General features: G+C 38.5%; 1 protein-coding gene and 1 pseudogene across 2 annotated transcripts; one reads left to right on the top strand and one right to left on the bottom strand.

The window, feature by feature from the left end:
• The first annotated feature begins 33,615 nt into the window (after positions 1-33,615).
• ITGAV (integrin subunit alpha V) lies at positions 33,616-135,456 on the top strand. Of its 2 annotated transcripts, none has more exons than XM_006067879.4 (30): positions 33,616-34,074; positions 47,320-47,447; positions 82,958-83,049; positions 85,976-86,090; positions 90,835-90,896; positions 92,808-92,853; positions 95,613-95,738; positions 96,619-96,663; positions 97,398-97,441; positions 97,530-97,586; positions 100,372-100,424; positions 100,831-101,033; positions 104,527-104,718; positions 107,297-107,342; positions 108,724-108,831; positions 110,451-110,509; positions 112,018-112,172; positions 115,309-115,446; positions 119,487-119,554; positions 120,164-120,311; positions 120,840-120,932; positions 125,403-125,482; positions 125,861-125,941; positions 126,746-126,851; positions 127,425-127,583; positions 128,408-128,521; positions 133,476-133,589; positions 133,691-133,798; positions 134,362-134,484; positions 134,740-135,456. In XM_006067879.4, exons 1-30 carry the CDS (start codon positions 33,890-33,892, stop codon positions 134,833-134,835), a joined length of 3,144 nt encoding a protein of 1,047 aa, XP_006067941.3. In that variant the 5' UTR covers positions 33,616-33,889; the 3' UTR covers positions 134,836-135,456. The 2 variants fall into 2 exon arrangements, with proteins under 2 accessions (XP_006067941.3, XP_006067942.3); XM_006067880.4 differs by having other exon boundaries at positions 47,317-47,447.
• On the bottom strand, positions 53,038-53,241 carry LOC112581453 (annotated as a pseudogene).
• Positions 135,457-144,179: the final 8,723 nt, after the last annotated feature.

The following is a 144,179-nucleotide window of genomic DNA, read 5'->3' as shown; positions in this document are numbered from 1 at the left end:
CCCTTTTTATATTGCTGTACTGCCTAAACTTCCCCAACTCACACTTTACTTTCCTAGCCCTAGCAATGTCAATAACTCAGTTTCTCTCTGTCATAATTAGATTATCATTGGTTTGGTGGTCTGCAAGTGAAGAGTATGTGTTATTGTGTGATCAAACCATTGCATCAATAAAGAAACCCCAGATTGCTTTCCCAGAATCTAGATGTCTTTCTGCAGGGAACAAAGGGCATCCTCCAGTTGTTCCACCTTTTTCTGACCTGGTTTTTCATCATAAAATGTAGATAAACTCTCTTGTCAGGAGATACCTCTTCTTCTCCCTCACTCCCATTCCTCAACACATTCATGTATTGGATTTTTAGAAGTACAGTTTACAACTCAGATACTTTGCTTAGCTAAGAAAATATGAGAGACTGTGTGGCATGAGGGCATTAGCCTGGGAATGAAAAATTCCTTGCTGATTAGCTGCAGACCTGACAGACTAGACTGGCTCTTGGGACATGCTGAGTTAGCACTACTCAAGATCAATGTGCTACGGAAAGAAGTTGGTACACACAGCACGCAGTTACTGAGGACGAGTGCCTCCTATGATGCTACCAGTATGAAACGCCAGGAAGACACTGACACACAAGTCTAACACCGTTTAACAAACTCTGCCTGGCCTTACTGCAAGCAGGGAAGTGATTGCCTCCACTTGAAAGTCCCAGAATACCCTGGGGTGCCTGGGAAGAATGGGGTGGGGAGGCGAAGCAGGATAAGGTGGAGAGAACAACACACCTGACTGATTTTTATAGTGCCAAAGTCATTCCATTGCCTTTTTTTTTTTTTTTAATTTCAGGAATATACTTTTATTATATTAGCACTTTATTTGTTTATATTTATTTTTAAATGATAGTATACTCTAAGCCCATAAAATAGAGAATATCCCTGTCTGCTGTATTGAATTTGACAATTCTATACAAATAAACTGGGAAGTATTTTAATACTACTTAATTTACATTCACCATTTTGAATTGTCAAGGAAAACTTCTCTCTGCTTCAAGTCAGCCAAAAATTTAATCAATCCAGTAATTAGACTTCTTGTTTTGTTCCATCACTCGGTCATGTCCAGCTCTTTGTGATCCCATGGACTGCAGCATGTCAGGCTTCCCTGTCCTTCTCCATCTCCAGGGGTTTGCTCAAACTTATGTCCATTGAGTAGGTGATGCCATCCAGCCATCTCGTCCCCTTCTCCTTCTACCTTCGATCTTTCTCAGCATCAGGATCTTTTCCAATGAGTTGGTTTTTTGCATCAGGTGGCCAAAGTTCTGGAGAACTTTGCGACACCAGTCCTTCCAATGAATATCCAGGATTAATTTCCTTTAGGATTGACTGGTTTGATCTCCTTGCTGTCCAGGGGACTTTCAAAAGTCATCTCTAACACCACAGTTTGAAAGCATCAATTCTCCAGGACTCAGTCTTTTTTATGGTTCAGCTCTCACATCCATACATGAATGTCTTTGGGTTTCCAGGGGTGGTTCTGCTCCACGTATTCTTCATTCTCCTCTTGGAGCCAATAGCTAGTCCGAGTATATTCTTCTCATGGTGATAGCAAAGAGGTAGAGAGACAGCTTGGAATTTAAGTCATTTTGGTTTCCCATCACTGTGAAACTTCACCTTTCAGTCTGAGAAACTCGTCTCCGAAAAGGTGTCACCCGTCCGTGGTGCAGGTCTCACAAAAAGATGACAGTCCATTTCATTGCATTTTGATGGCCGCTTTAATGAAAAGCAAGGTTTAAGTTACCTTTGTAATGTGGACACAAACTGGGTAGAAACTGATATGCCCTAACATCCTTAAACTTTGTGTGTGTGTTCATGCTCAGTCATGTCTGACTCTTTGTGACCCCGTGGACTATAGCCCATCAAGCTCCTCTGTGCATGGAATTCTCCAGGCAAGAATACTGTAATGAGTTGTCATTTTCTCCTCCAGGGAATCTTCCCAACTCAGGGATCAAACCCATGTCTCTTGCATTGGCAGGTGGATTCTTTACCACTGTGCCACCTAGGAAGCCAACATCTTTCAACAGCCCATCCTAAACCATAGTCAAGGCCTTGGACACCCTTTAGGTTAGGAAGAGTCACAGTTTCACTTAACTACTCAGGGAATGTGTCTGTGTTTGCCTCCGACCCTCCACACTTTGTACCACTGGCTTTGTTTTGGTCAATACGGTGTCATTAGTATTCACAATATTTATTGAGCAAAGAAGGCCTCTCCGTAAAATAACACAGTGCTTAACTTCATGAATTCAGCAGCTTAGTCTACAGTAGAGGAGAATGCACATTCCTGTACTTCATAGTCAGGGCTGTACTGGTGTTTATTATTATTTCCTATTGTTCTTGCCTAGTCAGAGAATTCAGCTCTGCTTGTTCCTCTTAGATTCATATCTTGTTTGAACTATGACTTTGCTTCCTATCACTTACTTATAGCACCCTGAACTCCAGTGTCTCACCATCTCTATCTCTCTGTCTCTCAAATACATACACACACACACACACCTCCTTGAGGATCAGAGCTCAGGTTCAGTGCCTCAGATTTAAATGGATACTTCTCAGCCTTTAGATTGATGAAATTATGCCTTAGTTCCAACTGAAAGGGAAAAAAATTTTCTGTCCTGCCCTGGAAAAATTGTCTGTGCTCAAAAGGATAATAGCATGGGGCTATCTGCTAAAAGGGCCTCCCTCGTAGCTCAGCTGGTAAAGAATCCATCCACAATGCAGGGGACCAGGGTTCAATTACTGGGTCAAGAATATCCCCTGGAGACAGGATAGGCTACCCACTCCAGTATTCTTGCCTAGAATCCCCAGAGACAGAGGAGCCTGGTGAGCTACAGTCCATGGGGTCACAAAGAGTCAGACACGACTGAGCAACTAAGCATAGCACACAGCATCTGCTAAAAACATATTGGTAAATGATTAAGACTAATTACTTGAAATTTTATTTCTGTGTAAAATGTGAGTGGTGAATGAGCAATTGTTCTGGGGAGGGACTGTATACATCTTTCCAGTCAGCAGGATGTTGTTCAAATGTGTTTCTAAAGAACACGAGTTACAATGATTTCACACTTTCCAAAAGGGATTATAATTCCTGTTTTGAAGTCGGTGGAAGCTCAAATGCTTCTGACTGTGTCAGATCTGACTGGAAACAGTGCCCTTAAGTGAATGAATCAGTGAATAAGTCATTTATTGATACTGACATGATGAGGGGCACCCAGCTAGACCCCGCCTTCTAGCAGCTTGCTGAGTAACAGGGAAACAAACTCATTGATGATGAACAACATCATTGCCACTAAAAAACAGTCTGAATTATATCCAGTGTGTAGGATCACCCAGTACTGCTAAGATTTTCTAAACTGGAGTGTGGAATAATTACTGGTGCTCTTTAACCTCCAAGGGAGTTTCATATCTAATACCAAAGCAAGGGTATGTTTCTCAGCGTTCCCACTGTGTATAATACAGTAGCATTTCAACAGTGCCTACAACACCTGGCAAGATAAAATAATGGGTAGTGTAGTAACCATTTTTATCCTGGCTATCCACATCTATTTACCCTACTTCTGGTTGCTGCTGCTGCTGCTAAGTTGCTTCAGTCGTGTCCGACTCTGTGTGACCCCATAGACACCAGGCTCCTCTGTCCCTGGGATTCTCCAGGCAAGAATACTGGAGTGGGTTGCCATTTCCTTCTCCAATGCATGAAAGTGAAAAGTGAAAGTGAAGTCGCTCAGTCGTGTCCAACTCTTAGCGACCCTATGGACTGGAGCCTACCAGGCTCTTCCGTCCATGGGATTTTCCGGGCAAGAGTACTGGAGTGGGGTGCCATTGCCTTCTCCGACTTCTGGTTAACAGCCCACAATTTATGTTAGGGGATTAATCACTCCTCCCCTCTTAGTCCATGTGGCTCCTCTGGAGCTCATTCCACTTTTAACTCTGGAGGGTGTTACATGACCCAGACTTGGCCTGAGCCAAATTACTAATCCACAAGCAGTTTGGTCATGCTAATGAGCCTCTGGGACTTTTGTTGAAGCCACATCTAGGTGGTAGACTTCTTTCCTGCTGGACTCTAACTAGTCATGTTGTGAGACTGGGGCTGCTGCTGCTCTCTTGTCACCAAGAGGAGACTTAAACTGTAGCATGAGCATGTCGCACATGAATCTTCATATGGAGACTAAAAAGACAAGAGCCAAGAACTTCCTACCTCCAAGGTTCTCAGTTATGCAAGCCAGTAAATTCCTTTCTTAGTTAGTCTTTGAGAGTTTTGTGTGTTTTGGTTTTACCTAATGCAACTGGCAAGCGTGGTTTATTTTATCTTAGGCAAACAGCGGCTGATTCAGGAGCTAGTCCTTAAGGAAACTCCCTTTGTCTCACATCCATTGACTCAGTGCTGTTTCTTATCCAGAACACATGACTCACATAGCTGCAGCCAAGGTTGTTGCACCCCATGAGAGGAAATTTTCAAGTCAGATTTTCTTTACCAGTCACTTGACCTTGGAAGTTCCCCACAAGCAAGTATGGGTGGGATTCTATCACCTTCTCCCACCACTCCTCCTCATGGTACTGCCCCTCACTGGCTGTGCAACCTTGGAAAACCCTCTCCTTGCTTCCTCCCACCTCTCTTCTCTCACTGTTACATCTGCTAGGGTCTCTAGTGCACCCATCGTTGAGAAAGGGTCTTGCCTCCCCACGAAAAGTGTGAGCATCATATTCTAACATGCCGTTCTGTGGACAAGCAGTAATTGTTAACATATGTTGAATGCATATCAGAAGACATTACTGATAAAAGTTTTACTTAGATTATCTCACATAATCATTTCAACAACCCTGACCTGTCAGTTTATTATTTCCACTTTACTGGTTGGGGAATGGAGGCATAGATCAGTTAAATAAATTTCCCAAGGTCACACAGCCAGTAAGTATAAAATGGGAAGGAATATTACATTCTCTTGTGATTCTTGGCAATGCCTTTCTGGCCTCCATTCAGATATTGATAATTTATGTATGTCACAGGACTGGAAGGAAATGTGGAAGGAGGAGCTCAGGGTAAGGCAGAGACAAGATGATTCAGTTAAGTAAAGATAAAGTAAAAGAATATGTGTAAAAATCTATCTTGGTGGAAAAGGACAGAATAGTAATGTATAGTTACAAGGAAACTGATGTCTTCCAATTTGTAATTGTTCATAGACTATTCTGGAAAGACATGATGCCTCACAAATTCATGCATCTTTTATCTTTGAAAGATACCTTTCCAGGACCCTTATCTTGTTCTGCACTCGATCAGCTTTATTTACCTATCACCATGACCTTACATGGGATAAGGCAATGGCACCCCACTCCAGTACTGTTGCCCGGAAAATCCCATGGATGAAGGAGCCTGGTAGGCTGCAGTCCATGGGGTCGCACAGAGTCGGACACGACTGAAGCGACTTAGCAGCAGCAGCAGCAGCAGCAGCATGACCTTACATATTTATTTCAGCTTGGCAAATGTTTATTGATTGTTTATTGTGCACCACGCTGGGCATGGGGATACAAAGCCTGCCAAAAAAAGAGTTAGTGTGCCTGCCTTAATGGAGCTACAGTATCAATCTATGTACTGCACACATCGGTGTTAGCTTACAACTGAGGTAAGGGCTTCAAAAGAGAAAGACGGCCACATCTATGAGAGCCGAGGATGGGAGAAGTGGTCAGTGAAGGAGGCCAAGCAAAGGAGAAAGAAAAAAGATACATGTTCGGAGGACATTTGTTCAGGCCCTTAGTCCTTACATTGTTTCAGTTGAGACACTCCCCGCCATGATTTTCTTTCTTATTCTTAACTTCTCAACGCTTTTCTGACCTTTGCACTGAATATCCACACTCTCCCCAAAGCACACACATAGTGCCTGCTTTTCCATACTCTTTCCCAAGCTTTGAGTCTCCTACCTTGGTCCCAATCAAAATGCATTCCTTGATGTCTTTGTCTCATTCCCCAAGGCTTGTTCTATTGTAAAGTCATACGGTTATGTTTTAAAATCACTGTAGAGATGTGGTAAAGGCTCTCAACTGCCTAGCCAATGTCTGCCAGTCTCTTCTTCTTTAGTACTAGAATTTTTACTTATTTGATTTATTAATGTGCCTACTTGAAAATACTGTATTTTTTAACCTCCCTTGAAGCTAGATATGGCCATATGACTAAGTTCCAGCAAATGAGATATAAGCAGAAACGTTACAAGAAAGCATCCAGAAAACTTCCTGAAACGGCAGCTAATGTTGGGGGACTTCCTTGGCGGTCCAGTAGTTAAGACTCTGCACTTCCTCCGCAGGGGGCACAGGTTGGATCCCTGATCCAGGGACAAAAATACCGAATGATTCCTGCGCCTGGCCAAAAAAATTTTTTAAAAGGAAAGGCCGCAAGTGTGGGCTGTTTGCCTCTCTTTCATATCCCTTTCTCTCTTCACCAGATTATTGATACATTAAGCAACATTTTTGAAAAAAACACACTGCCTCTTCTCAATACTCTACTTAGAACACTTACCGCTTGTAACACCAGATGTGTGGGGTTTTCACATGCTGAACAGTTCCGTGATACTGTAATAGAGTACGGCCATGTGCAGCCCTTAGCACACTGCCTTTGCGGTGCACCGTCACCCGCCACCCTGTTACTAGGCAACTGTTACCACGGGACCATTAGTGGTCCTGCTCAGCCATTGGTCAGCACTGCAGTGGGCTCCTCCCCCAAGCAAGCAACTCTCAATGAGCTGCTCCTGCTCAACCATTGGTTGGCGCCATAGTGGGCCCCTTCCCCAAATGAGCAACTGTCAAGGAGACACCGTTTGTGACTCATTCAGCCAACTCTCAGAGGAGTGGTAGTTGCCAGGCAGAGAATGAGGTAAGAGGGAGATCCTGGCCTTCTCCACAGGACCCTCCCCCTCACCCAGCCTCGGGCGAGGGATCCCAGGGAACAGACTGGGGTCTGTGTCCTGCAGGGCTCCACCGCCCTCACCAAGGCCACCTACTGGACGGGCCCAGGCCTTGAGGCAGAGGTGAACCTCTCCCCCATCCCTGTCTCTGCGACTTCATGACAGCAGCAGTCCACCTGGGCCGCAGTCTGTGGAACCTGCCCCCAGTGTTTGGGCGGCCTGAGGAGCCTGCGGGCCAGTTGGGTCCTGGGCACCCGGCTCCTTCAGTGATGATGGCTGGGCAGAGTCTGGGGAACTTGCCCTTTCTTATCGAACAAAATAACATCTATTTGGTTGAGATTCACAGGAACAGCATTACCTGACTATGACCTGACCTCAAGAACAAAGGATCTGACACTTTGAAGCTTACAACAACTAACCATGCTCCTCGCTCACATTTCCTAGGAAAGGGCTTTGCTGAGAGCTCTCCAGAAGTTTGGGGGTTTTAAGGGAGGAGCCACCCATCTCCTTGTAAACCTTTCTTTGTAAAGGTTGCTGCTACTGCTACTGCGAAGTCACTTCAGTCGTGTCCGACTCTGTGCGACCCCAGAGACGGCAGCCTACCAGGCACTGCCGTAACTGGGATTCTCCAGGCAAGAACACTGGAGTGGGTTGCCATTTCCTTCTCCAATGCATGAAGTGAAAAGTGAAAGTGAAGTCGCTCAGTCATGTCCGACCCTTTGCGACCCCATGGACTACAGCCTCCCAGGCTCCTCCGTCCATGGGATTTTCCAGGAAAGAGTACTGGAGTGGGTTGCTATTGCCTTGCTGCTGCTAAGTCACATCAGTTGTGTCCAACTCTGTGCGACCCCATAGACGGCAGCCCACCAGGCTCCCCCCGTCCCTGGGATTCTCCAGGCAAGAACGCTGGAGTGGGTTGCCATTTCCTTCTCCATTGCGTGAAAGTGAAAAGTGAAAGTGAAGTCGCTCAGTCGCCTCCGACTAGTAGCGATCCCATGGACTGCAGCCTACCAGGCTCCTCCATCCATGGGATTTTCCAGGCAAGAGCCTTGGCCCTCAGTAAACCCTTCTCTGTTCTAAACTCCGATGTTTTGATATCGCTGGCCTCACTGTGCCATGCACACGTGGACTTACATTTCAGTAACAATTACCAGCTGCGTGTCCTAAATGTAACTCAATTCTGACACTGTCTACCTGGAGATAGTGTCACATCCCACAAGTTAAAGGTTCAGTCCCACCAAACTGCTCACCCACTCCCCGCCCCTCCACCGCCCCTGCTGCCAGTCAGAAGCCCATTTTGTCACCATCTGTGCTCTGACAGAGGCTATAAATGACATGTTCCCACAGCTCAGTGATTCACAGAAGTCAAACAGTGTACTACTGGATTACCAGTTTATTATAAAAGGAAACATCTCAGGAACAACCAGATGGAAGAGATACACAGAGCAGATATATAGGAAGAGGGACAGAGCTTCCAAGCCTTCTCTAGAAAACACCTCTGTCCCAGCACCTAGGCAGCGTTGGTTACCCTGGCAACCAGCCTGCATCTTTAGGAGCTTTCTGAAGTCACCTTGTTAACAGAAACAGATGTGGTTGAAAGGTGTTTGCTATGAATAACAAAAGATACTTTTATCTCTCTGGTCACTTAGGAAATTCCAAAGGTTTAGGGGCTCTGTGCCAGAAACCAGGATGAAGACCAAATATATATATTTCTTATTATGAATCACAGAACCACGTGGTGGTGTAAGCTGGAGCAGCTATTTTGACCCTTGAGATGATCTTGGAAGAGATAGTCAACAAGAAAAAAGGAGACTGAATTTTTGAGGCTGCTTTGGAGCAGCATTGCCATCACGAACTTAGGTTGTGAAGCTCCCTAAGAAAGAACACTTTGCTCTTGTTTAAGTCACTGTTGTTTTACACATCCATTAAACTTCTAGCAACACCCCGTCAAAAGAGGACATGTCATTAGCATGCACCTTTCTGCTGTTCTTTACATTTGCTTCCTGCCTGGGATGTGGACGCTAGAGCCAAAGCATTGGCAACTGTTTTAGCCAACTTTGAAGACGATAAATATAAAGAGATGGGGGTGCCTGAAATGACTGGATCTGCCTTCCCAGCTCTGGACTTATTTTCTATGAGAAAAATGCAAACTTCTCTCTTGCTGGAACACTAGCATTTCAGTTCTTTGGTACTAGCAGATGAATCCAATTTATAACTGGTAAAATCTGTAATTCTGTAAAGAATCTCCTGTATCCACTTAAAACAGCAAAAGCTTTTTTTTTTTTTTTTTTGGCAGTTTTATAACTTTATTTTATAGTTGGCTGTTAGTCTTCATCCACACTGGCTGTAGATTTTGACCATGGTGATGGGGACTTAGGTAACCAACATATACAGCTTGCTTGTTTGGCAAATCTTCATCCTCATTATGCTTCCTGGACAACCACACATGGAAATGGTATGGGACATTCCTATTCCTTTGGCTCAGACAGCTTTGTTGAGCCTGGTATGAAAATGCACATCTAGAGTTCCCATCTCCTTCGTGGCAGATTTCCAGATTTCTTTGAGTTCGTGAGGGCCAGGCTGCTTATTCCACTTCATGTATGTGCTGCTGTGTGTTCGTGGTGTATTCTTTGGTCTCTACCTCCTTGATGGCAGAACCACCCTTCTGGCCACGCTTCCTTGCCTGAGCCTTCTCCAGGCCCAGGATGGGAAGGAACAGTGAGGTATTGTGGGAGAGGGAAAGCAAGATGTTCCAAAGCATTTTTAAGTTACTGAAAACTCATTGTGGTTATCGTTGTTCGTGCCAGAATTGTATGTCATCACACACGTGCAGCGTGGTTTAAACATACAGGGCCCCATTTTCAGGTATTCACAACTTTTTTTTCATTTACTTACTTTTCTAATCCGTACTTAGAATATTTTTTCTATTATTCAACTATGATTGAAACTCAAAGTTTTCATGTTTTCAGCTGTGTCATACCAGGCTACTTCATGAAGAAATTTAGATTGGGTCTGAATAAATTCAGGGCACTGACAGGTACCCCTCCACACACTGGGGAACGAGAGCGTGGGTAACCTATTAAAGGCAACACCATGCTCCTCCAAGAGCTGCTCAGCTCGTCCTTCCGTGATCTGCCACCTGTGTGCATTTCAAGGCTTCTGCTCTGGCATTCCCGATACCAGACTTTTTTTTTTTTTAATATAAATTTATTTATTTTAATTGGAGGCTAATTACTTTACAATGTTGTAGTGGTTTTGCCATACATTGACATGAATCCTCCATGGGTGTACATGTGTTTCCCATCCCGGATTTTCATTTTCCTTTAGATGCTGTGTCTTTGCTGCATTTCCTATAGCCGGGGTGCCAGTCCCAGCCTACTCCTGTGTCCAACATGGGCCTTTCAGGTATAACATGAGGTAATCTCCCTGAGAACTCTTGTAGTATGTTTTACTTACTTGGATGAATTTTGCTTGAGTGTCTCAGGTACTTGAATTTTCCAGACTCTCAGGCCTTTAACTCCAGGCATGATGCCTCTTTTGGGGAGTGTGTCAGCGGTTTCCTATTGGCTGGGGAGATCCATATTCTATTTGTTCTGGTTGCTCGAAGCTGCTTTCCTCTTTTCACACTCTGCTTTGCCTTGTTTTACAGATGAAATTTCTAGGATATTTGGACTCTGTATCCTATCTGACCATCGTTTATGCTCTGTACTTTGAACGCTTCATTCCCTCAAATATGACTTTAACTTGGACTTTCTGTAACTGGTTTTCCCCAGACTAAGTTTGCAATATCCGGATTTAGCACCTGATAGTTGACCCTTGACCCTAGAGACTGAGGGCCTGTCCTAGTTTGCCACCAAATCTTGCTAGCTTCTTACTAATTCTCCTCCTTCCCTTAGGGTTCGCTTTCCTTACTCTGAGTTTGCCACCTTTAGGGAGAGAGATACTGGTGGATCCTAACCCCTAGGTCTCTTCAGTTTGCTAGGGACCAAGCCTGACAGCCAGAGCAGCCATTGCGTCTGGTGGGGGAACACTCGCCAAGGTAGCGTGCTGAGCTGCGGTACCTCTGTCAAATGGTTGTCCTCATGAAGTGTCAACAGGCTGGACAGCAATCCCTGACAGCAGCCAGTCCGCAGATGCTTACAATATTCAGGTTCTGCTGTCGTTGGCTCTCTTCTTCTCCCTAACTATTCCAGCAATCCTGACAAAACAGGTGGTTTATAGGGGACTACCACAAACTAAACAATGGTGGCAACTGAGAGTTTGCTCAGGTTTACTGTTCCGGGGGACTGTCAATAAGCAGAATACAGAAACACTGTTACTCTGTGCCACATCCAGGTCATGGAGCTAGATATTTCCATATCAAGCTTTTCTTAGGAGGTTTGTTGGATTGGACATTTAACAAATACTTCATTGTTTTCCAGTAATACAGTTTCCAGTACAAGGGCCTATAAAGGTTATTGTTAATGACAAATTCATCATTTTGCCCTTCACGTAGATTAGCATTACTTTGCAGGTATTTATCTCTGCATTCCCAGGATCTCAATGCAGCTATACTCATATTGTTTTTTCCCCACTTTTCGTTATGTCTCATGAAAGTCATTTCATGCATAACGTGCTTAAAATGTTAGTGAACACAAAGAAGGACAGACTAAGAATTACATGGTTGGTGCCAGGTGGTAAATTGTAATGAAATGAACATGCTATATCTGTCCTTCTAACTAATCCTGATTACAGGGCAGATTGTCTCTCCTCTCCTACAAATATGCCAGATCCTTTGAAAAGATGTTTATAAAATATGAATTATGCAACTGGGGATTTAAGTGATCTTACACAGCTCACAAGGACTGATCTTGTGTTTTCTGCTTTTTGTGTTTTCAGTGTGTGATTTGATTTTAGTTTTTGTCAGACAACCAGAACCTGCAAGGTTTAAGGGCACTGACTTAAGCTGGGCTGTCTATTTACTGCAGGACACACTCAGTAACAGCACTAAGCTGATCACACAGATAAGCAGTTCTGGAAGAGTTTCTGCAGTTAGTCAGCCAACAAGAGAATGCAGTTTGGTCATCCTTTCAGGCCATAATTACATTCTATTCCAGTGACCAGTGGTAATTAATTGCACTTTGTGCCCAGTGTAAAAATAAACACGTACAAGGAAAAGCACAGTGTCTGGTAAATGGCCTGGGCATTCTTGGAACTCAGGCTAGTTTCTTTGAATGGTGTAAAGGAAGTGGAAGTCTCACTTTCCTCCCAGAATAATATCGAGTTGTAACAGGCAGCCGACCTGTAATAGCTCCCTCCCCCAACCCCAAAATAGCCTTCAATTTCTGTAACCTTTGATAACAAAAACAGAAGCTTTACAAGGTAAAGCGTTAACATGGCTTATATTCTCTCAAAAAAGCATGTGAGTTGTACAGGCCTGCACAAAGCTTCCCAGAGATGAGCCTTTTGGAAGAAAGGTAAATAAATGTGCAGACCATTTCAGATACATTGTAGAAAGTTAGACTAAAAGAGCTAGAAGAAACAGTTTAATTTGATAATTTTATTTCTTAATAGAGAAACTGACTTCAGGGACCTACATAAGGTTAGTGGCAGAGCTTGGACACAAACCACAGCTTCTGAAAGTTAATCAAGAGCTCTTCATACAGTGGAAAACAACCTCATAGCAGGGAATGAGGAATAATTAAGTTTTCTACAGTCTAGAACGCTAGAATCTGAATCCCAGGGAAATTCAAAAGCAGTTTTCAGTTTTCTTTAGAGCTAGACTTTTCATTTCTTCCTTAATTCAGACATTTTCATGCAGCTAATAGAAATAAGACTGCAGAGTCTTTTGGTTTTTTTTTCTTGTTGCCTCATTTAAAGAATTCTACACTTTGGCCTTCATGGTACATCAAGGCAGCCCAAGGCCTGCCCTTCTTTGTTAAAAAGAAAAATGAATACAAATTAGCACCAATCTAAAACTTTACCTTTGTTATAATCAGAAAGACTGAAAGAAACTAGAGGGGGGTAAATTTTTTACTGTGATTCACTTAGATAACACTTCAAATAACCTCTTTAACCATTGGCTCAGTTGGGAGAAAACTACTACAATGAATGCATTTACTTACTACCATTAATACTTAAAATTAAGAGTCATTTAGTTGTTCAGTCACCAAGTCATGTCCGATTCTTTGTGATCCCATGGACTGCAGCACTCCAGGCTTGCCAGTTCTTTACTGTGTACCGAAGTTTGCTCAAATTCATGTCCATTGAGTCAGTGACACTGTTTAACCATCTCATCCTCTGCTGCCCTCTTCTCCTTTTGTCTTCTATAATTCCCAGCATCAGTTGTTCACTCGCTCAGTTATGTCTGACTCTTTGCAACCCCCATGGACTGCAGCACGCCAGGTTTCCCTGTCCTTCACTATCTCCTGGAGCTCGCTCAAACTCATGTCCATCGAGTCAGTGATGCCATCCAACCATCTCATCCTCTGTTGCCTCCTTCTCCTCCGGCCCTCAATCTTTCTCAGCATCAGGGTCTTTTCCAGTGAGTCAGATCTTCGCAACAGGTGGCCAAAGTATTGGAGCTTCATCTTTAGCATCAATCCTTCCAATGAATATTCAGGATTGATTTCTTTTAAGATTGACTGGCTTGATGTCCTTGCAGTCCAAGGGACTCTCAAATGTCTTCTCCAGCATCACAATTCCAAAGCATCAATTCTTTGGTGCTCAGCCTTCTTTATGGTCCAACTCTCACATCCATACATAAGTACTGGAAAAACCATAGCTTTGACTAGATGGACATTTGTCAGCAAAGTGATGCTTTTGCTTTTTAATATGCTATCTAGGTTTGTCATAGCTTTCCTCCAAGGACCAAGTGTCTTTTAATTTCATGGTTGCAGTCACCATCCACAGTGATTTTGAGTCCAAGAAAATAAAATTTGCCACTATGTCCTTTTTTCCCCATCTATTTGACATGAAGTGATGGGACCAGATGCCGTGATCCTTGTTTATTGAATGTTGAGTTTTAAGCTAGCTTTTTCACTTTCCTCTTTCACCCTCATCAAGAGGCTCTTTAGTTCCTCTTCACTTTCTGTCGAGTGGTATCATCTGTGGATCTGAGGCTGCTGATATTTCTCCCAGCAGTCTTGACTCCAGCTTGTGATTCATCCAGCATTTCACATGATGTACTCTGCATAGAAGTTAAACAGGGTGACAATATACAGCCTTGTTGTACTCCTTTCCCAATCTGGAACCAGTCCATTGTTCCATGTCCAGTTCTAACTGTTGCTTCTTGTTCTGCATACAGGATTCTCAGGAGGCAGGTAAGGTGATCTGGTATTCCCATCTCTGTAAGAATTTTCCAAGCTTGTTGTGATCCACACATTGAAAGGCTTTAGTGTAGTCAATGAAATAAGCAAATAAATAAATAAAAGGTCCTTTAGGATCCTGTTATTCCCTGCAGGAACTTTCAGAAGCAATATCATATGGTGGATGCCCCAGATATGTTCCGATGCATGGTAGCTAAGGTACATGCAGGGTTATGCCTTTAACTTGTTTCATTTGGATTTATATCCTGGCTTTACTAACCAATTATCTGTATGACGATGGCCAGGTCATTGTTCTTGAAGCTGTAGCTTCCTCATCTTTAAAATTGGAGTAATGATAGTGCTCGTTGGATGGTTACAAAGATTTAAGGATCTAATGCACATAAATATATATAGTGAGTGCTTAATAAATATTAGCCTAGTTATTAATTTATCATATTGTACACTACCCTGATAAACTGTGGGCTCTGTAAGAAAATGTGTATAAACTTTTCATGGCAGGTAGAGTAAATAAACTGCCATAGTTTAGAACAAAAACATTTTTAGGTAGCGACTTTTTTTGCAGGCCAGATCAGGTTAATTTCCTCCTCTCATGGGAGACATCTGCTGCCTAAGAGTCACTTTCTACTTTTCTCTCCCCTAGGCGGAAGTTCCCCGAAAGGGCACACGGAGAACCCACAGTTAAATGTTTGCATAGCAATTTGCCACCCACCCCTAATGGCTTTGTTTTACCTCTTCTGAGCCAACATTTCATCTTGGCAGCCTTTCAACCTGCTAATGGGCCCACCCAGGAACAGGGGCATGTGTGTGATTCCTAACGTTGTTTCCCAGGGCATGGTGACGACTGCTGGCATTGATGAGGGATGCAGATCAAGTAAAGGTTTGGTCACAGATTCTAGAATGCTCAAGGTAAATAACTGAGCAGAGCAGTGATGGAGGGTGTAGACTAAGCATGAACAAGAGAAAATAATGCATGATGAATCAAGTGGACCAAAAAAAAAAAAAAAAAAAAAAAAAAACCCCACTATCCCAAAAGAAAACAAAACAAACAAACAAGCAAACAAACAAAACAACAAGATAAAATTTTAAAAGGGGAAAGAAATCTGTGGGTAAACTTCAGTGTAAGGTACAAGAAACCCAAAAAGCATTCTTCCAGCTAAACAATACTGCAGAAAAGATCGTGATTTAAGAAAGGTGGCATAAAAATTGCTGACACTAAAGTGTGACACAATTAGAAGAAAAAAGAGGAAGGTGTTTGGTTAAAAAGCAAGTTAACTTTATGCCAGCACATGTCTGTTTTGTGTAAACATGTGTTATATATTAATTCATGCAATATTCTTTTTTTTTAATTGGTGGTTCCTGACTGATTCATATGAATGTATGGCAAAAACCACTACAATACTGTAAAGTAATTAGCCTCCAATTAAATAAATAAAACATAAAAAAAATAACAATTTTTAAAAAGCAATAGTCTTATCAATAACTTTGAAGGCATGCTTTTATTTTTGTTGACATGTCTTTGTGTGAAAAACAACAAGAACTTAAGTTTTGATTTTCTTCCTTAAGTCACATTCCTTGACTCTAGCCAAGCCTCACAAAGAGTAACAGACTATAAATTCCAGTCTTTTCCAAGCCAGACCGACTCTGAGGTGGTGGCTGTTTGGTTTCCATTAGAAACATTAAGAGAAATAAATTATTTTGGACCCATGGAAAAAATGTGTGTTACAGATATAAAGTTTCCAAATTTGGAAAATATTTAGTGATCTACCAGTTAAAATAATAAGTCTATTGCTTTCCTCAATTGCTTAGAAAATGTGATTGAAAGTAGACACATTGAAAAGACCGAGGTGATTGAAAAGATCATGGTGATAATCCTTCATACATCAGTCTCTCAGGATTACAATTAATGTGTAATAAAGCACCATGTCAATTTCTTTTTTAAAAAGCTTTGCCCCCCAGGAGCGTGCGTGTGTGTGTGCGCGTGTGTGCTCAGTCGTGTCCAACTCTTTATGACCTGGTGGAATGTAGTCCTAGCTGGAATGTAGATAAGGATAAACCTTATCCAGCATCAAAGTGAACTCATCAAAGACAGCAGTTCTCAACACTGGCTGTACACTGGAAGCAACTGAGGAGCTTTAAAAAATACTGAATCCTGTCTCCCACCTCCCTGCAATTCACATCTAATTTGAATAGGACACAGTTTGGGCATCAAGCATTTTTAAAACTCCTTGGGTGATTCTAACGTGCAGCAAAGTCTGAGAAACACTGAAAACGTCGTCACTGAAAAATGTGGTCCCGGGGCCAACAGCGCTGCTGCCATCTGGGAGCTTGTTAGAAATGCAGACTGTCAGGCCCACCTCAGGTTAGAGGCAGAATCTGAATCTTTCCAAGATCCCCACATGGCCTATATGTACATTAAAGTCTGAGGATTACTGCTCAAAGGAATTCTTGTATTTGATAATTTTTTTCTTTCTATGATGTTAGGTAGTAATTACATGATTAATAAAAGATGAAAGAAAAATAGCTTGACTTTTCTTCTCAAAAACTCAAGAAACAGGCTTTCATCTCTCTGACATTCTGCAGATGATATGAAGTGAGATCCATGTTTGTAGGTTTGCCAGATAAAATATACGATGCCTAGTTAATGTGAATTTCAGATAAGCAATGTATTTTTTTTTTAAGTGAAAGTAGGTTATGAATATTTCATGGAGCATACATATACCAAAAAAAGTATTCATTGTTTATCTTGAAATCTAAATTTAACTGAGCATCCTGTATTCTTATTTGCTAAATCTGGTAACCCTATGCATATTCCCAGGAGTGTCTCTTTGCTCTCTAGGTTCTCAGTAGTAAAGGGGAAATGATACCATAAATGGCCAAGTGACTGTCTAGACTGATTGACTGTAATGTTATTTCTCATCCTGCCCAGACAGCCAGGACTGTGACTTCCCTAAGCCGGGCTGATGACTCACCCAACTGGAAGAGTAATGGGAAATTTACTTGCTGATTCAGGGAGACACAAACCTTGGCAAACTTTTCCTCCAGTCTAAACCAGAAGAAAAAAATTTCCAAAGCAAATGTTAAATATGGCACAATATATAGAACACTTTGCAGCCAACACATTCAAGGGTTTGTAATAGTATGTTTTCCATTATTTGATTAAAAGACATTTTCGTGGTTTGTTCTGCCATGACACTAATAGGTTGGTATTTTTTCTTAAGAATTACTGCTACTTAAGCCCCCTCAGAGAACACTTTCCAAGAATACATTTTAGATCTGTTTTCTCAATACTGCCTGTAGTTTGCAAATAAAGTAGCACATTTTTGAACAGAGATGTGGGTGTGGATTGGATGGCTACATTGCCTCTGTCACTGACTCACAACAGGCTTTCAACTGTAGGCAAAGCTGACAACTCGGTCCTTCCTCCCAGAACGGTCCTTTAATCTTACAGCCCATACCTAATTTCTCAGGTTGTCGTCAATCCTTCTGTGTTCTGTTTTATAATTTTGTCATTTTTAATTAAGTCTACTTGTTACCAAAATCACTGAAGATTAGCTTTGGTAGAAGAGTAAACTAAACTTACATTACCCAATTCTGACCTTCTTGTTTTTAATTTGGAAAATAATTGATCAGAAAAGTCTGGATAAAATAGCTGTCAAATATGCAATCTTGTTGTATTAATTATTTTTAAAAAATAATTCCATAGTTGATTTTGAGTAGATTGAAAATGTGAGTGTAGATACAACTTTTTTTGACAATCTTAGTTTCAGGACCTGAAAGAAAACCAGCTTTTTTGTAGCAAATGAAGGCAGAAACTTCCATTTAAAAGGAAAGCCTACTGGGGCTTCTCTGGTGGCCCAGTGATAAAGATTCTGCCTGCCAATGCAGAAGACACGGGTTTGATCCAACATGGGTTTGGTCCATGATCTGGGAAGATCTTGGGGCAACTAATCCCCTGTAGCGTAACCACTGAGTCTCTGCGTTAGAGCCCAGGAACCACAACTACTGAGCCTACGTGTTGCAACGACCAAAGCCCATGCAGCCTAGAGCATGTGCTCTGCAACGAGAAGCCACCAGAATGAGAAGCTCATGCATCACAACTACAGAGTAGCACCTGCTTGCTGCAACTAGAGAAAAGCCTGCAGAGCCATGAAGACCCAGCACAGCTAAAAATAAACAAACTTTACAAGAAACTCACAAATACTGTATTTCAGAAGTTTCCATTTCCACATACAGGATGATGAAGGCTGAAAGTATTATACATTATAGTATGTTGGGAAATATAGCTGTAAATGCTTTGTATCTCTTTCAGTCAAGAAAAGGAATCAGTTTCCCATACTTTGAACCTGGTCTGACCTTGTAACTTGTTTGACTAATAGAATATGGCAGAAATGACATGTCAATAAAGTCTAGGGCTCCTGAGAGCTTTCGGTTTCCACCTTTGCCCTCTTGGAACATTGCCTTGAGAATGCCACTTGTAAGGAAGCCACCTCTGGTATCAGGAGGCAAGTGAAGGATGAGAAACCACAAAAAAGAGAACTGAGGCACCCCACTGACAGCCAACACCAACTGACAAATATGTGAGTGAGGCCATTTTGGACCTTCCAGTCTAGAAAGATGTTACAAGAGTGAGCCCAGGAGAAACTGCCAGTCAACCCACCTAGAATCATGTGAAGTAATAAATCATTGCTGGGATTTCCCTGGCAGTCCAGTGGTTAAGACTCCTTGCTTCCACTGCAGGATGCACAGGTTAGATCCCTAATTGGGGAACTAAGATCCCCATGCTGCTTGGTGTGGCCAAAAAAGAAAAAAAAAATCACTGCTTTAAGCCACTATGTTTGGGGGTGAGGGGAGGATTGTTATTTATTAACAGGTAACTAAAACTCCCAAAGGAAATTGTTAACAAGGCACATGCAAAGTTCCCTCTCCAGAAATTCTGATTTAGTGCCTGGCTTGGGATTCTGATCACACTTTTCACATGAAGACCCCAGATGAAGGTGAACTTCAGACTGTCCTTTGGGAGAATATCCTAGTGAGATTTCCCTCAGCACATAGCAGGCCTGAGGCAGGTGGCCACATAACTGTGCATCACCCCTGCAAAGGGTGCTCCTGCATCTGTGCAAAGTACATTTGCATTGCCACATGCAATGGCCAGGTACAGACAGAAGCTTTTCTTAATATTTGCATAAAAAGACCAAATATATATATAGAGAGAACATAAAATAGAAACCAAAAAGTTTATTTTTATGCTTCCCCATTTGCCTGATAAAATTGATATGGGCTAAAGTCTTGAAATAAGAGGATAGGTATTCTTTTAAAGGCTGCACAACTGAGGCAGAAAGAGAAAAAGAGTATGCAAGTTTCTTTGAGCACTGTGAAAAGAGGAGGCAGGAAAATAGGAAAGGCAGATGCTCAGGAAGGTTATTTGAATGAAGAACAAGACCAACTGCAGATGAATATCCTGAAGTTCTAGAAAGATGAAATGTGAATCTACTAGAGAGAAATAGCTGAGTTTTCTACTTATGTGTACAACCCTTGATAGGAGTGTCATGAACTTTAACAGGTGTATCTTTAAAGCCAGAGCTTTATTATGTTGTGCTGGATGATGATGTTCTGAATGTCTGTTTCCTGCTTTTATCCATCTTGTATTTGTGATTTCTGCTAATGTGTCATTGGAAGAATGGGTTCCACTGCCAGGAAACATTAGAAAACCAAGGAATTAAAGCATGAAAGAAATATTATTTAATTGAAGAGAAAGATTATCACACCACTGATATTTTAGTTTCTGATCGCTGCTTCTCAGTGGCAGATGTAGTCAAATTCAGTCTTCTTGTGGTTCCCTTTTGTTCTCAGAAGGTGATGGAAACCCATAAAGCTTTCAACAAATGCTATCTCCCTGGATCCTTTGGCAAGTCCAACCTGTATTTTCTTTTCCACATGCTAAGTCTCTTCAGTCATGTCTGATTCTGTGAGACCCCATGGACCGTAGCCTTCCAGGCTCCTCTGTTCATGGGATTCTCCAGGCAAGAATATGGGAGTGGATTGCCATGCCCTCCTCCAGGGAATCTTCTTGACCCAGGGATCAGACCCATGTCTCTTAAGTCTCTTGCACCAGCAGGTGGGTTCTTTACCATTCGTGCTACCTGGGAAGCCCCAGTAGATGTGAAATAACCTGTGAAAACCCCAACTTCTTATATAGTAATATAACTTATATTCAGAAGCTTCCCTTTTATAGGAGCTGTTTGTGAAACTTAAGTCACTGAAATAGAGTAAGAAAAAAAAATCATAGATACCTACAGAAAGATGGTGTTGATGATTCTTAAGTTTGACAGCTCTCTTGACACTCACCAAATTATGATTTTTCCCCGTTTCTCTTGGGAAAAAGGCAGACTTAACCATCACTCTTAGGAAATCACACAGACATATGTATGTTTGCCTAGAACATAAATTATACATATTGTAATAAGGTAAAGTATATAGTATTTGTCTAATTATAGTAAATCTTTTTATTTATAAATTATACCTTGAAACTTAACACATTTATATTTATCAGGATTGGCTAGGATATATTTCAGATTATATTATAGATTTTGTGAACTATAAAATTAGTTCACAAATCTCTGTGACTTAACCCAGCAAAAGCTTGTCTTTCACTCTATCGCATGAAGCACATTTAGTAACAATTCGTGATAATAGCATCAGGTTTTTAATTTCTATATACCAAGGCAACAGGAGTAGAAAATAACACAAATTATGCTTTCTAGCCAATAAAATTCCTATAAAAATGTTTTTCTGTCAAGACTAAAATAGTCTCTAAATATGGTAGCAACCAAAGTGTGGTGACGCCAAGACACACTATTCAGACTACCACAGCCGCACAACTCAGATTAACTGGGGAAATGGCTTGTTAGATTGACATAGTGTTCACAGTGTCTAAAAACAAATTTATCATTCATTATACCAGAAAAAGTTTTAAGCCAACATTGCCTTTTGACCACCACAAAAATGTTACACCAATGGGCAAACAATTTTCACACGTAGTTTAAAACTAACAAAATCAGGTTTATATAATGGTAATAAAAACTGAGAGGATATTTAAATTTTATAACTGAGATAACTGATTAATAATAGAAGTCAAAATTGGAGGCCTGTGTGGGGGTATTTTCCCCTTTGATGTAATAAATACTAAGATTTACGTGGAACAAACCGCATACATTGTATTTGCATGCTTGGCTGCACCCCTTTCTTTGTACAACTTCCGTTCCTGCATCCTAAATCATTAAGAACCTCCTATCTACAACAGTGTTGTGCCACATTCTTGCTACAGAAGTGATTACTTGACGCAGGCATGGCCAATCCTAATATCTCACTTCACTGAACACAGCGATCGGCTCAGGGGTAAGCAATTATTACAAACACAGCCAACTCAAACGAATCATTGCCTGGAGTTGCTATACTGGGATTTTAGCTAGAATGGAATTGCTAAATTATGACACAGAGCCTGAGGTTACAGGTGGCTATCTTCTCTAGTCAACTGGGAAACCTGAAACAGGAGAGGAGACAACTAAAAGAAGGAAGCAGAGCTGGAAGAGGAAGAGGGAGAGGGGAGGGAAGCGGGGGTGGGATATGGATCAAGCTATTTTTAGTTACTTTTTAAATCTATACAGCTTTCATTTTTATATGCTTTTTCCCCCAGTGTCTGTTATGCCATTTTCTAGTGCTCATGACCTTGTTTTCATTGGAGACAGTATTGTAAGTGGTTGTGAGAGCCTAATACTTGTTTACAAAATCTTATCTAACTCATTGTTTATGGCTATAATTTAATGAAAAGATAAATGCTCTTCAAGAGTTTCGTCTTCTAGTCCCCATAATGTCTTTTATTGACTTTAGGACCATGGCCCAGTCTTCTTTGAAACTATAATAATATACAGTTATGTAGTCACATGAAAAAGAGAAAATTTTACTTCAAAATCTGGAAGTAGAATCCTTTTTTTAGGGTAAGAATGTTTTTTATACTTAGTTTTTTATTTGAAATTTTGAATCTGGCAATATAGGTCCGGGACATCTGAAAAATTAGGGTAGAGCAGAGAAGTCCGAATTATTCTGAAGGAAAAATTGAGAGCAATTTAGATATGGCCATGGACCAGAATGAAGAAATAATAGGGGCTTGGGAATGAGAAAAGAGACAGAAGAGGGCCTGGTAGACGTGGGCACTAACATAACGGGAGGTCAGGAATTGGAGAAGGGGACACAGGTTGCGAGAGATTCCCACAGTAGGAATGCTGAAGGCTTTAAGGAACAGGGCTTTTTAATATTTAGCTGCAACACAGCCCATCCCACTATTACCCTCCAACTTTTTACAGAATCCTGCTACCTTGCATTTAGGTTGCTTTGTGGAATCGATGTGAAAGGGAGCATGTTCCATATCTGGGTTGAGATAGTTTATCTGCAGGGATGAATGAACAGACCAGATGCAGGAGTACAAGCAAGACTAAGAACTTCATATAGGCTGAAGCTGCTTTAAGAATCCTGGGAAACACTGCAAAGGAGGCTGGCAACAGTAGGAATTCCTTATAGCTCACATCTCACATGTGCAGATAATATCACTTTAAAATCAACTTGAATCTGATCAGAACCCTTATTGCTGCTGCATGACCCCATCAATTCCCGTGGCTTTACTCTATCCAAGCAGAGAAATCTCTGGTGAATCTGGGAGTTCCTGCATTTAGATATGGTGTCCACAGCCTGCTGCTACCTGGACATCATATTTGAGAGGTGTCCAGAAAAGAAGGGTTATTGAAGGTTCTTGTTGTTCAGTCGTCCAGGTGTGTCTGACTCTCTGTGACCGCGTGGACTGCAGCACACCAGGCCTCCCTCTCCCTCACCATCTCCAGAAGTTTGCCCAAGTTCATGTTCATTGCATCAGTGATGCCGTCCAGCCATCTCATCCTCTGACACCCTCTTCTCCTGGCCTCAATCTTTACCGGCATCAGGGACTTTTCTAGTGAGTCGTCTGTTAACATCAGATGACCAAAGTATTGGAGCTTCAGCTTCAGCATCAGTCCTTCCAGTGAATATTCAGGGTTGATCTCCTTTAAGATTGACTGGTTTCATCTCCTTGCGGGACTGTCCAAAGGACTTTCAGGACTCTTCTCCAGCACACAGTTCAAAGGCATCAATTCTTTGGTGTTCTGCCTTCTTTACAGTCCAGCTCTCACAGCTGTACATAACCACTAGGAAAATAATAGCCTTGATATGGACCTTTGTCCGCAGAGTAATGTGTCTGCTTTTCAGCACACTAAGTTTGTCATCGTTTTCCTGCCAAGAAGCAATCGTCTTCTGATTTCATGGCTGCAGTCACTGCCCCCAGTAATTTTGGAGCCCAAGAAGAGGAAATCTTTCTCTACTTCCACCTTTTCCCCTTCTATTTGCCATGAAGTAAAGGTCCGTCTAGTCAAGGCTATGGTTTTTCCAGTGGTCATGTACGAATGTGAGAGTTGGACTGTGAAGAAAGCTGAGCGCTGAAGAATTGAGGCTTTTGAACTGTGGTGTTGGAGAAGACTCCTGAGAGTCCCTTGGACTGCGAGGAGATCCAACCAGTCCATTCTGAAGGAGATCAGCCCTGGGATTTCTTTGGAAGGAATGGTGCTAAAGCTGAAACTCTAGTACTTTGGCCACCTGATGCGAAGTTGACTCATTGGAAAAGACCCTGATGCTGGGAGGGATTGTGGACAGGAGGAGAAGGGGATGACAGAGGATGAGATGGTTGGATGGAATTACCGACTCAATCGACATGAGTTTGACTGAACTCCGGAAGTTGGTGATGGACAGGGAGGCCTGGCCTGCTGCGATTCACGGGCTTGCAAAGAGTCGGACACGACTGAATAACTGAACTGAATGAGGCTAGATGCCATGATCTTAGTTTCTTTTAATATTTAGTCTTAAGCCGGCTCTTTCACTCTCCTCCTTCACCCTCATCAAGAGTATCTTTAGTTCCTCTTCGCTTTCTGCCATGAGTGGTATCATCTGCATTTCTGAGGTTGCTGAGATTTCTCCCACCTATCTTGATTTTGGCTCATAACTCATCCAACCCGGCATTTCTCATGATGTGCTCAGCGTATAGGTTAAATAAATAGGGTAGTAAGAGGAAAATCGAGAAGGTAAAAAATATTAATGCCCCCCCAAATTAATACCAGAACAGATTCTCTTGTGTTTTTTTTCCCTCGCTGCATTTGGCACATTATAGTTCTGTGATGATTAAATTAATTCCTTGGTTAATTTTAGATACTAGAAACAGGGATAATTTGGTGCTGAACAGAGAAGACAATGGAGAAGAAATAAAGTTTAATTGCACATTTTTGCAGCTATGGTGATATAAAGGTGGGAGGGAGTTTAGAATCCATCAAAATTAATTCTTTCACCCCCCATGAATACCATCTAAAACTATATCATCCAGTTTGAGAGTCACTAGCCACATGTGGCTATTAAAATTAAATACAATTTGAAATTTACCTTCTCAGTGATACTAGCCATATTTCAAGTGCTCAATAGCCACATGTAGCTAATATAAATATTAGAGACAGTATAGATACAGAGTATTTCCATACTTATAGAAAGGTCTATTATATCCCTATCAAATGATCATCCAGCCTTAGCTTGAATTCTTTTTGTGAATGTCATTTACTATTGCATTTTGGGTCAGATGTAATTGTTAGGTTGTCCTTGAAGCTTTCTTCCATGTATTTATGCTAGACATTTTACATGTATGAAAATATTTATTCTCTAATGGAAGCATTTTATTACAATCACTGTTCAAAAATGTTGTTTACTTAATGATAAGGATATTCTGAACTGAAATAGAATAACTAACTTGAAATAGTTAGAATAAAAAAGTTAATTCAGTTTCTTAGAGTATCTTATTTCTGCCTATAATAGTATTAATTTACTATTAATAATTACATAATACTATTAATTTACTTTTTCAGAACTCAAAAGAAAAACTATGGAAATGCTTTTCTGCTTCACAAAAATGCTGAATATGTACCAAACCTTTTATTTAATTCTTTTATATTTCTATGAGCTAAACCTAATACAATTATGTGATTAAGAGCTCGGCATCTAACTCCTTTCTGAATGTAATAATTTCCTATTAAATCCAGAGATTTAACATATCATGAAAATCCCCTGCCATAATTAGTGTCAGGTGGAAGTCTTTAATTAATTTTCAAGTTTTAAGAAGAAGTAAGAGTAGAGAGTTTAGAAGAAAAAAACCCTCTAATGACTCATTTAAAAGGAACAAACTAACCCATCTAAGAGTATCACTTAGCAGACTTAATTCATACCTGGTTTATTTAATACAAATAGTTGAATGAGCTTCCATGGGGCATATAAAACTCTGCTGCTGCTGCTGCTAAGTCACTTCAGTCGTGCCCGACTCTGTGTGACCCCACAGATGGCAGGCCACCAGGCTCCCCCATCCCTGGGATTCTCCAGGCAAGAACACTGGAGTGGGTTGCCACTTCCTTCTCCAATGCATGAAAGTGAAAAGTGAAAGTGAAGTCACTCAGTTGTGTCCAACTCTTAGTGACCCCATGGACTGTAGCCCACCAGGCTCCTCCATCCATGGGATTTTCTATTAGGCACTAAAAAGTGAGCTGACTCTCCTTTCTATAAATAATAATAACCTTGTATCATCAAGAAAACTGTCAGTGCTTTTATTTTAGCTACTTTAAAAAGTAGGAAGGGTGTTCAATATATTGAGAACAATTTCTATTCAAACAGAGTAAGTATACAAATGTTTGGTGCTCAAAACTTAAATCTATTGCTTGAGGAATTAAGGTGGGTATATCAATTAGGATTAGGTTAATCAAGGTATAACTGAAAACCCTTGTAATATATACTTAAACAAAGATAGAGGCATATTTTTTCTTTCACATAAGAGAAAAATTTACTAAGGCAGAAACAATGGGTCCCTGGTTTGCAGAAGCCCAGACCTTCTGCTCTGTAATTCTTAAATCATGACCTTCATTACCAAGTATGCCTCCTCATGTTTGCAATGAGGCTGCTGCAGCTACAACCACCATATCCATGTCCCAAGTGTCAGCAGGAAAGAAACTGAGAAGGAAAAAGGGCTCCTGACAGTTAAGCTAGCCCTCTTCTAAGTGGTTTCTTAAGTACCTCCACCTGATAACTTCTGCTGACGTCTTCTGGTCATCTATAAGGGAGGTGGCAAATGCAGGTTTTTTTTTTTTTTCCTGGCTAGACACATTATTGGCATCACACTGTGGGAGTATTACCAATGGGAACAATGAATATTTGGTAGACAGCTAGTAGTCTCTGTCAGAGTACATGGTTTATACCTTGCCTGTGCTATACTTCCATTGTTGGGTAAGTCACACTGTATCCAGTAATTTATATAGAAGACAATGTTCTGTTGCAGTAAAGCGCATAGGCTGTATAGAGTGAATCTATGTCCCAGTTTGCCCTAGATAGTTCCAGTATATAGCTGTTGTACCAATATAAATATTATCACTATCCCTGTTACTCTCTAAAGTGTCCCCGTTCAACAGTAAATTACATGATTAGCTATAGTTGACTGGCTGACACATCTCTTACATTTCCTGGGTCTGTGACCTCAGCAAATTACATATCTGCTCTAAACTCTTTGTTTTAGTTTTCTATTGCTGAATATCCCCAAAATGTACTGGCTTAAAGCAACAAATATTTATTATCTAACAATTATACCATAGCTTAGATGGATAGTATCTGGCTCAGCGTCTCTCTTCAGATTAGATGTTGGTGGGGGCTGCTAGCATCTGAAGGCCTGACTGGGAAGAAGGAGCCACTTTGAAGAGGGCTCACTCCCATGGCTGTTAGGAAGAGGCCCCAGGTTCTCACCATGTGGACTTCTCCACAGGGCAGCTTGTAAGTTCCCACTTCAAGACATCTGGCCTCCCATCTGGAAGAGCAAAAGGACACCTTTTATGACCTAGTCAACAAAGTTGCACCATCACAAAATTTTTTAATCCTATTCATTGAAAGTAATTCACGAGGTCTAGTCCATACTCAAGGGAAGGGGAACTGAGCTCCACCTCTTGAAGGGAGCATACTTTAACATCTCCAAACTTACTCTTTTCATCTGTAAAATGGGGTAAAATTACCCACATGTAGTAACTACATTGTTACAAAGAGGCAACATCTATATGATGAATAAGTGAATGATTAACATATTCTTTAATTAAACTAGTTAAGTGGAGTGTTTCTGTAAGTGGAAAGAAAATGTAATGTGAATGAGTTTGTTTTATTCGAGTTATATATCAGATTGTTTTAGCTGTTTATTTAATAGAACAAGAAAAAGTTTTATATATTAAAATTTCTTCTGCAAAATTGTGTTTTGTAGACATATGTCTAGCTATCTATGTCTTTTTGGGACATGGAGATAATTTTTTTCATTTTTTGGAGATAATGTTTTATAAGAAAATACTTTAATAATCATTTAGGTGACATAGTACTAAACAATAGTAGGATTAAATCATGTATCTAAGGAAAAATTTCAGGACCTATACATACATGTGTATTATACAAATGCTGTGTTTTGTCATTAATGACATTTTCTTGCCATTTTTTCCAAGGAAAAAAATAAAAATATGCATGACTTTGTAGACTTTATTTTTTAAAGATCATCTGATTATGAGTATTTAAATTTATCATAAAGCTGAAGGAAAAAAGAATTAGAGGTTTTGGGAATTCCCTGGTGGGCTTGGATTTGATCCCTCTTGATGAAGGTGAAAGAGGAGAGTGAAAAAGATAGCTTAAAACACAGCATTCAAAATACAAAGATCATGACATCCAGTTCCATCACTTCATGGCAAATAGATGGGGAAAAAAAATGGAAACAATGACAGACTTTATTTTCTTGGGCTCCAAAATCCTGTGGACAGTGACTGCAGCCATGAAATTAAGATGCTTACTCCTTAAAAGAAAAGCTATGACAAGCTTAGCTGCTGCTGCTGCTGCTAAGCCGCTTCAGTCGTGTCTGGCTCTGTGTGACCCCATAGACGGCAGCCCACCAGGCTCCCCTGTCCCTGGGATTCTCCAGGCAAGAACACTGGAGTGGGTTGCCATTTCCTTCTCCAATGCATGAAAGTGAAAAGTCAAAGTGAAGTCACTCAGTTGTGTCCGACTCTTAGCGACCCCATGGACTGCAGCCTATCAGGCTCCTCCATCCATGGAATTTTCCAGGCAAGAGCACTGGAGTGGGGTGCCAGTGCCTTGTCCAGAACTGAGCTCAGAGGATACAAAAACAAAAATCATGGTTCCTGATAGAAGGCTTCCTGAGAACATGATGATGACTGATATCATCTTGAAAGAAGAGTAGGAAGCAGCCAGAGAGAGGACATTGTGTAGGTTGAAGTTGCAGAAGGATGTAGGCTGGTTGATGAGATCTAATGTTTTCTAGGAAGACAGAGACCCTGTGAACAAAGATGGCACTTTGGGGACACTGAGTAATTGATTTAATTGATTTAATATAGTTAAAGCTACTTTGTGAGGTTCGGAGCAGTAAGATCATGACAATGAGTAAGATAATGTTAGCGATGTGTAGAATGAGAAATGCAGTGAATCAAAGAGACCTGGACAACCCTATCCCTGAAGGAGCAGATTAGGAAAGAAAGCCCAGAAAGACAAGTTTTTTGCCTTCCTTCTCTTCTGTTCCACACACCCACGTGCTAGCTGGGTATCTTTTGTGATACAGATAGGAAAAGGCAATTCTGTAGGGTATATAGAAGTAGAAATGTAATGTTGTACCCATAAAACTTGTATAATGTAATAAGCCAATGTTATCTCAATAAAAAGAAATGAATCCCTTCACCCAGAAGGGAGTGAAGCTGGAAAGGCCAAGGCCAAGTTGATCTCCTTAATAAATAGCTGGAAAGCAATAGCAACAAACATTGTAGAGTTGGGTTTAGTGGATTAAGGGCTCGAGAAATGGAGGGCGGAAAAAGAGGATTTCCAAAGGGTTTCTGTGGATTATGAACTGAATCCTCCTTGATGTTGGTTGAAAGATAAAAATTTGAAATTCCTCTTATTTTATGGTAACAGAACTGAGCTTTCTTTGAAAAGAAAACAGGCACATAATGATTGGAGTGATTTGCCCAGCATCACACAACTAACTAGTATTTGGTGAAGCCAGGAGTTGAACTCAGGCATTTGAATTTATAGAAGTCAGTGGACTCAGGATTTTAAGCATAGGACAAAGAAGTATGGGGTAAATTCAAAGTAAATATATTTTTACTATTTAATTTTCTTGATTTAAAAATGATTATACTTAATGTTGATATCTAGTTCTCTTAAGTTGGAAAATTGTTATAATGTAGTTTTAAAGAATGCCACGGGAATGGGGGATAGCACAGTTTTTCCTTGTAGCATAAAATATGCTCTTGCCCTCTCCTGTGCGCATAATACCTGGCACATTGTGGATTCTGAATAAGCATGGGCTGAATTGGTATACACACGTCTCAGGTGGTGCTAATGGTCAAGAACCCCCTTGCCAATGCAGGTAGACATTAGGAGACACAGGTTCGATCCCTGGGTTGGGATTCCCCTGGAGGAGGGCATGGCAACCCACTCCAGTATTCTTGCCTGGAGAATCCCATGGACAGTCCATGGGGTTGAAAAGTGTAAGACATGACTAAAGCGACTTATTCCTCAGTCTGCAAGGTGCTGGACAGATGACTGCTCAAGCGTGACTACTCTGTAACAAACGTGTCTGCATTCACAACCCTGGGGGTTAAGGTACTGGCTTACCCTGTTTGTCTCCTCAAAGAAATGTGGTCTTCATTCACTCAAGTTTCAGCTTCTCTCCCTATCTCGGTGGATTTCCAAGGGAAATGATTCTCAGGCTTTTAAGGCATAGATGACCCTTTGGGTTTGTGTGTACATACCCATGGCCTGTTTTGTGTACCAGAGAACATGGCAAGGAAAAAGGTAAATTTATATTTATGTACAAGTATGCAACACAACCTTAGGCATGTTTTATAACGTATGGTCCAACATTTGCCTAAAGGAAATCTCAGATAGTAATTTCCTTTAGGCAAGTGTTGGATCTTACATTATAAAACATGCCTAAGGTTGTGTTGTATAACTATTAGTCACATTTAAAAATCAAAGTATATGATGCAATTAAGTACTATACATTCAAATTAGATATTTCAGTTTACATACATATCCCAGCACAGGATTAAGAGCTTTTAGGTTCAAATTCAAAAGTACTGTTTTAGTACTTTTTAAACTGTTTTAAAAATCCAAACAATGCATTTATACTCTTATCTTGTTCACCAAATTCTTTATAGCACACAATACACAATATGAGGAAGTCACGTCTCTGGGCAAAGTTTACTTGTGATTTCATCTCAGATTTCATCTCATTTCATTCATTCCTTCAACATTTTATTGATTGCTTGCTAACTGCCTAGCAAGGTGCTAAGAGTTGTGAATACAAAAGAAAAAGTCAAGGTTCAGTTCTCAATCCTGCTCCAGGGCCTGGGCGAGGTGGAAAACACCAATAGCAAGCTAGCCCCAAGGGACCTCAGGTGCATATTCCTTCTTCCAAGTCTAAAATCCTTCAGTTTAGTTCAGTCGCTCAGTCGTGTCTGACTATTTGCGACCCCATGGACTGCAGCACACCAGACCTCCCTGTCCATCACCAACTCCCGGAGCCCACCCAAACCCATGTCCATTGTGTCGGTGATGCCATCCAACCATCTCATTCTCTGTCGTCCCCTTCTCCTCCTGCCCTCAATCTTTCCCAGCATCAGGGTCTTTTCAAATGAGTCAGCTCTCTGCATCAGGTGGCTAAAGTATTGGAGTTTCAGCTTCAACATCAGTCCCTCCAGTGAACACCCAGGACTGGTCTCCTTCAGGATGGACTGGTTGAATCTCCTTGCAGTCCAAGCACCACAGTTCAAAACATCAATTATTCGGCACTCAGCTTTCCTTATAGTCCAACTCTCACATCCATACATGACTACTGGAAAAACCACAGCCTTAACTAGACGGATCTTCGTTGGCAAAGTAATGTCTCCGCTTTTTAATATGCTGTCTAGGTTGGCACCCCACTCCAGTACTCTTGCCTGGAAAATGCCATGGATGGAGGAGCCTGGAAGGCTGCAGTCCATGGGGTCGCTGAGGGTCGGACACGACTGAGCGACTTCACTTTCACTTTTCACTTTCATGTATTGGAGGAGGAAATGGCAAACCACTCCAGTGTTCTTGCCTGGAGAATGCCAGGGACGGGGGAGCCTGGTGGGCTGCCATCTATGGGGTCGCACAGAGTCGGACACGCCTGAAGCGACTTAGCAGCAGCAGCAGCAGGTTAGTCATAACTTTCCTTCCAAGGAGTAAGCGTCTTTTAATTTCATGGCTGCAATCACCATCCGTAGTGATTTTTGGAGCCCAGAAAAATAAAGTCAGCCACTGTTTGCATGGCGCCCTACTCCAGTACTCTTGCCTGGAAAATCCCATGGGCAGAGTAGCCTGGTAGGCTGCAGTACATGGGGTCGCTAAGAGTTGGACACGACTGAGCGACTTCACTTTCACTTTCCACTTTCATGCATTGGAGAAGGAAATGGCAACCCACTCCAGTGTTCTTGCCTGGAGAATCCCAGGGATGGGGGGAGCCTGGTGGGCTGCCGTCTATGGGGTCGCACAGAGTCGGACACGACTGAAGCGACTTAGCAGCAGCAGCAGCAGCAGCACTGTTTCCACTGTTTCTCCATCTATTTCCCATGAAGTGATGGGACCGGATGCCACGATCTTAGTTTTCTGAATGTTGAGCTTTAAGCCTTTTTCAGTCTCCTCTTTCACTTTCATCAAGAGGCTCTTTAGTTCTTCACTTTCTGCCATAAGGGTGTTGTCATCTGCCTATCTGAGGTTATTGATATTTCTCCTGGCAATCTTGATTCCAGCTTGTGCTTCATCCAGCCCAGCGTTTCTCGTGATGTACTCTGCATATAAGTTAAATAAACAGGGTGACAATATACAGCCTTGACATACTCCTTTTCCTATTTGGAACCAGTCTGTTGTTCCATGTCCAGTTCTAACTGTTGCTTCCTGACCTGCATATAGGTTTCTCAAGAGGCAGGTCAGGTAGTCTGGTATTCCCATCTCTTTCAGAATTTTCCACAGTTTATTGTGATCCACACAGTCAAAGGGTTTGACATAGTCAATAAAGCAGAAATAGATTTTTTTTTTTGAACTCTCTTGCTTTTTTGATGATCCAGCGGATGTTGGCAATTTGATCTCTGGTTCCTCTGCCTTTTCTAAAACCAGCTTGAACATCTGGAAGTTCATGGTTCACATATTGCTGAAGCCTTGCTTGGAGAATTTTGAGCATTACTTTACTAGCGTGTGAGATGAGTGCAATCATGCCGTAGTTTGAGCATTCTTTGGCATTGCCTTTCTTTGGCGCTGGAATGAAAACTGACCTTTTCCAGTCCTGTGGCCAATGCTGAGTTTTCCAAATTTGCTGGCATATTGAGTGCAGCACTTTCACAGCATCATCTTTTAGGATTTGAACTAGCTCAACTGGAATTCCATCACCTCCATTAGCTTTGTTCATAGTGATGCTTCCTAAGGCCCACCTGACTTCACATTCCAGGATGTCCGGCTCTAGGTCAGTGATCACACATTCGTACTTCTACACTAATAAACTAGGAATAAGGTTTTGACTAATCTGACGTAATTTAAAACGATTAGTGCGGTTCTTTGCCCTGCCCATCCTTTCGCGGTCGGCTGAAGATCAGCTTTAATACGACTCGCCTGGAAGAGGCTGTGCTAGCATTCTGAAAGTTTATAATTAAGTTCAGTGTTTGAGTGTGGGCTAGAATTGGGGAGGAGAACGACCATTAATTACAGAGTTTCGTCTGTGAGTGCCTGAGGGCTTTAAAGTACCAGAAACAGGAGAAACGGACAAAGCTTTACTCATTTTTAAATAAAAGTCGCACAAGAGTTGCGGACGGAATCCGGCTGCCCTTGGCACTCCGTGGGGCGCGGGCGGGTTGGGACGGTCGAGCATCTCCTCCACCGACCATCGTTCACCATCCCCCACCCCCCCAACTCCGGTTCTGGGTCTGAGGCCCTAGTCTAGGAGCGCTGCCGCTGACCCGGGCTCTGAGGGTTTGGGGCCTCCATCCTTGAGCCCCGTTCTTGGGACAGGAGGCGATAGCCAGCGCGCACGGAAGTGTGCTCGCCTCGTCCCAGTCCGAGTCTGACTCTCCTCCCCCACTTCCTCCTGCGAATTGGCTCAGCCTCCAGGGCGGCTCCTCCTCCTGCTCTGCCTCCTCCCACTGGCCGAGGCAGGACCCCGGCCGGGGGTGCGGCGCCCGTCCCGGCAGTCCCGAGCCCGAGGCGCGACGCTGAGCGGCCGAGCTGGAGGGAGGCGGGGGCCGCCCGAGCTGCTGTCCCCGCCCCGCGCGCCCTGCGCCCCACTTCCCGGGCGGCCGCTCAGCAGCTCGGCCCTCCTTCCTCCCCCAGCGGTGTCCGGGACTCGCGGGGAAGCGAGCAGCTGGCAAGTTTCGGCGCGCGCAGGCGGCGGGCCGCGGGCTCCGTGCGCTCCGGGAGGGGTGGCCGCGACTCCGGGCTCGGCGCCCCGCGCGCACTTCGACGATGGCTTCTCTGCCGCGGCGGCGACTGCGCCTTCGCCCCCGCCGCCTCCTGCTGCTTCTCCCCGGAATCCTGCTGCCTCTTTGCGGCGCCTTCAATCTAGATGTGGAGAGTCCTGCGGAGTACTCCGGCCCAGAGGGAAGTTACTTCGGCTTCGCGGTGGACTTCTTCGTGCCCAGCGCGTCTTCGTAAGTGGCCACACTTGGAAGGGGAGTTGGTCCCCTCCGCCATCAAGCGCACCCACCCTGCGATTTCCCATAGGGAGCGACCTCTGCAAAAGATCCCGGCGTCTTTCTATCCGTTCCTTCTAACCTTCCCTCCCCCTCACTGGGCGAGTTAGATTCTGGGTGGATGAAATATTTGGGGGAGGTGAGCCCCCGTACTGCTCATCACCCAGTTCCCCCTTCTCCCTTCTTCATAGGGAGCGCTTAAAAGCAGACCTGTGCTTAAAATTAGGGGAAAGAGGGAGATCAACAAAGGCTAGTCCGGCGGAACACCGCGCAGCCTCTGCGGGCTCCCGGGACTTGGTCAGTTTCATCTCTGAACTTCTTTCTGTCCTATACCAGTTAAAGTTAGCCTTTCCTGTAGTCGTCTTTTTTGCTTCACAGACTTACTTAAATACCCGTGTTTTTCGCTCTCCCCAAAGCCCTCCCTCATTCTTTACGCCTCTCAGTCTGATTCTGTCCCTCCTCGTCTGCTCCTTTTCCAGACATTCTGATGACTAAAATGACCATTCTGTCGTAGGAGATTCATTGTGTCTTATCTCTGAGTCTGTCAAACCTGTGTACATTGGAGGCTGAACAGATGAATTGGATGTGTCATCTGTTCTTTTTATAGTGATCCATTATTTGGGTCATTGTTCAGAAAGAACAAGGGTGTTTGCTGAGTTTTCACTCACTACAGGTCTTTTCAGTTATGTTTCAAATTGCCAACGTTTCGCGTTGCACAGGATTTGGAACAGAGTTATTGTCATTATTGGATTAAAAGTTGTCTCTCACGTCACCAAACGCTGACATCATTCTCACCACCCACCACCTTTTTTAGCGTTAGAAATACTGATATAATCAGTGTTCACTGGCTGTCTTTTGATGTTTAAATCTTGTTTCCAACAGGGAGAACTGTTCCTAGCTCTTATAAATCGTAGCAACATATTTTTGTGTTTTTTTTTTTTTCCTGTATTTTAAAGTATTGTTTTTGGGGGAGGGGAGGGAGGATAATTTTAATGGTCAGTGCTTTTTAGAACCATTTTTTCCTATTCATACATACCTAATTTGAAGATGATTAAGTATTTTTCCTTGACTCTAATAATATTCATCAGGATTTATTCTTTCTGAGAGTTGTTGATTATCATTCATTTTGGTGACAACCTTTGCAGCAGTAAATCTGTTGGAAGCAGTTGGTGGAAATTAGACCTCGATCTCTGTAGTGAACTCAATTTTGCTTTCTCCAGCATCATTGCTTTTTATGAGACCTGAGCACAGATTTTCCAAAGTGATAAAAATAATCATTAACTTCAGGAAGCATTTACTGCCTTCTCATTTGATGTAATCATATTTTCAGCCTTTTTTGTTAATAAAATTTCTTTTTGTCTCCAGATAGTTTTAAGTGTATGCCTTTATATTGCAGAGGATTTTAGTTGCTCTCAGAGTGCTCTTAATAATTCTAATAGTTTTGAAAATACGTGTTGTCTTTTGTCAAGAGTTACAGAAACAAGAATTAGCATTTAAATGCTTTCATGTTGATGGAGTGTTTTGCAAATGTTGCTCTTAACTCTGTGGCAACTCTCTGAGTTTAGTGGTGTAAAGATAGGTGACAAAATTATAAACTTTAAGTGTTTTTACCATGGAAAATGCAGTAATGTTGACTGTTGGCTTGATATATTTCCTGTTTTTCGGTTGTGAGGGTGGATGTCTACTTTGTGACCAGCCATTGTGGTTGTTGAATGCACTGTGACCTCACAGGTTTACATGATCTCCCACTTGGGCCTTTAATGGTAAGGTAAAAGTGAAGTTGGTTTGGTTTCATATAACATTTTGAAACTTTCTTCACTAACTTTGTTACTAATAGACTAGTAAGCTCTAGAAATAGCCTTTCTTATAAAATTATCTTTGAGATTAAAAAAACCCAAAATATATATAAACAAAGGTGTCTACTGAGCATTTCAGATTTAAAAAAGATTGATGCAAACTTATGCTTCCCTGGTGGCTCAGTGGTAAAGAATCCGCTGCCAGTGCAGGAGATGGGGGTTCCATCTCTGGCTTGGAAAGATCTGGAGAAGGGAATGGCAACCCACTCCAGGATTCTTGCCTGGACAATCCTAAGGACAGAGGAATCTGGTGGCTACAGTCCATGGGGTTGCAAAGAGTCAGACAGGACTGAAATGACTGAACAACAATGTGCTTAATTTTGTAGAAAGGTACTTCTAAAGTTTAACAAGCATTGGAATCCCAGGTGCATGAGAATGCCATTTACAGTATCAGCAGCTGCATTTACTGTTGTCATTTGGTGTAATAATAAACATCTAAAGGGAAATAAAATTCACGTTAAAAAAAGTGCTAATTAAAAATTCCTTTCTTCTGAAGGAAGAGTGCCTGGATTAATGAGGAAGCAATGAGGTCTCCTCCTGCTGCTTCTGGTTTCTGAAGATGTCTAAATACCTTTGGCAAGCTGTAGGACTGTTTTGTCTCATTTTTCTTGTTACAGAAAATTGTTACCAAATTATATCCATACCCTAATGAAAACTAATGAATCAGTGTTCATAATAAGCAAAAATATTAAAGTGACTTCAGTAAAATTTCTCCAGAAATATCTTAGGTTTAAAGTGAAAAGTCAGAAAAATTGTGATTTGAAAATTATAAAAAATATAGAAAACAAACTTATGATTACCAGAGGGGAAAGATTGTAGGGGAGAAGGATAAACTAGGAGTTTGAGATTAGCAGATGCAAATTACTGTATATAAAATAAAGCAACAAGGATTTACTGTATAGAACAGTAAACTATATTCAGTGTCTTGTAATAAGTTGTAATAAGCTATAATGGGAAAGAATACATACACACACACACATATATATGTAAAACTGAATCACTTTGCTGTACACCAGAAACTAACACAACATTGTAAATTAGCTATGATTCAGAAGAAAAGGAAAAGTAATTAGGAAAAATAAAACATTGGCACTCCCTATTTTTGTTTTCCTGTATGCATTAGTTTATGGTGACTATATTGCCAAACTTACATAAAGTTTAAATAGTGTATACAGGCTAAGAAGCAAAGGCATGTTTTTCTTATGGAGAGTAATTGAAAAAGTTAAAAATTACACCCTAGGCTTAGTTATAATAATGGTATTTTACATTGGTTGACCTATTTTATAATTCACAAAGCACTTCTGCTGTGATTTTTCATTTTGCTGTGATTTTTCATTTTGCTGTGATTTCACCACAGACCCCTAGGGGAAGAAGGAAAGCAGATAAACTCATTCTTACAGATGAGGGAACTGAGGCCAGAAGCATTTGTAGCCTTAAGTTGTTTGAGTGGGATGATGTGGGGTAAAATGGAAAAGATGGGAACAAAAGGCAGAAGAAATGAAATTAAAATTCCATTTAATTTTTGTGTTCAAATTTTAAGAAGAAAATGAACAGTTTTCTTATTCTTAAGGTATGTTATACAGTTCTCATTTTACATATATTTTGAAATAATGCTATAATAAGCAACACTAGATTATAAGGCTTAATAATTAACACTAGATTATTAAGGCTAATAAGCAACACTTAATAAGGCTATTAATAAGCAACAATTAATAAGGCTACGAAACTAATAAGCAGCACTAGATTATAAGGCTTCCCCCCATTAAACGTGATTGGAGCCTTACAGTTACTATTTGTCCTGTGACCCCAAGGACAAGGTTTGGGTGGGTGTGCCCTCGTCACAGACCATCCTGCAAAATGATTCTCAGTCCTGACTTCCTGTTTGCAACACCTGGAGAGCCTTTAAAACCATACTGCTTCCCTGTCTGCATCTTCTATCTCAAAGCAGAGCTCAAACTTTATATTTAACAGCCTTTGGATCATTTCTCCTTGACTAGACTGTCTTACCTCAATTTGACAAAAAAGAAAAGGAACTTTTTCACTAAGTGATGTCAATTGCACCTCTGTTTCTATTATGGTACCTTCATTCTCTCTGTCGCTCTGGAAATAATTTCATATTCCGCCCTCTCATTTTCTATTTTTCTTTATCTCTCCTACTGCACACCCCTAATATTAGCCAGTGATTAGTCACCAGGCAGAAGGTCCTAGAAGTTCTTCCTTGCTAATGTTTCTTGCATCCATCCCTGCTTTCCACTTGTACTTTGACAAGCTGTCACAAGTGTGGTCTGGGGTACTCAGGTCATCACTTTTGCTCATCATTTAGCTCTTAGACCTGCAAAACATCTTACATGTTTCTAACACTTTTCTCTTTCTGAAGCATCTTTTGATCCTGGTATTCTGTTTAAGTTTCCTTAACAATGTTCTCATGACCAGAGATGAAGTCCCAACTGCTTAACCTGAATGAAGGCCCCTTTCAGTCTGTCCCAGTCTGCTTTTACGTTTAAAAGCTTACATCCTATTTCTCCCTTCATCTTTGTAACCATCTTCACAACCTTTTTGGAGAAGGCAATCACACCCCACTCCAGTTCTCTTGCCTGGAAAATCTCATGGACGAAGGAGCCTGGTAGGCTGCAGTCCATGGGGTTGCTAGGCGTCTGACACGACTGAGCGACTTCACTTCACTTCACAACCCTTTACCAAATAATACAGGTTATTTTCATGAACTGAACATAGTGTGGGTCTGGCTATATTGGTTCTTTTTTCTTATCATAAATAATATACATGCATAGATTCTGTCATTTTTATTTAGAAAGCAACCCCTATGTTGATTTCTCCTGATTAAGGCCCAAGGTTTATAGGATAGATATTATGGAGGAAAAGAGCAAATACATAGAATTTATAATTAAAGCATCTGTTTTACATCATATAAATGTTGACTGTAGCTTTTTTTTTTTTTTGAAAAAAATGAAAAGTAAATGTGACTGGAATTATAGCTCTGAAATAACATTCAGACAATATAATACACATTTCTTTCTATATATGTATATGATCATTTTTCGGAAGTTCCTTTTGGTGAAACCTCACTGGTCAGCCAGAGTCAGCCAAAACACATTCAACATGCTTTATCATGGAGAAGTCGATGCTGAAAGCAGCCAAATAACTTAGTTCATTTGGACGGTTTGAAAAGTGTTCTTGTCATTGTTCGGCTGGTTCTCTCTCCTCGGTGGTCAAGGTCCCATTCCCTGCAACTGCCCCTAAAGAACACTGGGTTAGAAGTGCGTCCACAGGGCATCTTCCTGCTTGTCTGCTCACATCCTCTTGTCTCTCTCACATCCTCTTCCCCTCCCTTTCCCTCTTCCTCCTTCCCTTCCCTTTTAAAAATTTCCTTTTCCTCCCCCTCTTCTGTGCTCCCTCCTCTCTTCTCCTTCATCCTGACCCTCCTTTTCTATCTCCCTTCTCCCTTCCTATCTGCTGGCCCTCCCTCTTTCTTCTTCACCTGCTTCCCTAGAGTTTCTTGGCATGATATTAATAACCTGCTCATATATGTAAACCTTAATTTTAAAGCCATTTAATGAAAATAAGTCATTGAGTGAAAATGGGGATTCTGATACTGTTTTGGGGCAAACTTTATGATGGGCGATGGATTCTGTCAGGAAATTGCAAGCACGTGAAACTAAGTTGCTCAAGTTCACATTTTTGCTGCTTATCAGAGAAATCTCTGTCAGCCTCAACTAACCCTGTGTATCTCTCCCAACTGTCCACCATTGTCAGGAAATGTTGCAAGCCAACTATTTTCTACCTTCTTTTTTTACCTCTCCTGAGAGCTTGCCTTTGGGTTAATTAATGACCCTTTGAGAAAATTGAGGAAAGAAAAAGCTCTTTTAAAAAGAGGTTTGAACTTTTTATTTCTTGTTTTATTAGGGAATCATTTTATTAATAGTTGTCTTTAGTTCTGATGTCATCATCTTGTATTTTTATGAAGTGGTCACATTTTCTAAGTTTGCTTTTATCTGTACACATTCAGAAAATTTCTCTTTTAAGTAATTGTACTGGGCATTACTATTTCCATACAATGGAAGTGGAAACTGAGGCTGAGAGATTTACAGTGACTTTCTTGAATGATTTATATGGTGATTAGAACCTTTAGACCCAAACTGCCCATTACACAGTGCTGCTTACATCATATATTTTTTTTTTTTTTTCTGGTCTGTCACTTCTTTTACTTTAATTAAGTTGTTGTAGGCATTCATTAGATATTCCTAGATGAACTCTAGTAAAAATGATTTAATTATTTATAAGGTGTTTTATTAACAGGCTGTTTTTTGTTACTGTGGCAGAAAGACACAAACTTGTCCTCCCAACACATTAGCAGGCTTTTCCTCTCTGCGATATGTGTTGCTCTTATAGTCTTAATTTTCTCATACAGGATCTTTTGCCATCCTGTACTCTTTGTTCTCTACAAATGCTTACTTTTTTTCTCTCCCTTTTAGGACTTAACATCTGTCTAAGGCGGTCTTACTGTTTTTATCTCTCCATTTTTCTCTTTTAGAACTTTCTCTTAACACTCTTACAAGTAACTTCAATATCATGTTGACACTTTGCACAAAGAACTTCATTTCTCAGCTTTTTTTCCCTCCCATTCCTCCCATTAACCTAGCACGTAGAAGCTGAGAATGCTCACACATTCCTTTTATATTATTCTACCATTTCTGTGGCATTTCACCAATGTGCAAGACTGCACATGAAGGTATGCTTAGGAAAACTTGATGAACACCCTGGTTAGCACATCTAATTACCGTCATTTCATGCCCATAATGTGCAGATGGTCTGATGAAAAGCAGCAGCCTTGTTCCTGGTCTTATCCAAGGAACTTGAGCTCTATGCTACCAAACGAGTGAGTGCAATTTCCATTCAGAACTCTCCTGCAGCGCCCTTTTTTCTGTCTTTGCTGAAGCCTGTGTCCCCTACCAACTTCCCAGCCTTCTCTGTCTCTAGTGCCAAGTAAAGAAAGTATGTGAAACCCAAGATTAAGAAGCGATATGTTACAGAAAGAAATTATTCTAAGGATAACTTAAATAATCAGATGTTTATTGGAGGATGATTTCTGCATTCTGCAGGGGTTGGTGATAGTGGAGGTGGCTTTTTATGGATGGCTGTTAAAACTGAGACTTATAACTATCAAATGTACTTGCCACTAAGTTGTCAATTTAATAAGCTTTTTTAAAGCGATTATTATGTGGCAGTACAAAGATGAATGAGGGTATCCTTCATTCATGGAAGCAGTTTATTATAAGGTAGGAAGAAGTGCTTTGACAAAAAATTATTAAAGATACTGTAGTGTGCTGTGTGAGGACAGTTCAGAAATGAGTGTGCTTGTAGGTTTTTAAATAGATTCTGAGAACCAGCTCTTCTGTCCTGATGTCCTGGAACCTGTCCTTTATCCACAACACAAAAATCATAACACACACCTGTGCTTGTATTACTCTTATTAGGGCTACTGTAGGAATGATCCTATGCCTTTTTAGGTACAGATCTGAAAAGTATACTTCTCAGAAATACTTTTTTTTCCCCTATCTTGTACTCAAGAATCATTTAATTCAGATAAGGAGGGGCAGTTTTATAATTTTGTAGCCAAATTTTTGACCCGTTGAAAGGCAGATTTCATATAAATATGTGTGTATGGATGTGTGTGTGTGTGTGATTTAGTTGTTAACCAGCTCTGCTGTAGAAAAGTAGGGTAGGATGATAACTGAGCTGCTCTCTTATTCATGGGGGTTAAGGGTTCTCGAGTTGGACTGTGAAGAAAGCTGAGCGCCGAAGAATTGATGCTTTTGAACTGTGGTGTTGGAGAAGACTCTTGAGAGTCCCTTGGACTGCAAGGAGATCCAGCCAGTCCATCCTAAAGGAGATCAGTCCTGGGTGTTCTTTGGAAGGACTGATGCTAAAGCTGAAACTCCAATACTTTGGCCATGGGAAGAGTTGACTCATTGGAAAAGACCCTGATGCTGGGAGGGATTGGGGGCAGGAGGAGAAGGGGACGACAGAGGATGAGATGGCTGGATGGCATCACCGACTCGATGGACGTGAGTCTGGGTGAACTCCAGGAGTTGGTGATGGACAGGGAGGCCTGGCGTGCTGCGATTCATGGGGTCCCAAAGAGTCGGACACGACTGAGCAACTGAACTGAACTGAACTGAACTGAAGGGTTCTCTTACTCAGCTTTTTTTTTTTTCCTTGCTGAATGAAAACTTAGTTGGCTATGAGGAGAAAGAGCCAGCATTGGTGTTTTACTGATGCCAAATATGACTGCATAAAACTTTATTCAGCAGGGTGTGGCTTGGTTGGGAATTTTGTCTTTTGAGTGTGGAGTTTTAAGATAAGTATCTGAAAGCAAGATTCAAGTAATTCATGCAGCCAGCTCTTGACTGGTCTAAATAGGATTTGGTAGATACCATCCAGAAGAAATGAAGTTGATAAATAAAAGTTAAAATCAAAGCATTCCAGTACTTCCCCCAAATCAGCTTTATCACTTTTCCTTTGATGCCATGATTACCTTACAATAAAATATCTTTTAGCTCCAAAAAAAAAAAAAAGAGAGAAATCAGAGCTTTCCATATTTAAGATGTAGGTTTGTTCATAACTTCACAAAAAAGTGAAAAGCAATTGTGAGTATTTTCTTTGCTGGAAGAATGTAAGTGACTTAGTGTTTAGTAAGGAAATGATAGCGGTGGTAGCATTTACCGAGGGCCTTCTGTGCTTGACTCCGTTCTGCTTAGCCTTGTTTACACTGGCCTCTTTCTCTGCCTCCTAAATGTTGTTGCTTCCTCTCTTTGGTCCTCCTCTCTGTGCGAAACTCTGCATTCCTAGTTGACATTCTCACCATATTATCTCTACAACAGTAGTCTTCTTAGAGCCACAGATCACCAATTAGGTGTCTCACAGGTGTTGCAGGCTAACATGTTGGGAACTGAATTCTTGGTTTTCCTATAAAATACTCAGTCTGCCTTTTGCTTCCCTACTCTCTCTGCTTTTCTAGCACAGTGTATGGTTCTCCCACTCCTGAGCTCCAGAAGGAAACCGAGGTATTATTCTTTCATGTCATCTTCTCTTTCTATCCTGGTCAAGCCATGAGCTCTTCCTGTTCATTTTACTGCAGATATTTTCCAACTCTGCCCATCCGTCTCTTTCTCCATCTACCCTCCCAATCTCAGTTACTGTCACCTCCTTCCTCCACTGCTGAAAGTCTCTCACTTTTCTTGTTCCATTTTTACCCCCTCCTCCCTTTATTTGTTTCCCCTAAGGCACCAAATTTCATTTTCTTTATTAGATTATGTCTTTCTCTTGCTTTAAAAAAAAAACATTCAGAAGCTTCACATGGACCTTAGGAGAAAATCCGAAAGTTTTGCTCTGGCTGAAGGACCCTGTGTGATTTAGCTTTGGCCAAATGTCCTAGTTTTATTTTGTGCCATTCTCAGTTTGCTGTCCTTCAGCTGCTCCTCTTCTTTGTAAGTCTTTCCTGCTTTGCAACTTTGTACCTCTGCCTGGGATGTTCCCTTCCACCTCTCTATTGTTGTTGTTCAGTCACAAAGTCGTGTCTGACTCTTGGTGACCCCGTGGACTGCAGCACTCCAGGCTACTCTGTCCTCCACTGTCTCCTCGAGTTTACTCAAATTCATGTCCATTGAGTCGGTCATGCTATCTAACCATCTCTTCTTATGTTGCCCCCTTCTCTTTTTCCCTTCAATCTTTCCCAGCATCAGGGTCTTTTCTACTGAGTTGGCTGTTCTGTAGAGCCACTCATCAGGTGGCCAAAATATTGGAGCTTCAGCTTCAGCCTCAGTCCATCCAGTGAATATTCAGGGTTGATTTCCTCTAGGATTGACTGACTTGTTCAACCTCTGCATTCCAGTCCCTTATTCCCTTACTCCCAATACACAAGACGCTCTTTGGCAACTTCCTTCTAATCATGTACACTTCAGTGTCTTAGTGAGTCTTAGTGAAGTCGCTCAGTTGTGTCTGACTCTTTGCGACCCCATGGACTGTAGCCTACCAGGCTCCTCTGTCCATGGGATTTTCCAGGCAATAGTCCTGAGTGGATTGCCATTTCCTTCTCCAGGGGATCTTCCCAACCCAGGGATTGAACCCTGGTCTCCGTCATTGTAGACAGACACTTTACCATCTGAGCCACCAGGGAATTCAGGTAAATCCATTTGTGACTTTACCTACAAGAAGTCTTTTCTCCTAGTTCTTTAAAGATAACTTCCTTAGATATCCCTTTATCTGAAGAAAATCTCTCCCCTGCATTCTTTAGAGATAACTTTGCTTTATCTAAAAAGGTGTCCTCCCCATACCCAAATAATGTCTCTCAGCCAATTGTTGGTTTCTTTCCTAGCACTTGTAACAGGGACTAATTTTCTTTGCTAGTTTCTTAATTTTCCCCCAAGGGAATGTAAGCTCCACTGAGAGCAGGAATCAAGATGGTTTTATTCACCCTGGTTTCTCTAGTGCCCAGATCTGTGCCTTAGTAGTGGAGACACTCAGTCTATCTTTTTCTGAATGAATAGAAAAACAGCTAAAGAAAAGACCTCTTTTACTTAAAAATCTGATTCCTGATTATTTTTATCTTTTGCTAATTTTACCCTTTTAGGAAATTGAATAGTGGTTTTGTTCTTTAACCAGAGGTTGATTAAATTAATCCAGTGAAAAGAGAAATTTGTTAGTCGCTATAAAAAAAAAAAAAATTGAAGTATGTTGTTTTAAGACAAGATAAGTTTTCCCAGTGGAGAAATGATAGTATTTAGAATTACCATATGTTAGAAATCATTTATTTTTTTTTTGACCATTCAAGATATAGAATGTATAAAGTAAATCATTAAAGAAAAACCCCAAAACCCACAAATTAAAACAAAATGTCCCTGTCTTCAGCCAGCATATATTTTTAACAAATTTATTGAGCTATAATTGACATGATTTGCTGGCATATTGAGTGCAGCACTTTCACAGCATCACCTTTCAGGATTTGAAATAGCTCAACTGGAATTCCTTCACCTCCACTAGCTTTGTTCGTAGTGATGCTTTCTAAGGCCCACTTGACTTCACATGCCAGGATGTCTGGCTCTAGGTCAGTGATCACACCATCGTGATTATCTGGGTCGTGAAGATCTTTTTTGTATAGTTCTTCTGTGTATTCAAGTTTGGAAAACTCAGCAGTGGCCACAGGACTGGAAAAGGTCAGTTTTCATTCCAATCCCTAAGAAAGGCAATGCCAAAGAATGCTCAAACTACTGCACAGTTGCACTCATCTCACACGCTAGTAAAGTAATGTTCAAAATTCTCCAAGCCAGGCTTCAGCAATATGTGAACTGTGAACTTCCTGATGTTCAAACTGGTTTTAGAAAAGGCAGAGGAACCAGAGATCAAATTGCCAACATCCGCTGGATCATGGAGAAAGCAAGAGAGTTCCAGAAAAACATCTTTTTCTGCTTTATTGACTATGCCAAAGCCTTTGACTGTGTGGATCACAATAAACTGTGGAGAATTCTGAAGAGATGGGAGTGCCAGACCACCTGACCTGCCTCTTGGGAAATTTGTATGCGGATCAGGAAGCAGCAGTTAGAACTGGACATGGAACAACAGACTGGTTCCAAACAGGAAAAGGAGTCCGTCAAGGCTGTATATTGTCACCCTGGTTATTTAATTTATATGCAGAGTACATCATGAGAAACGCTGGACTGGAGGAGACACAAACTGGAATCAAGATTGCCGGGAGAAATATCAGTAACCTCAGATATGCAGATGACACCACCCTTATGGCAGAAAGTGAAGAGGAACTCAAAAGCCTCTTGATGAAAGTGAAAGTGGAGAGTGAAAAAGTTGGCTTAAAGCTCAACATTCAGAAAACGAAGATCATGGCATCCGGTCCCATCACTTCATGGGAAATAGATGGGGAAACAGTGGAAACAGTGTCAGACTTGATTGTTTTGGGCTCCAAAATCACTGCAGATGGTGACTGCAGCCATGAAATTAAAAGACGCTTACTCCTTGGAAGGAAAGTTATGACCAACCTAGATACCATATTCAAAAGCAGAGACATTACTTTGCCAACAAAGGTCTGTCTATTCAAGGCTATGGTTTTTCCTGTGGTCATGTATGGATGTGAGAGTTGGACTGTGAAGAAAGCTGAGCGCCGAAGAATTGATGCTTTTGAACTGTGGTGTTGGAGAAGACTCCTGAGAGTCCCTTGGACTGCAAGGAGATCCAACCAGTCCATTCTGAAGGAGATCAGCCCTGGGATTTCTTTGGAAGGAATGATGCTAAAGCTGAAACTCCAGTACTTTGGCCACCTCATGGGAAAAGTTGACTCATTGGAAAAGACTCTAATGCTGGGAGGGATTGGGGGCAGGAGGAGAAGGGGATGACAGAGGATGAGATGGCTGGATGGCATCACTGACTCGATGGGCAGGAGTCTGAGTGAACTCCGGGAGTTGGTGATGGACAGGGAGGCCTGGCGTGCTGCGATTCATGGGGTCGCAAAGAGTCGGACACGACTGAGTGACTGAACTGAACTGACTGAACTGACATGATAAACTGTACCTATCTAAAGTGACAGTTTGGCTGGCATAAATTTTTAGTTGATATAACTTTGCCGACAAAGGTCCTATAGTCAAAGTTGTGGTTTTTCCAGTAGTCATGTACAGATGTGAGAGCTGGACCATGAAGAAGGCTGAGTGCCAAAGAATTGATGCTTTTGAATTGTGCTGGAGAAGACTCTTGAGAGTCTCTTGGACAGCAAAGAGATCAAACCAATCAATCCTAAAGGAAATCAACCCTGAATATTCATTGGGAGCACTGAGGCTGAAACTGAAGCTCCAGTCCTTTGGCTACCTGATGCAGAGTTGACTCATTGGAAAAGACCCTGATGCTGGGAAAGATTGAGGGCAGAAGGAGAAGGGGCAGTAGAGGATGAGATGGTTGGATGGCAACACCGACTCAATGGGCATGAGTTTAAGCAAGATCTGGGAGATGGTGAGGGACAGGGAGGCCTGGCGTGTTGCAGTCCATGGCATCGCAGCAGAGTCTGACACGACTTAGTGACTGAACAACAACAGCGACAGCAACCCTGAAGTTGCCCTGTAATGTGTTACTGGATGGAATAGAGCATACCGAATAATGTATGTATGTAAAAGAGCACCGAATGAGTAAGGAAGATGGATTATGCTCTCAGTGAGTGGTTTTTTAAAAATATTTGTGGATAAAATAAGGAGAATGATTGCTTTTCCTAAATCATAAGAAATGGATTATGCTTTGTGTGATTTAAAGTTTTGTCTTCCCATTTGTATTTTAGCAGGATGTTTCTTCTGGTGGGAGCGCCCAAAGCAAACACTACCCAGCCTGGGATTGTGGAAGGAGGGCAAGTCCTTAAGTGTGACTGGTCTTCTCACCGCAGGTGCCAGCCGATTGAATTTGATGCCACAGGTAAGCATTTATATGGTGGCCCCTTTTCTTAATTTCCGTTACTTATATTTTCCCCCTATCTTTATCTCCCTCCATTTGACATAGTTTAAAACATTTAATTTTTGAAAGTACTTGCATTAGCTTAAATGTAACAATTTAATGACATATATAAGTACTTCAGATCCCCAGAGAGTTAAAGACAAATGACTTATTATATTATTATTATTATTATTTTTTGTACAATTTTGTGGCATGTAAAAGCCTTAATACATTGTGTTTCTATTGCTTTAGATGTCTCCAACTTTAACTGATAATGTTAACCTGCAGAAGTCTGGGGAAATCTATTAAAATTTTTTGCCAACAGAGAAAGGACAAAAGGCTTTCTCTGAAGAGGTGCAAAAAATTTTATCAAAAACCAGTTGAGGAATCTTTTGTGTTCAAGTAGATTTGGTTGACTTAAAAAAAATTCCTTTCTAGAATTTATTGGGGAAATAATATATTATGATTCTGATAACTTTAAAGTTTTCTCTACAGGGACAATTCCACTGTCGTGGTAAGGAGAAAGATAGGATAAGATGAGAAATAAATAATTTTAAGTTTTTCACTTACATAGGTAAAATAAAATATGCATAATCCTATATATATTTGTGTTGGTATATTTATCTACATTTGTGAAAGCTTAGAGAATCCTTAAAGAAATAGTTTGACATTCTTCAGGTACAATAGTTTGCATAATTTTTTTAACAGTGTTGATTTGCTGTCTTTGACAGAATATTTTAAGATAAGTCTGAAAAAAATTAATATTTTTTTTCTATATTGTTATTTACTGCTAGTTCTAAAATATTCATTCTAGGAATTATGCTATCAGTGAAACAGAAATCATGATATGGACTGTTCCCTTTGATATCATGATCAGTGCCAAAATGAATGTCATTAAGCCAGTTCTTTATAGGAATCAGGTCATGTTTGCTTTTTTCCATTTGAAACCATCTGCATTAAAACTTTTTTTTTTTCCCTATATATATGGCATTTGGAAAACTCTAGGAGTATGTTAAAGGTTCAGTGTTACCACAAATAGAGAAATATATCTGTGATTCAGGGTATTATTGGTCAGGGCTTCTATGTCTTCTAACAAAATACGCATATTAATGAATAAAACTGTTGAACTGTTCAGATATAGTTCTGTATTCAACACCATAGGTTTTGTGCAGTGCAAGGTAATTTATTAACTGGTCTTTATTGAAATTTGTTTATTGAAAAAATTTCAAACAGTTTAAAAGAGTAGACAGTGAAAAATAGATTTGCTCACATCAGCCTGCTTAGAGACTACCACTTTAAATAATTTCTTTTATATTCTTAGAATTTTCTTATTCTTACATATCTATATATCCTTTTTAAAAAAAAGCAACTCATGAAATAGGAGTCTTCTGTATATTACTAAGGCACCTGAGTCAACCCCCTCCGCCTCCCAATATGATCTCTTATAGACATTTATAGATTTACCGCATTCTTTGCCAATCATGGCGATTATTCAGTTTTATGTACATATAGTCCATATTGTTTATCTTGTGCCAGCAGGCAGGGCAGTCCATGGGTTCGCCCCAGTCAGCATCCTAGGCATTCTCGGCACACAATAGGGTGGGGAACGGTGGAGAGGAGGCCTGGAGGGGCAGATGGAAAAGAGCCAGCACCACCCTCCACAGTTCTCCACGCTTCTGCCCCCAGTAGCCCCTGCTGTTTGTTCTTTAGAGCAGCCAGAGTGATTCTTTTAAAATAATATTCAGATTGTAACATTCCCATTCAGATTCCACTGAGTGGACAGATTCCACTTCCATCTGTCTCACAGTAGCTAAGAGGACTCTTGAGTATTCCAGCCCACCGTTTCTGTCTTTACCTTCATGCTCTTCCAGCCTCACTGGGTCTCTTTGCAGAGTTTTGTAAACAGTAGGCACATTCTCACTTCACCTTTGCCTGGACTATTTCCACTGCCTGAAACATTGATTCCCCAAATGTACATTGGGTGCCCCTCCATCACCTCTTCTGGGAATTCCTCAAATGTCATTTTCTCAGTTATGAGCTGACCTTCTTATTTAAAATTCCAATTCCCCCTTTCCCTGTGTGCTCCCATCATCTTCTCCGCTTTATTTTTTTCCTTAGTACTCACATTGCTGTACAATTTATTTTTAGTTAATTTGTTTTAGTTATCCTTTCCTTCAATTAGGATATGTATCCCATGGGGATTGTTTTTATCTGTTTTGTTCACTGCTGCAATCCCAGGGCCTAAAACAGTGCCTGGCACAAGTGGTACCCAATACATTAAATCGATGAATGAATGAGTCATAAGAGCTTTTCCTATAGTGAGGAAATTGCTAAAGTCCTTCAGTTGTACATTGACATGTATGGACTTTTTCTATTCTTTTTGCCCTTGTTTATGATAGTTCTCTAATCATTTTGTACAGCCTCTTAGACTTCTCTTATGAAAAAAATATACAAATTGTATTTTTTCCATTACAGTTTTTGTCCAAATAGTGTTTGAATTTAAGAAAACAGGACAATATGGTTTTCAGTAATCTAGTCATAAACATGTATATCTGGAACTAGCACGATCAGACTGTATCTTGACTATGGAAGAAATGCTTACAACTTACAGCATCCTCCTGAACTTTCCTCACACCTCTGTCCTATCCTGGCCCAAATACCTCACCATCTCTGCACCATTGATGTCTTTTATCTTTTTCATTATCTCAAGAGAGATAGTGGCATTTCTGTTTCCCTCATCCTCAGTTTTGAGTCAGGGGAGATAGTGAAAGTGAAAGTGAAGTTGCTCAGTCGTGTCCGACTCTTTGCGACCCATGGACTGTAGCCTACCTGGCTCCTCTGTCCATGGGATTTTCCAGGCAATAGTACTGGAGTGGATTGCCATTTCCTTCTCCAGGGGCTCTTCCCAACCCAGGGATTGAACCCTGGTCTCCCGCATTGTAGACGGCGTCTGAGCCACCAGGGAAGTCCTGCTGACTTCCCAGGGAGATAGTAGCTGAGGGGATAAATGTGGTTTCTGGAAGCAAACCACCTGGGGCTTAACCCAGCCCTGTCATTTACTGCTGTTTAACTTTTCACAGTTTACTAACAGGTTACCACCCTCTCCCTGCCACAGTGCAGGCATGTGTTAAAAGGAATGAGTTGATTCCAATGGAGTTAAATGGAATGTTAAAACATGTGACCTACTTGGTGCAGGGCCAGGCCCACTACAGTCACTCACTTCGTATCTGTTGTTGTTCTGTTGCTCAATCATTCCCAGCTCTGCGACTTGCTGGACTGCAGCACGCCAGGCTTCCCTGTCCTTCACCATCTCCTGGAGTTTGCTCAAACTCATGTCCATTGAGTCGGTGATGCCAGGCAACAGTCTTGTCCTCTGTCCTCCCCTTCAAGTTGCTTTATATTGTTAATACTTCTCCCTTCTCAGGGACCCTGCTTACTTTCATTTGTCTCTATGATCCTGCCCTTCCCCCGTAGTCCTTTTTAAAATTTTTTTAAAAAGAAAACAACTTTCAAACATGCTTTACTTTTTCCTACCTGAAAAATTAATCGAAACAGCTTTCCCTTGAGCTTGTGTCTTCTCTTAGCCATTTTCCTTTCTCCTTTTCTTCACAAGCAATATACTGAACACTCTGCCTCCCTTTATCACCTCCCATGCTCAGCTACTTCAATCTGGCGGCTCGCTGAACCCAACCCAGCGTTGCGCAAACTCAGATCGCTGGTGGCAGTCTGCCTCAGTGGACACTTGATCCCGCATCCACCACTGTCTTACTTAAAGTTGCCACTTTTTGCCTGTCTGAAACTATCTTGTCCTCTTATTTCTCCTGACCTTTAAAAAAAAAATTACTGACATATAGTTGATGTATCATGTGTTAATTTCTTCTATACAGCAGAGTGACTCAGTTATATATGTATTTTTTTCATGTTCTTTTCTATTATGTTTTCTCATAGGATATTGAATATAGTTCCCTACCTCCTAGCCTTCTTGGGACTCTTGTGGAGTTTGCCCTTTGACTCTTCTTTCTTTGCTCTCTCTATCTATATTTGCTATACATCATCGTGTCATGAAAAGGAAATAGACCATGGAGTCACACAGACCTGCGTTCAAATCCAGGCTCTGCTATTTTTTCCAGTGTTCTTGTCTAGTTGCTCAGTCACTTCTGACTCTTTGTGACCCCATGTACTGAAGCCAGCCAGGCTCCTCTGTTCATGGGATTCTCCAGGCAAGAATATTGGAATGGGTTGCCATTCCCTTTCCAGGGGTTCCCGATGCTACTTTGGAAAGATTGCCTACCTTTCCACAGCTGTACTATATTCCAGGGGTGATCATGAAACGTTTCAGTTATTTAATTTATTTTCTCTGCTTTATTGTGTTTCTGAGTCCAGAGGAGACTTCAGTGCTTTAAAGGGCTCCATCCTCATTTTTTTGAATATTTGGGAAATAAAATTTACTGTTGTTCAGTCACTAAGTTGTGTCCAACTCTTTGTGACCCCATGGACTATAGTATGCCAGGCTTCCCTGTCCTCCACTGTCTCCTGGAGTTTGCTCAGATTCATGTCCACTGAGTTGGTGGCAGTATCTAATCATCTCTTCTGCCTCCTCCTTCTCCTTTTGCATTCAATCTTTCCTGGCATCAGGGTCTTTCCCACTGAAAGACTGTATTGTTATTACTTCTCCTGTTATTGCTGCACTGGCTTGTAGCATCAGGTGGCCGAATAATTGAAACTTCAGCTTTAGCTTTAGTCCTTCCAGTGAATATTCAGGGTTGATTTCCTTTAGGATGGACTGACTTGATCTCCTTGCAGTCCAAGGGACTCTCAAGAGTCTTCTCCAGTACCACAGTTTGAAAGCATCAGTTCTATGGCGCTTATTAGCCTTCTTTATGGTCCAGCTCTCACACCACATGACTACTGAAAAAACCATAGCTTTGACTATTTAGACCTTTTTTTTTTTTTTTTGAAGTGAAAATAAATCATTCTAATATACACACTTTCACTTCAGTTAATTCAACAGCGATTTCTGATAGGCATGCTTATCCATTTAGTTTTGCTTCAAGTTTATTTTTCAACATAGAGCCACCTTCCTAATGAGATAGTTGAGTTGAGCTATTTATTTTTAAAAAATACAGTGTACCTTGTCCTCAAAGAGTTTTATCAACTTTAACATTTTCAAAGAGCCCTATGAGGCTGCTCATTATGGTGGTTTCCCCCTGAAACTTCCCATTTGGAAGATTGCAAAACAGACTAGGATCTTCCCCAGTCTATCGGTTGCTTATATTCATATCACATCCCAGGTGGGTAAGAGGAAGAGATTGAATGATAAATAGATCGCCTCCAATCCCAGCTAGGAGAGAGAGCTTCATTTTTAGAAAGGAAACCAAATCATGAAAACCTTCCTAATGGTGTGATTCATTCCAGGATTCTTTTGAACTTAAGAAAGGAATTTAATCCTTGCACACAGTACTCTTCTTTATGGCTTTCTCGAGTTTTCTTCTCCAGCCATCATTCTCTTGCTGTAGAACTGAAAGCATGAAGTCTCTTTCTCCTTTGATAATTAAAGGTAGTGATAGTCTTCTCATTTCCTACCAAATGGATCCAACCACACTTTCAGCCATGGTGGCTTCATGTCTTCTTAAAAAATACCAGCTCGATTTATGGCTTGTTGCTTCTGTTACTCCTACAGTTGCATTAGGGTCTGGAAGTAGATGAGGTAGAGGGCGGCACCAATCAGGGAGATGAAGCCCCCGAAAATGAGAGCAGTGTGCAGATTCTGGGACATGGCTGTAGCTGGGAGCGGCCTGGATTTCTATATAGACCTTTGTCGGCAAACAGTCTCTGCTGTTTAATATACTGTGTACGTTTATCATAGCTTTCCTTTCAAGGAGTAAGTGTCTTTTAATTTCATGGCTGCAGTCACCATCCGCAGTGATTTTGGAACCCAGGAAAATAAAGTCAGCCACTGCTTCCACCTTTTCCCCTTCTATATGCCATGAAGTGATGGGACTGGATGCCGTTATCGTAATTTTTTGAATGTTGAGTTTTAAGCCAGCTTTTTGCTCTCCTCTTTCACCCTCTTTAGTTCCTCTTCACTTTCTGCCATTAGAGCGGTATCATCTGCATATCTGAGGTTGTTGATATTTTTCCCAGCAGTCTGGCTTCCAGCTTCTGTTTCATCCAGCCTGGCATTTCGCATTATGTACTCTGCATAAAAGTTGGATAAGCAAGGTGACAGTATATAGCCTTGTTGTAGTCCTTTCCCAATTTGGGACCATTTTGCCTTCTTGCATTTCTTTTTCTTTGGGATGTTTTGGTCACTGCCTCTTGTACAGTGTTACGAACCTCTGTCCATAGTTCTTCAGGCACTCTGTCTACCAGATCTAATCCCTTGAATCTATTCATCACCTCTACTGTATAATCTTAAGGGATTTTTGATTTAGGTCATGCCTGAATGGCCTAGTGGTTTTCCACTACTTCCTTCAGTTTAAGCCTGAATTTTGCAATAAGAAGCTCATGATCTGAGCCACAGTGAACTGGTCAACTTCAGCTTCTTCAACATTAGTGATTGGGGCATAGACTTGGATTACTGTCATGTTGAATGGTTCAATTTATAAAATTACTGTGCTGTTGAATTTATAAAATTATTTTATTTACATTAGCTCTTAGGTGATATATAGTAGATATTACAACTAGTGATTAGTATCATATTTCTAAAACTTCTAGGAATGCCCCTTAATTAGGTAAGCCCCTGTGACTTTTGCTAGCCAATGAAGCATGAGCAGCAGTGTAGGTGGAAGGGTTTAGGAGTTGGGACATTGTTCTGCTCCTCCTCTTGCCAGATGCCGCAGTGAGTGGTGATAGTTTAAATGATAGAGGCTCCCTCAGCGTAGGTTCCTGAGTGAGGATGATGTGAAGCTTAGGCTCTTACTGACCCACAATGTATGTATATAGAATAATTTTTTGTTATTTTTGACTAATAGATATTCGGGATGCTTGTTACTTTAGCATAATGCAGCCTAACTGAATAATACATGTAGGGATATTAAAACTAAGTAAAATTATCAGTAGTCAGCTTTTGGAAAATGGTTATTAAAACCCTTTCCTACTCTGCATGCCAACCCGAGTTCCTGTTAAGTTTCTTGTTCTATTTTATTGGGTCCTGAGTGGCTAAGTAAATAGATATCGTTGCTTTGCTAAGAATGGCCCCTGGTTGGTAAATTGAATTTAGTTTAGGAGAAACTATAGACTATTAGTACCTGATGGGGAAGCCATAGCGTTAGCATTCCCTGAGTGCATTGACTCTCATAACTGGCATGTCCTTTGTGGGAACTCTGAAAGTGCTGGCTGTGGGGTTTTTATAGGGGATACCATTCCCAGGGGCCATGAGACCGGACACACTGGTAGCAGCTTCATCCGCCAGATCTCGTTCATGTCTGAGCTGTGTCCTGGTGAGGCAAAGAGAAGTGCTCTGGACAGCTGCGTGTACTGCCGCACAGGAAAGCTCATGTGAGGACTCTCTTAGGGAGGTATGTCCGGTTCTGTTCTAAAGCCTCGAAATAGACTGGTGCTGAGTGTGGCCTCTGGTGGTTTTGTGAGCCTGACCATTAAATTGAGTCCTGAGAATCCCTCCTGATAGTTGTATCAACATTTGAAGTTTGTAACCGTATGAAGTACTTACTTTTTAGGCTCATTTATTTCTTGGGCTGTCTCTTTAAAAACAGAATAGTGACTTATCCCTTCTTGTAATAAGAACAAACATCAGCTAGTTCCAGAATCACAATAAAGTTTTTTACAGTAAGGTGCTTTTTGGAGATACTACAAATACTTGGTGTTGAATAGTGTATTATCAATGTCCTTTCCCATTCCCTTTGTCTTCCTTTTAGATCAGCTTCTGCTATGCAGGCTGTCAACGCAGTAGGTACAGCTCTTTTTCCTTATTTAGCTAAAATTTACACTTCTTTTCTTTTCATTCTGGTTGTCTTACGATGTGTTTGTTTTCCAGACTAGACTGTAAATTCTACAGACAAATTTGTTTGTGCTCACCATCGCGTGCTAGTAAATAGAGACGTGCTTGGCATATGGTAGGCTGTGTGTGTGTGTGTGTATTTATTGCCTGCAGGTGTTGGGTTCTTCATGTAAAGCAATAAAAACTGACTTTGGCTAAATTTTGCTGCATAGGAATTTATTGGCGGAATATTGGTAACTCGATAGTTTTCTGAATAATGTGTAAGAGAAGCTAACAGAGGAACTAGTAGTGTAGGGTTTTATTGCTGTTGGGTTTGCTGTTACTGGCTATGGGACAACACCATGAGAATAATTTCTTACCCATCTCTGGCTTTTTGCATCACTTGCTAGAGATTCAAAGCTTTTATGGTAGTGTCTGACTGAGTCTAAGAAATATGCCTATGCCTATGTCAGAAAGTCTGTCTTACCTGGCACAGCTAAGAAATGATAGATTATGAGCTTGTTTAGAGAACTAAAACTTACGGTTTTCCAAACAAAGAAAAAGAATAGCGGTAAGAGAGTACCTTTTTCTCTTTTGGGTTGGAAAACAAGGTCATAGTAAGAAAACATCCTTTACAAATCCAGTGTGTATCTGTGGTTGTTGTCCAGTTGCTAAGTCATGTCCAGCTCTTTGCAACCCCATTGGCTGCAGCACGCCAGGCTTCCCTGTCCTCCACTGTCTCCAGAGTTTGCGCAGGTTCATTGTGTGTTTATTACTGATCAATAATTCATGAACCAATTTTATTTTTTCTTTACCAAAGATATACCTAGATATTAAAACAGTGTATAACTTTGTAGGCCATTTTAGTGTGACTTGTCACATGCATTAAGACATGTAGCAGTAGCTAAGAAAGAAAATCTGGAGTTTGGTATTAGAATAGCCTAACACTTAGTTTCTTAGCTCTTAAAGAGGAAAGATGAATACTTGCAGTGTGCTTTTTTCCTTATCCCAGGGCATGATTTTTGGTAGTGGAAGAGGAAGAAAGATTTTAAAAATTATGGTTGGAAGACCAGTCTAAATTTATGTCACTTTATGTCTGAGCAGTAGACACAAGTAGATTTATACTGAAATAAAGGAGGCAGACCCAGAAAGTCTTAACTCTGCGGAGAAAGGCTTCCCAGATCAGTTGCTGATATTTTAGGTAGCTAATAAAAGATAAGGTAGAATTCACCAGAGTCAAGAGAGAGTTCCAGGGCAGAGGAAACAAAATATGCATAGATTAGTAAAAGTGTTTTTGAAGGAAAATCAAATAATTCTATGTGACCTGCATGTGTACATTTTTCTATAAGATTTATATGCATAAGGTGAGAGTGTCTGAGGGCATGTTGAGAAATTAAGCTGGAAGTAAATGGGGGGAGGATCTAAATGAACTTTAAAAAGATACTTCAAGCCAGCAGTCTAACCAAATAAATTCACCATCGAGCCTAACACACATAGAGCATTGTATGAAAAATAAAAGGATCTAGAACCCAGTGGGTAGAGCTCTTGGTTCTTTGCCATGCTAAGTAGATTTGATGTGAACTTTACAGAGAAAGTAACATTTTCAGTACCCATTCTATTAATTTTCTTAGTCATTATTTTTGGTAGAATTATACAGGTTACATGAAGTAATGAGTATTATATGGATAGCTCCAAAATACTGTAGACGTGTCTTTTAAACAAGGAAAATTTAGGGTTCTGTGATGAAAAGTTTAATTTAGTAGAAAATTCAGTCTGAGTTGGTAAGCTGATTTACTGCTTTGATTTTTGAATGATATTTGTGCATTACTGATCCTGCAGGAACAAAAGAAAACCTCAGTCGAAACTTTCTTTATTTCATGGATTTGTGAAACTTAGTTCCTAAACATGCTCTCTTAATTTTCTTTTAAGCTTTTGACTTTTGCTTGTCTTTTTTGTTTTTGTTTTTTTTTTGTTAACTTCTAAACATAAACTTTATTATGTTTCTAGTTGTGTCCTTTTGTGTGATTTGTCGTCTTTATTTTTCTTTTTCCTGCTGATTTCCTTGATGTAATATGTAAATAAAACCACAACTAGTATGTAAGAAGGAAAACCTCGTGTCTTATTTTACACACCTGTTCAGTGATTTCAGCCACTTTGAAATGGTAGTTACCCACTTAGATTTTTATTTTTTTTATTTTTATTTTTCCCCACTTAGGTTTTTAAGCCCCTTCATCTAGTGACTCAGCAAAATTGGTAGGTTTTAACCAAGGTTTGCATAATGGTTGGAAACTGATTTTTCCCTAAATTGATAGAATAATCTGAACTTTGAGACATGGGTTGAATTACGGAAATTTAAAAGGCCATTTTGGGGTATGATTTGTTTGTTTTCTACTAACATGACTTTTAAAAAAAATTTTTGAGATATAATTGATATACAATATTTTATACATTTCAGGTGTACAACACGGTGATTCACAATTTTTAAAGATTATACTCCATTTATAGTTATTATAAAATAGTGCCTATATTTTCTGTGCTCTACAATATACCCTTGGAGCTTGTTTATTTATACACAGTAGTTCGTTATCTCTTATTCCCCTACTTCTAAAAAAACAAAATGATTGTTATGTAGAAAACACAATTTATCTGAATGTAGATGGCAACCCACTTGTATTCTTGCCTGGAGAGTCCCATGGACAGAGGAGCCTGGTGGGCTATATAGTCCATGGGGTCGCAAGGAGTTGGACACGACAGCACACAGCACACAGATGTGGAAAAGTAGAACTTGAGCAAGTCTACTTTAGTGTAAGGACTAATGATCTGTGTATTTTAAGAAGTAAAAGTATTCTAAAATTGTGTTATGTTGGTATGCAAAACATTATCAAGAATATTTATGTAGCAAGATAGGGTTAGTCTGTTATCTCAGTTTTGTCTTCATGCCTGATTAATTTCTTATTCTTTTTATCACAAGTTACTATAAATACATTTGGAGGCTTAAAAACAACCCAAATTTATTATCTTCAGTTTTGAAGGTCAGATGTCTCATTGGGCCCAAATCAAGGTGTCTGCAGTGCTGCATTGCTCTTGGGGGCTCCAAGGAAGAAGCCATTTTCAGGCCTTTTCTAACTTGAAGAGGCCACTCATCTTCCCTGGCTTGTAGCCTCTTCCGCTGTTTTAAAAGCCAGGATTGACTGGTTGAGTCTTTCTCAGGCCACATCACTGATACTGACTCTCCGCTCTCCCTGCTGTGACTGCTGCTGCTGCTAAGTCACTTCAGTCGTGCCCGACTCTGTGCGACCCCATAGACGGCAGCCCACTAGGCTCCTCTGTCCCTGGGATTCTCCAGGCAAGAACACTGGAGTGGGTTGCCATTTCCTTCTCCAATGCATGAAAGTGAAAAGTGAAAGTGAAGTCGCTCAGTCGTGCCTGTCTCCTAGAGACCCCGTGGACTGCAGCCTACCAGGCTCCTCCACCCATGGGATTTTCCAGGCAAGAGCACAGGAGTGGGGTGCCATTGCCTTCTTCGCCCTGCTGTGACTACATCAGGCCTACTGAGATAATCCTGAGTAACTTTCCATTGCAAGGCCCTTAACTGAATCACACCTGCTAGGTTCCTTTATGTAATGTCCTATATCCAGGTGTGACATTTCACCTGGTGTGAAGTTTCCAGGGATGAGGATTTGAACGTCTTTGGTGGCGAGGTGGGGGTAGTGGGGATTATTCTGTTGTCACAGAGCCCTTTTAAATATTTTGTTTGATATTGGTTAGAGGCTTCCCTGGTGGCTCAGTGGTAAGCAATCGGCCTGGAATGCAGGAGACATAGATTTGATCTCTGAGTTGGGAAGATCCAGACATGGCAATGCACTCCAGTATTCTTGCCTGTCGAATCCCATGGGCTGAGGAGCCAGGCGGGCTACAGTCCATAGGGTTGCAATGAGTTGGACACGACTGAAGCGTCTGAGCACGCATGCACACCCATACAAAAGCTACTTTAAGGGCACAACCATGATTGTATAAGTCGGCCTTGTTTTCTCTCTCCTTGTTTTTGCTTTGGCTCTCTTGTTATGGGGAATGCAAACTAGAAGGTGAAGGCTCAAATCCATGTCCTGACACTTATTAGATGTGACCTCGGGCAAGTGATTCAAGTTTGCCAGCCTTAAATTTTCCCAATTGTCAAATAAGCATAAGACCTACGCCTCAAACTTGTATGTGGATCAAATGAGATAATGTCTGTGAAGAATGTCTTCATCTTTCTTCTTCATAAATGATGAAGAAGGATACAAATGAAGAAAGGATAGTTGACATCATGCTCATACTGCAGCTGTGGGGAAGTGAATGATTATGGAAAAGGGATAAAAGTAAGATAACTGTGGATATCCTTGGTCTGTGTTGTAACCTCTTATGATAACATTTAGGAATATCTTCTTGCAACATGCTTTCCTTTTTCAGGAAGCAGATGTTACTGACAGATTGACCATTGCCCAGTTTTCTTAATAGTAAATCTTTTCTCAGAAGTTAAACAGATGATGAGCACTGACAGAGGAGAACATGTAGCACCTGGCACCGTTGAAGTCTCTGTTTAGGAATGTGGACTTGCCTGCATGATTTGTTAAATACATCTCTCTTATAAAAGGAGAAGCACCTACATTTATGTCCCACATTCAGTGAATTGCTGGCACCTCTCACCAACAATGTCTGTCCTAGAGAAGGTCATTAGGTCATTGCCCTCCACCCAAGTGACTTGCTGGAACACTTACCACCTGTTCCCAGAAGGGCTTGGCTGTGTAGACTGTGGGCAGACCCTGGCTATGCCAATTTTCCAGTCAAGAAAAATGCTGTGGAGTATTTTCTGAAAATTACTGTGCTTTGTATTGAATAGAAAATAGAAAACTGAGCTGCTCTCTGGCTTCTGCGTCATACAGTTGCCAGCTCACTGCAATTAAAACAATCAGGCTGACTCAAAAACCACCTAAGTTTGCCTTTGTCCTCCTGGTGGATTTTCTGTCTCTGAGTGGTGTCAAGATACCTGTTCAGGTGCAGTAGTCCTGCAAATTAGAAAGTTAAAAAACACAGAGAAAATAGTCTCCCTTCCCTTGTTAATACAAAATAAATTTATACTAAAGAATTACACATATGTGTGTTTTCACTTTTTGTTTAGTGTGTCTGTTTTTATTCACATATGTTGTTTTTTAATGAAACTGTTTCTCCTAATGTACTCTATTGTTCCCCAGTAGAGAATTACACAATTGAAGAACTGGCAGACAACCTAGGAATCAATGAGTCCAATTCTTTTATTACTAGTTGACTACTACTCATGCAGTTAGTTGGTATTTTAACACTTTAAATATTTTACTGAAGCTGAGCATGTGTAGTCCTTTAAAGACCATCCTCTTCCCAGCCCGTTTGGACCTGACTCGTCCCCATTATTTTAAGACTTAACGGTGACTTTTGTTTTTTTGATCTTTGGTAAAGAGTTTTTGTTTTAAAATGTTAGACGCTTTCAGGATCATTTCCTTCTCATCTCTAGGAGGAAACAAACCAGCATTGATAGAGCACTGGGTGTTTTCAAAGGGCCTGTATTCTTTGTGCTGGCTCCATCAGAAACATCAGAATTGCTCATGGAAGGAGAGGGAGATTTTGATTCTCTGTTCCCTGTGATGGTAATAAATCAGTCAGTAAATAAATACCAATCCCGGGTGAAATGAGCTTTATATTTTCTTCTGGCTCTACTTTTCTGACACTTCTTGTTTGCTTTTGAAAAACAGCTGTACCTAATATATATAAAAGATATTCTTTGATAGCTCTGTGTAAATTAGTAACACTTGCTCATGTTCATAGACTATGATTTATTTTTACATTCACAAGTGATTGGTTTTTCAGTAGTCTGTGGTCCCAAACACTGGATTTAAAGATCTTTATCTCTTTTCATTTTAAAGTCAGTACAATTACGCTTTTAGAGATATTTAAAGACACTTTAAAGTTTATAAAGCAAATCATTCTTTCACTAATACTAAAGTATAACCATTGCATATTGTCTTCCAGAGTTTCTTATATTAAGAAACTGTGTTTTCTTAGTCAGAGAAGTTTATTAACCTCCATTTTGGTCATCAGTAATATCTGGAATTTTGGTTTTTTTAATGAATTATTTTTCACAACGTTCTACTCCAGTAGTTTGAGTACTAGGAAATATAATGTTTACTGACTATATGAAGAATAATGCTTATAAAAATTGCTAGGAGAGCTTGTTCAACCTAAATGTTCTTGAATTTCATGAGCTAAACTCTTATGTGTGGAAGACAAAAATGTAAACCTTAAGTTAATTAAAAGGGGATATATAAGCTCCTAACAGCTTTTGTATGTGAAGGTTTTTGAATATATACCCACACTTTTTTTTCACTTTTTGAAACATACAAACAATACATATTCATTGACTTAAAAAATGAGAAAACTCCAAAGGGCAAAAAGAAAAGAAAAATCTCCCAAATCCTACCACCGAGGAAATCAGTAGTTATAGGATATGTTTGGTTGTGTGTGTATAACATGTTTGTGTATGTACCTTGTTTTTTATGTTTTTGTTCTTTTAAATTATTATTTAGGGTTAAATTGGAAATCAGAGGGATGTGTGTTTTTAACATGTTGTTGTTATTTAGTTGCTAAGTCGTGTCCAACTCTTTTGTGACCCCATGGACTCTAGCCTGCCAGGCTCCTCTGTCCATGGGATTTACCAGGCAAGAAAACTGGAGTGTGTTGCCATTTCCTTCTGCAGGAGGACTTTCCTGAACCAGGGATTGAATTCGTGTTTCCTGCTTGGCAGACGGGTTCTTTACCAGGGAGCCACCAGGGAAACTCCCTTTAACACATACTTGATACATATTTGTGAAGTAGGAAAACATTCATAAAACTTATCTCTAAACCAAACTTGATGTAATCTTTCTTAGTCTGGCAAATGAAGCAAATTGTTTTAATTTGCATTTCTTGTTTCTAGGGAGGTTAAGTCTTTTCTCATGAAAAGAGGTTAAGTGAGGTTAGCTTCTAGAGAGGGTAAGGCTTTTCTCACTTTTCTAGTGAGATGGCAGCAAACAAAACCATCCCAAAGAAAAACGCAGGAAGGCAAAGTGGTTGTCTGAGGACACTTTACAAATAGCTGAGGAAAGAAGAGAAGTGAAAAGCAAGGGAGAAAGGGAAAGGCACACTCAACTTCCCAGGTGGCAACAGTGGTAAAGAACTCACCTGCCAGTAAAGGGGACTTAAGAGACTCGGGTTCAATCCCTGAGTTGGGGAGATCTCCTGGAGATGGGCATTGCAACCCACTCTAGTGTTCTTGCCTGGAGAATCTCATGAACAGAGGAGCCTGGCAAGCTACATATCCATAGAGTCACAGAGTTGGACGTGACTGAAGCAACTTAGCACAGCACACACCCAACTAAATGCAGAGTTCCAGAGGATAGTAAGGAGAGATAAGAAGGCCTTCTTCAATGAACAATGCAAAGAAATAGAGGAAAACAACAGAAAGGGTAAGACTGGAGATCTCTTCAAGAAAATTTGAAATATCAAAGGAATATTTCATCCGAAGATGGGCACAATAAAGAACAGAAATGGGAAAGACCTTATAGAAGCAGAAGAGATCAAGAAGAGATGGTAAGAATACACAGAAGGACTATACAAAAAACATCCTTAATGACCCAGATAACCACGATGGTGTGGTCTCTGACTGAGAGCCAGACATTGTGAAGTGTGAAGTCAAGTGGGCCTTAGGAAGCACTGCTACCAGTAAAGCTAGTGGAGGTGATGGAATTCTAGCAGAGCTATTTAAAATCCTGAAAGACGATGCTACTAAAGTGTTGCACTCAATATGTCAGCAAATTTGGAAAACCCAGCAGTGGCCACAGGACTAGAAAAGGCCAATCTTCATCCCAGTTCCCAAGAAGGGCAGTACTAAAGAATGTTCAAACCACCAGACAATTGCACTCATCTCTCATGCTAGTAAGGCTTTGCTGAAAACCCTCCAAGCTAGGCTTCAACATTGCATAAACTGAGAATGTCCAGATGTTTAAGCTGGTTTAGAAAAGGCAGAGGAAGCAGAGATCAAATTGCCAACATTCGCTGGATCATAGAGAAAGCAAAGGAATTCCAGAAAAATATCTACCTCTGTTTCATTGACTGTGCTAAAGCCTTTGACTGTGGATTATAGCAAACTGTGGAAAACTCTTAAAGAGATGGGAATACCAGACCATCTTACCTGTCTCCTGAGAAACCTGTATGCAGGTCAAGAACCGAAAGTTAGAACCCTGTATGCAACAACTGATTGGTTCAGGATTGAGAAAGGAGTATAAGACTGTTTACTGTCACCCTGTTTATTTAACTTATACACAGAGCACACCGTGAGAAATGCTGGGCTGGATGAGTTACAAGCTGGAATCAAGATTGCCAGGAGAAATATCAACCACCTCAGATATGTAGATGATACTACTCTAAAGTAGTATGGAAGAAAGCAAAGAGGAATTAAAGAGACTCTTGAGGGTGAAGGAGGAGAGTGAAAAAGCCAGCTTAAGAAGAGTGAAGAGTGAAGTCGCTCAGTCGTGTCCGACTCTTTGCGACCCCATGGGCTGTAGCCTACCAGGCTTCTCCATCCACGGGATTTTCCAGGCGAGAATACTGGAGTGGGTTGCTATTTCCTTCTCCAGGGGATCTTCCCGACCCAGGAATCGAACCCTGTGTTTCCTGCATTGCAGGCAGACACTTTACCCTCTGAGCCACCAGGGAATGAGGGTGAAGGAGGAGAGTGAAAAAGCCAGCTTAAAACTCTGTTAAAAAAACTAAGATCATGGCATCTGGTCCCATCACTTCATGGCAAATAGAAGGGGAAAAGGTGGAAACAGTGACAGATTTCCTCTTCTTGGGCTCTAAAATCACTGTGGATGGTGACTGTAGCCATGAAGTTAGAAGACAGTTGCTTCTTGGCAGGAAAGCTATGACAAACCTAGACAGCGTGTTAAAAAAGCAAAGGCATCACTTCGCTGACAAAGGTCCGCATAGTCAAGGCTATGATCGTTCCAGTAGTCATGTATGGATGTGATAGCTGGACCATAAATAAGGCAGAGTGCTGAAAAATTGATGCTTTCAAATGGTGGTGCTGAAGAAGACTCTTGAGAGTCCCTTGAAAAGCAAGGAGATCAGACGAGTCAATCTTAAAGGAAATCAACCCTGAATACTCTTTGGAAGGAATGATGCTGAAGCTCCAGTACTTTGGCCACTGATGTGAACAGCTGACTCATTGGAAATGACTCTGATGCTGGTTAAGATTGAAAGCAGGAGGAGAAGAAGGTGACAGAGGATGAGATGGTTGGATGGCATCACTGATTCAATGGACATAAACTTGGGCAACCTCCGGGAGATGGTGAGGGACAGGGAAGCCTGACCTGCTGCAGTCCATGGGGTGGCAAAGAGTTGGACATGACTTGGCGACTGAACAACAACAACAATTTGCATTTCTGATTTCTACTGAGGTTAAGTCATATTAGGTTAAGCTAATATGTTTATTAGCTCTTTCTTTTTTTTTTTGTATTGTCTATTTGTAGTCTTGGTTTGTTTCCCTACTGATACATCTGTTTTTTTGTTGATTTTGAAAAGTCTTTATTACATATATACATTTCTATTGTGTGGCAGCTACTTTTCTGCGACGTTTGTCATTTTTTAGGAACAATATTGAGATATAATTTTACATATTTATAGCATTTTGCAGATATTATTAAAATTGAATTCCAGAGCATTTCTATCACCCTTTATAAAGAAACGTCATGTTCATTATCAGTCAGTGCCCATTTGCACGCCCATTGATATTAAAATGTGTTCATTAGGTACTACTAAAAAGTGCTAATTATGATTATGTCACCATTGACTGTAATACATATTCATATTTCAAAGATGTTGATATCTGAATATTTGCAACTCTGAATCAATAAAATACATTATTTCCCAGTAGTATTATCTTACTTACATAGTCAGTCAGCAGCTGTCTGATTACTTCATTTTCTTTCATATTTCTTTTATAGTATTTGTAACTGTCTGAAAATATCTTACGTAATTGGTTATTATTTCTCTCCCTTGAAAGCAGGGATCTTATCTGTCTCATTTAACTGTTATACTCCATGCATTTAGATGTAGGAATTGCCCATGATTTATTTATTTAACTGAATGATCAAAGAGATTTCTTTCTCTGTCCTGTTAATTTTCACATAAATAAGCAAGCCATATTGGGAGATTTTTCTTTCAGGCAGATTTGTTACAGGAAACATGACTGAACAAAAGTGATGTTTGAGGTAAAAAGCTACTTAAGGAAGATTCCAAATTGTCTCATTAAATGGTGAATATGAAGTGGCATTATTGTTTTTAATTGAGGTATAATTGACATATTAGTTTCAGGTATACAATATAATGATTTGATTTTGTGTATATTGCAAAATGTTGACTGTAATAAGTCTAATTAATTTATCATATACAGTTACAAAATATTTTTTTCTTGTAGTGAGAACTTTTGAGATTTACCCTTTTAGCAACTTTCAAGTATGCAGTATGTTACTATTAACTGTAATAAAGTCACCATGCTGTACATTATATTGTTTTAATAGCCACTTTTTAAGGGCAAAATGTAAACTCTCTGAGGACCCACATCATGTCATTATTTGTAAAGTAATGGAAACTAAATGACTAAATACACAGATAACTTCCAAATAGGACTTCATAGGTTTGCTTTTCTAATGCTTTGGCATTCTTGCCTTTGGCCTTTTCAGAAAAGGTGACATAATCTTATTGTTCCCAAGGAGATTCTTTAGGCATGAAAAGAAGAAACAAAATGTAGTTTCAGGGTGATAAGGTGACTTTGTCTTAAAAATAATTCTGATTCTCCTGAAAGTTGAACAGTATCTTTTCAAACACTTGGAGGAAATGAGAAAAAAAAAAGTGTTGGTTACTATAATCAGCAGGCCAACTCTAAAGCTATGATAGTTTGTGGTGTTCAGTGTGCTTCTGTGCTGAAGTCCTCAATCGTGGAAGTCTGATAAAGTGCAATGGCAAGGTCAAAAGCCAACCAAAATAGTAAATTTTCAAGTCTCAGGGGATGTACTTGCTAATTAACTTCAGGACTCTCTAGCAACATTTTCCTCTATGCATTTTTGAAAGTGACAGTATAGAGTCTTAATTTAAATAATATGGGGCAGTTTCTTCTCACTTTTGCCATTGCATGAGATTTTCTTTTTCCTTTTAATTTACTTGGGAGATGAGAGCTAATATTCCAAGGGGTTTTACAGAACTGTGGACAGAAATTGTTGTTCTTTTTTGACTGTTGCCTGAGGTAGCATTTCCTCCAGCACTGGAATTTCTGCAGTTTGTCTGTATTAGATTTCCCTTTCAAGGTTGGTGGCATGGTCCAAGCAGCCTGGGGAGTTCCGGCATCACTCGAAATGGTGTCTCAAGGCCATGACTCAAAATATTTACTTCCCTCATGCACCCTGGGTTAGCTGCCAGTTTCAGCCAGGTCATGAATGAACTTCTTGTCCGTGTGTTTGGAGAGCAGGCTTTCCTTTTCTTTCTCCCCACCCAATTCTATTCACACTGCATCTGAGTTAAACTTCTGCCTGAGACTGAATTGGGTATTTTAAGACTTGGTCTCTGAAAAAAAAGTTCTGATTGGTAAAGAAGAACTTCCCATTGAGCAAACTTCTTAAAGAAATGGTAATTTGAGATTGTGAACCTGTTGAAGCTGCAGCCATTCAAAGCAGTGGGTGGTATTAATACATATTTTTTGGAAAACTGTTGACTTAAGTTTTAGATGTTAATGCATGCTGATACATTATAGCCAAATATATTTGACTTCTTTTGTGCGGTAATGTGATTGAAAACACAGTTGATAACTTGATGCCTTAAGATGTAATTATTGTCTTGGGGGCATATCTAAGTTTTAAATAAGCTCCGGACTGGAAAATCCCATGGATGGAGGAGCCTGGTAGGCTGTAGTCCATGGCGTCACTAAGAGTCGGACACGACTGAGCGACTTCCCTTTCACTTTTCACTTTCATGCATTGGAGAAGGAAATGGCGACCCACTCCAGTGTTCTTGCCTGGAGAATCCCAGGGATGGGGGAGCCTGGTGGGCTTCCGTCTATGGGGTCGCACAGAGTCGGACACGACTGAAGCGACTTAGCAGCAGCAGGGGTTTTCAAATGTGCTTTTTAATTAAAAAAAACAACGAAAAAAGCCATATTGCCTGATGCTTTTTTACCTTTGACTGGTGTTTCTTACTTTTAAAAAATCCTGTGGGCAAATTGCTTGCCATATTGGAAAGAACTGTGGATTTTTGTGTACCATAATACTTGATGATAAAAATAAAATTGAAGTATATGTAATACTTATTTTCTTGGACATGTTTTAGCTTAAGCTTAACCTGGTGTCCACAAAAGCAGATATCCATAATCATAATGGTAGGGGTGCTATAGGAGCTTTTTTTAAAAAAAAAATAAATAGGACACAGAACATGGTAGCAATGAGAAGCACATATTACTTAACAGTCATTGCAGTGTCCTATGCTACCACTTACAAATTTAGAGAAAAGTCCATTTGTTTAGGGAAAAATATATATATGGAGGCAGTTTTTCAAAGTAGTAGGAAGAGAATTGGTATCATTTTACGGAGGAAACTCCTCTTCCATCTTTCAGGAGTATAATTGAAGAAAAATTGCATAGCACAGAGGGCAATTGAAAAATGCCATTCAGCCCATTCTTAGCATTGTGTGAAAGCTCTTGACCACCTAGAGACCCTTTTCTCTAGTTACAGTGAACAACTCACGAGTCTCTAAAAATTCAGGAATACCCATTGCTCTCTTTCTTTGCATAGGGTTTTCTCTTGACCCAGAAAGCATACCCCTCCCCTGTACACTGCCACCCTTTTCCCAGTGCTCTTTCCACTCCTCTGCCATCCCTCCACTGTAATTACTTGTCCCCATGACTGGGCTTTGTGTGTCAGATATTTCCTTCAGGGAAGACTACCATTTCATCATGTGTTAGAGTCACGGACGGTTGCAACTGAATTTTCAGTTAGGGTTTGGATCAAGCATGGAAGGAATAAGGTATTCCAGGTCAGAGGGCCTTGGGTAAAAAGGCCTACAGGTGAGAATGAGTGGAGTTTGTATAAGGGACTAGAGGCTCAGAGTAAGGGAACTCTTACATATAAGAATAAGTTTATCTGGGAAACTGAATAAAAATTTATCCATTAGAATAATATTCTATATTACTTTCCATATTCCAGAAGGATTAGGAACCTTCATTTAGGAATTATCTTCACTTAGGAATGAGGTCATGCTCAGTTAGCTTATGCTGAGCTTCTTGAAATTCAAGAGGAAGTGGATGTGACTTTGAGAGAATATGTAAGTCTCTTAAATCAAAAAAAAATGTTACTGAACATGAAACTAAAGGAGATGCAGAAGGTGGATTAAATAAACTGCTGTGCAGTTGTAAATTACATAACAATGAAAATGGTGCTATAGGTCTACTTTTATTGACATGTTGTGACATGGAAAAAAGTACATACATTTATATAGAATAATAGAATGTTTTTTTTAACCTTTTAATTTATTTTTTTTTATTGAAGGATAATTGCTTTACAGAATTTTGTTGTTTTCTGTCAAACCTCAACATGAATCAGCCATAGGTACACATATATCCCCTCCCTTCTGAACCTCCCTCCCATCTCCCTCCCCATCCCACCCCTCTAGGTTGATACAGAGCCCCTGTTTGAGTTTCCTGAGTCATACAGCACATTCCCGTTGGCTATCTATTTTACATATGGTAATGTAAGTTTCCATGTTACTCTTTCCATACATCTCACCCTACTTCCCCTCTCCCCATGTCCATAAGTCCATTCTCTCTGTCTGTTTCTTCATTGTTGCCCTGTAAATAAATTCTTCAGTACCATTTTTCTAGATTCTGTATATGTGCGCTAGAATACGATATTTATCTTTCTCTTTCTGACTTACTTCACTCTGTATAATAGATTCTCAGTTCATCCACCTCATCAGAACTGACTCAGATGCATTCCTTATTATGGTTGAGTAATATTCCATTGTGTATATGTACCACAACTTCTTTATCCATTCATCTGTTGATGGCCATCTAGGTTGCTTCCATGTTCTAGCTATTGTAATAAAGAGTGCTGGAGTGAACAATGGGAAACATGTGTCTTTTTCCATTTTTATTTCCTCAGGGTATATGCCTAGTAGTGGGATTGCTAGGTCATATGGTGGTTTTATTCCTAGTTTTTTAAGGAATCTCCATACCGTCTTCCATAGTGGCTGTATCAATTTATATTCCCACCAACAGGGCAAGAGTGTTCCCTTTTCTCCACACCCTCTCCAGCATTTATTGTTTCTAGACTTTTTGATGATGGCCATTCTGACTGGTGTGAGGTGATATCTCATTGTAGTTTTGATTCCCATTTCTCTAATAATTCATGCATTCCAAAGCCTTTGACTGTGTGGATCACAATAAACTGTGGAAAATTCTGAAAGAGATGGGAATACCAGACCACCTGACCTGCCTCTTGAGAAATTTGTATGCAGGTCAGTAAGCAGCAGTTAGAACTGGACATGGAACAACAGACTGGTTCCAAATAGGAAAAGGAGTATGTCAAGGCTGTATATTGCCACCCTGCTTCTTTAACTTCTATGTAGAGTACATCATGAGAAACGCTGGGCTGGAAGAAGCACAGGCTGGAATCAAGATTGCCGGGAGAAATATCAATAACCTCAGATATGCAGATGACACCACCCTTATGGCAGAAAGTGAAGAGGAACTAAAAAGCCTCTTGATGAAGGTAAAAGAGGAGAGTGAAAAACTTGGCTTAAAACTCAACATTCAGAAAACGAAGATCATGGCATCTGGTCCCATCACTTCATGGGAAATAGATGGGGAAACAGTGGAAACAGTGTCAGACTTGATTGTTTTGGGCTCCAAAATCACTGCAGATGGTGACTTCAGCCATGAAATTAAAAGACTCTTACTCCTTGGAGGAAAAGTTATGACCAACCTAGATAGCATATTGAAAAGCAGAGACATTACTTTGCCCACAAAGGTCCATCTAGTCAAGGCTATGGTTTTTCCTGTGGTCATGTATGGATGTGAAAGTTGAACTGTGAAGAATGCTGAGCGCCAAAGAATTGAGGCTTTTGAACTGTGGTGTTGGAGAAGACTCTTGAGAGTCCCTTGGACTGCAAGGAGATCCAACCAGTCCATTCTGAAGGAGATCAGCCCTGGGATTTCTTTGGAAGGAATGATGCTAAAGCTGAAACTCCAGTACTTTGGCCACCTGATGCAAAGAGTTGACTCATTGGAAAAGACTGATGCTGGGAGGGATTGGGGGCAGAAGGAGAAGGGGACGACGGAGGATGAGATGGCTGGATGGCATCACTGACTCGATGGACATGAGTCTGAGTGAACTCCGGGAGTTGGTGATGGACAGGGAGGCCTGGTGTGCTGTGATTCATGGGGTTGCAAAGAGTCGGACACGACTGAGTGACTGAACTGAACTGAACTGAATAATTCATGATGTTGAGCATCTTTTCATGTGTTTGTTAGCCATCTGTATGTCTTCTTTGGAGAAATGTCTGTTTAGGTCTTTTTCCCACTTTTTGATTGGATTGTTTGTTTTTCTGGTGTCGAGTTGTATGAGTTGCTTGTATATTTTGGAAGTTACTCTTTTGTCAGTTGTTTCATTTGCTATTATTTTCTCCTATTCTGAGGGTTGTCTTTTAACCTTGCTTATAGTTTCCTTTGTTGTGCAGAAGCTTTTAAGTTTAATCAGATCCCACTTGTTTACTTTTGTTTTTATTTCTGTTACTCCAGGAGGTGGGGCATAGAGGATCTTGTTTTGATTTATGTCATCAAAACAAGGCAGAGTGTTCTGCCTATGTTTTCCTCTAAGAGTTTTATAGTTTCTGGTCTTACATTTAGGTCTTTAATCCATTTTGAGTTTATCTTTGTGTATGGTGTTAGTGTTCTAATTTCACTCTTTTACCTCTAGCCATCCAGTTTTCCCAGCACCATTTGTTGAAGAGGCTGACTTTGTCTCATTGTATATTCTTGCCTCCTTTGTCAAAAATAAGGTACCCATAGGTGCATGGGTTTATTTCTGGGCTATTTTGTTCCATTGGTCTATATTTCTGTTTTCGGTTTGGCTGGTGCCATACCGTCTTGATGACTGTAGCTTTGTAGTATAATCTGAAATCCCGAAGGTTGATTCCTCCTGCTCCATTCTTCTTTCTCAAGACTGCTTTGGCTATTTGGGGTCTTTTGTGTTTCCATATGAATTGTGAAATTTTTTGTTCTAGTTCTGTGAAAAATGCCATTAGTAATTTGATAGGGATCACATTGAATTTATAGATTGTATTTGGTAGTATAGTCATTTTCACAATATTGATTCTTCCTACCCAGGAACATGGAATATCTCTCCATCTGTTTATGTCATCTTTGATTTCTTTCATCAGTGTCTTATTTTCTGTGTATAGTTGTTTTGTCTCCTTAGGTAAGTTTATTCCTAGATATTTAATTCTTTTTGTTGCAGTGGTGAATGGGATTGATTCCTTAATTTCTCTTCTGATTTTTCATTGTTAGTATATAGAAATGCAAGTGAATTCTGTGTATTGATTTTGTATCCTGCAACTTTGCTAAATTCACTGATTAGCTCTAGTAATTTTCTTATATTATCTTTAGGGTTTTCTATGTATAGTATCATGTCATCTACAAACAGTGAGAGCTTTACTTCTTCTTTTCCAATCTGGATTCCTTTTCTTTCTTTTTCTTCTCTGATTGCTGAAGCTAAGACTTCCAGAATTATGTTGAATAATAGTGGTGAGAGTGGACACCCTTGTCTTGTTCCTGATCTTAGGGGAATGCTTTCAGTTTCTCACCGTTGAGAATAATGTTTGCTGTAGGCTCATCATGTATGACATTTAATGGGTTGAGGTAGGTTCCTTCTATGCCCATTTTTTGAAGAGTTTTGATCATAAATGGGTGCTGAATTTTGTCAAAGGCTTTTTCTGCATCTATTGAGATTATCATATGGTTTTTATCTTTCAATTTGTTAATATGGTATATCACCTTGGTTGATTTGCATATATTGAAGAATCCTTGTATCCCAGGAATAAACCCACTTGATCATGGTGTATGAGCTTTTTGATGTGTTTCTGAATTCTGTTTGCTAAAATTTTGTTGAGGATTTTTGCATGTATGTTCATCAGTGATACTGGCCTGCAGTTTTCTTTTTTTGTGTTGTCTTTGTCCGGTTTTGTTATCAGGGTGATGGTGGCCTCGTAGAATGAGTTTGGAAGTGTTCCTTCCTCTGCAGTTTTTTGAAAGAGTTTTAGAAGTATAGGCATTAGCTCTTCTCTAAATGTTTCGTAGAATACTCCTATGAAGCCATCTGGTCCTGGGCTTTTGTTTTGGGGGAGATTTTTGATCACAGCTTCAATTTCAGTGCTTGTAATTGGGTTGTTCATAATTTCTATTTCTTCCTGGTTCAGTCATGAAAGATTAAACTTTTCTAAGAATCTGTCTGTTTCTTCCAGGTTATCCATTTTATTGCCATATAGTTGTTCATAGTAGTCTCTTATAATCCTTTGTATTTCTGCAGTGTCTGTTGTAACCTCTCCTTTTTCATTTCTAATTTTATTGATTTAATTCTTCTCACTTTTTTTCTTGATGAGTCTGGCTAGTGGTTTGTCAATGTTCATTTTCTCAAAGAACCAGCTTTTAGTTTTATTCATCTTTACTATTGTTTCTTTCATTTCTTTTTCATTTATTTCTGTTCGGATCTTTATGATTTTTTTCCTTCTATAAGTTTTGGGGGTTTTTGTTCTTCTTTTTATAGTTGTTTTAGGTGTAAAGTTAGGTTGTCTATTTTTTTGTTTCTTGAAGTGGGGTTGTACTGCTGTAAACTGTCCGCTTAGGACTGCTTTTGCTGCATCCCATAGGTTTTCAGTTGTTGTGTTTTCATTTGTTTCTAGAATTTTTTGATTTCCTGTTTAATGTCTGCAGCAACCTGCTGGTTATTTAGAAATGTGTTTTTTAATCTGCTTGTGTTTGTGTTTCTTGCAGATTTTTTCTTTGAATTGATATCTAGTCTCAGTGTTGTGGTCTGAGAAGATGCTTGATATGATCTCAATTTTCTTAAATTTACTGAGGTTTGATTTGTGACCCAAGATGTGGTCTATCCTGGACAATGTTCCATGTGCACTTGAGAAGGTATATTCTTCTGCATTTGAATGGAATGTCCTGAAGATATCAATGAGATCCATCTCATCTAATGTATCATTTAAGACTTGAGTTTCCTTATTAATTTTCTGTTTTGATGATCTGTCCATTGTGAGAGTGGGGTGTTAGTCTCCTACTATTATTGAGTTACTGTCAATTTCTGCTTTTATGTCTTATGTATTTATGTCTTTTGTTTTTTATATGTTTGTCTTATGTATTGAGGTGCTCCAGTGTTGGTTGCATAGATATAACAATTATTATGTCTTCCTCTTGGATTGATCCCTTAATCATTATGTAGTGTCCTTCCTTATCTCTTGTAATCTTCTTTATTTTAAGGTCTATTTTGTCTGATATGAGGATTGCTACTCCAGCTTTGTTTTGCTTCCCATTTGTATGGAATATATTTTTCCATCCTCTCACTTTCAGTCTATATGTGTCTTTAGGTCTGAAGTGGGTTTCTTGTAGACAGCATATATATAGGTCTTGTTTTTGTATCCATTCAGCCAGTCTGTGTCTTTTGGTTGGAACATTTAATCCATTTACATTTAAAGTAATTATTGATATATATGTTCCTATTGTCATTTTCTTAATTATTTGGGGTTGGTTTTTAGATCTTTTTTCTTGTATTTCTTGACTATATAAGTCCCTTTAACATTTGTTGTAAAGCTGGTTTTGTGGTACTGAACTCTCTTAACTTTTGCTTGTCTGAAAAGCTTTTGATTTCTCCATCAATTTTGAATGAGATCCTTGCCGGGTAGAGTGATCTTGGTTGTAGATTTTTCCTTTCAGTACTTTAAGTATATCCTGCCATTCCCTTTTTGGCCTGCAGAGTTTCTGCTGAAAGATCAGCTGTTAAGTGTGTGCAATTTCCCTTGTATGTTACTTGTCGCTTTTCCCTTGCTGCTTTTAATATTCTTTCTCTGTGTTTAGTCTTTGTTAGTTTGATTAGTATGTGTCTTGGCGAGTTTCTCCTTGGGTTTATCCTATATGGGACTATTTGCGCCTCTTGGACTTGATTGACTATTTCCTTTTCCATGTTGGGGAAATTTTCAACTCTTCAAAAATTTTCTCATACCTTTTCTTTTTCTCTTCTTCTTCTGGGACCCCTATAATTTGAATGTTTGATCTTGTCCCAGAGGTCTCTGAGACTGTCCTCAGTTCTTTTCATTCTTTTCACTTTATTCTGCTCTTCAGAAGTTATTTCCACCATTTTATCTTCCAGCTCACTGATTCATTCTTCTTCTTCAGATATTCTGCTATTGATTCCTTCTAGAGTATTTTTAATTTCAGTAATTGTGTTGTCTCTGTATGTTTATTTTTAAATAATTCTAGGTCTTTGTTAATTGATTCTTGCATTTTCTCCATTTTATTTGCAAGGTTTTTGATCATCTTTACTATCATTATCCTGAATTCTTTTTCAGGGAGTTTCGTATTTTCTCTTCATTTATTTGGACTTCTCTGTGTCTAGTTTATTCCTTCGTTTGTGTTGTATTTCTCTACCTTTTCATTATTTTTTTAAACTTATTGTGTTTGAGGTCTCCTTTTCCCAGGCTTCAAGGTTGAATTCTTTCTTCGTTTTGGTTTCTGCCCTCCTAAGGTTGATGCAGTAGAGTGAGATTTGTGCTGAGTTTTTGTTTGTTTTTCCTCTGATGGGCAAGACTGAGTGAGGTGGCAATCCTGTCTGCTGATGATTGGGTTTGTATTTTTGCTTTGTTTGTTGTTTAGATGAGGTGTCCTGCACAGGGTCCTACTGGTGGGTGGGTGATGCTGGGTCTATATTCAAGTGGTCCTTTGTGTGAGTTCTCACTATTTGATACTCCCTAGCGTTTGTAGTTCTCTGGTAGTCTTGGAGTCATTGTTCCCACTCCAAAAGCTCAGGGCTTGATCTCTGGTCAGGAACAAAGATTCCACACATGGTTTGTTACATCATTGAGTGAGATGAAAACAAATACCCCAAACGAGAAACCAAAGATGAACCCAGACAAATGGCAGTTCCAAAATCAGGCAAATAATAATTAAAATAATGAGATATACACATATACATATATACCCATGAGCAAAGTCAAAACAGCCCAACAAAAATGAAATACAATTGATTGCTCTGGCGAACAAAGGAAATAAGAAATTATGTTTACCAGTTAAAAACAAAACTAGCTAAAGCACAAAGTGGAAAACAAAATTAAAGTAAGGTGCCAAGTGGGGAATAAAGCAATGAAAAACAAAACTAACAATGTGTTGAGAGGAACTTAAAGAGAAGAAAGAATAGATATGCAGAGTTAAATAGAGGTAGATGAAGAAGATTTATATACATTAAAGATTAACTGAAAGGGGAAGAGAACAGTAGATAGGCAAACAAAGAAATACATGTAGAAAAAAGAAAATAGGTTTAAAAAAATGAAAATTACAAAAAAGAGAAAAGAAAAAAAACTGAAGAAGAAAGAAAAAAAAAGAAAAACTCCACAGAACTGCAAAAGCCCAGCGTAGAGGCAGAGGTTTATAACAATAATAAAAAGTCTTATGGACTCTGTGGGAGAGGGAGAGGGTGGGAAGATTTGGGAGAATGGCATTGAAACATGTAAATATCATGTATGAAATGAGTTGCCAGTCCAGGTTCGATGCACGATACTGGATGCTTGGGGCTGGTGCACTGGGACGACCCAGAGGGATGGAATGGGGAGGGAGGAGGGAGGAGGGTTCAGGATGGGGAACACATGTATACCTGTGGCGGATTCATTTTGATATTTGGCAAATCTAATACAGTTATGTAAAGTTTAAAAATAAAATAAAATTAAAAAAAAAAAAAAAATATTAGAATTATAAAAAAAAAAAAAAAAAAAAAAAGTGTGACTGAATATACACATATACGTATCCACCCATAAGCAAAATCAAAACAGTCCAACAAAAATAAAGTACAGTAGACTGGCCTGGCGAACAAAAAGTTTATCTACCAGGACAGAATTAACTGAAAGGCATAAATTGGATAACAAAACTAAAGCAAGGTGCCAATTGGGAAGTAAAGCAATGAAAATAAAACAAATATGTTGAGAGGAAAGGAAAGAAAGAAAAGAAAGAAAGAATAGATATGCAAAGTTAAATAGAGATATATAAAGAAGATTTATATACATTAAAGATTAAGTGCAAGAGGAAAAGAAGAGTAGGAAAAGCAAACGAGAATAAATTTAGAAAAAGTAATAATAGGTTTAAAAAATTAAAATTAAAAAAAGGGGAAAAAAAAGAAAAGGGAAACCCCCCCAGAACTGCAACAGCCAATGCAAAGGCAGAGGCCTATCACAACAATAAAAAATGTGACTGAGGAAAAAAAAAGCTCAAAAGCTTAATTTCATAGTGCCAATAAAGTTGGCAAGTACAACAGAGGGAGGGGAAAAAAAGGAAAAAAAATATCCTAAACAGTCTACAGAACAGATCGAAACATAAGAATAATAAATGTTTTTCTTGAGTCACTGCTGCCAGAGTGCTTTCCCTTGCTGGCAGTCACAGTCCCCCTCACCTCCCTAGGATGCCCTCCAACACTGTGCTGGTCTCTGGACCTGCTGTGGGGGCAGCTCAGATTCTAATCTGGCCCTACTCCTGTGTTCTTGCCCCCAGTGTCCACAGCTATCAGAGCTAGTGCGTTCTCTTTTGTGGGAGCTCTCAATGACCTTTTATATATTGTGTAGACAACAGAGCGTGCCTAGTTGATTGAGTGAATTTAATCTGCCGCTTGTACAGCTGGTGGGAAGGTTTTGGTTCCTTTTCCTCAGTCACACTGCCCCTGAGTTTCAATTGTGGTTTTATTTCTACCTCTGCATGTGTGTCGTCCACTGGGATTTGGTCCTGAGGATGCCCTGGAAGGTCTTGGATTTGCCCCTGTGAGGGCCAGGTGTGGAGGTGGTGCAGCTGCTTGGGCGTCAGGGGTTCTGGCAGCACCAGGTACTCAGGAGAGTTGGCGGCTAGGGCAGCAGGAAATAAGGTGCTGTAGTAGGGTATGGCAACCAGTATTGGCCAATATGTCCCAATATTCTTGCCTGGAGAACCCCCCTCCCTGACAGAGAAGCCTGGCACGCTGCAGTCCACAGGGTCACAAAGAGTCAGACACTACCAAAGCAGCCCTGTGAGCATAGATGCAAGACTTGTTTCCTGGGGCAGCTCTGCCCCAGTGAGAGTTGAGCAAGAAGGTGGCATAGCTGCTTGGCTTGCAGGGACCCTGGTGGTGCCAAGTGTGTAGGGACAGGGACTGCCTCCACTGCAGGAGTTATGGCCCTATCAGAGTCTTTTTCAAGCCTCTTGTAGCTGGCGATCAGAAGGCCTCTTTGGCCAGTCTTTTTCCCTTGCTCCACCTGTTCAGGCACTTAGAGGGCTCCCTTGCCCAGGGTCCTCTGTTGTTCGGCATGTCAGGCACATAGAAGGGCCCCCCTGACTGGGGTCCTACTCTGTAGATCCACGGGTCAGGCACTTAAAGGGGCACCCTGGGTGGGGTCCTGCACTGTAGTTCAGTGCATCAGGCGTTTGATGGGCCAGTCTCTGTATTGTTCAGCTGCTGATGCTGGTGTGGGGGGGGAGAGAGGCTATGGTGACTTCACTCCCTACGTGTGACTCAGCAGTGTCACCTTGCTTCCATGGATGCCCGGCTTTCCTCCACAGGCATTTCCCGCCACGATCTCTTCCCTCACATCCCGTCAATCCATCTCTCTGCAGTCAATGACAGCCCTTGCCCTGGGATTGCTCTGCAATCCCTAAACTCCAGCTGCCAGCCACTGCGCCTTCCAGGGGATATATGTCCTTGTCTGGGATATGTATGGCTGTGGCAAGGACTGTCTTATTTTCCATCCATTTAGGCTGCTACAGATCAGCTCTTTCACTCTCAGCCTTAAATGTGTCTCCTCTGACTCAGACAATTGCCCTGATGTGGGGATCGGACCCCTCCTTCCTTTCCCCTACCCGCCGAGGGCAGGTCCAGTCCTACTAACACTCCTGTTTCCCCCCTAGTTCCTTCATCCTACCGAGTTTTGCCTGGGTCTATATATTCTTTTCTGCTTGTCAGGTACTCCTGTCCGCTCTCAGCTGGTGTTCTTTGTGCACTTCTGTGTCTGAACGTGTATTCCTGATGTATCTGTGGAGAGAGATGTGCTCCACGTCCACCTACTCCTCTGCCATCTTGTTCTCTAAGTGTTTTTTTAATACTGGCTTAAAATATCTATTTTACATAAAAGAATATGCATGTATTCCTAAAACAGATGTTTAGGATAGATACCAAAATGTGAGCAGAGGCTGTTTTGTTTCTTCATGGTAGGATTGTGGTCTTTAGATTTGTCTTTGCATATGGCTTTATTTTGTGTTTATTTTTTTCATTTGTTTTATAATATGTTTAATGGTATTATTAGAGTAAATGTGTGTGTGTGTGTATGTTTATGCTTGGTCATGTCCAATTCTTTGCGAGTCCATGGACTGTAGCCTACCAGTCTCCTCTGTCCATGGAGTTTTCCAGGCAAGAACACTGGAGTGGGTTGCCATTTCCTCCTGCAGGGGATATTCATGACCCAGAGATTGAACCTGCATCTCCTGTATTGGCATGTGGATTCCTTACCATTAGCACCACCTGGGAAGCCCAGAGTAAATATGATAAAGAGTGAAAATAAAGAGAAATAAAATATATTCTGTTGTTGGCCTATAGTACATACAGTTTGTACTTGCTGACTGCTGTACTTTTATTTTGCAAAATTTTAAACTTACAGAAAATTTGAAACTGTAATGTAATGAACAGTATCCCCTTCACCTAGATTCAAGTATTCTTGCAGACATTGTGAAACTTTACCCCCAGAATACTTCCTATAAGCAGATAGTTCCCCATAACTAGGACCTTCCCTTATATAACCAAAGCACTGGCATCATCACGGAATAGAAATGTGTCGTTATTACAATACGGTTATCTGATAAAGGCCTGCTGCTGCTGCTAAGTCACTTCAGTCGTGTCCGACTCTGTGCGACCCCATAGACGGCATCCCACCAGGCTCCCCCGTCCCTGGGATTCTCCAGGCAAGAACACTGGAGTGGGTTGCCATTTCCTTCTCCAATGCCTGAAAGTGAAAAGTGAAAGTGAAGTCGCTCATTCATGTCTGACCCTCAGCGATTCCATGGACTGCAGCCTACCAGGCTCCTCCGTCCACGGGATTTTCCAGGCAGGAGTACTGGAGTGGGGTGCCGTTGCCGTCTCTGAATCAAGTCCTATGTGACTTGAAAAATTTCTTCAGACAAAACAGTCAGTCAAGGATCATATCTTGCATTGGGTTGCCATGTCTCATTGTTCTCTTTTAATCTTGAATCTTACTATTTTTCTTTTGTCTTTTATGACATTGACATTTTTGAGGAAGCTATACCAGATGTCTTTAGGCAGGAATACTTATATTTGCAAGAATATAGTGATGTTGGGTCTGCATTTTTTTTTTAATTGAAGTTTTATTAGAGTATGAGGAACTGTATAGAGCCATAATTTGAATTAATTTGAGTTGCACCTCTCCAGTGTGGTACTTTGGTTCATGAAAGAACAAAATACAGAAATACAGAAAAGTTGTGCTTCTGCTTGGATATCTTTAGGGTCTTGCTGAAAAGGCTGTTTTAAGTGAAAGCAGAAGTAGAAGGCAGCAATTGTGATAATGCTGTACCTTCTGTTCGGATACATAAGTCCATAACGTCAGTTCCCTCAGGCTAAGCTTACCAAGTGATAGTGACTGGAAGTGTATCCCTCCAGGCACCAACTGTTTCAGGTTCATACTGTATTTCTCATTAATGTCAGGGAGGGGCAATGCCTTTATTTCCTTTGCAGAAAAGAATAGAATAGAAAGCCAGTGAGAGAACTTAGCTTGCAGTGGAATTTTAAAAAATCCTATTACATAGCTTGTAATCATACATTTTATGGCTAAAATCCTAAAAAAAACTATTAATTGAATCCAGTTCTCCAAGGGCAAAGCCTCTTTGCAGTTGTAGGTCAGGCCATTTTTAGCGTTTTGTTTTTAGAATATATGTTGCTCAAACTGTGCTAGGCTGTACTGCAGTAACAACAATTTTTTTTTTCCCTTAAAACAAATACCCAGATCTTACTCACTTAAAAAAGGATAATTTCTTGCTCATGTCATCATCTTGTATTGATCATTTGGCTGTTTTAGATGGTTTGGAAACTTGAACTACGGCTTCTTTCGTTAAGGAATTCCACACCATCTATTCTTTTCAGTTTCATAGATGGGAGAAAGAAAACATGGTGAATTTATATCCACTGTTTTTGTTTTGCTTTGTTTTTTAAAATGAAATGACAATTTGAGATTTCACATATAAGTGATACAATGAAGCATTTGTTTTTTCTGTGTCTGGCTTATTTCCCTTAATATAATGCCTTCTAGATCCAACCATATTGGTGGACATGGCAGGATTTTTTTTTCTTAAGGTTGAATAATATTCCATTTTAATTATAGACTGTATTTTCTTTCTTTCTTTCTTTTTTTTTAATTCATTCACATTTAAGTTGCTTCTATGTCTTGACTGTTGTTAATGATACTTCAGTGACAAGGGAGTACAGATATTGCCTTAAGATAGTGGTATATTTCCTTCAGGTATATGCCTAGAGTGGAATTGCCAGATCATACAATAATAGTCCTATCTTTAATTTCTTATGTAGCCTCCATACCATTTTCCATAATGGCTGCACCAATTTACATTGCCAGCCAGCAGTATATCAGGGTTCCCTTTTCTGCACATCTGGTAATAACCTTCTTAACTGGTGTGAGATGACACCTTATTGTAGTTTTGATTTGCATTTACTTGATGACTACTGAAGTCATATCCACTCTTAACTGACTTGAGCTAGAAGGAACACATGCCACTTCTGCACTTAACTTATTGATTAAAATGAGTTATGTGGCTTTAACCTAACTGGGAGGATGGGAAATGTAAGGGAGCACATGGACTGTTGGGGGACCTTTAGGTCACTGATGTGTCTTGTTCCCAGTGAGGTCGGCATGTGAACATCGGCATCAAAGGCAAGCCGACCACTGTTGGGAAACCTTATTTTCTTGGTAAAAGGCATATATTAGTTAGTCATTCATCCTTCCTCCCTCCCTTTACCAATAAAAAGGTGCTTTGTGACCACTGACAAAAGTGAGTGGTGTTTAGACTACAGATAGAGGACTTTGGAGAGTGACAATTCAAATTATTTATTTTTTGGCAAAAACAACAAAAAAGTTCAAAGAATTGTATAGCTAATATGTCCTTCATCTTGCCTATGAAATGTCTGGCATTATTGAAATGATCATTAATTATTATAATTCTTCAGTTGATCTTAAAATTCCTCAGAATGGAATTGAATAACCATAAGCACTATCTTAGAAGGTTGAGATTTAGGGAATAGATTTAATCAAACCTCTTGATGATATTTACATATTGGCTGGCATTCTTAAAGCTGACACTGGTCTGATATATCTCTCCAGTATAGTTATTGAAATATATGTTTATAAGGAATGATTATTATAAGTAGATTTTAAGAGGAACAGACTAGTCTTTAAGAATAGTCTCTCCTAATACTTTATGGATTTATTTCTGTAATTTTTTTTTCATTGAGCCAATCAAGAACTTTCTTGTGGAAAAGATTTTTATCTTTTTCTTTTAGAATCTATAGTGCTTTACGAGTACTTGGTATACTGGAAATATTTTTTTTAATAATGTAGGCTGAAAAATAAATGTTTGCATGTAGTGTGCCAAATCTAATTCTTTTTCCTACCAGCCAGATAATGTCTCCTGGACTCTGACTCATGGTATAATGTCATTCTCAAGATCTTAGTCTTTTACTTTAGTCTTTAACTGCTGGTGTTCTATAAAGGTGTTTCATAGCCTTCTATTTTTAGAAATATCTTTATGCTACAGAAAGAACTTTGGGGAATACAGAAAGTATTTAATAGTTAATTATCTTATAATTTAGCAACTGGAAAATTTCACTTATTGTGACTTTTACATATCTATTATGATCATTGATAGGGCAAGTAACAAATCTGAGATACTTCCAAGTCATCTTGTATTTTATTTTTCTGATTAGTTGAAAGTATAAAGTATATAATGTTTTAAAGTGTATGAAATAAGTAGCCAAATTTGATTAATCTGAGGCATGCTATTTGTAAACCTCACTGAGTTGAAATAAACTCTGTTATACAAAGAAAGCATATTTTGATTCTCACCCTCATGCTTTTTAAAAAAGTTTTAAATTTTATTTTATTTTAGGCAACAGAGATTATGCCAAGGATGATCCATTGGAGTTCAAGTCTCATCAGTGGTTTGGAGCATCTGTGAGGTCAAAACAGGATAAAATTTTGGTAAGTTTTGCGTATTTACTCACAGGTTAAATTTAGTCAATTTATGTGAAAACATAGAAAGTTTTCTGTTTGAAAGCTGATAGTAAAATTCAGTATGCTCAGGGGCATAGAGTCTATTCTGATAACATAGCTCTAATTACCTTGAAAACAAAGGTCCATCTAGCCAAGGCTATGGTTTTTCCAGTAGTCATGTATGGATGTGAGAGTTGGACTATAAAGAAAGCTGAGCACTGAAGGATTGATGCTTTTGAACTGTGGTGTTGTAGAAGACTCTTGAGAGTCCCTTGGACTGCAAGGAGATCCAACCAGTCCATTCTAAAGGATATCAGTCCTGGGTGTTCATTGGGAGGACTGATGTTGAAGCTGAAACTCCAGTACTTTGGCCACCTCATGCGAAGAGCTGACTCATTGGAAAAGACCCTGATGCTGGGAAAGATTGAGGGTTGGAGGTGAAGGGGATGACAGAGGATGAGATGGCTGGATGGCATCACTGACTCGATGGACATGGGTTTGGGTGGACTCCAGGAGTTGGTGATGGACAGGGAGGCCTGGTGTGCTGCGGTTCATGGGGTCACAGAGTCAGACACGACTGAGCGACTGAACTGAACTGAACCCCTTTTAAGGATACCTTCTCTTTCACCCTTCATAGACTTGGCTTTTGCTACTTTCACTGTCACTCCTACATGGGACATTTTTTCTGCCCCACTTGGTAGTTCTCTGGGAATTTGTTTCTCTCCAGCAAGGTTTAGGAATAGTGTGGCTTTGATTACTCAAATGCCCTAGTACCTCCTTTCCTTACGAATAAAGCACCCTTACCTTTGCCTCATCTTCCTTTTGGCTATAGTCTCCTTCCTTTGCTCATCTTTTCGAAGACTTGTTGAAATGTTTTCTGTAGTAACTGTCTCCACTTTCTCATTTTCCTTCCTCTTCCCAGCCCTTCCTGTCTGGCTCAGGTAGGCATGGGCAAGGTCACTTTTGACTTTCAGGTCAAGAATAGTCTTCTTGGCCCCTCAACACCATTCAGCAAGGTTGCTTGAGCCATACTTTTTTGAAATACTTTTCTTTCCTTGGCTGCTGGGACTGTACTCTTCCAGTTCCCCCCCTTAGCACTTGCTCCTTTGCCATCGCCTTTAGTAGCTCTACTTCTGCTCATTTTCTAAATGTTGTGGTGTCTGAGCTTTGGTCTGGGCTCCTGTTTTCTTGAACCGTACCTTTTATCCAGTGACTCCTAACCTATCCTGTGACTGTGAATACGATCTGTGTATCATAATCCCCAAATCTACGTCTCCAGCTCTTAATTGTTCTTGGATCTTTCAAGTTGTATTTCCAAACTGCCAATTTGACATTTCCATTTGGATATCTCATTATTATTCAAAATAAATGTGAACCAAAATAGAACTGTTACCCTCCATCATAAAGGAAAAACCAGGAAAGTAACTATTTCCATATAAAACATCCTCATCTTAAAAGCATGACTCTACGCCATTCCCCAGCAACCCCAGTCAGTTCTGCCTTCAGCTTTCCAGGATTCCACCCCCTCAATAAAGCATCGTCTCCACTATTCTGTCCTTGCCAAGCCACCGTCATTACTCTCCTGGGCCAGTGTGGTAGCACCTCTCACCTCTCTGCTTCCTCTCTTGCCCCAGCTAACAGTGCGTTCTTTATAGAGGGACCAGAGCGAACCAGAGCATTTCACCTTCCTGATTCAAACAATTAAGCAGCTTTTCATCACTCTCAGAAAAAAAATCTGTTCATCCTGGCTTTTACCAGCATCTTCATAGTCCAGTCATTGGCTGCTGTCTCTCTGCCAGCATCTCACTCCATCTTACATGTGTAGTACACTAATTTTTTGATTCTTTCCATACCAAGTCATTTCAGTTAGTTCCTTAGTGTTTGTCCCTCTGCTTATCCTATGTGTAACTTACTGCTTTTCACTTGAGCTGGCTCCTTGTCAGTCTGATTTCAGCTCTACTTTCATTTCCTCAGACAGCTCTTCCCTATTTTAGTTAGCAGCATAGTATTTATTATTTTCTTTCTTTCCCATTGGATTGTGGGGCATCAAGGAAGGGTTTATTTAGGAAGTAATATTTCAGTGGCGCTTAGGAATGTGTCAAATTGCGGTTAGAGGTGCGGGGAGGAGTTGGGAGTAGTGGCATTCTAGGCAGAAAGAGGTAGAGGGAAGCAAGAATACGCAGAAGTGGCAAATACTCCACCCTGGAAGTCAGGTACATGTAGAGAAGTAATACAATTGCTTACTTCCAGTTTTTCGGGTAAATATAGCTCAGTATTGTTTGCGGTGTTTGTTTTAAAATGTTTTGCTTCAAAGGATATTATAGAAAATTTATTGATTTTTTTTTTCCAGCAAATTGAATTGTTATACTTTGGTAGATTCCTATGCTATTAAAACATTGGCTCTACCACTTATACATAGTGTTGAAATCTATAGCCCTGAAAGCAAAAAGGTCATAGTCTATTTGAAAATTAAATAAAAGAAGTGCTGCAAATTCTTTTACTCCCTTATTCGATAAATTATTTGTTTTATAGGTTAGAGATATATTATTTAGTTAAAGTATTGAGTTGGTCTGTGACCTGTACCTAAAATCAAAAAGGTACTGCATGGAATAATAATTTTGCTAACTATTTTGGGAAAAAAACAAAATCAAAACCTAGACTACATATATGGCCTTTAGAAGCATGTGAGAAGAGTACTTATAAAAATTTTTATCCACGACTATGATAAGGAATTTAACAGTATCAGATCAGATCAGATCAGTCGCTCAGCCGTGTCCAACTCTTTGTGACCCCATGAATCGCAGCTAGGTTTGATTAATTTTTGTTGATGCTTATAAAAGGATGTTATATATTGTCTGAAACACTAGTTTTTTTCAGAAAATGTTTATGCATGGACTCCCCCCTTTGATTCCAGGCCTGTGCCCCACTGTATCACTGGAGGACTGAGATGAAGCAGGAAAGAGAGCCCGTGGGAACATGCTTTCTTCAGGACGGAACAAAGACTGTTGAGTATGCTCCATGCAGATCAAGTATGTGTTGGAAGTTGAACTAGCTTTTACCAAGAGGATTGGGAAGCCTAGGCTGTTAAAAATGTGTGTGTATGTATGTGTTAAAATTTGTAGACATACCATGATGTTTGAGAGAGCAAAATGCAAGCAGTTTTATTAATGTAAAGAAATGTCAAATATACAGTCAACAGGCTTATCTTTTCTTCCTAAGAACTATTGTTTTCCTTTTCCTTGGTCAGTAACAATTAACATTTAATTTTGGAAACCTGCATTTTTAGTCACTATTGGTCAAAAGGTGTTCCCTTGAACTTTATCAGAGATGCAGGCCCCACAGCTAATGATTCTGATTCAGCAGGTCTAGATCAGGCCTGGCTACCTGCATTTTTAACAAACTCTATGAGGTAATTCTGATGGAAACCAAAGTTTGAGAGCTTACAGCTTTATATTAATAATGGTGTTAAAAGTTAAAAAAAAATTATATCTTAAGAAGCCAGATTTTTTATAGGAAGATAGAACATTGGGCTCAAGAGTCAGAGTCTGAATTTCCTTGCTTTAATCAGTCTCTTTGTCAGTCTGTTAACTAGACTCACTCCTCTTGATGATCTAAAAGATCTCACCCTGTTCTCTAATAGTATTTGAAATTGCCAGTTACATTTATATTGTGACTAAAGATGACTTTGAGCATTTATAATTTTAATTATGCTTTCCAAACGCTGTATGTTTTTTCCTTCTTGGAGACTGCAGTGCTTTTGCTTCTCCACCATCGTTGAGTTGGCTACCACCCCAGATCTCCATATCAGAAACATAAAAATCTCTTACTGAAATGCAGTATGGTGTTTATACCTGGAGCGCTTTTTAGACCTTTACTCTTTCTGCTTCACTGTTGACCAGGTAGTGTAGTAGAGAAAGTTAATAACAAAGGCACAACATGTAAAATTCTTACTGCTGGACTCTTTTTTTCCTCATCAGGCGACTTCTGACATCAGGTCAAAGTATCAACTTAGTCTTCAAAATTCTAAGCAGTTGAACCTCTGAGAAACTGCAAATCATTTTGCTAAATGCTTGTGTTCTTGGCCTACTGCCTTGCTCCTACTTCTGTAAGTGGGAGGCAAACATGAAAAGAATGCTATGCACACAGAACCACGTCGTTTACCATGGGCGGGCAGGAGGCACACGGTGCGCAGGGTGGAGGGAATGGGCGGCTTTATCCTCAGTTCCTTCCACCGTTGGTGTCGCCACCTTTTGTTGGTGTTTTGGTCATGGTACTGTTCTCTGGTGGCGTGTGGAAAATGGGAGGACTAAATTTGTGTTTTTAATTTTTGTATTGCAAAAATATTTCTATTATGAAAAGATAATTTTGTAGCTCTCAAGTATGAACTAACCATGGTGTGCCATACTTGTAACTTACTGTTTGTGTGGTGGGCACACCTGTAAAATCATCCTTATTCTCCTCCGATACATGTGGGAACCGAGATCCAGACAATTGAAGTCACAGTTTTTTCCTGCATGTTATGGTGCTGAGTGATCTAATGAGGATATAAACCCAGGTCTGTCTTATTCCAAAGGAACCTTTTCCCTGTATTACTAGCAATAGGAAACATTTGCCATTTCAGCTGCCTTTGTACTAAGCACAGCTTTTCTATAGAGAGTACATTCTGCTCTCACAAGTGCAGGTTTGGATTAATTCCTGATGTAAGAGGACAAGAAACCTTCTGAAAACAAGCATTCTAATGATGATGGTCCCTTGAGGATATACTGCGATGTTTGGCTAGTATTTTTCGTCATTTTGCCTCTTCGCTAATGACCAGTTCTTTTCTTAACATGTATTTAAACGATTAAGACTGTTTGCATGATGTAGCTGCTGCATAATGCCTTCACTTATTTGTTTTAAGCACAGACATTTTAAACTTATTTTACAAAGTATTTAACATCCAAATCAGGTCAGCAAACTATGACTTGTGAGCCTGTTTTTGTAAATAAAGTTTGACTGGAACATAACCACACCCATTTGTTCACATGCTATTAATATCTACAATAGGAGAGTTGAATTTTTGCCACAGAGGCTGTCTAGCCCCTAAGCCTGAAACATTTATTACCTGGCCCTTTACCGATGATAATACCTCAAGTATGAGAAAAAGCAGAGAAAAATCTAAAAAAAAAAAAAAATTAAAAGTGAATGCCTTCTTCCTAGTAAGTCTGGCTTTCAGTATCTCTTGATCATTGTGTGTACTTTTGGGCTCAACCTTTGAAATATTAAGCTACATGCAGGCCTGAAGTACAAAAGGCAAACTGCCCAGAGGAACACACTCAAGAGTGGGAATCTGAGAACTTGGGTTGTATTCTTATCTGCCGACAACCTGCTTGTCTACAGTCGTGGGTGATTGATCATTAATAAAACACTGATTTAGACAAAAGACTTCAGAGGCAATTTTTGTAGTTTATGGCTTCTTCGTACTTCAATAAATTATGTAAGCTAGCCCCATGACTGATTTTACTTGGGAATGCCAGTTTTGTAGGGCTTCACTGCCAACTTCTTGACAACTGCTTGTTTTGGTGTGGTGGTAGTTTGTGGGTTTGTTGTTGTTCATTTGTTTGTTTATTTGCTTTCGTTTTTATTGTGACCTATGTGAATTTATGGAACTTTACTCTCTGTAAAAATTTACCTTATTACTGATTATGTTTGCTTTTGGCTTTTCATTATTATATCTATGCCCGTTCTTGGGCATTGCACAAAAGGCTGAATGTCTTTCTGTTCTAAAAGTGCCTGAACCACAAATCATATGATTTAAATAGTCTCTCAACTTCAGGCTCAGACTGAGTCTTTGTTCTTTCTACTTTCTGATGATAATATTATTTGCACATAGATTTTTCTCAGGTATCATTTCTAGTTTTCTTTTTCTTCCCCTTGATGGTTGCTTGGGGAATTACAAATACACCGCTGGTTTGAGATACTGCAGCCTAATCGTATAGGCACTCTTCACCTCAGATCCACTCTCTTTTATTTACTAGCAGGTTTGCCATGGTTAAATTCCTTAATTTCTGTGAGCCTTAATTTCCTTAGATGTAAGTGGTGACTAATAATAGTATCTCTCATTGAATAGGGCTACTGTTATTCTCATAGAATTTTGCTGTGTAAATTTGAAAATAATTTAAGTGCTTTAGTACAGTACTGGACTCACAGTAAGGGCTTAATAAACACTAGCTGCTCTTACTATCACGATCAGTAACATTATATATAATATTGTCAGGCTTAACAATTAGGAAAAATATTAACTGTCCATACAAATAAAAACAAAAGCCTTCCCTGAAATAGGTTATAGTCAACAGAAAATTCTTTACATTTGCACTGTTTAATATGTACCTGTTACATTTTTAAAAGACAGTAATGTTTTCTAGTTGGATGTTCTGGGAAACCAAATAAAGTAGGTAACTGTACAGTAAGATAATCGAAAAAGGATGTCTTTATAAATAGCTTAGAAGAGTTCCCCAGATGCAACTCGAATAAAGGAAATAAAAGGCTGACTTGAGGTCAGAGCAGAATTCCTTACTATGATTCACTAGATGCTGGAAACCCCAGCCCTACATTTTCCCATTCCCTCTTGGTTAGAAAAATTTACATTGGGGGAGCATTATACTCTTGAGGCTATTTTCTAAAAAAATTTCTAAATTTAGATATTAAGTGTGTAATCTTAGGGCAGTTCCCAGGTTTTAAAAATGGGTTCAAAAATTTTGATGGGAGTATTTGACAAAAATTCTTGCAAGTTGTCCTTGTGACTGAAAGTAGATATTTTTGGTTACTGTATTTGGGTGGCAAATACAGAAATATTATATCATAATTATTTAGATATTGTGGCATTGACTACAATCATTCCTTGATGACTAAAGAGTAGCTGTTTTTCATTGCTCTTATTATCCTCAAAATAAAACAAGGAAAATACTTGCTCACTGTTACCTCTGTTGTAGGTACAGTATTACTCATGATTAGAGCTAATTTAAATTAATTGGCCAATTGTCCCCTTTTGTGAGAACTATAGGAAAAGGGGTAATTGTGAAAGAGTAAAACAGTTGAGTCTGTCATCATTTGGAAAATACTTAAAAGTGTCATGTTTTAAAAAGTTGGCTTTCTAAATGTTTTCAGGGTATATTTTGCTCTTTGCAGAAAATTCAACTAGGCCATCTCCCTAAATTCTGAACAATGTTTTTTTCAGATTTGTTGTTGTTGTTGGCTATAAATGTATTGGAATGCAGGTATCTGCTTATTAGTCTTCATAATAACTTAGCAAAGACCTAGCAACTGTAGGGGAATAATAGTAAGAATTAGAAGTTTCAGATTGGAGTTTTTAACTCAAAGATCATGACTCATCATTGTTAAATGAAATCAAAGAATGGGTCATAACCAGTTTTTTAAAAGATGGAATGAAATACAATGCGTGTATGTTGGGTTGTGTGAGCTATGATATAAACTATAATCTTTCTGTATAAAAATAAAGTTTGAAATCCACTATCTTAGATGATCTTTCTGCCCCTTGCTGACTGGTCTAGTTACTTTCATCTTTCTGTGTTGCCATTTCTGATGAATGGGTGTTGATAAACATTCATACTAACTTTTTAAGAATGTGTTAATAACCCATTAAGAGCCTGAATGAATGAACACTCTCCAAGACTAGTACATTATCTTACAGTGATATCAGATTTTTCCCATGTTTTGTTTTGTGTTATTTGTTTGTTTTTGGGTTTGTGTATATTTCCAATCTTTTTATTTTAGAAAATATTGATGCTGATGGACAGGGATTTTGTCAAGGAGGATTCAGCATTGATTTTACTAAAGTAAGTTCTCATTTAAGACTGAATGAGATTCAGATCTACCTTGTTATCTAAACTGTGGTTAAAAATTACTGGATAATACTTCATATTCTCTGTAACTATTACCTGTTTTATGGAAACCTCTAATAAAAATTACCCATGCATTTGATATCCTTTGCTTGATACTGTTCTCTCCCTAGGAGACATTGCTTATTTGAAATATTCATCAAAAAGGGAATGGAAAATAGTAGAAAATCTCCTTAGCAGAAGATAGACAGCAATTATGACTTAATATTAAAACTTCCAGTTGGATAGATTTACAGACTTGTATAGTAAAGCTTTCTATTTTTGCCTGAAATTGAGTTTTCATAAAAGCTGTCAATGGGAGTTTTTTACAAATCAGGGTTTAGTTAATAAAAGTTGAAAAGCATGCATGTTTGCCATCTATTATGTGCCCATAGGCAATAAATAAAGATGAAGAAGTTTAATTACTGTAAGAAATCTCATATATAGGGCTTTAGTATTTTTAACTAAGCTGATATGCTCTCTAGAGTTGATAATTTTTCATCATTTTTTTAAAAATAAGAATTCCATGTATATTTTCAAAGGAAATTTTTCTTAAATATTTTATATAATTTACTTTTGTCTTTGTGTGGTTTTTTGTGGGATATATGAGCATTTTGAATAACAAATTGAGAAAATTAATTACTCCTAGAGAAGTCTCAAAAACACATTGCTTGATTAAAAGTAGAGCTTTCTTAGAAAACTTAATATGACTTAGAAAATGTAAGCAAAAGTACCTTAAATTTACTAAAAGCACAGAAACTATAATCATGGTTCAGAGAAACTAATAAAGCATTTTCTTATTTTTATAAATTTATATTTTTAATCTTAAATATTAGGTACTAATAATTTTAGTTAACTCTCCTTATCAAGCAGTTAATTTTAATTCACTCAATTTGAAACTCATAATTCAAAATTTATTCATAATTACTCATAATTTAAAATTTAAGGAAGCAGAACAAAGAGAGGTAAAGTGTATTAACACATAAAAGGTTTCAACTTGGATGATGTATTTTCAAATAGATGTTGTATTAATACAAGAAGTGTTCATAGTTTCTGTACTTACACCGATACAACTATAACCCCAGAAATATTCCCATACCATGAATAGTCTTTACTAAATTAACTGCTCTCTTCAACTGATTTCTGAAAAGTGGTGTCATTTTAAAGCAGACAACTTAGAAATATCTTTTACATAGCCAAGGCAGGAGATTGTTGAAAGCTTCAAAGGCTGTATGTGTATTTGGAGAAAGTTTTTCTCTTCTCCAGCGAGAAGAAATTTTAAAATATGCTCAAAACACTATCTTGAATTAGATACTTGTAAATTATTACAGATATAAGAAGTGCTAGTCAAGTGTAATTTATATGCATAACATACCCTGAAAAATGTACCCTCAAACCTCACTCCTGTTTAGATCTACATGACACTACAAATTTTGCTTTAGCTTAAAAAAAATTTAATGATTATTAGAAAGGAAATTTGTCAGTGTAGTCACAAATGTAATAAACAAAATTAAGGAGTGACTTTTTTTCATACTGTAACTAATAATACTTTGCTGACAGTACTTCATACCAAGTGTGTGAAGCAGCCAAGATCTACAGAATCTGTATGTATATATATATTTGTATATTTTCATATATTAAATGAATGTAGGCTTCCTTTTTAATAGTTATTGTATTGTGTTTTAGAAAAGGTACAGTGAAAATTATGGAATCAGCTGGGTTTAAGATTTATAATTTTGTTTGCTTTAATGTATATGCATATATATGTCATATATACATGAATGTGTAGCTTTTATGTTTATTATATTGCTCTCAGTTTTTAAAGCTATCTGTTTTAAAATATATATCTTTTTGTTTGATTTAATCTAGGCTGACAGAGTACTTCTTGGTGGTCCTGGTAGTTTTTATTGGCAAGGTAGGTTAATCTTTTTTAAAAATTACCCAATAATGACTATATTTCAGACTCATCTAGCTTATCATGTATCTTTGCTGCTGCTGCTAAGTCATTTCAGTCATGTCCGACTCTGTGCGACCCCATAGATGGCAGCCCACCAGGCTTTGAGACTTTTCAAATTATTTAAAAGAAAGAAATGAAAAAATTAAATGTATAACCACTATCTATATATAATTATTTTAAAAAGGACTGTAACATCATATAAGGTATATGTAAAATATATAACAATATGTGACATATGCATTTCTAGTAGAAAATAAACTAAATATTTTGAAAGTAAATTATAAAGTAATTTAAAGTAATTAATTTTTATTGCTTATATACTTCATCTCTGTACTTTAGAGGAAACGATATAATTAATCATTAGGAAGTATGAGGAGCTGTAGGTAAATTGTGACCTTCCAAAAGCTCATGGTTTTAAAATTAATTTGCACATTAGATTATTGATGTGGTTATTTTCTCATTAATCACTGACATCAAGAATGATTTCTTTGTATTTGGGAAGTTGTAAAAATAGAGGATCTTATTAAATTTCAAAAGAATATATTAGCATCAGTGATTGAAGTAAAAATCTGCATTCTTTAGTCATTTCCAGAGGATTAATAAAATTGCCATTTGAACAAATGTATAACAGGTCATTATTTTCTTACACTTTGAAAATCAGTAACTATATCTGCTTATTTGATTTATGTTTCATTTATCATTAGAAGCATAGTTATTTATTTAGTCAATATATTCATATGTTTATTTTCTGCTAAAAAGTGCCATTTACCAAATCAAGACTTTTTTGTTTATTTGGTATTCTGTTATTCAAGCATTGCCAATATTTGGAAGAACTGGAAAATCTCTGACTATATTTATTTGCAAGTACTTTTTGACTCTGAATTTTACTTCTGTATTCTGCTCTGTGCTTTCTTTACTTATTTTCTTATAGGAAAACCTGTGCTTTTGCTTTATAGAAAGGGAACTAAAGAAAGAGATTTGCTGAAGGAAAAACAAGGTGGAAGGAAAATAAGAAATGAAAAATGGGAATAAGTGAGAAATTGGAAGGGATGGCAAAGGAGAAAAAGAAAAATCAGGCAAAGAGGATCAGTATGAGACATATTAACTAAAACTGAAAGATTGAATTTCTGTGAATTATACCTCTATTGGAAGATGAAATGATGTAGGAGAATTATACTTGAGTTTTACAGCCTTACAATAAAAACGAAAATAGCAGTTCTAATTATATGTAAGAAAATATATATTAATGCTTTCTAGTTAGCTATAAAACATGGGTTCATTTTCCTCTTTGCTGCTAGGTATATCATTCAGTGGAAGAGAAGGAAGTGTCTCGTGGGCATGTGTGGGAACCAAAGATGGATTTTGTGATTCTCGGTCAGGACTTTTTAAGAGACACAATTGTGAATATATTAATATTACTTGTTCTTTTAATACTTTGAGTATTGCACAATGCAGGCATTCCTGTTTATTATAAATTAGCACAGATACAGATACTATTGATTTATTATAAATGGTGTATAATATGTTACTAAAAACTCAGTGACTGGGCAGATAATATTTTAATAAGATTAAAATCAGCATGTTTCATTGGGAATACATAAGATGTTAGGATGAATTTTCCCATAGATCTCAGAATTGTCTCTGTAAGAATAGAGACAATGGTAATGATGTTTTATTCCAAAGACATGATAAATGTTCCTATGTTCTTTGATTCAACAAATATTTAAGGAATCCCTCCTATGTGTTAGATACTATTTAGGCAAGATAATGGGATTCCCCAATCGCTCAAGCAGTAAAGAATCCGCCTGCAATGATGCAGGAGATGTGGGTTTGATCCCTGGGTTGAGAATATTCCCTAGAGAAGGAAATGGCAGCCCACTCCAGTGTTCTTGCCTGGAAAACCCCATGGACAGAGGAGCCTAGTGGGCTGCTGTCCATGGGGTCGCAAAGAGTCAAGACGCAAGTAAGCACACACACACGCAGGCAAAGATAATAAATTAGTGATCTGGACAGAAAGTGTTCTGCCCTACAAACTCAGCGTGACTGGAAAAATTGGAACTAGACTGATAATCTTTAGCTATTACGATTTTCTTTCTGAAATAGCAGAAATGAAGAGATTGTTTTCCATATGTTACGGAGATGGCATTTGATAAATCAGACAGCCTTTCTTGGGCACAGGGAGGCAATCTGACTTTCATGTAGGTGTCTGGCTTTCTTGTGTACTCGGTAACTTAAGGTTGTGAAGAAAATGTAGTCACTCATTCAGGCTGCTGCATAAAGGTGTCCAAATAGCCCATTAAGAAAAATCAGTTTAACCAATTATTATGAAAGTAAAAATAATTTCAGTAGATTTTTCAAGTTCTAATTTGAAATTTGGTTGGGAAACAATCCTTGATTTTATGATTCCATTTATTTAACATTGGCTTTTTAGTGAATTAAAACAAATTCTGCATTTATAAATTTTTGCTTTTTAGCAGAGACTAAGTATTAGCCTTGAATAGAAATAATTGTGACTTAAAAATAATCAAATTTCAGATTTAGGATCATGAAGAGTTGTTTAAGGCTAATAAGCAGAAATATTTAATCTATTTTCTTTCATGCAGGTGCTATCCATCATCTGCATCATAAGATTCTGCTAGAAAATTGTCAGTTATTTTATATATTGTTTTCAGGGCAGCTCATTTTAAATTATAATTTATTTTATGTATTTCTTTCAGGTCAACTCATTTCTGATCAAGTAGCAGAAATTGTATCTAAATATGACCCCAAAGTTTACAGCATCAAGTATAATAACCAGTTAGCAACCCGGACTGCACAAGCTATTTTTGATGACAGTTATTTGGGTAGGTAAAATCGAAATATGGATTCACTTTCTGGTGTTGCGGTAGATTTGTCCTATATTTGCATATGCTGCTTTCAGTAGAAAAATCTTTTATGTGAAATAGATTAAGATTTTCTTAAAATAAGGAACATATAATTTCAAATTGTTATTGAGTACCTAGATTATGTTGTATTTCAGCAGCTAAAATTTAAGGCGTGATTATTTACACAGTGATAATAATAATGGATAGTCTTTAAGACGTGCTTGCTGCATTCTGGATGTTGTTCTAAGAGCTTTATCGGTAATAACTCATTTAATCCTCACAAGTCTGTGATAGTGTGCTGTTATTACTCCCATTTTATAGATAAAGACACTGAGGCACAGAGAGGCAAAATAAAGCCTGAAGTCTTTGCCTAAAGTCTTTCACTTATAGCTTTGTTTTTCTCAGATTCCAACCCAGGCAGTCTGATTCTTGAACTTCTGTTCCCTGTATTACACTACAGTTTTGGTTTAGGATTTATTTACTTTTGTTCTAAGTTTCTCTTCTTCATTACACCAAGTATACATGACAGAAATAGTGTTTTGCTGATTGAGAAAATCTGTTGTTTGTCACTCCTTTACGCCAGATTGCAAATTTGCCCTGTTTTTAACTGACTCCTTTGTAAAGTTGATAAAACAGTCTTATATTTCTAACAAAGATATACTATTTGAGTATTTAGTGCCATTATTTTCTTCAAGATACATTTATCATACACATGTGTGAACCCATTTCTCCTAGAGGACAAAATATTACATAATTAAAGGAATTAGTTGATGGTATTTTCCAGGAAAGCTTAGTCTGCAAATAAGCTGAAGATAATCAATTCTTCCCTGATGGTGTTTTACCTTTGGTTCCTTTTTAGGTTATTCCGTGGCCGTCGGAGATTTCAACGGTGATGGCATAGATGGTATGATGTGCTTGAACTAGATTTAATCCTCTTGAAAAAATTTAGACTACGCATTTCAAACAGGTGGCACTGAAAAATTTCAGCAATTAAAAGAGTTTTGAAACTGAGCTTGGTCCCGGGTAAACCTCTTTTAGCCAGCCAAGGGAGCTGAGTGCCTCAGCGACCTCTGTCTGCTCTCACTTCCAGCCGTTTTTTCAGCTCTTTCCTTCTTACGTGTGGTGGGTTCAGTTCTCTTGGCGAGGCACAGTTGAATAGTTTCTGCTTTCTTTGGACACATCATCTGTAACTTTCTGAGCTCTGTCTGTATCTTCTCTTTGTCCGTCTTCAGAGCTCAGTCCTGGGAGCCTAGACTTGGCCTGATTTGATCACGTTTCTGTATCATTGCAGCCTCAGCCCTGTTTCACTTGGTTCTGGATTATTTCTTATTACTGTATGTACAGCTTTTCTTCATCCTTAAGCCCTTTTCTCTTCTCTGCTCTTTTTTACAAGATTATAAATACCTTAAGGGCACACATGCATTTATTTGAAGTCTTCAAGGATCTTTCCATATTTTGTAAAGATTTGATTTTGTGGTTAAAATCAATGCTTGGGTCATTTATTATGGATTCCCAAGTTTTTAAGATCTCATACTTACTGTCTACTGAAATAACAAAACTTAAAGCTGTCTGACATAGCCACTTACTATTGGAGTTGCCAGTATTGGTCTTAAAAAGAAGTAATTTTTTTCTTTTCAGACTTCGTTTCAGGAGTTCCAAGAGCAGCGAGGACTTTGGGAATGGTAGGAAACTTAAAAGGTGTTTTCTAAAAAATCTCTGGGTTATTTTGTATTTTACTCTATTTCATATGCTTTTGTTTTTCTTGCACAGGTTTATATTTATGATGGGAAAAACATGTCCTCCTTACACAATTTTACTGGTGAACAGGTATGCTTTTGAAATGTTGTGGGGTTTGTTTTTTTTGTTTTGTTTTTTTCACTTAACATTTTGACACCAACACTTCCTACTATCTTTAACAACTTTTCTTGGTAATATTCTGATGGTTAATATTCAATATATAGAAACTATTGGTTTAATAGTGGATATTATAAATATAAAATAAGCTTTAAATATTTCACCTTTGTTTTAACCAGAGTAATTTATTTAAGCAAAGCCTTTTGTAATTGTTAACAATAGTTTTTTAAAAAAGGAAATACAAAATCAAATTGAACACATACAAAACTAAAAAATTTCCTTTTTATTTGCTAATAACATTAAATTCTCTTTTAAAGAATGATCTATGCTTTTTTTTTTTTTAAAGAATGATCTCTCTAAAGAATGACCTTTTAATTTTATTAGATGTAAAACAGCATGGCCAAGATGTGTTTACTATAGATATTACAAGTAAACTTCATTCGTACTACATGAAATACAACATTCTTCAGTTACTAACTTAAGTACTAGACATTCTCCATAATTATAGGCATTTTACAATATTCTGTATTATTGTATGTCTCAAAGAATGAAATGGTAAGTTAGTATAGGTATACCGTGATACATTTCATAGATTCTGCTTGATTTTTTTACAAACTGAAAGTTTGTGGCAACCCTGAGTTGTCAGATGATGGTTAGTATATTTTAGTGATAAAGTATTTTAAAATGAAGATATGTACATTGTTTTTTTAGATATAATGATATTGCACACTTATAGACTATAATAAAGTTTAAATGTTACATGTACGGGAAACCAAAAAATTTGTGTGACTCACTTTATTGGACTGTTCAATTTATTGTGGTGGTCTGGTCTGAAACTGACCTTACAGCATCTCCGAGGTGTACCTGTAACAATAAAGGAAAACTTAATCAGTAGTAGAAAAAAGCATCTCCTAGTCTGCACATCTAGGATTTAAGCCCACTTCTTGTTCAGTTGAGACTGTTTGGCTTTGCGAGAGGATTGATAGGCTGGGAAACTAGACTCGAGTCCCCAGGAGCGTCCCGCTTGTGTGGCCATCAGGGTTGACATGTGCAATTGTCAGCTGTTACGGCTGTGGCAGGGGCGGCTCTCCCTTTGTGCTGTCCCGGCTTCTTGTCCTCAAGCAGCTTCTGCAGTCGGGTGCCCGTGTGTGTCTCTGAGTCTTGTACTTGGTCCTTGATGCTTTCTCTTTGTCTTCAGCTCTTTTGTGGAGGAAAGCAGGGTTTGCATTTAGGACTGACCTGGGTTCTCACTACTCAGTCTTACTGCATTGGATATGGTGTTTACCATCATCAATCTGATGGCTTACGTATAAAAATAGGGATCCTGGTAGCTTCCTTATGGGGATGTGGTGAAAATCCAAGGGAAAAAACTTCAATGATAATAACACAGGACAAGACTTTTCTCAGTCAGTGACATCCTTTCTTTGCAGTTTCAGGCCCAGTAACCTGAGAGACCACAATCCAAGAGTAGTATTCTGTTAAATTCCAGCCATCACTTTATCATGGTACCCCTAATACAGCGCACTTTATTACACATGTTCTGACCTTGTGATTCAACACGGACCTTGTCTTTCATTTTCTCAGTTACACGGTATAAATTCAAAATAGATTAACCTGGGAATCTCCCATATTATTCCCTCCTGATAGCTCAGCTAATCGAATTTTGGAAGATTTACTAACCACTTTTTTTGGTTTGTTGACTCATCTTTCATTTTAGTTCATCTTTAGTCTGTCATCACTCCTAGTTTTGTTTTGTATGTTGGAATCTGTTTAGAACTTTTTTTTTTCACATGTATTTCCAGCCAGATTGCTCTGTCTGTGATGGCCAGCAGTCTCCTGTGGTGAGGAGAGGACATTCCTTCTCTGCAAAACAAGCCCATGATAAACCCAAGCACATTTGTACTACATGCAATTTAAAAGCAAAACCACTGGCACATAATTGATTGAGATGTGAAACAAAAAGAAACTCCATTCTGTATCTTTCCAAACAGTAATTTCTTTCGAGTTGTAGTGGTTTCACATAGGAAGAACTATTTGCTGCTGCTGCTGCTAAGTCACTTCAGTTGTGTCCGACTCTGTGCGACCCCATAGACGGCAGCCCACTAGGCTCCTCTGTCCCTGGGATTCTCCAGGCAAGAATACTGGAGTGGGTTGCCATTTTCTTCTCCAACGCATGAAAGTGAAAAGTGAAAGTGAAGTCGCTCAGTCGTGTCCGACTCTAGCGACTCCATGAACTGCAGCCCACCAGGCTCCTCCGTCCATAGGATTTTCTAGGCAAAAGTACTGGAGTGGGTTGCCATTGCCTTCTCTGAGAACTATTTATGACCTATTCAAATTAGTATTTATTATTTTTACTGTGCTGGCATCATTTATAACTTCTTGTGTTCAGTTGAAATGTCTTGTCTGTCTTTCTGGTAGTGTGTCTGGTGTTTTGGGTAAATAGAGAGGACAGGAGATAGGAGGTGAGGCCTCAGGAGGAGCCTTGATTGTACTTGGACTTGTGAATGGCATGTGTTGAAGACACTGGAATGTCTTGCAAGACACATTGCTGTCTTGCCAGTAAATCTAGGAAAGTATACAAGCCTCATTAACTGACGGTCATTGTTTTGGTAGAATAAACAAAAGAAGAAACTTAGATTGAAGCACTATATACAGAGAAAAAAGTAATCCTTTCTATTTGGTAAATACACAACAAATATTAATTTTCTAAATTAGTTGGATGAAATTGTAAACATTTCATTTTCATCTCATTATCCAGATGGCTGCATATTTTGGATTTTCTGTCGCTGCAACTGACATTAATGGGGATGAGTAAGTTTTAAAAAATGTTTCCAGAAACAGTTTTCCTCTTGTGTTTATGAATGCTTTACTAAAACTAAACATTTTTCCTTCTGTTTCTCTGTCTCCTTCCCACTAATCTTCCTATTTAAGGAACCAATTTGATGCAGCCATAATCATGAATACTAGAAAACCTTTATGTTGTTAATAATTCCTTTCAATAGCTTTTATAGTATGAAGGAATAAAATAATCTTATGAATTACTCATAGTTTCTTAAAAGAACTGAAGGAAGGTTTGAATTAGAAATGGTCATTTCAAATGTGGCCTTAAGAGAGTTAGAAAGAGGAAAACTTGAGTTTCAACTAAGAAAGAAAATGATTATTAATAGTCACATGGAATTTGATCTTGCTCTTCATGAAAACGATTCTTGTCTTTTAGTTATGCAGATGTGTTTATCGGCGCACCTCTCTTCATGGATCGCGGTTCTGATGGCAAACTCCAGGAGGTGGGGCAGGTCTCGGTGTCTCTGCAGAAAGCTTCGGGGGACTTCCAGACGATCAAGCTGAATGGTTTTGAGGTCTTTGCAAGGTTCGGCAGTGCCATAGCACCTTTGGGAGATCTAGACCAGGATGGCTTCAATGGTAAGGAGTGTGAGGAGCTGAAGGTCCCTGATTTTCTGTGGCCACTTGAAAAAGTCCTCTACCCTATTTATAGAAGCTCATACCAGCAAACCTCCTTCCTGGAAGGAAGGATTTGGTGACACACTAGGTTCAATGACAGGTTGTTCATTTCCCTTAAAAATCAGAGGGGAATTTTCAAAAACTGACTCTCATGAGTTGTTATACATGCAGCTCAAATTAGAGCATCAGAGTGGTTAATTTTTGAAAGGCACTTGCATTCCAGGGAGCCCAGTGTGAGCTGGTGATTTTTTGTCTATGTCCTGCTTAGCAGCAGTGCCCTCTGCTGTCCATTCAGATACAAATGTAAAAAATGCTCCTAGGCCTATTGTCAAGGCAATGCTGACCCTAATGCCTCCTTCAAAAGTATGATTTGATACTAATATTTTTAAAGCCATAATTTTGTTGTGGCTATCCAGAATATTCTGAGGGAGGTTGTATCTCCCTTCACAGGGACAGATAAAAAAGGTATACATTCACTTTTATAACAGTCCCACTTAATAATTTAATTACTAGCTATAGATAGCTTTAAAAATCAAAGTTGGCTTCTACTATAGAGTGAAATGTAGATTACAAATTACCAAGATTTTTTCAAAAAGGAATGATACTAATAATCTTCCTAGAGGTCACAAAATGGAGAGTTGAACTATGGGTTTGTTTGTATAATCAGCAGTATATAGGGATATCCCCCCGAAAATGACAAGAAAGTTGTAAAGTAAGATGAAAACCTCAAAAAAGACAGATGACTCTCAAATCTCCCTATTAGTAGTAGAAAAGGAAAATGTTTGTTTGGCTTCAAGACTCCATTCCTGCCACATGGGTAGTGTTATGTCACGTGCTGAAAGTGTCATCTCTCACCCTAGAAGTTTTCATTGTTAGTGGAAAAACTACTCAAGGGGACATTTTGCTTCCTAAAATAGTCTTAAAGTTTATTTTTTACCACCAGGAGAACATAAATGGAATTCTAGTATAAAACTCAATATAGAACTTGAGAAGAATACTATAGAACAGATCAAATCATTACCTTTTGATAACAAAAACTACCTAGAACACAGGGCCAGATTCGAAGTTCTACCTTGAGTAAATTTAACAGGTTCTTTGCTGAGGATGGGCCTGTCTCCAGGCATTTTGGGAAAACCTGGACATGTTTGCCTTCACCCTGTTTTGAGAATATTCCAGCCACTTTAAAGAACGTTTCTTTAATATCGTAATCCAGATAGCGTCTCATCTTGCTTTCCCTATTCCTATTAAAATGTACTGTGAACACAAAAATTATAAGCGGTGATAGCTAAAAAATATGAAAGATTTATAACAGTTTTACAAAGAGATTTTACTTTTAGAGCTAGATGCCATTGAGGATTTTTTTTTTGCCCCCAAAGTGTCTCCTGAGGTCTTATTGTCCCATATAGTCTGTATGTGTGTGTGTATTAGTTATAACCTGGATCTTTTCCTTATTCAGACCTGATGACATTGACTCTTTTTTTGTCTTTGCCCCTATTTTCCTCTCTTTCCACTTAACACCCACTGGGAAAACCCTAGGTATGATCAAGAGGGATACTGAAAACAATAATAAAATTATGTTCCACAATTACGTGGAGTTTTTGTCAATACTTCTCCAGAAAGGCAGAGGGGGAAAAAGCACAGAAAAAGAAACTAAAATGATCAAAGGAGTAGACTGATTACATGAAAAAGGAGGGCTCTCCAGGCTAGACAGATACCAGCCAAGAGAAGATATGATTAGAATATACAAAATAGCAAAGGTTTAGGAAAGGTAAGGAGAAGTTTTTTACAACCGTCTCTCAGTAGTAGAGCCATCTTCTGTTGGGAAATTGTATTTTAATAAAAACTTTCTTAGTGCATATATCAATTTAGAATTTATATTTATTTTTTAAAACTTAAGGAAGGATTAAGACGAACTTTTACATAATTTAAATACTACTTTTTATTCAAGGATAACAGATTCTTAGTTGGTGCTTATGTCAGGCTAAGCACTGTTGTAAGTGCTAAAAATGAGAGGATGAATTAGAGCCCATCCATGTCCTTAAGGAATTTAGCATCAATAGGAGCAAGTTTAACGTGAACAAGTTAACTCTAGAAAGTAGTCATCACAGTGTTTGACATATTCCTGGGTATAACTGTCTTAAAAAATGAGTGACGAGGTGTCTTTGATGTCTTGGGAGGTTACGTTGAGGGGGGTGAAACCACTTTAGGTCTATTAAGAAAACTGAGGCAGTTTGAAATGTCTGGTATTTAAGGGCTGTTATAAGCAAGATGAACACATCTTTGTTCTTAGGAAATTTATGTTTTGCAGAGGACCAATAGAATAAACACATAAAGGGGAAATTCAGGTAGTGGTAAAGTTTAGACAAACAAAAGGCAAGGTGATGTGATAGAGAGTGCCTAGACAGAGGAAGGAGAAGCTGTTACCCACAGAAGGGCCAGGGAAGAACGCTCTGACAGTTTGGACAAACAGTAGGAGCAAAGCTTGAAAAGCTCTGGAGCAAGAGCCTATAAAGCAGAGGGCACAGCAAGTATAAATCCAGAGATGGGGGCTAACCTGGTGAGTTTAAAGGCCAGGATTGGTAGGAAGATCTGGGGTTGGGTTAGAGGTGGGGTGATGAATGGACAAACTAGGTGGATTTGAATGCTTTGGGAAATAATTGAAGGATTTTTAAGAAGGAAAGTGACATGATATTAACATATGGCAGTCTTGAGGAGAAGGGATTATAGGGACAAGAGTAGAAGTGTGGAAGCACTTAGACTGCTTTAGGGGTCCAGGCAAAGGATGAGAATGGCTTGTCCAGCGTGGGGCCAGCAAAGGTAGAGGGAAGTGGACATAGTATTCATAATATATTCTGGAGTTAATAAAGGTTATAGTGACCATTTGGTTGTTTTTTTTTTTTCTTAAGAATTTCAAACTTTTAAAAAAATTTCAGTATAAATTGATTAAGATAGAGATGAAATCATAGCGTTCATGTCTCTGAACCAGATTGACTTCTCAAAAAACAAAACAAAAAACAACCCCCAAACCATGCCCAATTAAATTAACAAGAATTTTGAGAGCTAGAATGAACCTTAGATGAATATTTGGACATGTCCCCTCCTCTCTGTTTTAAGGATGAGTCATTTGAGGTCAAGAAAGGTTAAGTGATTTGTCCAAGATCAGACCCAGAATATATGGCTCCAAGTTAATGTCATTTCCATACTATTTGCTTGAATCTCCTTGAGTTTGGTTTTTGCTTTTGAGTTAAGAGTACCCTACTGAAGTTTGATATTTATCATGGTATCAATACATGGATTCTAAAGATGTTAGGATCTTCTCCACAGAAATAATGATGAGTACTATGACTTATTTTCTCCATCTATTCCCTCCTCCCTCCCACTCTCATTTCTTCTTTACCTTCCCCCCACCCCTTTCCCCCCTCCTTACTCTCCCCCTCTTCCTTTTCCCCCTCAGATATTGCAATTGCTGCTCCATATGGGGGTGAAGATAAAAAAGGAATTGTTTATATTTTCAATGGAAGACCCACAGGCTTGAATGCAGTACCGTCGCAGATCCTTGAAGGGAAGTGGGCAGCTCGGAGCATGCCACCAAGCTTCGGCTATTCCATGAAAGGAGCCACGGATATAGACAAGAACGGATATCCAGGTGCTTCCTAGAAATAAATAGTGCATCTTAGATTTTTCAGTCCTAACAGCCAGTAGTAGTAGGTTGGTGCAAATGTAATTGGAGTTTCAGACCATGGACTTTAAATCACTATAACTAGGTTCAAACACATCTTTGTTAATCAAAATAGGAACCATTACAATAAACACATTTTTGCCAGTGAGAAATAAGTTTGTTTAATCCTGTAGTGTAAAAATCTGTGCTTCAGGATTTGACGAACCTCTCGGAAAGCATTTTCTGTTTCCTGCTGGTTGTGGAAGCATTTTCGCTGCATTAAGTGGTCAAGATGCTTGAAGAAGTGGTAGTCAGTTGTGAGAGGTCAGGTGAATATGGAGGATGAGGGAAAACTTGTAGCCCAATTTGTTCAAGTTTAGAAGCATTGATTGTGCAACATACAGTCAGGGGTTGTTGTGAAGAAGAATTGGGCCCTTTCTGTTGAGCAATGCCTGCTGCAAGTGATGTAGTTCTCCATACATCTCATCAATTTTCTGAGCATACTTCTCAGATGTAATGCTTTCACTGGGATTGAGAAAGCTGTAGTGGATCAGACCAGCAGCAGACCACCAAATAGTGACCATGACCTTTTTTGGTGCAAATTTGGCTTTGGAAAGTGATTTGGAGTTTCTTCTCAGTCTAACCACTGAGCTGATTGTCACCAGTTTTGTATAAAATCCACTTTTCATCACAGGTAACAATATGATTGAGAAATGGTTCATTGTTGTTGCATAGAATAAGAGAAGATGACACTTCAAAAGGACTATTATTTTGATTTTCGGTCAGCTCACAAGGCATGTACTTTAGCTTTTTCACCTTGCCAATTTGCTTCAAATGCCAGACAAGTATAGAATGGTCAGCGTTGAGTTCTTCAACTTCTTGTGTAGTTGTAAGAGGATCCACTTTGATAATCCTTTCAGTTAGTGGTTTTCAACTTATGATGGCCGGCCACTACGCTCCTAATCTTAAAGGCTCTCATCTCATTTGCAAAACTTCTTGAATTACCAGTGGCCTGTATGTTCAACAGTTCCTTGGCCAAATGCTTTGTTGATGTTGTGAATTGTCTCTGCTGCTGTCTGTGACCCACTTTGAACTTGAATAAGAAAGTCACTCAATTTTGCTTTTTGTCTAACATCATTTCCATAGTCTAAAATAAATATAAAATATACAGCAAGTATTAAGTCATTAGCAAAAAAATGTAAAGCGAGAAATGCACATTGAAATGATGTATAACATAACCCCATTTATTTAAGGATATATTCCAATATCAAATGGCACCAACCTAATATTAATTACTTTTGCACCAACCTAATATTAATTACTCCTCTCTTGATTCTATGTTATAAGTCAGTTTAATTCAGTATTTCAGCTGCTGTTCAAGCCCTGCCATTGTTCAAGGCAGGTGGTCATCACTGAGGGGGAACGGAGCACAGACAGCTCTGTTCCCTGTGATGTTTTCTTTAGGGGCATAAAAAAGTTCCTAATTCTTTTGTGATCCATTGTACCTGTCTTTATGGTTTCTCATGTACTTTTCTGCTTAGAAAGAGCTTTGTCAAATTAAGCTTGGGTAAGCCTATTGGACTACAGTCCATGGGATCACCAAGTCAGACACACTGTAGTGACTTAGCGCACATGCATGCATATACTGTGAGATACAGTTCTGATTCATTTTTCCTGATTGTGAACCAGTGGTACTAGCTACGTGTGAAGATACGTGTGAAGATTAACGCATTTCTTGTTGATTTGGATGCTATCTGCTGTCATTCTAAGGATTCTAGGTACAGTTGATCCTTGGACAGTGTGTTAAGGGTGCTGACCCTCTGCACACTCAAAAGTTCATCTGTAACTGACTACACTTGACCTCTGTATCAACAGTTCTGGTTGTGAATCAACCTTGGGTTGTGTAGTGGTGTAGTACTTTCTGTGGAAAAAAAAAAAAAAAAAAAATCCACGTATAAGTAGATTTTCACAGTTCAAACCCATGTTGTTCAAGAATCAACTGTGTTTGTATTTTGGTTATATTTTGTTTCAAAAACAGAAAAAAATTTTTTTTTGTTTCAAAACACAACATTCAAAAATTTTTTTGTTTCAGAAAAAGAGAAATTTAAGTCCACAGGCAAATGTATCCCTATGGCTGATGCATGTTGATATATGGCAGAAACCAACACAATATTATAGTTATCCTTCAATTAAAAAGAAATAAATTTTAAAAAACTAAATTAAAAAAATCCACAGGCATCTATAAAGCTTTTACCTTTGGGAATGTGTGTTTGGGTGGTATATCCTTCTTCATTGGTGCTGATTTTTACTCAGTATCTATTCAGAAGATTCTTATCTACCTGGATGGATGAAAAAATTAGTGTTGTGAAAGTGTTTGTCATTGATAATAGTATAAAGTTTTCATATAAATTTTAGCCTTTTAGATGTTGTCTTAAAATCACTGATGAAGAACTTTGAGTCTATGTCTAAATCTAATCTTTATTATGTACATGGAGAGCTTTATAGAATGGTATGTGAATTTTAAAAAACTATTATTATTAACATATTTTTTCTATTCTCTTTTAAGACTTAATTGTAGGAGCTTTTGGTGTTGATAGAGCTGTATTATACAGGTAAGACTTTCCATATCTGATAATACAGGAGTGTTATGAATTATATGGAAGTTTTATAGTTAAGTACCAGTGCTTAAATTTCATTTTAATTTTCTTGAAGTAATGATAAAATTTGTTCTTTCTATTCAAGATTCACTTCAGGCAAGGAGAAGTGATACAAGGAGATCCCCAGAATAGAGAAAGCAGTAGATTATTTTTTATTAGAAAAGCATTAAGAATTTTCCATCTTTGTTCTTTAAATTTGTTCAAAGATATTCTCCTGTGTTTTAGATTTTATGAATTTAAAAGTATACGAGTTACATTTAAAAGTATAAAAGTTACATTTTCCTCTAAGAGACAAGAAATTAACTTGGTGTTTGTGCCACAGTATTCTGAGACCACCGGGGAAGGATGTAATGACTCCCAAAATAAATATTTTTATCAGAGTAATATGTGTAAATCTACATATCTCTAGTTCCCAGCTTCATCCATATTTCCAGTAATTCTCTGTGTTTCATCAGTTCCTCGTGCCTTACGGTATCATCTGGCTTCTCAAGTAGATTAAGATGTTTACACTTCTAGGGACTGTGCTTATATCTGGCAGGAAAAGTAACACTCTTGTGTAGTGTAGGTCAACCTGATTGTGCCTCTCAGAGCAGCTTGCGACCATACAGGTTCTAGGATTTGTCGTGATTGGAACAAGCACACTGCCCTGAGCCTGCTATATTTTTTTTACAGAGCATAAGCATGTACATCTGAACTTTGGGAAACTATATTTATTTTAATTTATTGTTTAGTTTTAAAAATTGCTATTAATAGTAATAGCAGTAATACAGGCATGTGGTAAAATGTCAAGCAATATAAAAAGGGCATACAATAAAAAATACATACTTCCTCTCACACCAGTTACTAGTTCGTTAGTATATCCTACTAGAAACATTCTGTGCATTACAAAATTGTGTGTGAATGTGTGCACGCATCCTTTTTACATGGTGGTTTTTTTTTCCTGTCATACTAAAGTTCTCTCCTGGCTAATATCATCCCATATTAGTGCAGATGGCTTTACAGCACTCATCTCCCTCTTGTATTGCAGCTGCATTAGGTAGCTGTCCCCCAACTTGTTTAATCATCCTGCTTTAATGGGCTGTGTTCAGATAGGTTGTGCCCAGTGGTCCTGCTTTGCCTGGAATTGAGGGGGTCATGGAACTTTCACTGATAAAATCAAGACAGTCCGGGGCAGACTGGGCTGTTTGGTCTTTCTACGTTTGGATTGTTTCTGTTCTCTGTGCCTTTACAGACACGGCTTGAGTGAGCATTGCGCTGCACGCACCATGAGTGTGAACCTGAAGCACTTAGATCAGTGTGTCATTTTGAATAACTTTTTTCTGTTTTTTAAAACCAGGGCCAGACCAGTTATCACTGTGAATGCTGGCCTTGAAGTGTACCCTAGCATTTTAAATCAAGAGAATAAAACCTGCCCTCTGCCTGGGACAGATCTCAAAGTTTCCTGGTAAGGGTTTTTGTTTAATAATAGTTATAATTATTGGTTCAATCATTATAAAATTAATTGAAAATGGGGGAGTGGGCTGAAATATTACTAAAACAGTTTCTATGGATATACTCTATTTTCTTGTCATAGATTGAATTTACAAATATTGTTCCAAAGAGGGTACATATAAGCCTCTAGAAATATTCTATAAACTAGTATAAAACTAATTTTTGAAAAATGAATATATCAAAAATAAAAAACCCAGTGAACATTTTGATTTTGATTTTTAAAAACTAATGATGTTTTTCAGATTTAGTATCTGTGACTCATTGTATGAAAAGAATTATTTTGCTTGAAGGTATTGGTCTTCTGTTTGTTCTTTCACTAATTTCTGAAGAAAAATGTAACTTTTTCTGTAAACTTAATGTCTGAAATTCTCTATTTCTCAAGTTTACATTTTTTATTACTTTTCACTATATCATGTGATTTTTTTTTAATATTTTTTATTCTATTTGTATTTATAAATTTTTTAAGATTTTTTTCCTTTAAACTGACTCATGTTTTACTTTAAAACATATTAAAATAAAATGGAGAAACCAGTCTTTCTCATGCATGTCAACATAAATATAAAATTAATAATGAAAAGTCCTGATCGATATAAACTGACTTAAGTACCCAACTTTGGGAAACAATGTTCGTGTTTCTTACTTACACAGAAAAATCAAAGAGAACTTATATATGAAGGGTTGAATGATTGGAAGCTGGGAAAATTTTACTTCAAATGATCTAATGGAAAGATACTTTTCCTGATTTTGTTTTTGAAGTATTTATTGTTGTTATTAAAATCATTTTTCAAAATTTTGTTTATAATATATATATTAAACAAACATGTATACAATAAAAATTTTATTTCTTTCATCAGAGTGCATTAAAAGTTCAATAGTATTTGGTCTTCATTTTCATTGATTGGCAGTGACATTTTCAAGGTTTTTGCTTATTCTGGTAACAGTGTGAATGAAGGCTTTGAATACATTAACTAGAGCAGTAGCTTTCACGTGTTTTTGATTATAGGATGAAATCCATTTTACATCATAATACAGTAAACATACGTTTTTAAAACTTAATTTTCATGAAATCTTACCCTTGATACTTAACGTCAATTTTACACATATATTCGTTTTTTTAAGATGCTTCCCACAGACCAGTAAACTGATGTCATGACCTAGTAATAAGCTGTGAAAAATGCTGTTCTAGAGGAGCTCATTAATTAAAGGAGCTTTGCGGGGCTTTTAAATAAGTGAGATATTTATTTTAAATCTGGACTGTCATTTTCCTCATTTAGATTTGTCAGAGAAATTCTATAAACTTGAGAGGAGGTTAGGAATTTTTTTTTTCTTTTTTGTCTCATTAAAGTATCGTGAGGAAATGTGCCTAAGTTACTGAAGAATGAGTTAGAATATTCTGTATAGTTTAATACATAAAAATAATATTAAGATGTAAAGAAAGATACAAGGCTTCACAGTGTAAACTAAGTATTAGAAATGTGAGATTTAAAAAAGAAGAAATGCGAGATTTGGGTGATAATAAAAAATGTTTAAACTGGATTATGGGATTTGTATATATTTTTTATTTTTTTACAGTTTTAATGTCAGGTTCTGCTTAAAGGCAGATGGCAAAGGAGCACTTCCTACGAAGCTTGGTAAGTGTTCTATGGAAAAATTATATATAATGGTGCTGCGTATGCAGCACTTAGAAAACGTTCTAGGATATCTGAATAACCATTCAGATAATTGTTATTGTTTTTTTTTATTTGAATGTTTATGTTAAAGACATTTAAAATTACAACATAATTATTTTGTTTGGCAACTCTTAAGCCAGTTCAGAGATAATACGTTTATTTATTGGCATTCTGAAAAATTAGTGATAAATACGGTCTTGAGAAAGTTAAAGTTACGAATGTGAGACAAATGAACTTCAGGAAAAATGAATATCATTGCTTATAAAGTCAGTTACCTACTGAGAAGTTTATATTTTATGTGTCGGAGAAACCCTGGTAATTTCAGGAGTAGAGGTGATTTAGAAAGAGAGGGAAGGAGAAAAAGTTTTGACCACTAAGTTTAACCCACACAGAAAATACTAACTTCACTCTTTTTTTCCAAAAAATTGTTAATGTGATTCTGTAAGCAGGGTAGGAGACTTCAGTAACTGTTGTGGAGATTTGTCAGTGTAAATGCTAAGAAATAACAGTGAAGCTCTTAACAGAGGACTGAGTCTGCTGGGAGGTGTGTTTGTGTCTGAAGTTCACATAGGGTAGCAAGGAAGGTAATTTTTCAGTCAAGACCTGAAGGAAATGAAGGAGCTAAGGGATACCTGGACACGTATTTTGCAGAGGAAATGGCAGTTTCAAGAGGCTAGAGGCAGGCGCTTGCTGTCTCTCAAAGAGTGGATGGAACAGAACTGGAAGCAAAATAATCCTGGGTTTTCACTCAGATTTGTTATGAAGTTGAGCATTTAGAGGAACTTGAAAGGAGACTTGTGGTTTTAAAGATCTGCATTCTTATCTCCTTTGAAGAAACTATTTAAGAAGAACTGAATCTTTAAAGCTGGTAATCTAGCAACTATGCTTGATTCCTGGCTGCACATTCTTTTTAAGATGATTCCTGACCTAGTCAGCTTTGTTTGGTCATTTGCTTCACGAGAGACATATTTACCTGATAGTTTGATATGGTAGCTTCACTAGAAGTAGGAGTTGCAATTGATACAAACTGCTCATTCATCGCGGTAGTGAATGTATGGGTGCAGATTAGTAAACGTTTCTTACTCACAATCAGCAGGAGTGCTGCTACCTGCGTTAGTGGTGGGAGTCTTAATTATTCACATATCTCATTTCTGAACTTCCTCCTTTCAGCTTAAGTGAAAAGAAAAAAAATTCCCTTCTATCTGCTAGTTGTTTTATCAATATCTAGTGTCTGAATTATTAGATGACATTAAGTTGGGAATGGTTGGATTAGTTAATTATTAAATATTTATTCAGAATTAATATGTTGTGGTCTCACTATACCAGATAGACTTTTTAAGAATGAATTAGAAGCAAGTTACTTCTTTAGAAATGTCTGTGTATCTCTCTTTACATGAAAACTTGAGATATTTAGGACAGGTAGGTGTCCATAAAGATTATGTTGGTTATAAATCCTTTGGTTTGTATAGACTTCCAGGTGGAGCTTCTTTTGGATAAACTCAAGCAGAAAGGAGCAATTCGACGAGCACTCTTTCTCCATAACAGGTCCCCGGGTCACTCCAAGAACATGACCATCTCAAGGGGGGGACAGATGCAGTGTGAGGAGCTGATCGCATATCTGCGGGTAAGACATACTTTTATGTTTCTTATCTTTCTATGTATTATTTTTTCATCTGAATGATTTTTCCTTTCTGTAAAAGTTTTTTTGGTGGTGAATAAACAAGAAAACAGAAAAATGCAGTTGAGGAAACTGGGCTTTTTAAAGAGTCAGACTTGAGTAAAGGACATCTACTCTTGTCAGACTGGATATCACACGTGGCCTTATTAAATTATGACAAATGTATTATTGGACTCTCAAGACCATAAAAGAAATCCACCCCTCCCCAATTAATCAATTAAAAAAATCCATTGGCTAAACCTGACTTGTGAGTTGTAAGCAAGTGTGTGAGTCAGGGTAGCTAGGGAGGGAGGGATGGAACCTGGGCAGAGGGGGAGCAGTACTTGCCAACACCATTATGGGGGTTCAGACTCACCTGGGGCCTGCTGCAAGCTAGGGGTCTGACCTGAACTTCTGTATTAGGTCTAGATTTTTCCACAGGGCTAAAGTGTCCCCAAAACAAAGATGCTCCTGACTCTTGCAAGAGTAAATGCCAGTTTTCACTGGAACAATCTACTACAGGTCCCACAGGTTAAGTTCAAATCAAATAGGAATTCATTTCTAAAGTACTAAAGAAACAGAGAGTAAGCCGTTAGAAGACACAGCAAACAAATCTTAGCCCTGGAAAAGTGAAGTGAAAGTTGCTCAGTTGTCTCCGACTCTTTGCCAACCCATGGAAAGACTTGAGATTTAGAATTATCAGTTACAAAGTATATATGTATATAAAGTATTGAAAGAAATAAAGGGTGAACTTTGATTTAAAAGACAAAGATATCAGTAAAGATATAGAAGACTCAACATAATCAATAAACTCTATATAGAACTTGGTATCCAACATTTAGAGAATATAAAAGTTCCCAATATACATATAGGAAGTCTGAACAAATTTAAGAAAATTGAAATCATAGAATATATGCTATTTGATTATAGTGCAATTTTTAGAAATCAGTAACAAATTTAAATTGAGAATTAGGAATTGTGATTTTAAGAAACTTATGGATTAAAAAAAAGATCATACTAGAAATTTACTTAGAAGTGAATTATAATGGAAATATCAAAATATGTAGGATATCCAAAAAGCATAATATAAAGGTAAATGTATATAGCCTTAAATACTGTTTAAATGAAAGCTTGAGGGAAAAAATGGAAGGGGGAAAAAACCCCAAAAAACCTCCACAAAATTAAAAATTAAAAAAGGACATTCCTGGTGACTCAGCAGTAAAAAATCTGCCTAGAGTGCGGGAGACCCCAGGTTCAATCCATGGGTTGGGAAGATGCCCAGGAGAAGAGAATGGCTACCCACTCCGGTATTCTTGCCTGGGAAATCCCATGGACAGAGGAGTCTGGAGGGGTACAGTCTATGGGGTAGCAAAGAGTCGGACATGACTGAAGCAACTTCACTCGCAGGCACATAGATAATGGAGGAATTAAAATAATAGAATGTTATGAACAACCTTGTACCAAGAAAACAAAAACATTCTTAGAAAAACATGACACAACTGTTACTTGAAGACGTAGAAAACCCCAACAATCCACTTAACCATATAAACCATTCTGAAAATTGAACTGGCAGTTTAAAAAGTCTTTACACAAACAGATCACAAGACCTAAAATAATTTTATAGGCAATAGTGTCTAAGCTGTCAGGAATGAGATATTCCAATATTAAGCTCTTAGAAAGAATAGAAAAACAAGATGTATTTCCAGTTTATTTTCTGAAGCTAGTGTAATTGATACCTAGACTGGCCAAGGATAGTATAAACAAGAATTCATGAGTCTTACACAAAGACATAGATAAAGAATTACTAACCAAATATAAGCGAACTCAATCCAAGCTGTTTATAAAGAAAATTAAAAAACAGACCAACTTGCATGTATCCCAGAGTGGGTTAACATTAAAAGTATAGAAGTGTAACTTCACACATGAATAGACTGAAAACATGGCCATCTTACTTGAAGTGTGAGAAAGGTTTTTGATTAAATAACTGTTCATGATATTTGCAAACAAGACAAATACCTCAAGCTTCAACTATGAAGAAATACCATTTTATACGCAAAGTCTACCAGTACCTATTGCTTGGTCCAGCTGTGAATTAATGAGAATTCTTAGGTGTTGCTGATGGCAGTGTAAATGCTGTGAAGATTTTGGAAGATAATATGGTATTATCTTAGCCGACAAATCTCCTTTCCACTGTGTAGAATGATACTTTTTTTTTTTTTTGGTAATAGCAAAAATAAACCAAAAACCCAAAGAAATCCAAAAAATAATTGATGAACTGTGGATTTATTATAAGTATTACTCAACATGGGCTTCCCTGATAGCCCAGTTGGTAAAGAATCTGCCTGCAACGCAGGAGACCCTGGTTCAATTCCTGGGTCAGGAAGATCCCTTGAGGAAGGGATGGGCTACCCCACTCCAGTATTCTTGGGCTTCCCTTGTGGCTCAGCTGGTAAAGAATTCTCCTGCAATGTGGGAGATCTGGGTTTGATCCCTGGGTTGGGAAGATCCCCTTGAGAAGGGAAAGGCTATCCACTCCAGTTACTCAGCAATAAAAATTAACCTTGCTACATGCAATAGTGAGAATGAATCTTCTAAAAAAGTGCTGAAGCAAATAACAGAAGAATACTTATGATCTCATTTTAAAATAAACAGGAAAAGCAATGTGAAGAACATGCTGTTTTAGAGACATATACACTAGAGTAAAACTACTGTGAGCAAGCTAATGGAATGATTACCTCTGGAAGGAAGACAAAGGGATGAAAAGAGCATGTAGTAGCTTAAGCAATATAGGTAATGTCCTAGTTACTATTTATATTGGGTATGTGTTGGAGTGCTCATTTTATTAACAGGTCTCATATATTTTTGTGTGAATCAAATATTACATTGCAAAACAAAGTTGGTTAAGGATTCTCAATGGATAATGATAGTCTTCTTTATGGATATCCTATTCTTATATAAGTGTAGTTTTACGGAGAGTTGTGGTAGAATTGGATCAGGGCTGAGTACAGCTGGCTTTGTATTGTGCGCTTACGGATTTCTACAGATAGCTTGATGTCTTACTTAGGTTGATGTTGTAATTAATTCAAAGCTTTTCCATTTTTAGGATGAATCTGAATTTAGAGACAAACTCACTCCAATTACTATTTTTATGGAGTATTGGTTGGATTATCGAACAGCTGCTGATGCAACAGGGTTGCAACCTATTCTTAACCAGTTTACTCCTGCCAATGTTAGTCGACAGGTACTGTACTTTTTTATTCTTTTATCTTTTTAAAAAATCTTATAATTCACTTTTTAAATAGCATGAAGAATGGCTTTTATTTTATATTTTTAATCTTTTTGCATTGGAGTATAGCAGATTAACAATATTGAGGTGGTTTCAGGTGCACAGCAAAGGGACTCAGCTATACAAGGATTGCTTCTATAATGTTGCATTTTTAGTCAGAGAAGTCAGAGGGGAGGAGACATTCAAAGCCACTCAGCTTATATGCAGAGGACGACAAGGTCGCATTTTGAATACATAAAACAATAAAGTAATTCAAGGAAACCAACAAGATGCCAAGTAATACATAGTATTTTAGTATTTTGCTAAACAAGTTTATGTTATCTTTGATTTATATTTTAAAAACTAGTGTATACACACACATATGCATATATAGTATATAAATCATTCTTTTGATAAAATCAAATACAGCAACACAGAATTTTATAAGGAATATATTTTATATATGTTTGCTATATGTTATAGTTTTAATTTTATAATTTATTTTATATAGCTATCTTATATTTATTTTGCATATAAATAGTATAGATGCTGCTTTCCACTACCCACTAGTATAGAACTTACAAACATTGTTCTTAGTTCGTATTTTTTACAATTTATATTTTTAGGGGATGCACAGTGTTACTTTGATTAATTTAATAATGAACATATGAGCCTCTTATAGTCTGTTGTTCAGTTTTACAGTTTTAAAAAAAGTTAATTGTTACTTTTACATTATGCATTTTGATATATGGGTTATAATTATTTTCTGTTTATAATTGTGGAATTTTTTGGAAACCATTTATTAGTGTTAACATTAGTTTACTGGGATCACCAATCTCTTTAATACCAATATAATTTAAAGGCAGCTTATCAAACTGGCTAACTTTGGAATCTGATTTGAGGGAAATAATAACTTTAATATTTGACTTTCTTCCCTTTCTCCACCTCCACTTCTTCATTATTTGAATCTTTGTTTCCTCTGTGTTCTACTTTTGTTTCAACAAGGACATTACCTATTCTCAGGCATCTTTCTTTCTGTATTCTTAGTTTTATTATGAACTCTCATTTCTGTGTTAATTACCTACCCCAACATGCTTATTTACTTCTCTCTAAAATGCCCTTTATTTCCCTGGTCATATTACTCACTTTTTTTTACTGTACACTCTTTAAAGTACTGCTTTCTAATAGAAATATACTGTGAGACACATTCGTAATTTAAATTTACTGATCAGTAACATTAAAAAAAATAGAAAACTGGTGACTGTAATTTTAATACTATATCTGTATTAGTTTGCTAGGACTGCTATTACAAAGTGCCACAGAATGGGTGGTGAAATAATAGAAATTTATTTTCTCACAATTCTGGAGGCTTAAAGTCGGAGATCAAAGTGTGGGCAGTATTGGTTTCCTCTGAAGCTTTTCCCGCTGGCTTGTAGTGGTCACTTTCTCCCTGTGTCTCTATGTGGTCTCCCCTCTGTGTCTGTGTTCTAATCTCCTTATAAAGCACAGGTCATATTGGATTAGGGCTTACCTCATAGCTCAGTCGGTAAAGAATCTGCTTGCAACGCAGGAGACCCAGGTTCAATCCTGGATTAGGAAGATCCCCTAGAGAAGGAAATGGCAGCCTACTCCAGTATTGTTGCCTGGAGAATCCCATGGACAGAGGAGCCTGGCAGGTCACAGTCCACGCGGCTGCAAGAGTTGGACACGACTGAGCGACTTCACCACCACCACCACCATATTGGATTAGGGCCCACCCTAACAATGTCATTTTAACTTAATTACATCTTTAAAAACCATATTTCCAAATAGTCACTTTTTTCCATGAAATTCTTTATATTGTTTTTTACTGTCTTCAAAATCCAGAGTGTATTATACTGTAGCACATCTCAATTCAGATGCTAAAGCTTCGTCAGAAATATTTTTTCTGCATATAGAAGTCATAGGATTTGCAACTGAAAAGTAGAGTCACATAGCCAAGTTATTCTAAAAGTTATACTAGAAGTTTTCCAGTCGCAGAATCAAGTATCAGTTTTTAAATTTAAATTAATTAATATTAAATGAAATGTAAAACTCAAACACCCCCCCCCCCGCCCCCCTACCTCCATCATACTAGGTACATTTCAAGTGCTCAAAAGCCACGTGTAGCTTGTTGTGGCTTCTCTATTGGACAAAGCAGCTCTTGAGTTTTCCTTTCTGTACCCTTATCCTTTGGAGTCACAGATTTAGTGCTTTCTGCAGAAAAAGTGCTTTTTAACCCACCACCCCCAGCCCCTCCCACCCCGGAGAAGGCAATGGCACCCCACTCCTGTACTCTTGCCTGGAAAATTCCATGGACAGAGGAGCCTGGTAGGCTGCAGTTCATGGGGTCACAAAGGGTTGGACACGACTGAGCGACTTCACTTTCACTTTTCACTTTCATGCATTGGAGAAGGAAATGGCAACCCACTCCAGTGTTCTTGCCTGGAGAATCCCAGGGACGGGGGAGCCTGGTGGGCTGCCGTCTATGGGGTCGCACAGAGTCAGACATGACTGAAGCGACTTAGCAGCAGCAGCCCCCCACCCCCCCACCGCCTCCTGGTTGTTCATTCAAATGTGTATTAAGTTCTTACTCTGTGTAAGATACTAAGTATGTAACTGTAGAGATTTAGTTCTCTGTGAATGGAAGATAGTGCTCTTTTTCCTTTTCTGAAGCTATTCTTTCCTGATAGTGTATTTTAATGCTGTAGTTGCACCAATGCCAGCCTAATCCTTTTTCTTCAGTGTAGAGTGGTAGTTAGTCAAATATCCCTTTATTGTAGTTTATTAATATTTCATAATAATTCTCATTTCAAACTTCAGATACTCATCATTCTAACCGGGACTTTTAATACACACCATATCACATATCATTAAATACACTCTTAGTTCATGAACTAAGTTAGCAGTTGATTGTCTTTGATATGACTTGTGCAGTTACCTCAAAATTCTTCTAATGATCCTGGCCCTCCCCCCCTCCCCCCAACTTCTTGAAGCACATAGCAGCTGTTTACATATAGGTCAGTGAATTAGTTAACATGTATTGTTGGGTTTCATCCCAGTTACGTTGTCAGTTAAGATCTCTATCATATAATTTTATTCTGAAAAGCCATATATTCTTGTAACTTGAAAGCATAGTTTTGTTGTTTTCAAGAAAGCCTGTCAATATTTTTCCCCTTTAAATCTTTTTCTTTTCTGTTTGCCTTAGGACCTGAAGCCCTTTGGATGTTAACAATAGACAAACCAAGAATGGCTTAATCATTTTTTTCTTTCCTCTTTTATTAATTTTTATGTTTCTTATTTCACATCCTGCCCAACTTCTTCTTCTGCTTCCTCCACTATGTCTTTCTGCTGGGTTTTCCACAGTGTTCTGGCTGACACATCATATGATCATATCTAGAGGGAGAAAGTGTTGAGGTCTTTGTTTATTGTATCTGTCCTGGATCTGCTAACTTAATGCTTCTGGGTCCTTTTTCTTTATCTCTTTCCAGATGGCCATGCCAATGAGGAACTCCTTTCATCCAGTTTCTGTTCCATTTAGTCTGTCTGTCTGAATTGCTGCTATGCATCCACAGCTCCTTATTCTTTTACTCCTTATTCTCTGCAATGCAGAGGCATAGTCTGTAATGAGAAATTCTGTAAAGGCGCTTCTTTGGCCCAGGATCACACAACTTAGCAGTAGCAGATTAAAGCCAAACTCTAAATTCAGTATTACTTTCTATTCTACACTTCATTCCAAAGTCATAACAGCTTAATTCGAGATAGACCTAAAAGGTTCCAACTAATTGTATTATACCCTATGAATCTTTTCCTTCCTTTTCATTCTTACTAGCTAACACTGACCTGTTTAAAAACAGGCAGCCATGATCCCTTTTGCATTCAGGTATATATAAGTTGTATATAATATATATATACATCCATCTATATATTAATATACACTGTGTATGGCCTGTATTGGTATTTATTCATGTAGAAAAAAATTAAAAACTTTTTTCTAGGCTCATATTCTTCTTGACTGTGGTGAAGACAATGTCTGTAAACCCAAACTGGAGGTTTCTGTAGATAGGTAAGTTTTGCTCCAAATAATAGACTGTATAATAAGAAATTGAAATGAAAGAGCACATTTTTCTATTAAAGTAATAGCAATGAGAATTAGTTAAATTGGAGGATAATGCATGATTTTCAGTAAAGGAGTGAATGTTGAGCTTTAGAAAAATAGGCTGTGTGTTTCACCAGCTGCCTAGGTTAACAGATCTTTTTTCATCAGTATGGAGTAGTGTCACAAAGTAGCATTGTATTCTCTTAAAGATTGTCTCTTGACTAAAGGACGTATTACCATTTTATATAATGTATAAATTATAGCAAATATTGTAAGTATCATGACCAGGGGATTAGTTCAACTTTTAGAAAAAATCAGGAAATTAATAAGTACAAAGGGATATAAAATTATTTCCATAATAGATTTGAGTGATAGTGATATGAGAAAGGCATCAGTGTTTTCTTTGATTGGGAGAAACGTTGAGTTTGCACCCAGCGTGCTATTTCCAGTTCAGTGTTGATCTGTGCAGTGGTCTCAAAATATCCTGAGATGCCGTTGAACACTGTCAGTGCTTTGAACAGTCATGCTCTTGCTGCGCAGTCTTTCTTCATTGACTAGATTTATATTAACTTGTAGTGATCAAAAGAAGATCTATATTGGGGACGACAACCCTCTGACCTTGATTGTTAAGGCTCAGAATCAGGGGGAAGGTGCCTATGAAGCCGAGCTCATCGTTTCCATCCCACTGCAGGCTGATTTCATCGGGGTTGTCCGTAACAGTGAAGTAAGCAAGCTGCCTCTTTAAAAATCGAAATGCACTCATGGTTCACATTAACATTAATGAGCAGCTACCCTATTTATTATACTACAGCTTAGCTGTTCTACCTAAGGCTAAATTGCTAGACAATAGAGTGCCTGTCTTACATAATTCTTTTCAAGCCTAGTACTTTGCATAATGCATTGATATGACTTTTTAAAAATTGCTAGCTAAGTGCCTGACACAAGGTCAGATGGATAAAGGGTCTAAGCCTGGCCATCAAATAATTTGTCAGAAATAATATGGTTATGTGTCTAAGTCCTCTAGGGATCGTTCTGAAACACTTCTGCATGTATATATGGCAACTGAACACAGTTCTGGTTCCCCCATATCCCTCATTATTCAAATAGATCTGTTTGCTTTGTAAAGCAAGAAACCCAAACATCCAAATGTATCATATTGTCTAGAAACTTTACAGTTTTAGTATGGCTTCTGCTTTTTTTTTTTAGTGATTAATTTATTTTCCCTTCAATCCTCTTTCTTCATCTATCCAAGGCCTTAGCAAGACTTTCCTGTGCGTTTAAGACAGAAAACCAAACCCGCCAGGTGGTTTGTGACCTTGGAAACCCAATGAAGGCTGGAACTCAAGTAAGATATTTTAATTAAATGGGTCTCTTTTGTTCTTTCATAGAGATTAGCATATTTTTCTGTGGGTTTGTCCACAGTCATTTGTTTGATTATTTTTAATTTATGTTTTGATTATGGTGGGTCTCTGTTGCTGCACGTGGGCCCTCTCCAGGTGTGAGCAGAGGCCACTCCTTTCTGTGGTGCTCGGACTTCTCCCTGCAGTGGCTTCTCCTGTCGTGGAGCTTGGGCTCCAGTAGCTGCAGCACATGGGAGAAGTAGTTGTGGCTCGTGGGCTCTGGAGCATGGGCTCAGCAGTTGCGGTGCATAGGTCTATAGCTGCTCTGTAGCATATGGGATCTTCCGGGACCTGGGATTGAACTGGTATCCCCTACATTGCAAGGCAGATTCTCAACCATTGGACCACCAGGGAAGTCCCATAGTAATTGTCTTTTTTTTTTTTTTTAATAAAAACTTCAAAATAGTACTTCAGTTGGTTTTGATTTAGAATGTAACGATTATTAGAGCTTAGTTTTGATTAAGATACCAAAGTAGTGAGTTGTGCTATTACCTGTATTCAGTAAGCTGCTCTTTGCCTTCAGTTTGGTGAATGGATGAGAACATGATTTAAACTAAGGATAGATTGTAACTTTGATGTTTTAAACTGGTGCTTTAATGCACCCTCAAAGCTACTCTGACAAATACTGAGACTGTTATTCTTAGGTGAGTTAGAGTGATCTCATTAACTGGGGCTCCCCTGGTGGCTCAGACTAGAAAGAATCTGCCTGCAGTGCAAGTAGGCCCAAGTCCTATCCTTGGGCTGGGAAGATCCCCTGGAGAAGGGAATGGCTACCAACTCCAGTATTCTTGCTTGCAGAATTCCATGGACAGAGGAACCTGGTGAGCTACAGTCCATAGGGTTGCAAAGAGTCAAGACAGGACTGAATGACTAACACTTTCACGTCACACTTTATTAATGTGAAACCTGTAAGGTCATCCCATTAGGATCAAACTGCACATTGGTTGGATCAGACTTCTCTTTAGGTGGTAGAGAAAGTAGCCCAGAAGCTTGAGAAGAAGCACTCAGTGGATTGCTTCCCAAATCTTCTAAAAAAGGAGACAAAATATACCTTTTTGAATTGTTAGTATCAAGGGGGAAAAAAGCAGCAGTATATTTCTTGTTACCTTTTCAATAAAATTTAATTTATTAATAATGACACATCAGTTCAGTTCAGTCACTCAGTCATGTCCGACTCTTTGCGACCCGATGAATTGCAGCACGCCAGGCCTCCCTATCCATCACCAACTCCCAGAGTTCACCCAAACTCATGTGCATCGAGTCGGTGATGCCATCCAGCCATCTCATCCTATGTCGTCCCCTTCTCCTCTTGCCCCCAATCCCTCCCAGCATCAGGGTCTTTTCCAATGAGTCAGCTCTTCACATCAGGTGGCCAAAGTACTGGAGTTTCAGCTACAGCATCAGTCCTTCCAAAGAACACCCGGGACTGATCTCCTTTAGGATGGACTGGTTGGATCTCCTTGCAGTCCAAGGGACTCTCAAGAGTCTTCTCCAACACCACAGTTCAAAAGCATCAATTCTTCAGCATTCAGCTTTCTTCACAGTCCAACTCTCACATCCATACATGACCACTGGAAAAACCATAGCCTTGACTAGACGGACCTCGGTTGGCAAAGTAATATCTCTGCTTTTTAATATGCTATCTAGGTTGGTCATGATTTTCCTTCCAAGGAGTAAGCGTCTTTTAATTTCACGGCTGCAGTCATCATCTGTAGTGATTTTGGAGCTCCCAAAAATAAAGTCTGACACTGTTTCCACTGTTTCCCCATCTATTTCCCATGAAGTGATGGGACCAGATGTTGTGATCTTAGTTTTCTGAATGTTGAGCTTTAAGCCAACTTTTTCACTCTCCTCTTTCACTTTCATCAAGAGGCTTTTTAGTTCCTCTTCACTTTCTGCCATAAGGGTGGTGTCATCTGCATATCTGAGGTTATTGATATTTCTCCCAGCAATCCTGATTCCAGCCTGTGCTTCCTCCAGCCCAGCATTTCTCGTGATGTACTCTGCATATAAGTTAAATAAGCAGGGTGACAATATACAGCCTTGATGTACTCCTTTTCCTATTTGGAACCAGTCTGTTGTTCCATGTCCAGTTCTAACTGTTGCTTCCTGACCTGCATATAGGTTTCTCAAGAGGCAGGTCAGGTGGTCTGATATTCCCATCTCTTTCAGAATTTTCTACAGTTTATTGTGATCCACAGAGTCAAAGGCTTTGGCATAATCAATAAAGCAGAAATAGATGTTTTTCTGGAACTCTCTTAGAAGATCTGTGATAATTGTTATTCAGTCGCTCAGTCATATCTGACTCTTTGCTACCCCATGGACTGCAGCATGCCGGGCTTCCCTGTCCTTCACTATCTCCTGGAGTTTACTCAGACTCATGTCCATTGAGTCACTGATGCCATCCAACCATCTTGTCCTCTATTGTCCCCTTTCCCTCCTGCCTTGAGCCTTTCCCAGGATCAGAGTGTTTCCTAATGAGTCTGCCCTTCACATCAGGTGGCCAAAGTATTAGAGCTTCAGCTTTAGCATCAGTCCTTCAAATGAATATTCAGGGCTGATTTCCTTTAGGATTGACTGGTTTGGTTTCCTTGCTGTCCAAGGGACTCTCGAGTCTTCTCTAGCACTTCTCTAGTTCAAAAGTAGCAATTCTTAGGTGCTCAGCCGCCTTCATGGCCCGACTCTCGCATCTGTACATGACTCCTGGAAAAACTATGGCTTTGACAATAGGGACCTTTGTCAGCAAAGTGATGTCTCTGGTTATTTAATATGCTGTCTAGGTTTGTCATAGCTTTTCTTCCAAGAAGCAAGTGTCTTAATTGCATGGTTTCAGTCATTGTCTGAATTGATTTTGGCACCCAAGGAAATAAAGTCTATTACTGTTTCCATTTTTGTCTCATCTGTTTGCCATGAAGTGATGGGACTGGATGCGATCTTGATTCCAATCTGAGCTTCATCCAGCCTGGCATTATCTGTGATAATATGGGACTGCAAATTCCATATCTACCCTTACAGACAGTGTCCTATTAGATGTTTTTAAGGGTACAGTCTTTCAATGACTAGTAAATAAGTCCTAGAGATCTAATGTGCGGTGTAATGATTATAGACAAGAATATGGTGTCAAACTTGTGAGAGATTAGATCTTAATTCTTCCAACCACAAATAAAGAAGTTATAATTTTGTGATGTGACAGAGTTACAGTTATTGCTGCAATGGTAATCATGTAATGTATGAAATCAACATATTGTATATCTTAACTTTACACAGTGTTGTGTGTCAAATATTAATATATTTCAATAAAAAATAAATATTCCATATTTCATTAAATATATTTTTCCCTTGAAAGTCATAATTATTTCTAGATGTATGGTCTCTTGGGGAAGACGGCTTGAATAGAGTCCTCAAAGTTACATTTCAAAGTTGTATTTAATGCAGTGTTTTATTAAGAAGTGAACGTGCCTTTTATTTTCTCATACACTCATTCTCTCTGACTTTCTTACTCCCTGTGTATTCAGGAAAGATAATTCCAGGTTAATTCTTACGGCCGGCTCCAGGCTTTGTAAAGTGAGAGGTGGTTTGATGGAGTCCCCTAGAAGGGCCATTTTTAGATGTCTTTTATATGACTTCCAAGAAGCCTGCTTTCTCTAACTTTGTAGCTCAGTTGTTTTCTTTAAAATAACAATTTTCTGCCTGCAGAAGTTAAGATGTTTGTTATTGATGGACTTGTAGGTGGCGTAGAGAAATTCTGCTTCTGGCCCTACTTCTCTCCTTTTTAGTCAGGCTCTCTGAGTCTTGTAAACCGTCTATTTCTTCCTGCTCTATTAACACAAGTTCAGGTATTAGCTTCCTGTCACAAAATCTTGTATATAACTACTGTACTTTCATTGGATCAGTGGTTCTTCTTGCATTTTTCAGACAGTTAATATTAGTTGACATTATAAGGAGATAATACGTTAATATTATAAGGAGATATGATTAATCATTGTTGTTAAACAGGCTCCATTATGGATTGGTCTGAGTATCTTAATAGAAGATCAGACTTAGGGCTTCCCTGGTGGCTCACTGGTCAAGAATCTGCCTGTAATGCAGGAGCCACAGACGCGGTTCGATTGCTGGGTCAAGAAGATCCTATGGAGAAGGGCATGGCAACTCACTCCAGTATTCTTGCCTGGAGAATTCCACAGACATAGGACCCTGGCATTCTACAGTCCATGGGGTCGCAGAGGGTCGGACATGACTGAAGGGACTGAACAGCAGCAGCAGCAGCAGGCTTAGTTATTTTTGCGAGAGTACTTTCAGTTTTAAGTTCAGAAAAACCCTGTTTTAGACCATTCTTTTTTCTTTAGACATTGGATTTGAAATTTCACTTGTTTGACATGTTTCTAACTAACATTAACATTCTCTTCCTCCTTTAGCTCTTAGCTGGTCTCCGTTTCAGTGTGCACCAGCAATCAGAGATGGATACGTCTGTGAAATTTGATTTACAAATTCAAAGGTGTGAAGACAACTTTTTTCTGTCTATAACTTTTGAGGAAATAGCGTTTGTTATAAATATATTTTGCAGTATACTTAAGTATTGTGAAATAGGATAGACTAAAGTTTTAGTACTTAGTTATCAAATTTTAAGACCAATATTTACATGATAAGAATAATTTTATTATTTTTGAGTTTTAAGACAAAAATAAAAGTTAAATAAAGCTCATCTTCTTAGAATTAAATGCTAATGAAAATAATTATTTTGTGTAGTTTGTCATTTCTTTATTGCTTTTCATTTGTTCACTTTTAGTTTCACTGCATTTGCCTCTGTATGATTTTGATGATAATTATGCTCATCAATAAATTCAGTCCTAAATTTATTTTTTTTCTTTTTCAGCTCCAATCTTTTTGATAAAGTAAGCCCGGTTGTATCTTACAAAGTTGACCTTGCTGTTTTAGCTGCTGTTGAGATAAGAGGGTCAGTATGATTACCCAGTTGAGTATCTTATTCTCATGATTTAAACTACTTTAAAAAGTAGTTACTTTTTTTTAATATTAAAAAAATTATTTATTTTTTAATTGAAGGATAATTAATGTACAGAATTTTGTGGTTTTCTGCCGAATATCAACATGAATCAGCCATAGGCATAGATATGTCCAGGGCTTCCCTGGTGGCTCAGACGGTAAAGAATCCGTCTGCAATATGGGAGACCTGGGTTCAATCCCTGGGTTGGGAAGGATCCCCTGGAGGAGGACATGGCAACCCACTCTAGTGTTCTTGCTTGGAGAATCCTCATGGACAGAGGAGCCTGGCAGGCTACAGTGGGTCAGACACGACTGAGCAATTAAGCACAGCACATAACTCATGTCCAAGTCTTAGGCCCCCTAACTTCTTTTGGATAGTATATGTTCTTATTCCTACAGAAGCTAGAACTATAGCTTCTGTAGGAATAAGAAGGCTCTGGGTGTATTCCAAAGCCCCAAATATTTATTTGCTAATTCTCTGGTAATAAACCAGAAATGGCAAAAGCAGCATAAAATAAATTTATTGAACTTTTATGCAGAAATGTTTGCCTATTACCAATTCATCTGTTACACTGGATTCAGTAAAGACGAGTTTGTATGTCCCTCTGTGCATGTACACGTACAAGTATAATTTTTTTTGTCTTTGGTGTTTTTTTAAAAATTCTGATTTTATTCATTTGGATACTAGGTACTTTTGAAAATGAACTGACCGTATCATTTTGATATTCATGGTAGGTTTTCTTTGGTCATTGTTTAGAGTCTCAAGTCCTGATCATATCTTTCTTCCGATTCCAAATTGGAAGTACAAAGAGAACCCTGAGACTGAAGAAGATGTTGGGCCAGTTGTTCAGCACATCTATGAGGTTTGCAGTTGGATTTAATTGATACTTGGTAGAGAGACAACAGAGGGAGGAACAGATAGGCTACTTTTAAAAAACAAGTCCAAAAAACAAAAAGAAAACAAATCTATGTAAATTTCATGTGAACTCTGCATAGTTTAATTTTGTACCAGAGATGTCTTAGAATTTTTTCCCCATTCTTAAGCTCATTTCCATTAGACAAGTAACTTCAAGTGGTAAAAGAAAGCTGTTTATACAAACTGTTGTTTAAAACCGATTAGTTGTACTTGGGTAAAAGGAATAGGTCGATGAGTAAAATTTTGATTCTGTGGGAAGAAAATTTTCTATGCCACTTATCAGTAACTTTTTCATGTTTTCCTCTTTTGTTTATATTTTTATCCTGACACATACCGCCCTATTCGGAGGCAGATGTTGAGTTTGATTCTTTTGCATACTAATGATCATGATGTAATATTGGAGTAACTATGGAAACTCTGCTGTTAGTCAAAGGCTGTTGCTTCAGGATTCCTAAAGATGATGTAGGGGACAGATTATAGATTTTTGCCCAAAGTATTTGCATTTTTTTTTCCTCATTAGCTGAGAAACAACGGTCCGAGTTCATTCAGCAAGGCAATGCTACATCTTCAGTGGCCTTACAAATATAACAATAACACCTTGTTGTACATCCTTCAATATGATATTGATGGGCCAATGAACTGCACTTCAGATATGGAGATTAACCCTTTGAGAATTAAGGTAATATGCTTCATAGCAGCCGTTTATTATGCTGATGTTTTATTGCTTTTCTTTCTAAATCTATAAAAGAAATGCATAAAATAAAGCAGTTGTTTTAGTAATAAATCCATTCTGCAAAAATATTTTAGTTCATAACCAGTATGCTATGGATTAGATTGTTTATTTGTGTGATGAGTAAGGATGAATTCTATGATGTTCTGCTGAACCATTTATTTATGTAGTATTTAGTGAGCCTCTGGAGATATTCTTAAGTGATCCAGTTTGACTTTGGTTTCATCACAGAGTGGTTTTATCCACATGTGATATTATATCAAGGGTGTTTGGATGTCCAAATTTTTGTCTTTGGGGTAAGATGTAACCTTTTACTCCTGGCTTTTTTGACTTGACCTAGAAAATATCATTTTATGAAATTCTATTTACTTTTAGATATAGTCCTCTCTATCCTAGCATGTATCTTTGGATAAGAAGCTGTTGCAGTTGGGAAAAAGGAGGGTTAAGAAAACAAAACAAAGAAATGTATACTCTTGACACACATCACAGATGTACACTGTGAAATTTCAGACTGTTTTGTATATTTTATCAATTTCTGCTCTCACTATGCAAGGGGAGAAAATGATGGCTAGGCAGAGGTAATTTTTCCCCACATATTAAGGACTCATCTTTATTTTCTGTGCTTAGCGTTAGCCATATAGTAAGTGGTGAATTTTCTATCATACCAAATTTTTAGTGGCTGTATTTTCATCACGTGTAACAGTTTATGCCAAAATTTTTATGCAAAATATTTTCCATTGTTATTTACCACCAGTTTATTAATGTAATCCTAGATCTCAAATTCACAAACAAGTGAAAAGAATGATACAATTGGTGGGCAAGGCGACCGGAACCATCTCATCACGAAGCGGGATCTCACCCTCAATGAAGGAGATGTTCACACTTTGGTAAGTGCCATTCCAACAGCAAGCACTTTAAATGTTTTTAAAATAAGTGATTATAGAACTGATGCCAAAGAACATTTCAAAAATAACAACAGCTGTGCAGGAAAGAGCTATATATTTTAATACCATTCACTCCTCTTACTTTCCTCTTCCTAACTGGATTAACACCACATTTTATTCAAAGGATCTATCTTTATAGATTGCTAATAAAAATGTTTTATATTCTAACTTATTTTTCTGACTGCGCTCCTTTAACTGACCTCTTTCTTGGTCTCATTCTAATCTTTGCAACTTATGTGCAGTACTGTAGAAAAAACCCAGAAGGCCTCAACAAAAAATGTGAGAATAATTAACATTATGATCATCTTTTGTTGAGTCAGCCTAATGACTACAATATTATAGAGAGGTTTGTCACTCCAGTTCTAAAAATTTAACGTGTTAAAAGATGTTAAAATTTAACATCTGCAAACCACAGCTAGCAGAGCACCTGGTATAGTGTTTCTGTTCACTCGCAATCACCAGTTACCTTCATATCTCCGAATCCCATGGTTCTTCTTAGCTCTCTTTCAGTTTAACTGCTCAGTGACTTTTGGGCACATTAAGCACTTCTTCCATAATGAAACATTCCTATCTTACTTCTAGAGCACTACTCTCTTGGTTGTCTTCCTACCACAACTCTCGACTGCTTACTCTCTATTTCTAGGCTTTTAAGCTCCAGAGAGGATTTTCAGGGCTCAGATTTCTTGCTGCTCCACTTCCAGTCATTCATTAGATCTGTGTGGTCCAGTTTTGTAAATAGCAGCCACATTTCAGATATTCATTGGCCACGTGTGGCTAGTGGCTACCACGTGGAGAAGTGCAGGTGTATCTGCACTGATGATTTCTGTCACTGTAGAGGTTATATCCCACAGTTCCATGTGAGATGACCTTAATCATTCTCAGGGCTATTAAGTACTGTTTCTGTGTAGATGACTTTGATTTATATTTCCAACTCACTCCTCTGCATTGAACTCCAGACTCTTATTATCCAGCTATCTACTGGAACTCTTCTTAAATAGGAATCTTACACTTAATGCTGAGAATATACCCTTGAGTTTTCCCAATGCTAATCTTTCTGTGATGTCCCATGTTTTAGTAAATACCAGCTCGTTTCTCTGTCCAAAACATGGGCGTTGTGCTTGACTCTTTTTTTTTTTTCTCTCAAACTTCATATCTGACAGATCAGCAAATTCTGTCATTGTCTATTTTCGCAACACACAGAAAGTGACCCCTTGTTGCCATCTGTATCACTGCCACAATCTAACCCAGGCCACCTTCCTCTTGCACTTGAACTGTTATTGCCAAACCTCCAGTTAGACTCCATGTTTCTGCCCTTATCCCCATGACAGTGTATTTGCCACATAGGAGCCATAGTGACTCTTTTTAAAAATTGGTCAAGTCATGTCACTCCCAAGGACTTCCCTATAGCTCAGACAGTAAAAAAAATCTCCCTGCAATGCAGGAGACCCAGATTCGATCCCTGGGTGGGGAAGATCCCCTGGAGAGGGGAATGGCAGCCCACTCCAGTATTCTTGCCTGGAGAATGCCATGGACAGAGGAGCCTGGTGGGCTACAGTCTGTGGGATTGCAAAGAGTCAGGCACGACTGAGCAATGAACACTACTACTGTGTCACTCCTGTGTCTTCCCATCTAACTCAGGAGAAAACCAGAGCCTAAAAAGCCTTCAAGGCAAACAGGATCTGGGTCCTTCTGCCTTGCTGCCTGCATTTCCTCTCCTTACTCTGCTCTTCCCATTTTGGTCACCTTGCTTTTCATTGAACAGACAGCCCCAAGCCTGTTTCTACCTCCTAATTTTTAAAATTGCTCTCCTCCTAAAATGCTCTTTGCCCAACTCTCTCTGTGGTTTACTCCCCCATCTCCTTCTGCTGTTCTTAAGTGGCAGATTGGACTTCCCTGACCAACCCATGTGAATTCGAAGTTACCTTCTATCTTCATCCCACTTTTGATCCTGTTCTTTCTGGCCTCGTACAGAATCACATTTTTAAAATATTTGAGATAAAATTTACATAAAATTTGCCATTTTACCCATTTTAAAATACATGATTTAGTAATCTCTAGTATATTCACAACACTGTACATTATCTAACTCCAAAACGTTTTCATCACTTCAAAAAGAAACACTATGCACTAAGCAGCCACTGCCTTCTCGCCTACCACCCGTCTCTGGAGACCACTATCTGCTTGCTCGCTCTGAGGATTCATCTGTTTTGAACATATCCTATCAATGAAATCATATAAAATGTGGCCTTTTGTGTTTGGCTTCTTTGACTTAGCATAGTGTTTTTGAGGTTCATCGTGAAGCATGCATTAGTACTTCAGTCGTTTTGTGGCTGGATAATATTCCATTCTGTGGATAATACCACATTTTGTTTATGCATTCATCAGTTGATAAGTGTTTGTGTTGTTTCCGCTTTTTGCTATTTTGAATAGTGCCACTGTAAACATGTGTGTGAACATATATTTTAATTTTTTTGAGAATAAATCTAGGGGTCCAACTGCTGTGTCATGTGGTCATCCAGCCAAACTTGATTTAACTTTTGAAGAACTGCAAAACTGTTTTCCAAAGTGGCTGTACCATTTTACATTCCCAACCAGCAGTATAAGAGGGTCCCAATTTCTCCACATTCTTGCCTTCACTTGCTATTGCCTTCAAAGAAATTTATTTTGTAGTCCTCCTTATTAGAGTGAAGTTGTACCTCATTGTAGTTTTTTTTGGATTTCCTAATGGTGCTGAGCATTTTTTCATTTCTGTATCTTCTTTTGAGGAATCTCTATTCAAACCGCTTGCCCATGTTTAAATGGGGTTGTTTGCTTTTTCTTGTTGAGTTGTGAAGTGTTCTAGATGCTACCCTGCACATGTTTTCTCTCATTCTGTAAGTTGTCTTTTTACTTTCTTGATAGTATCCTTTGATGCAAAAAAGCTTTTAAATTTGAAGAAGTCCAAATTTCTCAAGTACATTTTTTTGTGTGTTGCTTATATTTTTACTGTCATATTTTAAAAACCATTATCTACCCCAGAGTCCTGGAGATTTACACCTAAATTTTCTGGTTTTCTGAGTTTTATAATCTTAGCTCTTATTTTTATATGTCTGATCCATACAGAATTAATTTTTGTATATGGTGTGAAATAGAAGCCCAGATTCATTCCTCTGCATGTGGTATTCCAGTTCTTGCAACATCATTTGTTGGAAAGACCTAGCTCTTCCCTTTAAATGGTCCTGACTCCCTTGTTGAAAATTAATTGACTGTGAATATATGGGTTTATTTCTTGACTCTTAATTTTGCCCCATTGATCTACGCATGTATCCTAATGTCAGTATCAAAATTTTTTGATTATTGTTTTTCTGCAGTAAGTTTTGAAGTTGAGGGGTGTGACCGCCCCCTGCCTGGTGTTTCTTCTTTTTTAAGAGCGTTTTGGCTGGTTGTTGGTGGTGGTCATGTCCAACTCTTGTGACCCCATGGACTGTAGCCTGCCTGGCTTCTCTGTCCATGGGATTCTCCAGGCAAGAATACTGGAGTGGGTTGCCATTTCTTTCTTCGGGGACTCTTCCCAGCCCCAGTAATCGAACCCAGGTCTCCTGCCTTGCAGGCAGATTCTTCACCGACTGAGCTACAAGGGAAGCCCTGGCTAGTTGGGGTTCCTGGCAATTCCATGTGAGTTTTAGGACCAGCTTGTCCATTTCTATAAAAACACTTGTTGAAATTTTGATAGCAGTTTTATTAGCTCTATCACTTTGAGAGTATTTCTATTTTGATGTTAAGTCTTTCAGTCCTTGAATATGAGCTATCTTCTTTATTTAAGTCTTCTTTATTTCAAAAATATTTTGTAGTTTTCCATGTACAAGTCTTACACTTCCTTGGTTAAGTAACTTCTACATATTTTATTCTTTTTGAATTCTGTTTAAAATAGAATTTAAAATTTTTTTTCATTTTATTTTTCATTGACAGTTTATATAAAAATAATTCACATTTGTATACTGATCTTGTGTTCTGTACCTTTTCTATACTTGTTTATTAGCTTTAGTAGTTTTATTTTGGGTTCTTTAAAGTTTTCTGTAAGTATTCTATCATCTGAAGAGAGATAGTTTTACTTTTTTCTTTCTGATCTGGATACCTTTTATTTAATTTTTTTTTTTCTTGCTTAATTGCACTGGCGAGAACCTTCTGAACAGTGTAGAGTAGAAGTATCATGAATGGACATTGTCATACAGTTCCTAATCTTATGGGAAAAGCATCCATTCTTTCACCAGTAAGTATGGTATTAGCTGTGCGCTTTTCATAGATGCCTTTTATCAGGTCAGAGGAGTTTGCTTCTAATTCTAGTCATCAACCGGAGGTGTCAGTTACTAGATAGCACTGTTGTGAGGTGTATGTATATGACATTACAGTTTATGTCTAATGCAGGTTGACCAGCATATAAAAAGATGGTGAATATTTGTTACTTCTGTCTGCCTTCAAGTTACCATTAAAAATGTCAAATGTGGCAAAGACCATCAGCATGCCACTTGATTTCTATAGGTCTGACATGGAATAACTATTAAAGATTCACTCCATTTCTCTTTCTTTTCCACAGGCATATTGTGATCTGATTTTCATGTCTTACTAAAATAACCATGCTCTGGGTTCTTTAGAATGTTAAATTCTAGCTATAAAAGTAAATATTTTAATATTATAAAGTTTATCCTTCCATAACAAATCACAGTAAAACCAATCCCTTCATAACAAGAAACATTCATAGGTTCAGCTGTTAGCCTGCTCATTTTAAACGTTATTGCTGTAAAGCAAAAGAATCTAGATCTCTTTAGCTTTCATATAAAACAAGTCAAATGTCTAACTTTTATATGTTGAAGAGATAATGGAATGATCTTTTCTTTTAAGTAAATAATTTTTTTGGCAGGGTTGTGGAATTGCTGAATGCTTGAAGATTGTCTGCCAGGTGGGGCGACTAGACAGAGGAAAGAGTGCAATCCTGTATGTAAGGTCTCTCCTGTGGACCGAGACCTTTATGAATGTAAGTGGGGAAAGGCGGCATTCAGCAAATTTATCCACTTTTTCAAAGAAATAAAAAAGGCCTGACATCTAGAAAATCATCTTATTGTTATTCCCATATAGAAGGAAAACCAGAATCATTCATATTCTTTGAAGTCATCTGCTTCATTTAATGTCATAGAGTTTCCTTATAAAAACCTTCCAATTGAGGACATCTTCAACTCCACATTGGTAAGTCATTGATTTTGGGAAATGAAATAAGTGTATTCAGTTAAATACTGTAGTTGTTTTTAAGTATTAGCAGTTAACTATTTTCATAAAGTAATTGAGTTATTTGAATGGATTATAACTTAGTTTAATACTATTTTACTCCCCCATCCCAGAATTATTTAAGGTAGACTTTAGCATCTTATTGTGTGTAATATACTTAGCATATACTGAATTTCATGTGGGAAAATTTGGGGAATCTCTCTCCACAAAGTTAGAAAGTTGGAAATTAACTGCAGTAAGTGAGGGCATTTTATAGATCTTTAATTTGAGGATTAAAATGAAACCAATGCATCATAAAGTGGGTGGTCAGATTATTTAAAAAATCATTTCAGAGACAGTCAGAAGTTAACATGAAGTTGAGAGTTTCAAGTGTGTATATGCTATTGATGCCAGATGTGTAATGATAACTTATACTGGAAGATAATGTCAGTAACATTAACTTAAAATGCAGTATATATTCAGATATTTGTTGAATAACTCAGTGAACTATTTTTAAGACTCAAGAACTTTTTTCTCCTCCACAGGTCACCACAAATGTCACCTGGGGCATTCAGCCAGCACCCATGCCTGTACCCGTGTGGGTGATCATTTTAGCTGTTCTAGCAGGATTGTTGTTACTGGCTGTTTTAGTTTTCGTAATGTACAGGGTAAGTGATGGACTTAGGAAGAGAGGGAGGGAGGGGAAGCAGAAGAAAAGAAGAAGGGAGAGAAAAAAGGGAGGGACAGAGGGGTTGGACCTTTGATAATGATGTATGATGAGCACTCCTTAACGTTTGAAGGAAGAAAAGTTGAACTAAGTATCATGTTAAATTTTCTTGGCCATATTATGGTCACTCAGAATACTTTCTGTATTCTTCATTGATGTAGCAGTGATGTTCTTTTTTTTTTTTTTAACCTGACAGATGGGCTTTTTTAAGCGTGTACGGCCACCTCAAGAAGAACAAGAAAGGGAACAGCTTCAGCCTCATGAAAATGGTGAAGGAAACTCAGAAACTTAACTGTAATTTTTAAGTTACGCTACATCCTGATCCATTAGAAGTTCCAACTTCAGTTTAGATTTTAATTTCCTTCCTGAGGAATAAAATTCCAAGACTATATACTGCTGATGGTGCCCATTGGTGTTAACCACAAAGTGAGAGCAATATTTGTCATCCTTTTCATTGTGATTAAGTTCATACATACATTTAATACACCTACTGACTTGTGTTTTTAGGTATTTAAATAATAACATTTCAAGTGATAGGTCTTCTTCAGTGTACATAAGATAGTGCCCGAGTTACCACTTTATCTAAAATAGTACCTCCTACAATTACTGTTTCTGATTTTGTATGTTGGATTTTGTTTGTCTTTTTTGTTGTTTTAAAGCAATCCAAATTTGGACCTTAGGATCCACATCTTTTGTGCAGATATATAATGTTAATAGACATTACACTACACTTGAGTTTTCAAGCTAACTTCATAGCTGTATAAACTTGGATTTTAATATTACCTATATGGTAGGACTTTAAAAAAAAAAAGCATGATCCCATCAAAACTCTTTCTTGTAACTGCAAAGGTACAGATTTTTGTTTTAATGTGAAAATTGAGTACATGCTATTAAACTTCTATTTATATTTTTATCCACAGTCCATTTGATTACATTTTATTTTGTATAAGTTTAAATTCTATTTCAAATCCTTTAAGTCAACTTATACTAAAAAATTAGTTTTTCCTGGTAGCTCAGCAGTAAAGAATCTACCTGCAATGCAGAAGATGTGGGTTTCATCCCCGGGTCAGGAAGATTCCCTGGAGGAGGGCATGGCAACCCACTCCAGTATTGGAGTTCTCTTGCCTGGAAAATTCCATGGATAGAGGAGCCTGGCAGGCTACAGGCCATGGCATCGCAAAGAGGTGGACTTGACTGAACAACTAATACACACACAAGTTATAGTTCAAATCCTTTAAGTCAACTTATACTAAAAATTAGTTTTATAATCAAAATTGCCTCTTTTGTGTAATTGTTTAATTTCTGCTAAACATCATGATGCTTGAAGCTAGATGGAATTGGAAATTGTTTCCAAAGTATATTCTATTGCATTAGTCTGGCTGTAGACAATACCAGGAAAAAAAAAAAAAAAAAAGCATTTAAATTAAAAGGCTATGTAGTTCTTTGACAGAGTTGCTTATTGAATAGTTTGTTCTTAGATTAGAGCAAGAGTTTTTAAGTTGGGATTAATTTATTTTCCTCCTATATATGTACTTTTCCTTATATTTTCAAAACTGTTATTGAGAATGTGTCAAGATCAATGAGAAAACTTTACAGTTTATAAGAACATGCACTCAACCTCTGAATCCCACAAGAAATGCTAAGGTAGCTCACTGGTTTACTTCTAGCAATAGCATGATGCTACTCACAGGGATATTACCTCAGTTGAAACCAGGTATAACATGTAAAACCAGTCTCAGCTATCATAATAACTTCTTAGAGGTTATTTTATAGGCAATTCAAGTTATTGGAAACCTTTTAAAATTTTCTTAGTTTTATTAATATGAACTACTTTTCTAGGATTTTTAAATAAAAGCTGTACAGGTGGCAAGTTGTAGTTAGATCTAAGTCTATAGGGTGATGAATCTTACTAGAAGATTATGTGAATTATTCACAGTTCCTCCAGGCCTGGGGATAACTGTTAATTATACCTATTTTTGTGTAATTACATCATGTTGTGCATTAGAAATTGAGAGTTCAATAGCTTTTTAACTACTGCCTTCATTAGGTGATGATAAATATTTCCCTTAGATAATTGAATATTTTTCCATGTTTTAAAAATAATTGAAATTTTCTTGCCATGGCTTGTGTTATAACTCCCTACACAAGTGGCTAAACTAGAATACATTCATAAAATAGAGGCATGTGTAGGTGAGTTGTACAAACAAGTTAGAACATTGACAAGACCCTATATTTAGCTTTAGTGATTTTCAAAATTGGTGTTATAATATAGATTTTACTAGTAGCTTAAAAGATCGTAGGTAGTCATACACAATAAGTACTTTTGTTACCAATAAATTTAAAGTTTTTTAAGTAAAAATTTTTTTATCATAGGGCCTGCCCCAAGACAGTTGCTAAGCTGGTCTAGAACAGCATTTACCTCACCAGTTTTCCCATCTAATAGCGGTCATTCCTGGAAATATCTGTTGGATAGAAAGTCACTCTTTCAAAAAGTTAAATGTTACTATTTGCTTTTGCACAATCTGTTCCTTTTATGGCCTCTTCTCTCAAGATATAATCTTGTATGAGAGATTGAAGGAGGAGCCAAGTTAGCTCAGTTGGGAGAGCATTAGACTAGAGGAGACTGAAGGGTCTTGTCATGAAAATTAACATGTTTTAAATTGCTCTTATGAACTGTAGTTTAAAGCAATAATATTTTCTTTAAAAAAAAAATTTATCTCTACAAAAATATGGTAGTCTAGACTTCGAAGACTAAAAACCTAGTCTTTGAAGAAAATATTTGGCAAAATGTTGGGATTAAAGTAACATAAATGTTTTGGTTAAAATGTCAAAAAATAATCACTGCTGTATTTGTGATTTATTGAGAACTGAAAGCTGTTTTGACTGTAAAATTCTTATAATCTGGTTCAGTTTAAGAAATCACATATCGTTGGAGTTGGGAATATCATAAAATATTTGATATTGGTAAGAAATTGATTATGTTGTTGATTTCTTATGTAGGCATTTATTTCAGACTTAATATTTTGTGAAACATTTGTGTGAGGGATGCTCTTTCCTTTTCTTCCCTTTACCTTTCTGTTGTAATTAGTGATTATTATAATTCTGATTAAGTTCTTAATACTGAGTTGTAAAACAGTTAATCAAAATATTAGTGCCACAATTCTACATGTTTTGAAACTAATTATTCATAGTAAATTCTCATTAATACTTTATATAAAGAGAAAATTCAAGTGTTAGAGGCTATACTGACTTCTTTAAGAGAATATGAAAGGTTTCTGATAGTGAATCGTAACCCTAAGAGAGATGTATGTGGCAAAAGTATAGTGTATAATAAGATGAGCGGGTTTTTTTATAAGGCATACAGTCTGTAAATTGATAGATGTCCCTGTGTTACAGAATGTAGTGTTGAGCTTGCAAAGAATAAGCCATTCTTGGAATATTTGTGTACAACTGTTGCTTATCTCAGTATCACTGTGTTAGTGCTCTTGGATAGCTTATATATGCAATACCTTGATTAATAAGAAAAATACAAAATTTGAAAATTGAATATAAGATCAAAAATAGAGAATGAAATGATGTAACGCTCAGTGTTGTAGAGAGTATTTCTTTTAACTTGTTGGTAGGCTAGTTTGGACAATGAACGTATCATGTAGCATGCATGTATGCTTGTATTTCATTGTAATTTCTCATACGTAATGAATTTCTTGGCAGAGGTACTGAATCTTTGATTTTTTTTGCTGTCGTTCTTCTCAAGTGCAATATAACAGTGTAACCAAACCTAGATATTTCAAAGTCTAATTTAGTAAACCTAATCTAAAAGAATTTATTAGTATTTTTGTTAGCAGGAAGGAAGGATTCTGAGATGGATATATGAATGAAGTTATTTGCCCCTAAAAGGTCATTCTACCCTTTATTCATTCTACACTTTATTTCAGGCTGGACGTGAACTGTTCCCTGCTAGTTTTGAAACACTTTACAGTATCTTAAAGTTACTTGGAAGTTGTGTATATCAATTAATTTCCTACCTAGGTAACATAGAAAGTCATTTTCTTTCTTTAGCTCTCTTGTGATCACCCACATTGGGTGAGGCATAAAATGAGTGTGTTCTAAAATTTATGATTTGCTAACTTGATTTGAGTTAGTGAAAACTGGTACAGTGTTCTTCTTATTAGTTTCCAGTGTGTAACTTGTGTCTGTTCAATAAACTTGAGCATGTGGTACCACTTTTGTGCGTGGATGTTCTATTTTCCTTCTGTGATGTTTTTTTTTAATCACAGGAGCCAGCAACAGTGCACTAAAAGGATGACCTCAAAGAGGTGGCACATCCCTTTAAAAGTCCCAATTCTTAGGAGAGTAAGTTGGGAGGTGGAGGTTGACATATATACACTATTGACACTGTGTATAAAATAGATCACTAATGAGAACCTACTGTATGCTTAGAGAACTCTACTCAGTGCTCTGTGGTGATGTAAATGGGAAGGAAATCCAAAAAAAGAGGGGTATATGTAAACATATAGCTGATTCACTTTGCTGTACAGCAGAAACTAATGCAACATTGTAAAGTAACTATATTCCAATAAAAATTCATAAAAAATTGAAATCTATCTACCTGCCTATCAACTTTCTGTAATAAACATGTATGTTCAAGTAAGAAAAATTTTGATTTGTTGATTTAATCAACCAAGTTATCAAACAATCAGTGTTGGGCCTTGTGGCAGGAACTGGAGATATAGCTGTGAACATGATGGCCCTGGTCTTGTGGAACCTACACTAGTGAGGATACAGGCAAGAAAATATCCATTTTATGTAATAAGAGTCCTAAGGGGAAAGAAGAGGTGTTGTGAAAGTTCATAGCAGGGGTTCCTAATCAAAGCTAAGGATATCAGGCAAAGTAGCCTCAAGAAAGTAATATATACGCTAACCTTCAGTGTCTGTGGGGGCTTGTCAGTTAAAGACATGAGGGAGTAGAGGTCTAGGCAGAGGAAATAAGTATCTGCAATCCAAATAATTCAGTTCTAGCTCAAGGGAATAAAATACACCCTTCCCTTCCTTTCTCTCCTCCCAAGAACCCCCATCTCTGTGCATAGTCAAAGGATATATTGTAAAGAGCTTTGTCAATTTGTTGGGGATTTTGGATATTTTGCTAAGAGCAATAGTGAAGTACCAGGAGATCTTAAGCAGGGAAGAATTATTATATAGAATATGTATGGTATTATACTCTGCTTTCTGATGGCTCCTGCAGTATGTTTATAAAAACAAAGTTCTAACATTAGTGATTACATTATATATGAGAGTTGGACCATAAAGAAGGCTGAGCCCTGGAGAAGGGATGCTTTTGAATTGTACTGGAGAAGACTCTTGAGAGTCTCTTGGACTGCAAGGAGATCAAACCAGTCAATCCTAAAGGATATCAACCCTGAATATTCATTGCAAGGACTGTTGCTGAAGCTCCAATACTTTGGCCACCTGATGAAAAGAGCCAACTCTGGAAAAGACCCTGATGCTGGGAAAGATTGAAGGCAAAGGGAGAAGGGGGTGGCAGAGGATGAGATGGTTAGATAGCATCACTGACTCAACGGACATGAATTTGAGCAAACTCCAAGAGAGGAAGACAGAGGAGCCTGGTGTGCTGCAGTCTATGGGGTTGCAGAGTCAGACATGACTTAGCGACTGAATAACACCATAAACATGAACAGTATCATGGATTAAGAATTGAGAATAATTTCCTAAATTAACTAGCATCTTCCATCCATTTGTAAAACACACTGGCTGACAGGTAAAGTACATGCAGTTGGCAGGACACCCCTTTGTCAACATCTACTTGGTTTTGTCTGCATCTGTTGGCCTGTATGTATGCTGAAAGTCAGTTATGTTTGTTTACACAATTATTTTTTTTTTTTTTGGCAGTTCTATGTGTTACATGGAATGGATGAAATATAAATTTAAAGTATATTTTTCTGTGAAAAAAAAGTGGGTGAGGAAATTGTAAAATTGGAGAGAAATTACAAATAGAAAGATTTGGCATTCAAATTGCTTGACAAGAGCTTTTAAGAACTTCCACTTAGCCGAAAACTTCAAGTAATAGGCATTCGTTGTAATTGTGGCTTACTACTTCAAACTCTAGGGGTTTGGTTAAAAAAAAAATTATTGACCCTACATCAAAAGGTTGGTAAGTGAATATATATCTGCTTCTTTTAAAATATATTTTAAATATATTGATTTTGTCTCTTGACCTACTTTTTTGATTCACCAACTACTAGCCCTGATTGCATCAAATAATACGGCTTTTGTATATTGCACAAAAATAAAGCATAAACTATGCATAATAGAGCATTTAAAAGTCATTTAAAAACCATCTTGATTAATCTTATTTCTTCAAATAGTCTGTAGTATTGAAGGGTTTCACACCCATCCTCCTCCATTGGTGGCTGTGAAATCAGCAACTTTGCTTCTGGAAGGTCACCAGAAAATTACTAGAGCTAATCAATGAATATAGTAAAGTTGCAGGATATAAAATCAACACACAGAAATACCTTGCATTCCTATACACTAATAATGAGAAAATAGAAAAATTAAGGGAACAACTCCATTCACCATTGCAATGAAAAGAATAAAATACTTAGGAATATATCTACCTAAAGAAACTAAAGACCTATATATAGAAAACTATAAAACACTGGTGAAAGAAATCAAAGAGGACACTAATAGATGGAGAAATATACCATGTTCATGGATCAGAAGAATCAATATAGTGAAAATGAGTATACTATCCAAAGCAATCTATAGATTCAATGCAATCCCTATCAAGCTACCAACTGTATTTTTCACAGAGCTAGAACAAATAATTTCACAATTTGTATGGAAATACCAAAAAAAACCTCAAATAGCCAAAGCAATCTTGAGAAAGAAGAAAGGAACTGGAGGAATCAACCTGCCTGACTTCAGGCTCTACTACAAAGCCATAGTCATCAAGACAGTATGGTACTGGCACAAAGACAGAAATAAAGACCAATGGAACAAAATAGAAAGCCCAGAGATAAATCCACACACCTATGGACACGTTATCTTTGACAAAGGCAAGAATATACAGTGGAAAAAAGACAATCTCTTTAACAAGTGGTGCTGGGAAAACTGGTCAACCACTTGTAAAAGAATGAAACTAGAACACTTTCTAACACCGTACACAAAAATAAACTCAAAATGGATTAAAGATCTAAATGTAAGACCAGAAACTATAAAACTCCTAGAGGAGAACATAGGCAAAACACTCTCTAACATAAATCACAGCAGGATCCTCTATGACCCACCTCCCAGAATATTGGAAATAAAAGCAAAAATAAACAAATGGGACCTAATTAAAAGCTTTTGCACAACAAAGGAAACTATAAGCAAGGTGAAAAGACAGCCTTCAGAATGGGAGAAAATAATAGCAAATGAAGCAACTGACAAAGGACTAATCTCAAAAATATACAAGCAACTCCTACAGCTCAATTCCAGAAAAATAAATGACCCAATCAAAAAATGGGCCAAAGAACTAAATAGACATTTCTCCAGAGAAGACATACAGATGGCTAACAAACACATGAAAAGATGTTCAACATCACTCATTATCAGAGAAATGCAAATCAAAACCACAATGAGGTACCATTTCACGCCAGTCAGAATGGCTGCTATCCAAAAGTCTACAAGCAATAAATGCTGGAGAGGGTGTGGAGAAAAGGGAACCCTCTTACACTGTTGGTGGGAATGCAAACTAGTACAGCCACTATGGAGAACAGTGTGGAGATTCCTTAAAAAACTGGAGATAGAACTGCCATATGACCCAGCAATCCCACTGCTGGGCACACACACTGAGGAAACCAGAATTGAAAGAGACACATGTACCCCAATGTTCATCGCAGCACTGTTTATAATAGCCAGGACATGGAAGCAACCTAGATGTCCATCAGCAGATGAATGGATAGGAAAGCAGTGGTACATACACACAATGGAGTATTACTCAGCCATTAAAAAGAATCCATTGTAATCAGTTCTAATGAAGTGGATGAAACTGGAGCCTATTATACAGAGTGAAGTAAGCCAGAAAGAAAAACACCAATACATGGAATTTAGAAAGATGGTAACGATAACCCTGTATGCAAGACAGCAAAAGAGACACAGATATATATAACAGTCTTTTGGACTCTGTGGGAGAGGGAGAGGGTGGGATGATTTGGGAGAATGGCATTGAAACATGTATAATATCATATACGAAATGAATCGCCAGTCCAGGTTCCATGCATGATACTGGATGCTTGGGGCTGGTGCACTGGGACAATCCAGAGGGATGGTATGGGGAGGGTGGTGGGAGGGGGGTTCAGGATGGGGAACATGTGTATACCCGTGGCGGATTCATGTTGATGTATGGCAAAACCAATACAATATTGTAATTAACCTCCAATTAAAATAAATTTATATTAAAAAAAATACAGATGACTGCCACCATAAGGCAGGATGACAGAAAATTCTGGCAACATTCCTTTCCTTCTTATCTGCTAGTCAGGATTCTGGAGCCATTTCCATTTTATCCCTTTTTTCTCTCCAAGAGCAGAGGTAAGTTGGGAAGAAAATGCAACACGAACAGCTTGATGAAACTAATTAAAGACTACATTCAAGCCTCACCTCACCCCCCAATAGCTCCTGCTCATACAGGTGAGGCAAAGCCATGATGGAATAGTGGTATTTAGTGTGAGGGCCCTCATTTTGGCGTTTCTCTTCCAAAAATTATGTAGGCCATTGAGTTTATTTTTTCTAAAAATCACTAAGAAACAATGTAAACTCATTTGAAGTTTCAAGCAGTGCAGAAAGGTAAAGGCACACATTAGTATAGCCTTGGGCAAGACAGTTGCCGCTGTGATCTTCAGTGTTTCCATTTACTAAACAGGATGTTGTTGTTCATCACTAAGTTCCGGCTGACTTTTTGCAACCTCATGGACTGCAGCATGCCAGGCTCCTCTGTCCTCCACTATTTCTGGAGTTTGCTCAAACTTGAGTCCATCGAGTCGGTGATACCATCCAACTATCTAATCCTCGGTCACCCCCTTCTCTCCTTGCCCTCAATCCTTCCCAGCATCAGTCTTCCAAAAGAAAAGGAAAATGAGAGCTAATTTGTAGGGCTGCTCTAAGAATATACGATAACGTGTGTAGAATGCCTATTATTTTTTATGGAACTAGTTTCATATCTTTGACCAAAGAATAATTTTCCACTAGTGAGAAATTTGTTCTTTTCCAGCATGTTGGGAAAATTGGAAGGAACACAAAAGAGTGGTGAGTGTGGAAAGGGACTGTCCAGTCAGCCAGATCAGCTGAATCTAGTATGAGGGTAAAGGAAGTGATGTCATAGATCGCATTTACATTATATGATGAGATGTTCCAGAGGTACTCCAAATACAGAGACTACAGCTGACCAAGCCATGGCTTACTACCAATTCTGTAAATGTCTTAAGCAGCCAAAATCTCAGTTTGGCAATTTGAATCATACTGCACATACCTCACTTCTCCATACCAGTCAACCATGTCTGCTGATTCTAGCCCTACATACTGAATCTCCCACTCTTTTTCTACACCTTTCCACTCTCACTAGCCTGGTATTTTCTC

Source organism: Bubalus bubalis, chromosome 2 (assembly GCF_019923935.1).
Source record: "Bubalus bubalis isolate 160015118507 breed Murrah chromosome 2, NDDB_SH_1, whole genome shotgun sequence".
Lineage (NCBI taxonomy): Eukaryota > Metazoa > Chordata > Mammalia > Artiodactyla > Bovidae > Bubalus > Bubalus bubalis.
The sequence above is the reverse complement of the archived record's forward strand: the minus strand, read 5'-3'. Positions and strand labels throughout refer to the sequence as shown.

Excerpts from the sequence above, each read along its gene's own strand:
- ITGAV (XM_006067880.4), top strand. The coding sequence starts at position 33,890 with ATGGCTTCTCTGCCGCGGCGGCGACTGCGCCTTCGCCCCCGCCGCCTC. Across the intron at positions 86,091-90,834 it reads GTATGCTCCATGCAGATCAA|AAAATATTGATGCTGATGGA; the intron begins GTATGTGTTGGA and ends TTTTTATTTTAG. Across the intron at positions 120,933-125,402 it reads CAATGAAGGCTGGAACTCAA|CTCTTAGCTGGTCTCCGTTT; the intron begins GTAAGATATTTT and ends TTCCTCCTTTAG.